Below are 141,794 nucleotides of genomic sequence, written 5' to 3' on the forward strand. Positions count from 1 at the left end.
TGTCAAGAGGATATACAAATACACCCCAGAGGGGCTGAACTTTCCCCCACCTATCTGATCCGTCTCTAATTGTTACCAATTGGTATTCCCTTACCCCGATGCTTTCTTTGTAATGGAGACGCTCTCTCGTTTCCCATTTAGAGTGACCCTTCATGCCAGCCGCCCATCCGTAGGCGGCCCTGATTTCTGGGATGGAATTTTTTTGTTCTTTAGGTGTTTAAAACATCCTCTCCTTTCTTCCCTAAGACAGCAGTGTTTGTTTTAAATCGTGCAGGCCCACCAGAACTGTGGAAAGCGACTCTCCCAGCGAGTGAGGTCACGGGGACCGGACAGAGGCGCACGGCACGCGTTTTCTTTTATTTACTTACGTGTGGCTAAGGAACGGCGCGTCAGCGGAGGGAAGGCTCGCTGGGCTGGGTTCTGACCTCGCTGCCTCCTGACTCACCGTGGGGTTGCGGGCTGGCGACAGGCTTAAATCGCGCGCCGCCCCCTGACCTCCGACATGGTGAGCGGGTCACGGGCGAGAGCGTGTCCCCTCCCCCAGGGACGGGGCTGAGTTCTGAGCTTAATTAGGCGCCTGGAGCATGACTTCTTCCAGAAGATGTGGCAGAAGGTCCCAGGCAGGAGCTGCTTGGCCGGGGGCACGTGGGCCTCCCCGCGGCTTGCCCTGCCTCACCTGCTCAGGTGAGGCATCCACTGGTCACTTCGAAAAGGGCAATGGCGGAAAACGTCGTAAGGAGACGCATCGACCTTCCTGCCTGGGTTTGGCTCCCCTTGGGCAGGACGCCGTGCCTCCCAAATCCCGTGCATCTGCAGCTTGGCGCAGCCCACGCCACGGTGTGGGTTCTCCAAGGGGTGAAAGCAGGGGCACGAGCGAGAAAAAGAGAAAAACGGGAAGTTCCGGGGCACACGAGCGAGGCGCGCTGGGCGACGCTTCTCTCCACCCCGGCCTCTGCTGAGCGCCCCTCTGCGGGGGCGGGGGGCGCGCGGGCACCCGAGGTGGAATTGGCGGTTGTCCTCGGCGCACTCGAGCTCTCTCTCGGCCTTGGGTCTGGGGGGAGGGGGCGCCGAGGGGCAGCAGGGGGTCGGCGTCGCCGGCATGGAGGGCTCATGCTGGGGGCGCAGGAGTGTCCCCCTCCTGAAGCACCCCTAAAATGGCTCAGCGCCGGCAGCCCAGCCGTGAAACGAAGCGGAGACCCCCACCGGGAAGTTCGGAGCTGCGGGCCCTGGACGCCTGGCCCCCGACCAGGCCGGCCCTGGAACAGGGTCCTTCTCTGGCCGCGGGAGAAGGACAGAAACCCCCGGGTGTGTGTGAGTCCCCGAAGACGCGGGGACGCAGCCCCGGGGGGCTCGGGAGGGCAGTGAATTGGGGTGCCCGAGGAGGCCGGCACGGGAGGCGAAAGCAGGTGCACAGGGCCGAGAGAGGGAGAGTGGGAACAGGGGGCTGCTGGGCGTGGTGTTCTCTTCGGGGTCTTGAGAAAGTTCTGGAACTCGAGAGATAGTGAACATGATGAAAGCGTCAACCCAGGCCCGGCGGGCCAGTAGAGGCCCTTGGCTCTACGCAGTCATGTCGGCGGCCGGCACCGCTCCCCAAAGCGCTTTTGGCTCAAGCCCCAGGACCGCCCAGAGCCCCGAGAGGCCTTCCTTTAATTGATTACGTGGGCTCGTTCATCTCCCCTCGAAGGCCAGGGTCACAGCTCGGGGCGGGGGGTCTGCGACGCCAGCTGCAGGGCTCATCCAAGCACGCAGAGCCTTTGATGTTTGGTGTGCACCCAGGAGGCCGGGGGACGCAGAGCGCGCCTGCGCATCGAGCGGCTCGGCACAGCCAGGCCCCCGGGGCCCCCAGCCCGACCCGGACTCCCCCCACCCCGGCACCTCCGTGAATTTCTCGGTTCCCCCCTGCGAGCGGGCAGGACTGCTCGGGGCAGGCAGGGCCCTCGTCCCGGCCCGGTGACGCCACAGCGGCCTCTGCAAAGCCCTGGCCGCCACGGTTTAAAGGCCGCTAACGCAGCAGCCATGGTTTCAATTAAAGGTCGCTGGGCCATGTCATGACATCATCAATAAAACGAGCATAATAAAAAGAAATAACTTAATATGAGGCACGGGAGGGCAATCCGGGATGGGTCATGAAATTGCATTATGTCGGCAATAAAATGGTGTTTGATGCAAACCCTGGTCTGGCGCAGCCCCAGGACTCCGGCTGTCACGGGCCGACCGCGAGCTCGGGCTCGAGCTTACCCCCCTCGGTGGCACGTTCAGCTCCGGATGCTGCTGGCGAACGTGGAGCTTGATTCATGCCCTCGCTGGCTGAACAGAGCAGGGCGAGGCCAAGCCACGGGGCGAGGCAGGCGTGCGCTGGAGCGACGGGCTCTTCTCAGAGGGTTTGGGGTGTCAACGTCTCCTCCGTGTCCCGCTCACCAGCTTTGGACAGGGGGGCAGAGGCGGGACAGAAGAATGAAGGGGTGTCCCAGGGCTTGGACTTTGCGTGACGGCCCTGGGGACCTGCTTGGCTGGACGCAGTGGGGGCAATTATCTCCTTGAGGTTCCTTTGAAGTGAGCAGACGTCGACGTGGTTTGTCAGCTCCACATCTCTGTGCACATGGTTTAGAAACCTGCTTTCTGAATTAGAAAGATTTGGGCAAGGTGGTACAGTCTGGGCACCGCCGTTTCAGAAGAACCCCAGTGTGGCCCTGTGGTCAGGGCATGGGGACAGCAGTCGAAGGTGGGCTGCTGCCAGGGTTGGACGACTTTCCGTGCTGTCCCCAGGGGCCACCGGGGGCTGGGATCCAGCTGGGACCCCCCTTCAGGCCACCAGAGCTGCTCCCACCCAGAAGGGAGGTCTGGACGCAAGGGCACGAAGATGCCCATGAGGTGAGCACAGCTCAAGAGAACAAGCCCATCCGAGACCGCGGGAGGCGAGCCCACGGCTCTCACGCGTGGCTCATCCACTAGTTCCATCTGCGGGCCTTTTAGCGGGGGCACTGGGCACCTTGCTGAGGGTGGGAGGGGGCTCAGAAGTGGCTGGATCTTCTGGGGTCTGAGGACACATGCTGGGAGCCAGCAGGCCTCCCGGTGAACTACCTAGGCGAGCTAAAGTTCTGCAGAGGTACCTCCCCTGCTCTAGAAATCCCCTTCCCAGGGGTTTGTCCCGGATACGCCTGTGCCCAGGTGCGCAGGGACGCCGCTGTGAGACCACTCAGGGCAGCTTGGCTTTTACCGCCCTCCGCAAGGCTGAATCGGAAGTTAGCATGTAGTCTAACCTGTCGTTGTAAGGCTGACGTGCCCCTCACCCTGGGGGCGGCCGGCCCAGCCCTTGCCTGGGCCAGCTCCTGGCCGAGGTGGCCTCGTGGAGATGAACATGGGGAGGGGGCAGGAGCAAGTGTGGGGATCAGGCCTGACGGCTTTTCGTGTGTCCCCTTGGGTGGGCTAACCTACACGCCCCAGAGCCCCCTTTCTAGCATGTCCACGCAGGAGACACCCCCTGGGAGCTGGAGGAGAGGAGGGGGCAGCAGCCAGGCCCGGCACACACCCTCCCCATGCCGTCGGCTGCACTAACGCAGGTGCTGCTGCGAGGGGATTTGGCAGGTGCAAGCCCCTAATCAGGTGACTGATGAGGAAGCTTATCCTGGGTGGACCAGGCTTAAGGAGCTGGAAGTCCTTCAAAAGAGGGCTCAGAGAAAGAGAGAGAGAGAGAGAGGCAGGGAGTGACGGGGAGAGAGAGAGAGAGAAAAAGAGAGAGAGGCTCCCAGCTTAGGGGAACTGCCTTGGACCAGGAGAGTCCTCCCAACGTGAAAGCAAATTCCCAATTCCTTGCTTTTATAAATCTTTGATTTACCTATCTGCTTATTTACCCATCTTTATATATATCTCATGTTAGGGCCAATGCAGATTTTTCTGTGGAGATGGTTTTAAACATTAGTTCTACTACTTGTAATTAGATCATCTTGGGCCTCTCTAAATGGAAGTGATCATAGTTTTGGGGACAACTGAATGAGATGAAGAATATAAAGCACATAACGTTCTAAACAGTTGGCCCTTTCCGTGAAAAGCTCTCAGTAATGTTCCGCATTATCATCAGTATCATTTTTAAACACAATCATTTTAGGGGAGCCTATTACTGGATGGGGCCCCAAATGGAGGAGCTGTCCTGAAAATAAACATGCCCTCATCCCCTCGCTCCCCAACCCAAAAGGCATGACAGCATTGTTGGGAAACCATGGGGAAAAGCAGGGAACAATTTGTGCTATTTCATCGGAGTATTTTTATTGTTTTACTTTAGGAGAGGTTATTTTTTTAACCTTGCAATGAGAGATCTGGCTTAAAACACGAAGGCCCCTGAGAAGGGGAACCCCTAACACTGTCACTCTGGTACAGGTTTTATTTTCCAGAGGTAGCCCCAAATATCTCCCATCCCACCCACTCCCCTTCCCATGTGACGTGCCTCTTCCCCATCAAGAACTGAGGTCCAAGCACCTCCTCTGGAGGGTCAGCCAGCCTCGGTGACTTGCTTGGCCAAAGTGACGTCCTGGGACTCACAGGAAGGGGTCACAAGAGGACTCGCAGCTCCATCTGGCCTGCTGGGAGCTTCTCTGCTGACCCGCTGGCTCCTGTGCAAAGCTCCGGGCACAGGGAGGCGCCGCGACGAGCCCACGCCCGCAGCCTCGCCCTTGGCCAGCACGCGCGCGCCATCATGTTGCGCAGTGGACGCTAATGGCAACCAGATGCCATCCCCTCCAGAGCCCTTCCTGAATTCCTGACCCAGGAAACCGTGTTGGCGTGGCGTGTCACATGGCTTGTTCTGTGTCCACAGATAGCCAGAACACATGCTCAAGTACAAGTGGCCGGCGACCCGAGACGCCGAGAGTAGATCTTAAAAAGGCGACGAAGTCGGGCGTGCGTTGGCTCCTCGAAGGTGAGCACAGGCCTGCAGGCGGAACGAGACGTACCGCTGAGGAGGGCAGCGCTGGAAGGGAAGGAGGAGGCGGCGGAAGTTGGGGGCTTCGGAGAACTTAGGGGATTTTCCTGCAGCCCGTGTGTGGTGCGTTGGGATTTTAATGCAGGCAGTTCTGAAGCCCACCACTCTCCCACCACACCCACTGCCCCGAGGAGCAGGATGGAAGCCGGCTGGCGGTCAGAGAGGGCGTTTGTGCAGGGTCGAAGGGCGCAGGCGCGGGGTTGGAATCCCGGCTCTCCCGCACCCTACTCAAGGACCCCAGGTAAGTTACCTCCTCCCTGGGCTCAGTTTCCTCCTCTGTAAAAAGGGGCCAAACTCCTGGGGGGTCATGAGGGACGAAGGAGCAACTGCAGGCAGAGCTCTCCCAAACTGGTGACTGTTGGTGAAATCGAAGGCTCCGGTCACCTGGGGACCAGTCCAGTCCCAGGGGGACGCGGCGGGAGGGTCTGGGGCTACCCCCTCAGCCTCTGGCCAGGCAGAGCGTGACCCAGCGCAGCCCGCAGCCTCCGGTTCTGCTAGCGAGGGAAAGCGGGAGGCCATTGTCTTCCTAGGGAACCCCCCGCTTCTGACCTGGGCCGTGTCCCTTCCCGTCCCCAGGGGAGAAGGGCAGGCGGCGCAGCAGAAGGCAGGGGGCGATGGGGTGAAGGCGGATGGAGAGGGCTAGAGCCGAGGCAGGAGGCCCCGCCCCTTGGCTGCGCGGGGTTGGCGAGGAAGGATGACCGACAGCAAAGCACGCCTCGCTGGGTCTGGAGGGCCGCTCGCCAGCTCCGGTCACCCAGTCCTTTCCTCCTCCGGAAACTCGCTTTCCTCGTTGGCGAATGGGGAGAATGGAGAAGCCCCGCCAGCTGCCCTCCTGGTCTTTAGAAGCTGCTATGGACTGAGTTATGCCCAAGCCCTGCGCCCTGGACCCCTGGAGGTCACTCTATTTAGAAGTAGAATCGCAGGAGATGTGACGAACAAGAGGAGGCCCCAGTGGATTAGGGTGGGCCTTGTCCAAGGCAGCAGGGGTCCATATAGGACTGGCGAAACTGGACAGGCAGGCAGGAAACGGCCGTGGGGTGGGCCCCGAGGTGGCACTAGGCCCTGACGGCCGGCGAGCCACGGCCGGCACCCTGCGGGCTCCAGGGGCCACAGCCCCGCCGGGCCTCCGCTTCGGACTTGCGGCCGGCAGACCGTGCCAGAGTGAGTTTCTGTTGTTTTAAGCCTTCTGTTTGTGGCCCCGTTTCGCTGGCTTTGGGAAACCAAGACACCAGCCCAGGAGATGGGACGAAACCAGACCCACAGCCCAAAGCCCGGCCCTCGTAGTAGCTTTCTAGCGTTGCCCTGAGTGAGAAAACGCCTGGAAGCGCACAGCACACAGCCAGTCACGGCCCTCGCTCGCAGCGCTCCACAGTGTCATTGCGGTTAAAAAGCTCCCGGAACCTTTTTTCTCCAACCCTTGGCATGCCAGAAATCCACCCTCGTTTTGGGCTTTGAGGCTGTGAAGAATTAATTAAAAAACAAAAAGCTTCAGATTTGCCACCATCTCTCCACCAGAATTCAGAATACTTGCTGGCATTCAGACGGTGCTCATGCTATGCGAGACACCCTCTTAGAGCCTTCTGTATGCCAGCTCATTTGGCCTTGAAAATCCCTCTCAGGGGCAGGGACTCTTATCTCACACACACATGTAACAGATGAGGAAACTGAGGTACAGAGCAGTCACGCAATCCTCTCACGGTCTGGCTCCAGAGCCGGGCCTGCGGCCATCGGCCACCCTGGTTTCGTCCAGCAGGTCACCGACACGGCAGCCCCGAGCTATGTGGAGCTACTCACATTTAAGTGAGTCAAATTCAGTCGAATCGAAACTCAGTTCCTGGCTGCACCAGCCACATTCAGGAGCACAGCAGCTCTTCCCTCCGTCCTGGGGGCGCAGACAGCGGGCATGCCACAGAACGGTCTATCGCTGCACACGCCGGATGGGCAGCCGAGAGCCGGCCCTCTGGGAGGGTGGGTGCAGGTGCCAAGGACACGTGGCTGGCCCCAAGGGCCGCGAGGCCAGCGGGCAGCCCTCCTGGGGGCGGGCACCCTGGCCAACCCTACGACCTCGCCCCTGCTTGGGATTTAAAGTAACGCTTCTCCTTGGAAGCATCAGCCGTCCTCAGTGCTCCCCTCTGCGTCTATTTCCAAGCAGTGACTCATACAAGGACGTGTGTCACCGTCAAGAAAGAGCTCTGCTCTCACACATTTTCAATACGTCTTTGGGAAAACAGGAAAACAGACACCTTGAAATTTTATCTTATGCATCAAACAATCTGGTAAACATGTACTGAGCACCTACTGTGTGCCTCTATGCACTGGGCATTCAGTGAGGAACAAACAAACAAAACCCTGACTTTCGTGGACCTGGCATTCCATTGCTGAGAGAAAGATAAAATATGAAAAATGCAATAAATGTGGTAGTTTCAGATTGTGTGAAACGCCGCGACAACCACGGAGCGAGGTGGTAGAGAATGGGCGGCGGCGGCTGGTGGAGGCGCGGGGGCCGTTGCAGCGGCGAATCGTCGATGAGGATGAGCCTGTGGCTCATCCCAGGTGGACTGACCCAGCCGGCAAATTCAGAAACTCCAGGAACAAAGCCCGTGAGGCCAGCGTGGGGGTGGCCTGGGGACAGGCTGGGGGGCTGGCCCGGGCGAGGAGCTTCAGCCTCGTGCCAAGAGCAGAGGCGCATTGTGTCGGGGTGCTGGCGGTGGGTGCGGGGGAGGCTCTGGGAGGTGGGCTCTTCCTGAGGAGACCACCGCTTCCGACCAACGCCTCACAAAGATGCTGCCGCAGCATCCTTCCTGCTCTTCTTTGACGGAGTCTCTCTTCATCGTTCAGGTATCCTGCATGGAAGAGGGCATACGTGCTCATTGTTCAGGTATCCTGCATGGAAGAGGACGTACCTGCTCATTGTTCAGGTATCCTGCACGGAAGAGGACATGCGTGCTCACTGCTCATGTATACCACACAGAAGAGGACACACCTGCTCATTGTTCAGGTTACCTGCACAGAAGAGGACGTACCTGCTCATCGTGCAGGTTTCCCGCATGGAAGAGGACATGTAGCCCTGTCACAAGCCTCTCTGAACTCCGTCCTCTTGCCCTGCTTCTTCTCCCCTGGGACACAGGGCGTCAACTGGGGTCTGAGTCCCGGAGAGGTGGCCGTCAGGCCTGCATGGCTCCCTGGGGCTGCCGGAACTGGGGGCCTAAAGCCACACAAGTGTTTTGTCCCCGTGCTGGAGGCCAGGGGCCCCTAATCGCGGGGTCGGCGGGGTCAGGCTCCCGCGGAAGTCTGGGGGTTCTGGCCGAGGCTTCCTGGCCACCCGTAGCTCCTGTGGCTCGAGTCCCGGCTCCACCTCTGCCCCCGTCACACGGCTCTTGCTCTCGTTCTCTCTCGCTCTCGGTCTACCCGAGAGACCGTGGCATCCTTTCTCCTTCTGACGAGGACACCAGTCGAGTGGGATTTATGGACAAAGGACCTCCCTGATCCGCTCAGCCCCCAGTTCACCAGGAACATTTTCAGAGATCCCTCTTCCAGCAGGCTCATGGCCAGGGGACAGCAAGGGAGCTGCTGCACATCTCTTTTTGAGGGACACGAGTCCACCCGTAAAGGTGCCAAGTCAAGGAGGATGAGAGGGCATCTGCTCCAGGAGAGCGCAGTTCAGAGCAGGAAGACGGACGCCCGGCCCGCTGCCGCCCCTCGCATCTGGCTTTACCTGAGTGGCCTTGGCCGGGGGGACAGCTAGCAGACTTGTGGCTGTGTTCAAACGGGGGGAGGCAGGGCAGGGGCTCCAGGGGTCTCAGTTGTCACTGCAGACCCAGGTGGGCCTTGTAGATTTTGTTCTGGGAGCGCGTGGTACCTGGTCAAACACGGAAGAACAGAGAACAAGCCCTGTAAGTGGAAGCCGGCCAGCCTGTCTCGTGAAGCCATTTCCTAAAGCGGCATCATTTCGTGGTGATGTCGTATAGCACCACAGCGTCTTGGAGGAAAAGAACAGAAAAGACCCGACCCCCTACCACGTTCCCAGCAACAAAATCGAGGTCCAGGGCAGTCAGGACAGGTGCCCTTGGTAGCTCCTGCTGTCGGCACGAAGGGGACCTAGAGCCACGGCTTGTGGCCACCAGCCTCCAGCTCCCAGGGGGCTCAGCTGGGAAGAGGCTGGACCTTCCCCACCCAAGTTTCTATAACCAGGGACAAAGAGGGAACACGAGCGGCTGGGGACGCCGTCCCCGTTTTCCGACAGCAAAGCGGGGACTTACGATCTGCCCCGGGGCCTGTGGGCGAGTGTGGGTGCAGGCGGCCCCTGGGCCTGTGCTTCCAGGGTGGGGTAGGAGCTTCGTGGAAAATCCCAAACATCATCAAACAGGGAGGATTTTATGCCGAGACAACTGACCAGGGTGTAAAGGGTAATTAATGGCATGGATACAAGGTCTTCCCATTCCCTCTTACTTAACCTCACTTACACTGCAGTTACCTTGCATCAGGGACTCTTCTAAGTATTTTACAGAAACTGATCCATTTTATCTGAGCCCAACATCCCAGTGATTTCAAATGCAAATTTTGGGGTCATATGGCTGTGCATTCCATCCTGTTTTTGCCAGTCTTACTGTGTGATCTAGGTCAAGTTAATTAACCCCTCTGAGCCTTGAGTCATTCATCTGTAAAATGGGGATGTTACTCCTACCTCAGAGAGTTGTTGTGAAAACTAAGTGTTCTAAAAGTTTTTAGATGATTAATGTACAACTTGGGGTTTTACTAAAAGTCATTGATTATACACTTTGGGTAGATAATATGGTATTTGACTATATCGCAATGAAACTTCTTAATAAACAAATAAATAACTGTGCAAGAACAGCCAGAAATGGCAGCTGTGTACAGCAAGGGGAGACAAGAGACTGAGAGGTAATGATTTTTCTTTGTTTTTTGTTTATTATTATTGAAATAATGAAAAGCTGTAATGATGGAGAAAGTGGCCATGGTGGCTGCTGGGGGTGGGGAGTGGGAGGAAGAGATGAGATGTGGGGGCGTTTTCGGACTTGGAGTTGTCCTGGGTGGTGCTGCAGGGACAGTTGCCGGACATTGTATGTCTTCCCATGGCCCACTGGGTGGACTGTGGGAGAGTGTGGGCTATGGTGTGGACCACTGACCATGAGGTGCAGCGGTGCTCAGAGATGTATTCACCAAGTGCAGTGAATGTCCCATGATGATGGAGGAGGTGGTTGTTATGGGAGGAGTGGGGTGAGGGGGTTGGGGGTATGTGGGGACCTCATATTTTTTTAATATAACATTTAAAGAAAAAGAAATTTTAAAAAAAAGGAAAGCTCTAATAATGATTGAAGTGATGAATGTACAACTCTGTGATTATACCAAACACCATTGATTGTGCACTTTGGATGAATTACATGCTTTATTAACATGTAGCAATAAAATTGATTTTTAAAAAAACTAAATGAGAAAATGCCTTGGCTGGCTCTCAACCTGGTTTTTAAATATATATGGTGCTTTTCTTAGAGAAGTTGTAGGTTTACATAACAATCGTGCAGAAAATACAGAGGGCCCCCACGCCCGCCTGCCGTGGGCAGCCTGCGTCAGTGGGGTACATTTGTTCAGTTGAGGGAGAAGATTTCTATAGCTGTACTATTAACCACAGCCCCTGGTGTACACAGTAGTGCTCACTGTTTGCACCGCGCAGTCCTCGGTTGTTTCGTAATGTTTATTCTAGTAACATTATACAACCTAAAATTTCCCCCTTTAACCACCTACCAATACGTGATTCAGAGGTATTTGCAGCGCTGCGCTCCCATCACCACTGCCCACCGCCAAGGCCTTTCCGTCGCCCCAAACGGGAACTCTGTACAGCTGAGGCATTAACTCCCCAGGCCGAGCCCCCCTGCGCCTGGGGGCCGGGAGCCCCTCTGGCTTCTGCCTGAGCATTTGCTTGTTCTAGTTATTTCGTCTCAGCAACCTATTTCGACTCATGAAACGGGCAGCTTCATCTGGCTGGAAGCACACCGGAGGCGCTAAGCCTCTGGAACTCGCTAAGTCAAGGCTTTTTCTCCCTAATTCGTCCGCCCGAGAGGAGCTAATAAGCACCAGACTTGCTCCTGCATTTCTCAGGCATTATCCCTAAGTCCTTTGACCCCTTTGCCCAAAGTTATTTTTCAATATGACTCCCCAAAATTACTGAAGCGTCGAAGTCGCATTCCAGCCCGGGAGCAGGAGGGTGATTTTGATGAGCGCTGCTCCGGCCCGCGCCAGCCCTGGCCTCCCGCGCGTCCGGCCGCGGTGGAAAGCTGCTCTCCGCAGGCCGGGCTAAGGGATGAGCCTGGGAACGGCGGCCAGGCCTCGGCTCCCTGGTGATGCGAATTCCTCGGCCATATGTTGCCTCCGCGAGGTGGGGGGTCCCCATTCCAGCCCTCTGACAAATGCACGGTTCATGAGCCGGCGACCCCCAGGAGGCGAGATTCACATGGGCTCATGACACCGAAGCCGCCCCCGCCGGGCCCCTCCCTGTCCCCTTCCTGCCGGCGCACCGCGGCCACCGGCATGGAAACGCCGCAGCGTCTTCGGGGTCCGCCTCTCCAGGAGGCAGAGCAGATGTGCGCGCATGTTGACAGGCCAGCTCCTGCCCGCGGCGCTTCGTGGAACAAATGTCAAAGGGCAAAGGCTTTAGGGGAGCCAAAAGGGGAGCCCCGGGACGCCGACACCACCGTCAGAAGCTCTCCGAGCCCGCGGGAGCCGGGCCTTAGATCCACAGCTCTGTACCGACCCCGAGAGAGTTCTGTGGGTGGGTTGAGAGCAACATCCCAGAGCCAGGCACATCCCTAAATTATCTAAGCGCCTGCTCTGTCAACCTGCTGAGACAGCGTGAAGAAAACAACTTGCAGAATTCCTCGGGCCTCGGCGGGAGCGGCAGGTCCCTAGGGATTCCGTTGCTCTCTGTTGTGGTAAGAGCAGCCTCTGGGGTAGCCTCCCAGCCGGCACAATCCATCATGCCGAAAGCCCAGCTAGCTCCGCCACTGCCCCCCACCCCATCTGCTGGTCCCATTATCGCGGTCCTTCCACAGCCCAATGGGCCCCGCCCCGGAGAATCACAGAGCGCTTCACAAATCATCATTATTACAGGGAAAGAAAGCTACCGAGAAAACAGACACTATTTACATTGCAGCGTTACAGCGCTTAACCTGGATCCAATAGGCGATGGGGCCAAACTTTTCAAGTTGACTCTTTGCGAATCGGGAGATCCTGCTCAGGGTTTCCCATTTAGGAATAACTGGCCTAACTTTTGAGAAGGTTTTAAAGGAGCCTGGTTCGAGGGCTTCTTGGAGAAGTGTCTGATTCTAGGACTGGGGCAGGGAAAACACGAGAGGACTCGGGAGTATTTTGCACTGCCAGTGGTTAAGGAAGTATTTTAGAAAAAGAGGAGTGAGGGCATGTCAGAAGCACACGGGAGTCAATCCAAAGAATTTCCCACTGGCCAAAACTGGAACCATTTGGGCAACAAAATAAATAATGAGAGTATTGGATTCTTATCCAGGAATAAAATAAATAACCCTGAGTCCATATGGATATAAATAAATGATTGAACAAACAAATCAATGGGGGGAGAAGGGGCAAATCTTCCTTCCAGAAGAATTTCATATAATAAATGTAGGAGGACCGCGGGACCGGGGCGCCCGGCCTGGGTCGTGCTGCCTCTGCAAGGCCGCTGGTGGGTGCTAGAATTAGCGGGTGAAACCCGAAGAGACAGCTGCAGAGCTGTGAAATGCTTATTAATTCCTGTTGTGGTCTGAGCTCTGTCCACTGATTCTCGGACACCCCACCCTCCACCACGTGGGTGGGACTCAGTGCTCCCATCTACCCCAGGAGAGGACGGAAGGAAAAGCAGGAGCCTCCGGGGGGGTGGGGGGTCCTGGCAGACCCCAGCCCACGCGGCGGTGGAGGTGGGGATCTCCTGTGGTAAGTCGGGGGAGGCCGTGTCCACCCGCCCTGAGGCCATGGGGAGGTCAGCGTGCTCTGGGGTCCTCTTTCCCTAGGCTCTAACACCAGTGCCACACCGAGAAGCAACGAGACCAGCCCGACGTGAGGGCGGGAAGGACGAGGGAGGTCCGAGCCCCCGGCCCAGGCTGGAGGGGCCGAGGAGCCGTGACGCCTGGACGCAGCGGGGGCAGGACGCTGGCGGGCAGGCGGCGGGCGCCGACTCGAGCCTGAGCTCAGGTCTAGGTTGTGGAAGGCCGGTTTCCTGTCCGGATAAACGTCCCCGGGGGCTGGGGGTAGGGAGGGCGGGAATTCAGAAGCTCTCCGGACTCCAGTGAGAATCCGAAGTTATTTCAAAATAAAAGATTTTTTTTTTAAATGTACCTGGTTCCTAAGTTTTCTTTTCCTTCCCCCACCCCCTCGATTATCACCATGCTAAAGTCAATTACTTTAATCGAAGATAAGGAAATATTTTAATTGAAGCTAAGGAAGATGATGTACGCACGAGCTCCTGTGCGCCGCGGCCGGGGGGGCATTGCTTGGACCGCGCGGTACACAAGACCGCATGGGAAGACTCCCGGAACCCCGAAACACAGCCACCCTGCGACCGTGAGCCCACCCCCAAAACACGGCCACACACCTGGGTCCCCAAAGACGTAATCAAGAGTGTTCAGAGCAAAGTCCCTCATCACAGCCCCGAATTGAGAACAATCCCAAGTCGGTCCACACGAGAGCGCAGAGGTGACGGGAGGCCCGTGCCTCCAGCGGAGCTCCAGCAGAGGTTCTCAAAGGGGGGCCAGGGACCCGGGGCGTCCCCAAGACGTTTTGGGGGATCCGAGAGGTCAAAATGATTTTCCTAATCACGCCGAGATACGCCTGTGTTGTTTTCTTCCACTCTCATCCCGTGAGTACAGGGCTGAGCTTTCCAGAGGCGCGATGAGACCTTAAGTCCCCAAAAGGTCAGACAAGGTCATTCTTCTCCTACAGCTTTTGAAAAGGTAGTTCTTTATGAAAAGCACATTATTTACACTACCATGGAATGAGCCGATTTTATAGTTGCTGCAAATGAACTGATAAATAAACCTTTAAAAAGTCTCGCTTTTTTAATAAGGTGGTAAATAACGACAGGCGTAGCAAAACAAAACAGGGCATAAGCAGAGGCGCTTTGGAGTTCCCAATAATACTGACGAAATTAGAGGCCTCGAGACCCAGGATTGGAGAAGGAGCGCGCCCAGCAGCGAGAGAGGGTGGGGGGCGGCGTGCCGGGGCTGGGGTCTCCTGGCCATCGTGCTGAGCAGAGGGCAGCGGGCTCGAGGCCTGGCTCCTGCAGGGGCTCTGAGGGCCCCCCCCACCTGGGCCTCCCCCCGCCGTCCCCTGTGATCCCTCGCCTGTGTCTTTCCTTCACCCACAGCCTCAGTTTCTTGGAGCTGCCGCTAAGAAAAAGCAAAAGGCCACCAGCCGGGGGCTTCCCACAGCAGAAATCTCCCACCTCCCAGCTCAGGAGGCCGCAGACCCCAGACCCAGGTGCGCGGCCGCCCCCAAGGCTCTGGCGGGACCCCCTCCCGGCCTCCTCCCCGCTTCGGGCAGGGCCTCCGGGCCTCCACGGCCCCTTCAGCCACCACGGTCACCTGGAGGCATTGCCCATGCCTGGCCCTGTGCCCAGTTCTCCCCTCTCACGGGGACACGGGCAGATGGGACAAAGCCACCCCCTGCTCCAGTTTGGCCTCATCCAAACAATCACACTTCAAAGACCCTCTTTCCAAATGAGGGGTGGTCAATTGCGTCTCTTGGGGACGCAGTTCAGCCCCTCACTGGCCACCACCGCCCCCGGTCACGCCAGCTGTTGGGGCGGACGTGCTGGCGTGGGGAGGCGGACACAGCTCCGGGACCTGCCTCTGAATTGCACGCGCCGGGCTCGCCCCGTCTCCGCGGCGGACTGCGCCCCTGGGGTCCAGGGAACCCGGGATGGAGCTTTCCTCACCCCCCAGGAAACGCCCGCCGGCCCTCGGTGGGCCTCCCGGCGCCCCCTCCCCTCGCCGGAGGCAGCTCCCAGGTGGGCAGCGGGAGGGCCGGGTCCGCGCGTCGGCCCTGGGCGCGCAGCCCCGCGCGGGGAGCCGGGCACCGGCGGGGGCTGCGACTCCGGCTGCAATTACTTGGCGGCGGGTGGGAACGAGCGGCGCGTCCCTCCTTCCGCGGCGCATAGTTCCATGCATGGGGCTGGGGGTGGCCCACGCTCTTGTTTTCTTTTAATCTGGTTTGAGAGCCGCGGGCTCTGCCAGCGACAGGGACCCGCCCGGGGAGCCCGTGCGGTCATCCGTGTGGCATGCACAGCCTCACCGGGCTCGAGGCACGCAACGCCGCCACCGCAGCCCCTTCGCCGCCTAATTAACCACGGTCCCAGCTTATAAAACATCGTAAATAATCTGCCAGGAGGCAGGCTGGGACACGGAGGAGGAGGATGGTGGCAGCGTCTCGCTGACCAGCGCGTGTGCGCGCGAGATTGTGAGGTTGACGCGGGTTTTCGGCAAGGATGATGGAGCAGGACAACCTGATGGACCGCAGGCGTGAGAGGTGGTCAGTGGCTGGAGAAGAGCCCAGTGCCTTGAGAAACAGGGGCAGACCTCTAGCACCCGGTGCTCCTGGGGCAGAGGGTCAAAAAAATAACTACCCCATAACCGTTCGCTCCTTCCAGTATTTTCTGGGTTCCTAATGGGCGTGCGACCCTGTGCTCAAGGCTGGGAATGAAGAGGAGGATCAAACGCAGCCCTTTCCATCCAGGCGTTTGCCGGCTTCTTGCAGAGCCCGGCGTGGAGACCGACGCTCACAGGGTAACAGCAGCTGGCTCGGGCGGGCCCGCGGGAGGCTGTCGAACCCTCGTGACGTCCCGCACGATGACGCGTGTGCCGAGGCCTTCGGCCCCATTCCGGCCCTGCCTCCCGTGGGAGCACGTCCTCACTGGGCAGTGCCCCCACCCAGGGCTGCCCGCGCTCGCCAGCGGAGTCTGAGCAGCAGCGATGCGTGTGGCCTCCCAGCCGGGGCTCATAAAACAGGAGGCACCGCCTCCACCCTCTCGTTCTCCTTGCAGCCGCTGGAGGTGCCGAGAAGGAAGCCCCAGGGGGGCTGGGGCCCTGGGCGTCGGGTGAAGCCTGCTGAGCATTATCAGAACAAGGCTTTTAAATCCAGAAAATAACCAGGAGGAGAAAGAAAGCCAAATATAAATAAAATACAAATAAGTGGTATGGAAATGGATAGAGTTGATGGTAACACATTACAGTGAGTAGAAGCTGGTTTATAAGGGGGGTTGTGGCTGAAAAGGGCAGCCTAGGGATGTAAATGTCAATTGAAAGAAAACTAAAGAAGAGTCTAGAGGCTGAATAACACAGTGGACCCAGAGGTGAATGAGAATTGTGGTTGATGGTACAGATGCAAGAGTGTCCTTCTGTGAGCTAGAGCAGATATACATCACTACTGCAGGGTGGTGGGAACGTGGAGAAGCACAGGAAAAGTACAATCGGTGTGACCTATAGACAGTGGTTAGCAGCAATACTATAATATTCTTGCATCAAGACCAAAGCTGTATTGTATTGATAATGGGGTATACAGAAAAAGTGTGCCACATGTACTCTATGGAGTGGTAATAGTCTGATGATATTATCTCATAATCTGTAACAAATGTTCCACCACGGCGTGGGGTGTTGGTGAAGGGGTGTTGTATAGGAATTCTACACATGTGCATGATTGTTTTGTAAGTTCACAACCTCTGTAATAAAAATAATAGCGTGGGTTGGGGGAAAATAAACCAAATGCAAAATAGGGACTACTATTAGTAATATTTTGATGATGCTCTTGCATAGTTTGTAACAAATGTTTCATAATAATGTGAGGTGTTGGTGGAGAGGTGATGTATGGCACCTCTGGATGATGTTACACATGTTCATTTTATAAGTTTACAATCTTTATTATACTCTTATTGCTTATGCATGTTCATGTATGAATGATATGCTTTAATTAAAAATATATTAAAATTAAAAAATACAAATAAAGGTAGCAACACAGAGACCCCCGTGGTCTGGTATTACAAGGGGTTTCATGGACTCCTTCAGTAGGAAGGTCTAATAGCTGCCGTAATTTCAAATAATGCTGGGGGCAGCCGGGGTTTCCTGAAAGCCACCCGCTGAAGTGGGCTCTGGAAATGCCCGTGGTTTCCGCGGGTGGCAAAGCTCACGGGTCCTGCTGACACGATCGCGCTCTGCTGCCTGTGTTTACAGCAGCAGGAAACTATTTCCGGTGGAGGTTCACGGGCCTCCTGAGCCCGTGTCCTTGGAGAGGAGGTCACAGACTCCTACCAGGGTGTCAGAGCCCCAAGCAGGGGAGCCTGTGCCCTAGTCACACCGTGGAGGCGAGACCTGCCCGCCAGCCCAAGGACGTGGCATTCCACCTGGCTCCCCGACAGGTGAGCCCCACGCAGCAAAGGGCACTGTGGGAAAGCAGTTATTAAATTTGGAGGCAGCACGACCGGTTGCCAACGTGGAACCCACCGCTGTGCTAGCACTAACAGTAGCGTCCAGGGGCCTCCTGCTTTCCAGATGGGTTCGTGGGTCACCTCTGTCTCAAGGGAGATGTGAGGTCTCTGGATCAATACTCCCCAAGGCACTCACCCCCGGACAAAGCCCCCAGATGCCCAGACTAACGAACGTACTTCTCCTTGAGCAGCCTGGAAATCTAAGATTTGAGGGTGTGGTGGAAGTTGCTCTGAATACAATGGGGAGGGAAGGAAGGGGCAAGCATTCGCCTTCCCGGCGTGCGCGCATGTGCCAGGGCTCGCCGGCCGCGGTTCATGCGGTGCCCGTTTAGCTAGAGGACCAGTGGTGCTGCTGTGTGGTGGGAAAACCAGGTCAGGGAGAGCAAGAGCTTGCATGCAAACTGGGACACCTCTGAGAGTAAGAGGGGGGCGAGCTGATGGCTGCACATGGGCGACCGGCCTAACCCAGGACTTTCCCAGGCAAGCCCGGCTCACGGTCCCCTCCTTCTCGAGGAGAAGGCTCTTCGTGACCGCGTCCAGGACTGCCGTTTTCTAAGTGAGGAAGGCAACAGTCCAAGCGTCTTCCCAACTCGCCTAAGCTATGGACTACATAAAATGTTACTGTCGCATTACCGTTATCAAGAGCCCTTAGGTGGCAAAACAGAAGGACACCATCATGTCAGATGGCTGCCCCCGGGGGTAAGGCCAGGGTGGGCCAGAGGCCCGGGAGATCAGGGCGAGCCACGCCTGGCTCCGAGTCTGGGAGTGGCTAATGACGTGCCCTGCCACACCCAGCCATCCGGAAATTGCTGCTACCCTGAAGGCTTCTTCATCGTCTGCCCTTCTGGAGCCAGGAGGGATGGCTCATAAGGCTGCACATTGTGACACACTCAACTTCCCGTGGTGACAGAGGGAGAGGACTGGCAGGGCATCTGGGGACTTGAGCTCTGGCCTGGTACCTGCTCTAACAGCGGCTTTCTCTGCATTTCAGTTTCTTTCCTTAAAAAGAAAAGTGCCATTCAGGTGATATGATTTTGTTTCACCCACATAATACTTTTCTACATTTTAGAAATGCACTTGGGCATCTGCTCAGTAATTTAAACTTTTCCCCACTCCCCACTACTCCTTATTGTCTTAGGGTCTGCTTTACTTATTTCAATGGCATGATTGGCACATTCCTAAAGCTGGGTTGCCAGATAATGCAAATTTAATATAACTATGTCCCATGTAAGACCTCGGACTTATTCTTTAAAAATTATTCTTCTACTAAAAAAAATTATCATTGTTAATCTGTAATTCACATGAAATTTTTATTTTATCTGGCATTTGAGCATGAGACCCTGGCCTAGACAAGTTCTAAGCTGTCTTTCAGCTTTAAAAGCTCATAATACTTATAGCCATGAATTCATTCAATAAATATGACAGGTTGCTGCCTGCACACACAATTTCACCCTCTGGAAAATACAATGAAACTCCTTATAAGCCCAGGATCTATGGGGTTCCACTGCAAAAACAAACAAACAAGACAAAACAAAGCCCATTGCAATCAAAGATACCACAGTTTAGCAATTGAAGGTAATTGCAGAATAGCTCACATTCTTTCTTTACAGTTCTCCGGAACCACGGAGGGTGCCATGCACACCGACCCAAAGGCCCTGCAAGAAGGCCCTTCCGTGCCATCCTTTTCCTTCACGCTCAGACGCCGCGTCCAGCTTTTCACCCTGTAATTCCTTCCAACACTCCCCTCTCAACCCTCTGCTCTCCCTCCAGCCTCTGCATTCCTTTATTCTGTTATGCATTCAGCTGTTGCGAGCTGGAAAGAGCTTCCTTGGGGAAGAGGCAGGAAAGGGAAACTGGGTTGGCAATTTCAGAAGATTCTGTGGTGGGCCCTGGGCAGGAGGGGAAACGCATCTACAGCCTCTGCTTATCAACTGCGTCCTGTTACCTGACCAGAGTGAAAAACATGTTCCTGCCTTCAAGAGAATTTAGTAGATAACGGGGCACAGGGGAGCCCGGGAAAAGAGGCAGCAGGGCCAAGTGCAGGCCAGCGGCTGCCGCTCCCACTGCCAGGAGGGCCAGCACCGAGGGGTCGCAACGCAGGGCCGTGGAGGACCGGACCTGCTTCCTGACAGAGCTGCAGCCGCTGCTGGGGCCCGGCTGCCCCTCATCCTCATCCCCCTCCCACCCGGCCCTGCACCCTCAGCTGGGGCACCCCGAGCCCCCGGGGTCCGTTTCACCCACACCCACTGCCGGTCTGAAGTGCCAGGGGACTAACGCCCCTGGGGCCGCGCTCAGGGCCTCCCCCCTCTTCGGGGGGCTCTACTCTGTTTCCCAGAGCTTCCCACACCACACCGTTGCGTTGCTAGGAGACGGCCCCCTTGGTGGGCCTCCCGCCTGCCCCCGGCCCTCCCCCCTCCCGCTCCTCTCTGGTCTTTCCACATAAACGGCCTGCGTGAGAGCCTTGGTCGTGGGTCAACACTGGCCCCGAAGTTCCACGAGATGCAAACCGCACCCGCCTCGGGGGAGGAGCGGGCCAGCACCCACGTCCCGAGGAGCCAGGAGCCGCCTGGGCACCGGGCGGCTGGACCCTCATGTCCGCCTTCCTCCAGGAGCCTGACCGCCCCGGGGTCTCCTCTCCACAGGCTGATGGGATCAGCCTCCAGCCAGTGGCCCGGAGAGGGGCCCCAAAGCCTCGGGCGCTTCCCAGCAAGGCGACCACCTGTCCTCCTCCTGGATTTGTGTCTCCCCCACCCCCACCCTGCGTTTCAGACTCCGGCTGCTCCACGAAGATGCCGGGGTCACCCCCACAGCCCCCTAACGCGGCTTATCGTCCCACAACAGTGATCACCTCCTTCGGCGGCGCATGCTCTGTGCCGGGCACTGTCCCGCCTCCCCGGTCACCCGAAGGCACAGAGCAGTGAAACGACTTCCCCAAGGACACACAGCAGGGAAACGAGGAGCCAGAACTCCAACCCATCATCTGGCCAGAGTCCATGCGCCAGCCCAAGGGGGACTGCAGCCAAATAGGAACGACCGGCCCGGGGGGAGACGGGATGACCGGCGGGGGGGGTGACACTGAGGACCCTGCCCGACTCCACTCGGACGCAGCTCGCCAGGGGCCAGGGCTGCCGGGCGAGCTGACCTCAGAGGTTACTCAGAGCTTCCAAGCGGGGAGGCAGCCTCCGGTTCAGACCTCTTTGGTCTGGAGACGCCTCCGAGGCGCTGTCTTGCTCATTTCCCACTATTTCCTAGTCTAGGCTGGATGGAAAACCTGTGACTGAGGACGGGTGGGCTCGGGCCCCCGGTGCCCGCTAACGGGACAGACACGGAGGCGAGAATTCGCCATCACCGTCCCCTGCTGAACGGCAGAGATGCCTGGTCCAATTTTAGCTTTTTGACTTCTGGGAAGGAGTCAAGCTGTTACTCATTTTACCCCAAATCGTCCACCCACAGCCGGCGGCGAAGAAGACGTGTTGCATTTTTAAACGCTTCAACCCTGTCATCTCCTGAGGGCGTGTGAGCACGCACCCGCCGGGCTGCCCGGCCTTTGCTCACTGCTCACGGTCGCCGACTGCACCCCCAGCCGCTTCTCCCCCTCCGAGGGCTTCTGGGGAATCTCGAGGTGAGCTGAGAATCCCGGAGCCTCGAGCGCCTTCGGCTCGCCCGCGCGGCCTTCCTACGGCTGACCCCGAGAGCGGCCGGGCCGCCGCGGGCCCCGGGGCGAGCCGCGCTGAGCTCGGGCTTTGAGCTGGGAAGCCCAGGCTCCTGGGTGGGCCGCTGAGACGAGCGGCGGGGAGCCCCGAGCGCTGCCAGCACCCCGGTGCCCCGGCTCCCGCGTCCGGCTGCCGGGGTCCCTGGGAAGAGGCGCGACGGCTGTCCTCACTTCGTCTTCACTGAGGAAACCGCGGCGAGGCCGTCCTGCGGGACCTTCCGACGGGAGCCGGTCCGCACTGGACCCCGGGGGAGCCCCAGTCTTGAAACGCTGAAATGTTCTTTTCTTGGGGGGGTGGGGCAGAGGAAATGTCTTCTGACAAAGGGTGTGGTGGGAAAGAGGGGTGCTGGGGAGGGACCCCGGGACGGCCTGGAGCTGTTCTGTTCCGGCAGGTGCCCTCGTGAGGGAGGACAAGGGCACGGGGAGCCAGGGTGGGCCCTGAGGGGGTCACAGCAGGGGGACCCCGGGCCGCCGGCTTTCTCCATGTGGTTCGGGGTTATCTGCAGTTATCATTATCACTGCTGGATGTAAGTGGGGAACACTGGTACGAGGTGCACCCTATTTAACCACCCCAGGATGGGGCCCATGAAGCAGACAGTATAGTCATCTGCTTTTACAGATGGGGAAACTGAGGCACGGGAAGTAATTTGAAGTAAATTGCCCAATTGAGTTCCAAAGCCAGGGCCAGGCCAGCTCACTGGAATGCGGAGCCTTGGCCCGTGCACGCCTCCCCCGTGAAGCACCAGCCCGTGCACGCCTCCCTGTGAAGCACCAGCCCGTGCACGCCTCCCCGTGAAGCACCAGCCCGTGCACCCCCTGTGAAGCACCAGCCCGTGCACGCCTCCCCCGTGAAGCACCAGCCCGTGCACGCCTCCCCCGTGAGACACCAGCCCGTGCACGCCTCCCCGTGAAGCACCAGCCCGTGCACCCCCTGTGAAGCACCAGCCCGTGCACGCCTCCCCCGTGAAGCACCAGCCCGTGCACGCCTCCCCCGTGAGACACCAGCCCGTGCACGCCTCCCCGTGAAGCACCAGCCCGTGCACGCCTCCCCCGTGAAGCACCAGCCCGTGCACGCCTCCCTGTGAAGCACCAGCCCGTGCACGCCTCCCCGTGAAGCACCAGCCCGTGCACCCCCTGTGAAGCACCAGCCCGTGCACCCCCTGTGAAGCACCAGCCCGTGCACGCCTCCCCGTGAAGCACCAGCCCGTGCACGCCTCCCCCGTGAGACACCAGCCCGTGCACGCCTCCCTGTGAAGCACCAGCCCGTGCACGCCTCCCCGTGAAGCACCAGCCCGTGCACGCCTCCCCCGTGAGACACCAGCCCGTGCACGCCTCCCTGTGAAGCACCAGCCCGTGCACGCCTCCCCCGTGAGACACCAGCCCGTGCACGCCTCCCTGTGAAGCACCAGCCCGTGCACGCCTCCCCGTGAAGCACCAGCCCGTGCACCCCCTGTGAAGCACCAGCCCGTGCACGCCTCCCCGTGAAGCACCAGCCCGTGCACGCCTCCCCGTGAAGCACCAGCCCGTGCACCCCCTGTGAAGCACCAGCCCGCATCCGCCTCCCCAAGGAAACGGGCCCTTGAGCTGGAGCCGCGTCCTGAGCCCAGAGGGTCCTGGCGACTCCCTGGCGCCGCCTGAGGCGTCGCATCCACGGGCTTCTGTCCGGGTTTGTCGACTGCCCTGGACCCCGGAGGGCACCTAAGCCTCCAAGTAAGAGCACAGACCAGGAGCCGCGGGGCCGACCCGCGGGAGAGACCGCAGCTCCACACGGCCAAGCAACGTCCGCTGTCCCCGAGCAGGGACCCCAGAGCTTGACGCCGCGGGAGCTGAAGACATGCAGGGTCCCTGTCCTTTCCACCTTCAGAGGCGCCGCTGAACCAGAGGCCACGCGTCGGCGGCGCACACCAGCCCTGACGGGGTCCGGACCCTTGGGGTGGCAGTCGGCCCACCTGCCCACCCGCCCGTGACCTCCCCAGGCTCCGGCTGAGACAGCGTGGGCGCCATGTGCTCAGCCTGCCCCGTGCTGGGGATGCTGGGTAAATGTTATTACAAGATAACGACGGCCCTGCCTCTGATAACGACGATGAAAACCTGCATTAAATGATTTAACTGCTGATGCCTTCCCCTGTCCCCACTTAGCGAGAAGAAAGGGATGCGGCGTTGTCACTTGAACCGGCAGCTGGGATTCATCTGGACTCCGTCGTTGCCCCTGTCGTCTTTATTAGCAGCATCTTTTTTATTTAAGGAGTGAGTTTTGAACTACCAGGTGTTTTGAATTTTTATCTTGTTCACTTGCTTACTTGAGGAAATTCAAATAGCGACGGCTGCATTGATAAAACTAGGTGGGAGGAGCCGCTGGCCTCCCCCCCCCCCCCCCCGGAGGCGGCCCCTCGCTCCCCCCGACGACCCCTGCCCCGCCCCCAGGAGCTGGCCTTGGGGATGTCATCCTCTGGCACAGGAGGGAGGTGGCAGGAGCCCACGTGAGGGTCAGAGTGGCCCTGTTCCCTGGGTGGCATTGCCCCCCGCCCAGGGCTGGGGGGGCATCTCTCTGTAGTGGGAAAGAAAAAAAGTGGGGAAATAGGGCTTTCCTGGGGCGAGAGCGCTGCCACCGTCTCCGGGTCTCCAACCGTACAGGGGGCCGTTCCCTAGCCCCTCGGTCTCTGCAAAAATCAGCAAGGTCGGGGAAGGACGTGAAGGCCAGCGTGTTTAGTCTTTTAGAGAGATCTTCGGGGGGGAAGGTTTGGTGGAGGAGGCTGAAATCTCTAAAACGAGGCCGGGCTCGTGGCGGGATGCCATTGACACAGACCGTCCCGAGAAACGGGGCAACCTCAGCGCGCGGGCACGTGCCGGCTGGGGCCTCCTCTCGGGCAGAATTAGTCTCAAGACTAATAAGGGTTAATCCGAGGCTAAACGGGACGGTACCCGAAGTAATTAACATTCCCGGACTCGGTTTCCCTTTGGCCGCACAGCCAACATCCCCATTTGCTGTCACGAGCACAACAGCCCAAATCCCTGGACTCGCCGTCCTCCCACAGCGAGCTTGGCCCGCTCTCTGCGTGGGCGCTAAGCTTCTGCGCCAGCCTGGCGCGTGGAGGGCCAGGAGGCAGCCCCAGCCCCCATCTTCTTGCTCTAAAATGATGAATCCTGAGCCACACACACACAAACACACACAAACACTGCAAATCGGCACAATGCACGACTAAAGGATTTTCTAGGATGGTCTCCAAAACAAGATTGGAGTAAGGAAACGATTTGTGTGGATTAACATCCCCTGGATGCTAAAAGGAAGACGGTTTTTTATTTTTGGTTTGGTTTGGGGTTTTAAATCTTAGTCACCCCGCAACTGTCCCCCAAACAAACCCCAAACTTCTTATCTTGTTGGGGAAATGCTAAAATGGAAAGGCAAGAGGAAAGTCTAGAATGTGGAAACCTCCAGAACATGCCAAAATAATGATTACCGAAAAATAAAACCCAAGAAGGAAGCTTGTCCACGTGCAGCACCTAAGCTGCCGTGTGATTTTAACACTCCTGGCCGCCGCGTATTTACGAGGCGTTTGTTTCACGTGGGAACAGAGGGCTGGGGTGGGGGGGGGTGATGCCGAGAAACGAAATCTCGGCTGATATGAAAGCCAGGAAGCCCGTGTGCCCTTCGCATTATTTTTCAGCCCTTTCTTTCAAACGACTGAATTCTTTTACAGGGTCTGATTCCAGATTATCTTCCGTAATTGCATTATTCTGAGATTTGGCAGGATAAAATGACCCAGCTTAGCTGCAATAATCAGCAGCAGTTGTAGCAACAGCCACATGTGCAGACCCTCTTCCATCGGGGCCCTTTCCTTCTCCAGGCGCCGCGTCCCCCTGGCTCCTGCGGCCCAGCTCTCCGCCTGTGAAATGACAAATGGCCAGTGTTTTCCCAGCCTGGTTTCATCTGACTCACCCGTGGCCCCGTTACCATTTCCTCTAAGAGCCGTTGCCAGCCCAGTTTCTCGATACCCAGCTTGACTTTTCCCTTGGCGCGGGCATTCCCCTGCTCCCGAGGAGCCTGCCTGGTTCTGCAGAATAATTTCCCACTCTCCTTGGAAGGAAAATGTTCCTCTCTGTTCCCCTGCACAGGGCACTTGTTACATCTTAATTCCAGTGGAGAAACATCAATAAACACAGGGCATTGCAATTTTCCAGTGGCCACCGCGAGTCCGATTTACGGAGAGAAATGGAGGAGAGGGGAGGCTGTTAAAACAGACAGGTGACCTTCCAGGAACGCGAGCGACGTGCCAGCAAGGGGCACAAGAGCAGCTGTGTGTCATCTTCCGGGACCCCCCGGTGTCCTTGGGAGCGCCGGATCATTATTATTCAGATGCGGAAACCGAGGTCCCGAGGGGTGAAGTACCTTGCTCGGGATCCCACAGCTTGAAAGGGGAGTGGCTGGTTCCCAGCCACGGCCGCTCCCTCTTGGAGGAGACGGGGCCTGTGGGCTGTGCTCCTGGGCCCATACAGAGCGAAGGTCACTTGGCCTGCAAGGAAGCAGGCCTGGCACCACCTGGGTAAGGAAACGGCCCGTCCAAGCCCGCCTCCAAGGACATCAGGCTCCTTCCAGGCCCCGCGCGGAATCTTGTGATCCTGCTTCAAAGCCGCAGCCCAGCGCCTGCCCTGGCCTCGCCGTCGAGTTTCCTTTGAAACCTGGAGCCTCCTGAACAAAGCCAAGCCTGTTTCCTCCCCGCTCTCGGTTTTCTTCCACACTCATCGCACAAAAGCGCCTTTCAGAAAACACCACCAGGCCCAGCGCACCTGACATCCCGCCGGAGCCGAGACGAGGAAGGCAAGGGCCTCCTGCCGTCCTCCACGCGCTGGCCGGGCTCAGGAGCCCTGGTCCTTGGTCGAGCGGGGTGCCTCGTGCTGGCGGGTGGGGCCGGCCCACGGTAAGAGAGGGAGAAGGGGGTGGAGAGCTACGGGCACCTCAGCAGGGAGGAAGGGAGAAAAAGAGCATGGGTTCTTAAAACAGGGGTTCAAGCTGGCTCATGTTCCTTAGGGGCTTACCAGGGGCCAGACCCTGTACTAAGTGCTTTACAAACATTTTCTCCACTCTAGCAGGCAACGTTCCAGTCAGTTAGCGCTGTGATGCTGCTGCGTAACAAACAACCCCCAACCTCAGTGGCTTCCAATAATAAATAGGCACTTCTTTCTCTCACAGGCCTATGGGTCAAGGTGGCTCTGCTGCAGCTGGGTCTCCATCTGCTGCGTGTGGTTCCCATTCTGATCCGAGCAGCCCTCCGGGCTCGCTTTCCTCACAGCAGACGGCAGAAGCCCAAGGCCCAGGAGGATGGGAGCCGTGTATTAGAGCACACGTTCAGCCCTTCTGTCCACGTTCCATTGGCCAAAGCAAGACCCACCCATGGCCAAGCCCGCCAACACGGGTGGGGCGTGTTCTCCACCCTCACGCATCTCGGCAAAGCGTGGAGGAGGGGGGGAGGGTGAGCAAGAACGGGGTCAGCTCCAGGCAGGCACAGGGGTCATCCGCGCTCATGGGGAGGAGCCAGAGGCTGGAGAGGCGCAGCAAGGCAGGGCCAGCGTGGGGCCACAGGGCGCTCGGAAGGAGGGGCATGGGTCCCGGCCAGGCCCTTGGCCACCTCGACCAGAACAAGATTCCTTGTCTCCTGGGAGGTGCAGCCTGGACATAAAGCTGGAGCCTGCCTGCCAGGGTCTGCTGCCTGACCTTACCACAGCCTGGGGGACCTCTCGGAGCCTCAGTTTCCTCCTCTGAAAATAAGAGGGGTGTCTGCTGAGAGGTTCTTACAAGGATGAAGGGTAAATACATGGAAAACACTTTGCACATGGCAGGCACACAGCTGGCACTAAATAAATGTGGCCACTGTTTTCATTTGACCCCCAGACAGGCAGCAGCAGGGCAGAGGCTACAGCTTGGCTGACGCGGCAGCCGAGGATGTGGGCAGGTGGCAGGCTGAGCCTCTGGGAGTGGTGAGCTGAGGTTTAAAAGGCAGCGTCCTGCCAGCCCGGCCCTGACCGGCAGCCAGTGGGGAAGCTGGCAAGGACCATGGGGGCGGTGGTGGCCAGAGCATGGGTCACTGCATGGGTGCCTGCCCCCAGCACCACCCACCTGCCCCAGCACCACCCACATGCCAGCACCACCCACCTGCCCCAGCACCACCCACATGCCAGCACCACCCACCTGCCCCAGCACCACCCACATGCCAGCACCACCCACCTGCCCCAGCACCACCCGCCTAACCCAGCACCACCTGCCCCAGTACCACCCACCTGCCCCCAGTACCACCCACCTGCCCCAGCACCACCCACCTGCCCCCAGCACCACCTGCCCCAGCACCACTTGCCTAACCCAGCACCACCTGCTCCAGTACCACCCACCTGCCCCCAGTACCACCCACCTGCCCCAGCACCACCCACCTGCCAGCACCACCTGCCTGTCCCCAGCCCCACCCACCTACTGCCGCGCCACCTACCTCCAGCACCAGTCCCCTGCCTCCATCTCCATCCACCTGCCAGTACCACCCACTTGCCCCAGCACCACCCACATGGCCCTAGCATCACCTGCCTACCCCAGCACCACCCACCTACTGCCGCGCCACCTGCCCCAGCGCCACCTGCCCCAGCACCACCCACCTGCCAGCACCACCCGCCTGCCCCCAGCACCACCTGCGTGCCTCCCCCACACATGTCCGAGAGAGTCAGAGAGAACTGCAGTTTTCCCGGGGCCTGGTAGATCTGAACTGAGTGTACATGAGTCATTTGTTCTCAGTCATTTGTCCTCTTTCAATGAGAAGGACTCTCTATCCCTTAGCTCCTTAGGGAAAATGCTTTCCTTACACCGTGGTGAGTACCTTTGCTTAAAAACGTCAACCTAACAGTAAGATTTCTCCAAGTACTTTTCATCTGTCAAACGAAGCAACAGATGTGTCAACAAAAAGAGTCGTTCTGGGTGAAAAAATCCCGGGGTTCAGGTCCCGGCTTAGCCCCTCCCGGGCCCCGCGGCCCTGGACTTGTCCCAGAGCCTCTGGGTCTCGCTTCCTCAGCAATAAAGCAGCGTCAACCCCAGGCCCCTCGCGAGGATGCAGAGAAAGAAAATAAGTTCCTGGAACAGAGACAGAAAATGTGTTCTTTAAGCACAAAATATGGTTACAAAGGTAGTGCGTGTTCCATCTATGAAATCTGGAAAACAGCAGCGAAGTCTGCAGGAGGCCACCAAGATGGCAGGAATGCAATTCCCACGCCAGAGCTGCCTGCTGGAGCCCATCGATGGACAGAGACATGTCCACACACGCCACGTCACGTCACACGTCACGTCACGCTGCGCACATCACGCGGGCCTCCTCTGGGCTGCGCTGTGCCGTGTCCACCAGGCACGCCCCTGGGGGCTTATGCGCAAGATTCCACGCACCCTGGGGGCAGCTGGGCTTTCCCGGATGTCTGAATTATTTCATAACTACGAAAAATGTTGAAAAATTGATTTGACAGTATGTTTGCTCAGATAAAGATTTTGTGTGCGGGGGTATATGGGAATCACCCTATATTTCTGCTGTATTATTTATGTAATCTAAAGCGTCTTTTTTTTTTTTAAGATTTGTTTATTTATTTATTTCTCTCCCCTCCCCCCGCCCCAGTTGTCTGTTCTCTGTCTGTTTGCTGCGTGTTCTTTGTCCCCTTCTTTGTTGTCAGCGGCACAGGAATCTGTGTTTCTGTTTGTTGTGTCATCTTGCTGCGTCAGCTCTCCGTGTGTGCGGCGCCATTCCTGGGCAGGCTGCACTTTCTTTCGCGCTGGGCGGCTCTTCTTATGGAGCGCACTGCTTGCTTGTGGGACTCCCCTACGCGGGGGACACCCCTGCGTGGCAGGGCACTCCTTGCGCACATCAGCACTGCGCATGGGCCAGCTCCACACAGGTCAAGGAGGCCCGGGGTTTGAACGGTGGACCTCCCGTGTGGTAGGCGGGTGCCCTATCCACTGGGCCAAGTCCGCTTACCTAAAGCTTCTTTAAAAATAAAATTTAAAAAGACCAAAAACCACAAAATTTGTAAATGACAAACAAAAACGAGTAGGGCACCCAGGGTTCCCCCAGAGAAGCAGAACCAGCAGGATATCTGTGTGTGTGGGGGGGGCACACATCAGGAGGTTTATTAAGGGGAACTGGCTCCTGCCATTGGGGGGCTGGCAAGGTCGGACATTCAGGAAGATGAGATTGAATTTTTGAGTCCAAATTCCTCAGGCGGGCATCTCGGGAAGGAGCGGCGGGTGTCGTCTTGAGGCAGAATTCTGGGCCCTGGAACCCTCGGTTCTTTGCCCGGAAGGCCTCGGGTGGGTGGGAGGAGGCCACCCGCTCCGCAGGGCCCTCTCCTTCACGTAAAGTCAAGCCACGGCAGACGCTCATCCCACCCGCACAGCGCCTGCCCACAACGCCTTGGCCAGCGCTTGCCCACCCCCTGGCCTCGTCGACGCAAGGATTTCACCAGGCGGGCGGCCTCACTCTCATTCTCTTGGATTCAGAGCTCCGAGGGCAGTGAAGGGAAGTAGCCTGTCTTCCTGCGGTAAGTGTTTGGTGGGACTTTAAGCTTGAAAGACGGAGTCACGGCGCCTTCCAAGAACTGCCGGGTTCCCGAGAGCCTCTGCCCAGGCCCAGCGCGCTAGCAAAGAGCCTTTTGTGGCCTGGTGGCAGGGCTCCCATGTCTGGCGTGGCTGTCCTGCAGGAGCACCTGCAGGGGACGTGGGCACTCCAGCTGCGGTTTGGCATCCTCAGGCCTGCCGGGCACAGCTGGCATGCCGGGCAGGCGGGGTTTTGTCGGTTGGTGGCACAACTCCCGTCCTACGGAGGAGGTCGCCCCTGGTGGAGTCCGCTCGAGCTCAGCTGGGAGAGTGGCAGAGCTGGGACGAGAAGGCAGGTCTGGGAGAGCCCAGGGGCTGCGCCGGCATGTGACCTGGGTTCCCCGTAAGCGCGCCAGCTTCCTGACCCCCGCCCGGGGCCACGGCGCCCGCCCTGAGGCCCGTGCAGCGGCTCCCCGCGTCAGCTGCCTTCTCTCCCTCCCCAGTCAAGAGGTCTCGGGGAGAAGACCCAGCTCCCTCGGTGGTCCCGCACGGGCCGCAGCGGTTCTGATGCCCCTGGGGAGGAGACCTGCCTCTCTGCCGGGTGGCGAAGGCGCCACGGCCTTGACGCCACAACAAGCTCCGCGGGCCCAGCTGGCGGGGTTCAGGGATAAAACAAGAGCCTTGGGCAGTCCTGGGGCCACCCGTGCTAGAATCGTGCAGGGAAAATGGCCTGAGGAATTAATTCTAAACTGGAGAGAGAGGTGACTGCAGAAGTGCTGTTTGCTGCTCTTGGAATGCTTTATTCTGACGACATCCCGGCACTGGAAAGTGAGGTGTCGGGGCTTGGAGCATGGGTTCTGGTGCTAAAGGATGCATAATCAGATCTGAGGGCCCACCCCACCATGAGACTCTGGTCAATGAACCTCTTGGTTGGGTGTCAGTGTGATAGATGCCAGGGCACAGCTCTGGACCAGGCAGGAGGGGTCAGAGAGGATGTATCCGTCAGGAAAGGGCAAGGCATGCTGACATAACAAACAGCCCAGAAGGAAAAATGGCTTATGCAGAGACAAAGCTTACTAGTGGTAGAGTGAGACAAGAAACGGGGTCCCTACCCCCCAGCCTGGTCTCCCTTACGTCACGCTGCTACTTGTAGGGCTCAGCTAAAACGTCCGACAACCTAGAGTTCAAACTTGCCCTTCCTTGTTACATAGCAAGGCACATGTCCCCTTGAACTAGTAGAAAAGGGGCGCCCATTTGAGAGCCCCCTTCCTTGACTCTGGAACCCCTGGCTCGCGTGGGCCGCACAGATCGCTTGGTGTAGAGCGATCGACCAAAACAGACACGGGGTGGCTCGGGTGTTTACTGACTCAAGGCTGAAGCGCTCTGCTGTTTTCCAGGGCAGGGTCATGTGGGCACTTGGGTTTGCAATTCCCACCCAGTGAGTCAGCGCAGACGAACACGGAATTTTTTTCTGCAGACATCTCTGAGCTGGTGCCCACTCTCATTAAAAACAAGAAAGCGCGACTCTTGTTCCCGGCATGACCGTGTCATAAACGCGGAGCCCTGGATGTGGGCTCAGCCCGGGGTCCCTGGAGTGGCCCATTCCTTTGTCGTCACGGGTGGAAATCGCAGGTGTGAGCCAGCAGTGCGCTGGCGCCCGCTGCCTTCCTCCAGGGCTCTGGGCACCACCCCCAGTGCTGGAATACCCACAGAGACATCTGGAAAATGTGACCTCACGCAGTCCGCCCTCGAGGCCGGGGTGGGGCGTGCACGTACCCTCAGTGAGTGCGTTACTAGAAAGACGCTTGCGGGAGCCCCTCCAGGGCAGATAGGGCGGTGGCGGCCCCCTGGCTGCCCAAAGGATGGCTCACGTTCAAGCGTGGAGACCGAGCTCATCTCGAGCCTGTTCACACCCCCGTGTAAATAAATGACCTTTAAACAGGTCTCGGTAGAGCAAATCAGCAGTGCACAGAAGAGCTCCAAGGGCAGATCAGGGGAGGGCAGAGGCCGGCGGGGGGAGGCATGTGCATTAAAATTAGGGGGGGTGTCCCGGAGACTGTTACTGAAGACAGACTTTCCTCCCACCAGACATGCCAGGATCTGACTTCAGCCTCATCCTGACCGTGGCCTGAGGTCAGACCCATTAAAGGTGGTGGACTTGTTCCCCCAAATCCATGAACAATTGGCCACCTGCGCATGTGGCCTTACTGGGCGGGGCGCGTCGTAGCGCTAATCCAGGAGAGGCGAGGCCGCGCTCCCGGTTTCCTCCTGCTCTAAGGGGGCCGGCAGCCTCCTAAGAGAGAGGAATCTGGACACAGAGACCCACGGTGGAGGAGGCCACGTGGAGACGGAGCGGCCGTGATGCTGCCATGGGCCAAGGAGCCCCCGAGGCGCCAGGAAGGCGTGACCCCTAGGGCCCCAGGGGGGCGCGGCCCCGCCCACACCCAGCTTTCAGCTCTGTTGTTTCAAGCCGCCCGGTTTGTCGCAACTGGTGGCAGCAGCCCCGGGAACGCCGCGCGGCCCTCGGCTGACTTTCCGCCTGGCTGCGCCTCTCTGGCTGGGACGCTCCCGGCTTGGGGTGCACTGATCCCACGCCCCTTCTATATGCCCCTTGACTTCAAATTCCCCCAGAAACCCCCTGCCCCCAAAGCACATGATCTCTGGTAATCTACTTGAACACCCCTTTGGGATAGACAAGCCTGTGCCACTACAACGAAGCACGGCTCTTTGCTGTGTTGTGTTTAAATGAAAAGCAACTTGCAGAGGGACGTTGGGGAAATCCATGGGTGGAATGAGCTATATTCCAGGGCGGGAAAGGCTGGAGTCTGCTTTCCTCCTGTTCTCGGAGACCCAATGGGGGGAAGCCATGGGGAGGAGGGGCTCGGCCAAAACCGTGTTCGGGGTGACTTAAATCTCGGGGCCTTTTTCCCGAAGCACAGCATCTCACAAGACCAAAGCTGCATTATTATTTTCAGGCACGGAAAAATAAATTGGGGGCTGGCGTTGGCTAATGGAACCCGCATGTGATTCCGGGGCTCGCCCTGGGGGGGCACTGGGCCCACGTCTGTATCTGATCTGGAAGGAAATCTCCACCGCAGCAGCGCTGATAGGCATCTCCGTTCACACACGTGCACGTGAGCACGCAGGGCCTCGAGCCCGTGCCAAGTTTGAGCTTGCAAGGGAGGCTGGCAAAACGGGGGTGCTGCCCCGGGAGGGGAGAGACGAGCCGATGGACGAGGCCACGCTCACGACCTTCTCCTGGCCACCAATGGTGTGCCGGAGCCTGGCTCCTGTCCCTCCCCGCGGAACGAGCCCTCTGCGGACTCCGTCCACCCAAGCGATGAAGTCCAGGCCGCTTTTCACCTCGGCTCTGGGAGCCCCGGTGCTGAGCCTCTCCCGGGGGCCAGGGCGGCCTGCCACCCCTCAGCAGCTGACCGCCTCCCCAGTCCTTCCCCAGCCACTTCCCCACACTCGGGTCTCCATCCTTTGACAGTCCATGTGTGCCACGTTGTGCCTCAGTTTCCCCATCTGCAGCTCCTTGGTGGCTGGGGGAAGTCTTAGAGGATGCAGGTGGGTAGGAAAAGGCCCGGTTCCTGGCCGCTGTTCTGAGCTCTCGGCCTGGTTTGCAGGACCCCTGCCCAGATTCCCAACCCAACTCCCGATGCCCGGCCAAGCCCGGGAGCCGTGCTCCCCCTTTGTCCCCGGCCCCGCCCCGGCCTCCCCAGGCCCTGCGAGACCCCACCGTGTGAGCCTCAGGGCTGCTCAGGGCCAGGAGAAGCCACTCCACGCTGAAGGGGCAGGTGCGCGTTAGCCCTGGGCGGGTCAGCGCGCCAGCAGCGAGCAGGTAAGCCACGTTCACAGCTGATTTCCAACACTGACGCTGGTGCTTACGCCACCTGCTCCAGGCTGCGTCAAGCCCCCACGGGAAGGGTCCAGGGGAGCAATGCGGCCCCCAAGGGTCCCTCCTGTCCCTCCGGGAGCAGAAGAGCTGGCCCACCCCTCCTTGTCGAAAGCGAGCTGACCTGGGGGAGGAGCCTGCCCTGTGACCTGACCTGGGGGCAGGGGGCAGGGGGCAGGGAAGTTTGTCCATGAATGGTGGCTCCTCGCTCCCCAGCGTGACCGGGGCAGGGAGAACGTCCACCCGGTGAGCCCCACGACCTGCAGCGCGCTCCCCAGCTTTCCCTCCATTCCTCGTGGGGAGGACGTGAGCCCCACCCTGCACTGAAAGCTCTTGGAAATGCCGCGTCTGGCTGTGCGAAGTTGGGAGCAGTGAGGGAAAACCAAAGCACAGTGTGGGTCCTCAGTAAATACCCCAGGAGCACCACGGCCACTGCCAGGTCTCACACCAGTGTGCTCTGCCACGTACTCTACTCACAGGAAAACTCCTATCCATCCTTCAAAACCCAGCATAGTTTTCTCTTCTTAGTGAGTTCTTTTCTGCCACCTCCATCAAGAAGTCGTTCCCTATCTCGTTTTCTGCTGACACACTCTGCTGCCAGCATGTTTGCACCATGTCTCAGAGGTGTTTGTTTTCTGGCCTGCAGTGCCTGCGTGCAAATGTGAGTTTCCTTCACACTTTAAAATTTCTTTTCCAGGCTCTGGGCAGCAGGGCAGACATGCTGGCCTCCGGCAGCCTGGGAGCCTGGCCTCTCACTCTGTCACCAGCCGGCCCTGCGTGAGCGAGTTCCTCGGAGATTCTGAGGTTCCATTTCCTCCTCAGTAACCTGGAGCTGGGACTGAGACACGAGCAGGTGGACCAGGGGCTCGGCCTGCCCAGGGCAAGGCAGGTGGTCAAGGGCTGGTGGGAGAGACGCCATCATGGAAACGAGGTCACTTTCCCTCTCCCCCTTAGGGCGAATCAAAAATAGCAAAAGATGGTAGTAAGAGCCGAGCCTTCTGGAGCCCCGCTCACGTGCTGGGCTCTGCTCTAAGCATTCTCGCACATTCTCCCTCATTTAATGCTTACGACAGCCTCAGGAGGCAGATGCTGCTGCAACTGGCATTTGACACCTGAGGAGGCAGTGGCTCAGAGAGGTGTCATTCCTAACCGGAGGTCACACAGCATTGCTAGGCAGGTGGGGTGGGAGCCCAGAGCGCACACTTGGAACCTCCGAGCTGTGCTTCTTTAGAAAGGGGTCAGTAAACGGGAAGTCAGAATTTTAAAGTAAGGTATGAAAGAAGAGCACAAAATGCTAGAAGAGGGTGAGGAAATAAACCCGTACGAAGGTAAGGGCTGACGCAGGACGGGGCACAGTAAGAAATAAAGTGGAAAAGGCAAGCGCCTGCCGAGCGCTACCCTCGGTCAGAGCCTCACCGTGTGCCAGGCCATCTGCTGAGCGCCGGCGCGTCCTCCTGAAGCCCCTCCCAGTGACCCTGGGAAGCCAGCACCTCACCGATGAGGTCACATGGCTGGGAGAGTTGAAGTCGCTTGTACAGGATCGCGCGGTTAGCAGGTGGTAGACCCAAGAACGCAAGGACTTCTAAATAACAGCCGATGGGGAATTTTGGGGGGCCGGGAAGTACTTTAAAATGGCAGAATATTTAAATTAAGTATGGTTTGCATGCAATAAAATTTGCCAATTGTAAGTGTAGAGCTCGGTGACTTGCTAAGTGTACGTGGGTGCAGCCAACCTCTTAGACAAGGTAGAGAGCGGTTCCTTCATGCTGCCAGCTTCCCCAGCCCCAGGAAACCCACTTTCCATCGCAATCGTTTTGACTTTTCCGGATTTGCATTGGTAGTGATTTGGGTTTTACTCCTTTTGCTCAACGGAATTCTTGAAAATCCATCCATGTGCTGTGTGTGTTAATGTCTTGTTCCTTTTTATGGCTGAGTGCTATTCCGTAGTATGGGCATGCCACAGTGTGTTTCTAGGTCCACTGTGTGATGGGCTTTGGGGCTGCTTCCAGTTTGGGGCTATTCTGAATGATGTTACTTAGAACATTCACACACATGCGTTTGTGAGCGCATGTGTTTTCCTTTCTCTTAGGTAAATACCCAGGAGTGGGAATTACGGTCCTATGGTAAGTTTATATTTAACTTTATAAGACACACTGGGCTATTTCCCTGCAGCAATGTGTGCCCCACAGCCTTGGGGCAACTTGGTGCTGTCAATCTTTTTAACTTTAACCTTCCCAGTGGCTGTGGAGTGATATATCCTTGTGCCTTTTATTTGCATAATGTGAGTGCTTTAGAGTCAATAAAGCAAGATGCAAAGTCTAAATTTTAAATAGCGGGTAAACTGAGCATCAAGCTTCAAGGCAAAAAGAAGCGCAATGCCAGTCCTGAGTTACGTGTGCACACTGGCAGGCCCAGCCTGCGATGAGACGAGGCAATGGGAAGTAACAGTTGAGAGCATCTCCGTCCCAAAGTCTCAGAGGCTTACCTGTCACTCAAGTCGCATCCTGGTCAGAAGAGTCTGCACCCTGGGAGAGTCTAAGGTACGAATCTGTTGGCCTCAAAGCCTGCGCTCAGGTATCTTCAGCTTATTATGGCCACTGCCCTCTCAGTGACCAGACTGTATCTTCCGTGTGAGCCAGGACTGTTGCAATCCCATTGTGGGCCCCTGGCCCTGTTCAGGACAGAGCAGAGTAACCGCTGTGCACACACCAGGATTCCTGGATATTAGAGCCAATCTACGGGCTGGCAGCACGAAAGCCTGAATCAGGATACTCATCTCTGGCTCCCCTCCCAGACCTTGCCCTACAGGCAGGAGCTGCTTGCAGGTGGCGAAAGCAGTGTAGGAAACAGTTAAGTCAAGCAGCCGGGGACAAGGGGCTGCCTGCGCTAAGTCCTACGGTAGAGCACCTCCGAGGGGGAGAAGGTCTGTTTCATATGGAGTACAGCGGTCATCCAAATTCCTGTAAATGGAGGAATTCATAAGGCCATGGGCGACCACAAGCCCAGAACAAGACACAGGCTCAGAGAAGGCCAAGAGGGCCCTACAATTCACATTTGTTTCAGTCCGATCTTCCTGATAGCAGGGGTCTCTGAAGGAGCACACCAGCCAATGCAGAGCCAGTTTACAAAGACAGTCAAAAGCAGTTTTGTTTTGGGTGTTTTGCTGTGGTATGTTGTTTTTTGTTAGCTTTTGGCACTTAAGGGAACCTCTGTCATACCACTAGCAGGAAACAAACTTACCAGACAGCTGAGGGACTAAATCCCAGGTTTAATGCTATAAAGTATTAAAATATACAGTGTGCAACAAAAGAATATAAGACAAAGAAACAGGAAGTGATGGCCCATCCAAAGGAACAAGATAACAATTCAGAAGCCATCAATAAAGAAGACTAGACTTTGGACATATTGGACAAAGATTTCTTTTAAAGTTCCTCAATATTCACAGAAAATCAAGGAAAACACAGAGACATAAAAAAGATATTAGGAAAACAATGAATGAACAATGTGAGAATCTCCGTAAGGAGAAAAAAAAATTTTTTTAGGAATCATACAAACAGTAAAAACTAGAAATTTTTTAAAAAAAGGAACCAAATAGACTACTGGTCTAATTACTACAGTTAAAGACCACAATAACTCAAATGAAAAATTCCCTAGAAGGTTTCAAAAGTAGATTGGAGGGCGGCAGACTTGGCCCAGTGGATAGGGCATCCGTCTACCACACGGGAGGTCCGCAGTTCAAACCCCAGGCCTCCTTGACCTGTGTGGAGCTGGCCCATGTGCAGTGCTGATGCGCGCAGGGAGTGCCGTGCCACACAGGGGTGTCCCCGCATAGGGGAGCCCCACGTGCAAGGAGTGCACCCTGTAAGGAGAGCCGCCCAGCATGAAAGAAAGTGCAGCCTGCCCAGGAATGGCACCGCACACACAGAGAGCTGACACAACAAGATGATGCAACAAAAGGAAACACAGATACCTGTGCCGCTGACAACAACAGAAGCAGACAAAGAAGAAGATGCAGCAAATAGACACAGAGAACAGACAACTGGGGGGGGGGGGGGAGAGAAATAAATAAATAATTCTTTTTTTTAAAAAAAGTAGATTGGAGCTGGCAGAAGAAAGAATCAGTGAATTAAAAGACAAGACAATCAAAATTATTCAGGTTGAGGAGCAGGAGGAATAAAGAATGAAAAAATTGAACAGAGACTAAGAGATCTGTGGGAAACCACCAAGCTTATCACTCTACACATCATGGGAGCCCCAGAAGGAGAAAAAAGAGAAAGAAAGGGGAAGAATGAATTAAAACAAATTATGTCAGAAAACATCCCAAACTTAACAAAAGACATGAATATGCCCACTGAAGAAACACAAGGAACCCCAAACAAGATAAACTCAAAGACAACCATGCCCAGACACACAGTAGTCAAATAGGTGACTGTAAGGACAAGGAGAGAGTTCTGAGACTTGCAAAAGAAAAGCGATGTGGTATGCACAAGGAAGTGCCAGTAAGATTAAGTATCAGGGAGCAGATTGCTCAAGTGGTTGAGCACCTGCTTCCAGTATGAAGTCCTGAGTTTGTTCCATGGTACCTCCTAAAAACAAACAAATGAGAAAACCATCTCTCGGTGGGGAACAGATGTAGCTCAGTGGTTGAGTACCTACTTCCCATGTATGTGGTCCTGGGTTCAATCTCTGGTGCCTACTAAAAAAAAGAAAAAAAAAGATTTAGTGTCTGTTTCTCATTGGAAATGATGGAAGCATGAAGGAAGTGAGAAAAAATATTTTAAGTGCTGAAATAAAATAATTGCCAACCAAGAAATTTTCACCTGCCAAGAATCTCTTTTAAAAAATGAGGGAGAAATTAAGAAATTCCCAGATGAACAAAAGCCGAGGAAGGGTGTCACCACTAGACCTGCCTCGCAAGCAATGCCAAAGGGAATTCTTCAGAATGAAAGGAAAGGACACTAAACAGCAGAGCAAAGCAGCATAAAGAATTGAAGACACGTTGTAAAGGTGGTGACTATATGGGTAATTTTAAATGCCAATACTATTATAATGTATTTTTTGGTATGTATCTCCACTTTTTACTTCCTTTGGGTTCTAACATGAAAATGCATAAAAAGTGTTGGTATAGCTATGGTTTGGGGCATACAACGTATGAAGATATATATTTTTAACAAGTACAACAAAAGGTAGAGGGATGGAGGAGGATAGGAACAATGTAGGTGTATGCAATTGAAGTTAAGGTGGTATCAAATAAAATGTGATTGTCATCCATTTAAGATGTTAAATTGATAAGCCCATGGTTACCACAAAGAAAATATATGAAAAATACATACAGAAAGAAATGAGAAGGGACATACAAAATTTCAGATCAATATCAAAGTAGGTATTAGTGGAAGAATAGAGGAACAAAAACGTGTATGGTGTACAAAGATCAAGAGTAAAATGTCAGAGGGAAGTCCTGCCATATCATTACTTACTTTAAATGTAAATGGGTTAAACTCTCCAGTCAAATGGCAGAGATTAGAAGAATGGATGACAAAACATGACCTTGAACTAACTATATGCTGTTTAAAAGAAACTCACCTTAAATTCAAAGACACAAGTAGGTTGGAAGTGAAAGAATGGAAATATATACACCATGGAAATAATAAACAAGAGAACTAGGGTAGTTAGACAAACATCAGATAAAAGACTTTAAGTCTAAAACTGTTATGAGAGGCAAAGAAGATTCTTATATACTGATAAAGGGGTCAATTCAACAAGAAGACATACCAACTATAATATAACAATTATAAATATATATGCACCTAATGGTAGAGCCCCAAAATATTTGAAGAAAATATTGACAGATTTGAAGGGAGAAACAGATAGTTCTACATTAGTAGTATGATACATCAGTAGACCACTTTCAATAATGAATAGAATATCTAGAAAGAAGATCAATAGGGAAAAAGAAGAGTTGAATGACACTATAGGAAAACTAGACCTAATAGACTTATATAAAACTTCACCCAACAGCTCTGAATACATACTTTTCTCTAGTACATATGGCTCTTTCTCCAGGATAGACCACATGTTAGATCACAAACAAGACTCAATAAATTTAAAAAATACTTTGAAATCATGAAATGTATCTTTTCTGATCACAGTGGAATGGAGCTAGAAATCAATAACAAAGAGAGAAATGGAAAATTCACAACCATGTAGAAATTTTAAAAGGTTCTCAAATGGCCCATTGAGTGAAAGAATAAATCACAAGAAAAATTAGGAAATATCTTGAGGCAAATGAAAATGAAAACACCACATGCCGAAGTATATGGGATGCAGCAATGCAGTGTTAAGAGGCAATTTACAACTAAATGTTTATGTTAAAAAAGAAGAGGTCAAATGAAAGACCTAGCCTTAGAATTGGAAGACCTAGGAAAGTAAGAGCACACTTAACCCAAAGCAAATAGAAGGAAGGAAATAAAGGTTAGAGCAGCGATAAATGAAATAAGAATTTTAAAACAATAGAGAGAATCAACAAAATCAAATGTTTTCTTTGAAAAGATCAATAAAACCAACAAACCTTTAGCTATACTGACAAAAAAAAAAAGAGAGAGAGAGAGAGAGAAGACACAGATAACTAAAATCAGAAATGAAAGGGGGGACAATACTACTGAATCAGCAGAAATAAAATGTATTAGAAGAGGTTGCTATGAACAACTTTATGACAACAAATTAGATAACCTAGATGAAATGGACAGTTTCTAGAAACACATAAACTGCTTACACTGAATCAAGGGGAAATAGAAGACCTTAACTGACCAATAACAAGTATAGAGAGCAAATCAGTCGTCAAAACCCTCCCAACAAAGAAAAGCCCAGGGAAAGAGAGGGGTTTCTCAGGTGAATTTTGCCAAACATTTCAAGAAGAATTGATACCAATCCTGCTCAAACTCTTGAATTGAACAGGAGGAAACATTCCATAACTCATTCTGTAAGGCCAATATCATCCTAATAACTAGGCCAGATAAATATACCACAAGAAAAGAAACTTACAGACCATTATCCCTTAAGAATATAGATGCAAAAATCCTCAGCAAAATTCCAGCAAACTGAATCCAGGACATGGTAAAATGGGATTTATCCCAGGTATGCCAGGGTTGTTCAACATAAGAAAATCAATTGATGTAATACACTACATTGATAGAATGTATCTATCTCAATTGACACAGAAAAGGCATTCGACAAATCCAGCACCCTTTTGTGATAAAAACATAGAAATCTAGGTATAGAAGGACACTTCCTCAGCATGATAAAGGACATATATAAAAAACCCAAAGCAAACATCATACTCAATGGTGAAAGACTGAAAGTTTTCCCTTTACGATCAGGAACAAGACAAGGATGCCCACTGTCACCACTGTTATTCCACATTGCACTGGTGGTTCTAGCCAGAACAGTCAGGCAAGAGAAAGAAACAAAAAGCATCCAAACTGGAAAGGAAGAAGAAAACTTTCCCTATGTGCAGATGGCATGATCCTAAATACAGAAAATACTGAAAACCCACAACAAAGCTACTAGAACTGTTTGTATTTTGCTTGCCACATACCTGCCTTGCTGTTGCGCACCCTGTCTCAGTGAGTTTGTCTAGGGCAGCGCCTCTCTTCACACCTCTCCTAGCTGTCCTAGGCATAACCACTGCTGTGGGAACTGGGGTTAGCTGGTCTACCACAGTCTCTTCCCTAGTTAACCAACAGCATAAAAGAACTCAAGAATGCTGTTTCCCATCACCCTTGGGAGGGTGCAGCCTCTGAAGGCACCTGGTCTTTCTCATTCTCATGGTCCAGTATGTCATGGCCAGCCCTCCTTTCTGGGGTCTGCTTACCACCACCTTCTTTATCCTTTTAGTAGGACCATGTATCTTAAATTCTAACTAAGTTTATTTCTTCCAGAGTCAACACCTTCCAGAACAAGATAGCAATCATGTGGGGACCCGTCTTCCCTCAACCGCAATGGACTAGCCAGAGGGTTCCACACCTGTCAGGCAGGACCTGATCCCCCTACCAGCAGGAAGCAGTGACAGGAGAATGGCCATCACCCTTCAGCTCCCCTGAAGAATAAGGGTGTAAACTCTCTGTTGAGGCAGGCCAGTCCTGGGAAAGGGGGAAGGCGCCGGGACCCGGCAGAGAACATGGCCGTGCAACCCCACCTGGAAACCTCCTGCGGGGAAGGCTGCTCCTAGACAAAAAAGCCAGAAGACCTGCAAGACCCTGGCCACGAGGTCCCGTTTGGGAATCTTTGCAATACCGAAGGGAAGCCCAATAATTCCCAACAGGCCTCCCACTGGTCCCCTGAGAGCTAACAGGTGGGGATTTTAAGACAACCAATCAGAACAGCAAACAGCGGGGGCCCCTCCCCAACATTAGGAAAGGGGATAAGCTCTTAAAAGGCCCGACCCGGGCCCCGTATGCGTGACTCATCCTGTACCACGCCTGCAATCCATGTCGCAGATTGGGTACTGTTTCATCTTTTCTTGTTTCTTAATAAACTCTACTCCCTCTCCACCCCCACCCCCACCCCTGCAAAAGCTACTAGAGCTAATTCACAAATTAGCAAAGTGATGGGGTACAAGATCGACAAAGAAAAATCAGTAGTGTGTCTGTGCACTAGTAATGAATACCCCAATGAGGAAATCAAGGAAAAAAAATTCCTTAGCAACAAGTCGAATATGTAGGAAAAATTTATCCAAGGATGTAAAGGACTTATACATAGAGCGTTGCTAAAAGAAGTCAAAGAAGACCCAAATAAACAGAAGGACATCCCATATTCATGGATTGGAAAACTAAAGATTGCTAAAGATGTCAATTCTACCTGAAGCTATTTACTGATATACCATAACCCCAATCAAAATTCCAACATCCTTCTTTGCTGCAATGGAAAAGTCTGTCATCAAATTTACAGAGAAAGGTAAGGGGTCCTAATGAGTCAAAACCATCCTGAAAAATAACGAAGTTTGGGACTCACACTTCCCAATTTTAAAAGCTTATTGCAAAGCCACAATAATCAAAACAACATGGTACTGGCACAAGGAGAGACACAGACCAATGGAATTGGATGGAGAGCTGAGAAATCAATCCTCACATGGATGACCAATTGATTTTTGACAAGGGTCCTAAATCCACTCAATGGGGAAAGAATAGTCTCTTCAACAAATGGTGCTGGGATAACTGGATTGCCCTATGCTAAAGAATTTACACCACCTATAAGAATTAACTCAAAATAGATCCAAGACCTAAAAATAAGAATCAAGTCTACAATACTCCTAGAATAAAACACAGTGAAGCATCTTCAGGACCTTGTGTTAGGCAATGGTTCCTTAGACTTTACACCAAAAGCATAAGCAACAAATGAAAAAAAAAACAGATTAATGGGACTTCATCAAAATTTAAAACTCTTGTGTATCACAGGACTTTATCATGAAAGTAAAAAGGTAGCTTACATAAAAGGAGGAACAGCTGGAAAACACATATAAAGGGTTTAATTTCCAGAAAATATAAAGAAATCCTACAACTCATTAATGAAAAGACAGCTCAGTTAAAAATTGGCAACAGACTTGAATAGACGTTTCTCCAAAGCAGATACATAAATGGCCAAAAAGTACATGAAAAGACGCTCTACATCATTAGCTCTCAGGGAAATGCACATCAAAACCACAATGAGATGCCATTTCACACCCGCTAGAATGGCTACTATTTTTTGAAAATGGAAAATAAGTGTTGGAGAGGCTGTGGAGAAATGGGAACACCTGTTCGTTGTCGTGGGACTGTAAAATGGGGCAGCTGCTGGGAAAGACTTTGGCCGTTCCTCAAAAAGTTGAGTATGGAATTACCACACAACCCCGCAGTCCATCCCACTTGTAGGTATATTCCCTCAAGAATTGAAAGCAGGCGCTGGAGCTAATATTTTCACACTGAGGTTCACAGCGGCATTATTCACAATGGCGAAAGACGGAAGCGGCACAAGTGGCCCTCAGTAGACGACACACACACACAATGGAACGTTATTCAGCCACACAAAGAGTGAAGGTCTGCTACCTGCGATGACAGGGACGGACCTTGCAGACATCAGGGGGAGTGAAATAAGCCAGACACAAAAGGACAAACAGCGTCAGAGCTCACTGGTCTGAAATAAGTAAAATAGGCAAATTCGTAGAGTCGGAAATGAGAATCCAGCCTGCTGGGGGCGGGACACGGATGGGGAGGGAGAATTAGGGCTCAAGTGGTCCCGCGTTTCTGTTTTGGGCGATGGAAACGTTTTGGGGACAGATGGACCGATGGCAGCACAACTTGGAGAATGTCATTAAACACTGAATTACATGCTAAATGTGGTTAAAAGGGGAAATGGTAGGTTGCATATATGTTCCCAGAAGAAATGTTTCTTAAAAATACTGGAGGATCGTGCAATACAGTGAACCCTAATGTAAACCTTGGGCTATAGTTACTAATATATAATCACAGTAATGTTTGTCACCAGCTGTACCAAAGGAACCCCACCACTGCAAAGCATTAAGCATAGGGACATCTCTGCGTGGGGGCGGGTGAGGCCCTCGGAAACTCTACTTTCTGCATGATTTTTCTGTAAACCTACAGCTTCTCTAATTCATTTTTTAAATCTTACTGGAATGGAAAGCCCTCCTGCCTGCACCGGGGGCCCGCAAGTCCCTGCACCGCGTCTTCAGGCCAATGGAGTGCTGTGGCAGTGACCGGACTTAAAATTAGCCCAGCTTTCCACAGGATTGGGGACACCACAGGAAGCAGTTCCAAACCACTTCCCGTGGCCGTTCCCTCTCCCCCCGCCGGCTGGGAATAGAAGCGGAGCCGCCGCTGGATTCATCGGCTGCCGCAGCCGTAAATCAAAACCCAAGGGCCCTGCTCCGGGTGGGTTCCGGACCCGGCACCAGCGCCCTCCTGGGCAGGGGCCTGTGGCGGGGGGGGGGGGCTCCCAGGGACCCCCCTCCAGAGCTCCAGGTGGCCACAGTGCCACCCTGAGAGCTGCTTTCCGCGCCAGCAGCGACTCCCGTTTGGCAGGGTCGCCAAGCCTCAGAACAAAAGTCAGCAGAGCCCATAAATCACAGGAAATGAACTTGTGCCTCCCAAGATTCCCGTCCCAGCGAATGTTCCACAGGGCAGCCCGCGCCGGCCCCGCCAACTGCAAACAGATCCTTCCACTAGTGGCTTCCACCAAGTCCTCCCGCGCCGGCACCCTCGGTCATTTAGGCCAACTCAGAGGCCGGGAGCCTCGGCACTGGCCCCGCCCGGGGGCTTTCTTCTCGTTGCATGTGTTTTTGTTTTGCTGCAGCACTGGAGTCTTGTGGTTTGCCCCACACTTTGCAAAGTTCATGGGAGCCCTAGAAGAGAACGCTGAACTTGTCAGCTAACCACGCGCCTGATCCCAGTGACCGCCCACAGGACAGCCCGCTGGGGTTTGATCCCCCGGCCGGCTCAGCCGCCGCGGCGAGGTGGCTTCTGCGGACCCCAGGCCTGAGCTGCACCCCGGCACTGGAGCCCAGGTTTCTGTGGGTGACCCCGGAGCAAAGATTTCACAAGCTGCTGCTCCTCTCCTCGGGGCTCAGGGCTGACGGGGGAACTTTCAACTGCACAAGGCAGCAGTCACAAGAGCCAGCCCCGTCCTCTGGCCTCCTCTCACCCGGGGGGTGCAAACCAGCCCATCGCCGCGCCCCGCGCTTCCCCTCCACGCACCCGTCTCCATCTAACAGACAAGGCTTGATTTACTTGTCCGGTTCCCGTCTCCTCCCCCGTTAGGACAGGCTGCACCGAGGCAGGGGTCTCGTCTGCTTGTGCACAAGCAGGAAGCTGGCGCGGCGTCCAGAGTTGATAAGTACGTGCCGATCGACTGAACGAGTGAACGATGGCCCTGGCCACGGCGCAAGGGCTCAGTCCTGGCTAAACGCTTTCGCATCAGGGGTGTCAATATTGAGGGTGACGCTCCCAAACTGAATGTATTCCTCTCTTTACCTTGCTCACGTTCCTTCGCCCTTCTACCCATGTTGCGGCGGTGGGGGTGGCAAATGGTCCTGAGACGAAGCCCCCGGCCCCAGCAGGCTTCCTGAGCACCTGCTCTGCGCTGGGGCAGCTGTGCGCCACGCACCGCGTGTTCTTATCCGTCTCGGCCCGGTGGGTAGCTGCAGCCTCCTCAAGATAAAAGCTGACGCGAAACGATCCCATGCGGCTCCGTTTTCATCTGTCCTTTCTCACCTGCTGGACCAGGAGCCTCTCACAGGCTCTCGCGGCTCCGTTCCTCTCTGTGATCCGTTACCTTAGGATTGTAGGTCATTAAATAATTCTGGCAGCGGTCACCAGCTGCTTGTTCTGTTCTAGGCGTGGAGATTCCTCAGTGGAAATGAACTCCGGTTCTGGAGTGGGGTGGGGCTGCGCGACCGACAGGAACGGTCAAGCCGCGACTCTCAAGAGGCGTGAAAAGTAGCAACCCCGACAAATGGGCCAAAGTGCGTGGAACCAAGAGAGGCTCTCGGGGCCTTCCCCGGCCTGGGCCCTGATAGTTTGTGGAGACAGAGGCTGGGGTCGCCTGTCCTGGGGTCTGGGGACGCTTCAGCCCAGGCACAGGGACGGGAAATAAAGGGGGAGACCACCAGCTGGCGGCTCGTGCCCCTCCACCCACCGCGGGAGCTGCTCGTGGGTGCAGCCCACCCCCCGGCAGGGTGGGGGCACAGTGGCCTCCCCAGCTGTCGACTGAGCAGCCCGCCTTTGGAGAGGACCCTCCTCTTTCATGCACAGAGACCCTGATTTAGAGAAATCAGAAGCAAACCTTTGAGGGGGGTGCACAGGAGTTTTGCCGTTGAGCGTTAAATCGCAGAGCCCAGGGAGGTGGAGAACAAACACACAGCTGACTTTTAGGGAACTCTGGCCCCAAAGCAGTCCCCGAAACAGCCTGGACTCCCCTTCTATGGCCCCTTCCCACTGCACACACTTCAGCAGACACAGGCTAGTGTCTGTCCGTGTGTCCACTCCTTCAGGATTTGCGGCGTGACCTTCCCCTGGCCCGGTTGTCAGAACGGTGACCCCTGCCTCCCCTCGCCATGGTGACGGTCTCGGGCACTGCCACGGTCCTGACGTGGAGACAGAGGGACCCCCTGAGGGCCCCAGCGGCTGCGTGGGTCAGGAGTTCTTGCGCTGAGTTCACCCAGCAGCTGAACGGAGGCGCCCGACAATGAGGAAGGTGCTGGCCCTGCCCGTTGCCTCACGAGGAGACCACCCACCGCCCTCAACTGCCCGCCGCTGGTCAAGCCCCGGCCCGAGGGTCACCATCATGGCTTCAGGGCTCAAAAGGAGGAAGGTGTTCGCTTGGGATTGAATTCCTGGGTCCCTAATCTATCCCAGATGTCCCCCGGGACCCAGGCAGTCTGCGCCATCCTCCCCCCGCTCAACCCCTGGACACACTGGTCAAAACGGACGAGAGACCTACTGCCACGCCTCGGAGTAATGAGTGCCTGTGCCCCATCGCAGACCTCGTACTCATCTTCCCCACGGAAGAATAAGCGCCCGTGCCCAGAAGTAGAGGGTTCACGGCAGCATTGCTGTGACAGCCCCGAACTGGGAGAAGCCCAGGTGTTCATCAGCCGGAAGAGGTTCAACAATTGTCGGACGTGCAGACCACGGAACCCTCTGCGGTGACAAGGGAAAGGGAGCTTTCTGAGCGCATAAGGAAGGGGGGTGGAGACGCTGCTTAAACCAAGCAGCCGGTTGCTATGTTCTATGTCACATTTTTACAAACAACAAAAGCAGAACCCTGAGTGTGTTTAGCACACATGCGCACACGTGCGCACATGCTCCCGCTCAGGTACGCACACACGCACGTGCATACACCTTGACGTAATGCGGAGGTTAGAAACGCCGGCTGTGCCGCCTGGCCGTCGGGTTTGATACCCATCTCCATATCTGTCCATTGATTGGCTTTAAACAAAAATCATTCTGCACGTGTGTCACTCTAATGGGGCTCGCGATAGCACCTGCCCTAAAGGCTGGCTGTGAGCGAGAGGCTGCAGGCACGATGCTGAGCGCCAAGCCTGGCCCCACGAGCAGGCAGGGGTGTGCTAGCGTCGGCAACGAGGCAGACCAGCCGCCAGCAGCGTTCACCTCCGGGGGCCGAGGAGGAGATGTGCCCTTTGTGCTTGAACCTTCTAGGTGGTTTGAAATGGATTGCCAGGTGGAGGTCTCCTTCCATTCCTCCGAAATCCTCCTGCTCTCGGTCAGCACCTGATTGCCTGGCTCACTGAGTGACAAACATCCCCACAATTCCTCTTTTTCAGTCAACAGCCATCAGTTTTGAATCAGCTGTCCAGAAGTCCTCAGAGACCGGCCACCGCGTTCCACCTTGCTCGAGGGGTGGGAGACGGAGGCGTTGCCCGCATTCCTCGTCCTTCCGGCATCCACAAGGAAGGGGCTCCCACGGGCAGTCCCCAGGCATCACCCCCACATTGCTGATGAAGCCGGATGCGGCATGGAAGTGAGGCAGCTTCTGTTAGGCCTGAGGCCGCAGGTGCTGAGCGCAGGGCTGGACTCTCATTCAGCGTCAGCCCCTTGAAGGAGGTCAGACTCGGGGACCTCAGCAGCTCCCAGGACTGAATCCCTGCTGAGGCCACGTGTCCCAGGACCAGTCCTGAGGCCAGGGGCTCCCACGTGTCCCAGGACCAGTCCTGAGGCCAGGGGCTCCCGCACTCCCTGCTCCACAGGCGGGCATCCTGGGCCAGAGCAGGACAGAGCGAGGTGGTCATCATGTCCCTCGGAACACGAGAACGAGTTACCGCATGACCCCGTGAGCCCACCCCCGAGGGCAGGCCACAGGAACCGAGGGCAGAGCCGTTCGTAAGAGCCACAAGGCGGAGGCGGCCGGCGGCCCGTCAGCTGAGGAAGGATAAAGCAAGCACGGCATGGCCACGCACCGGAACAGCGTTCAGCCGTCAGCAGGAGTGACGGCCTGACACAGGGCCCCCGCGCACGTGCCTTGACGAGGGCATGTTGCGTGAAAAAGCCAGACGCACCAGGCCAAATATAGCACGATTCTGTCCTATGAAACATCTCAAAGAAGCAAATCCAGAGAGACAAAGGCGATTCCAGCCTCCAGGGGCTGGGGAGGAGGGCGATTGGGAGGGTGTGCCTTGAGCGGATCGCATTTCTGCTGCAAACGATGAAGAAGTTTCTGTCCCAGCTGGTGGTGACGGCAGCACAGCGTTGGGGATGCGGTTAATGGCACTGGTTAAAGAGCACCTTTCATGGAATAGACATGCTGCCACAAGAAAACAAACAGGAGTGAGAATCAGGGGTGCTGGAGCCCCACCCCAGCCTGCCTGGCTGCCACGACCCATCTGAAATTCTTATCACCTCTGAGCAGGTCGCACGTTGGAGTGTGCAGGTAAGACATTCACAAAGGTGAACAGAGTCCAGGCTGCAGTGTGTGCACGTCACCCCACTGCCAGAGGGTGCCAGGGCTGGGGCTGAGCCCAGACCCCAGACCCTCACTCGCTTCCTCCTCTGAAACAGTCAATCGTCTGAGAAGGCCTGGGTGGGAGCAGCCCTTCCCCCGCGGCTGGGGTCGTGCTGGGAAGCCAAACGCTGCTGCAGGCAAGCCCTGACCCTGAGTCTGTATCTCCACTGGACACATTTGGGAAGCCTTTAAGAACAATTCGCCCCCCTCCCTTGCTGCCCGAACCTCAGGGTGAACTGGAAAGGCCTTTGCAAAGGCAGCTCGGTTTTGTTTGCGCCGTCCACATAACAGCTCCGTGTCCGCCCGGTGCTTCCATTTTCCAGCCTCCAGCCACGGCCAGTGCCATTTTAAAGAACTTTCAAAACGAGCCTTCCCTAAATTGCTCTCCTTTCCTGTATTAAAAAGGGGGAAAGTCTGCAGGAAATAAAAGGCCGCTTGGAAGTAGTAATCTTGGAAGAAGAAAAGCCATTTTGTGCTGGCTCAGCAGCCCCTGGGCGGTGTTTCCTTAAAGGCGCGCTGCCTTTTCCGTATTTAAAGCTGTCAAAACGCTTCACCCTTTCTCTTTGACGTAACCCAGGCTTCGAGGCACCCAGAGCCAGCGGGCTGGAGCGGGAGGCTGCCTTCGATTCGTTACAAGACAGACAGGACCCATCCCTGAGATGCCCGTGGATGCTGCAGACATTTTTTTTTGTCCTTTAATCATCTATCAAGGCCACTCGACTGGATTTTTTCAACTTGCACAAGCAGCCCCTTTTTGCCTGAGCCCAGCAGGTGCCTCCGGCTCCCAGGTCGGCCGCCCGCCCGGGTCCATGGCACCATCCTGGCCCCGTGCTGTGCCCCGTGGCCTGGGTGGCTGCTTTATTTTTCACCAGAGCAGGAGGCCTGCAGGAGGCTTGCAGAAGGGTGGTGCCTGGGAAAACGAGAAGCCTTTGAACATAAGATGCAAGAGCCTGAAGGCAGTTTACGTTCTTTACCTTCATTTTAACAAGTATTTCAATCCCCTTGAAAACTGCTTCTCTGCAATAATGAACAGTCCACACTGACCCATGCGCAGGCCTGCCACGCCGGGCAGGGGTGGGGGACAGCCAGCTGAGTGTCAGAGGACCTAACTGTATCGGCAGGTGCACGCCCATTTCAGCCCCCTCGGCCCTCGCTGGGGCAGCGTGGCAGGGTCTGCGTGGCCACGTGAGGTTTGGGGTTGTCATCAGCAAGTCAAATGGTGCACACATCCCTGAGGGAGAGCGTTACGGAGGAAGCGCAGCCGGGCCTGCCTCCCGCCCGCCGCCTGGTCTGTTACCCGTCACGCCAGCGTCGGCGCTTTCAGGTCATAGCCGCTGCCCGGTGTCCTCGAGTTAGCAGGGGGACCCGTCGGGCAGAGCTGGAGAAAGAGGCCACGGCCTGTCCGGAGAAAAGGCAGCGAGCGAGAAGCACCGTGTTCGCACGTCAGGTGATTCCTGAGCACCTGCTTATCCCAGGCTGCGCCCCAGGCACGGGGGCGGCCACGGGCCCAATCTCCTGGGATGGCACCCGCTAGCGTCTCGCCACCAAGGGTGTCGGCCCGTCCCCGGGGAGTGTGCTGGAGTGCTGTCACAGGCCCCACCCCAGACCTGCTGGGTGAGGATGCAGGGGTGCCCGGTTCCCGTGAGAGCGCAATCAAGGTTGAGAAACGGAAGGAAGGCCCGAGAAGAACCCGAGCGGCCGGGCGGGTGGGCAGTTCAGCTACAGCTACTTTGTGGGCAGCTGGCAGGAGCCCAGTGGGGCCAAGGACAGCACACGCCGTGGCCGGCAGCGCTGGCGGCAGAGCTCAACATGGGGCGCCTAGAGACGCATTCCTTCCACTCTAGGAAGGAGGCAAAACAGTGGTCCCCGAAAGACACCCCCCCCAAGGACCTGGGAAGTGGCAAAGGGGGCTTGGCAGGTGGGGCTCAGCTAAGGTGCCGTAAGGGGCAGATGACCCTCTGCTATCCCCGGCGTCGTGGCCTTCAAGGGGGACCCAGAAGGCCAGGCAGGCAAGAAGGCACCTCCCGACGACAGCAGGCGCCCGGGGCTGCGGCGGGGGGCCCAGGCACGCTGGCAGTGCCCATGAGCTGGAAGGGGCGAGGCAAGCGAACAGAAGGCGCCGGCCGCTGGCACCTTGACCTTCGCCCTGCAGGCCCCAGCTTTTCCTCTGGCTCCAGGATGTCAGAGAATGAACCTGCACAGCTTGCGCTCACTCTCGGCCCGATGCTCCCGAAGGCACGCTCGGCCGCAGGGGAGGCCCCGATGTCCACGCAGCCACCTCTTTCCATGTCTTCATCTGGCTCCCAGGGCAGCTGGACCAGCCCGCACACCCCCATTCTCCAGTGGCCTGGAAGGTCCCGGAGGCTCAGGCACGCAAGGGAAGCTGTAACACATCAAAAGTAAATTCCCGGTGTCTTTGCCTCCTGACGCCCCATTTCCCTGCCCTGGGTTTTGCACACGCAGGCATCTAAGGAGCACTGGGTGACGGGGGTCCCACGAGCATCCCCGGGGGCTTCCGTCCCAGGAAAGCCCTGGGCTGGCTCCCCTCCCCTCCCTCACCGCCTTGACCGTGGGGTCCCCTCGTCATTGCCTTCCCCCGGGGCCCCCCACCTCCATGGTCATCGCTGCCTCTCACCAGCACCCCCAACGTGCTCCCCCAGGCCAGTTTCCCCCCAGGGCCAGGGCCCACTGGATCCCACGGGTGCTGCAGACCCCGCACTCGCCCCCCCTTCGACCCCAGTGGCTCCTCCCCCAGGTCCCTGGTCTCTATAAATGGCCCCCCTTTCACCCAGTTCCTCCAGACACCGTCCCGCTCTCCCACACCCCCCCCCCAACGACTCCACCCCGCGACTGTCGCCCGTGTGGCCCCTTGCAGCTGCGCAGCCACTGTCGGCCCCACTCTGCTGGCCTCCCTGTGGGTGTGATGTCCTGAGACCCTCATGCACCCAGCTGCCCCTCCTCTGCACGGTCCCCGGTGCCCTTCCCCTGCTCCTGCTGCCCCCACCCCCTTCTCCTGCCCCGAGCCCCGATGCACCCCCACCCCGCAGCCCTGCCGGGTCCTTCTCTCCTGCCTTCTCCTCTGTGGCAGCTGCTGCCTCCCGAGGGTCTTGAGTCAGTTCCTCTGCCCCGGGGGCGGCGAGGGGCCTGCATTCTCCCTGCGGGGCCCGCGCCTGGCCACCCAGGCGCCCCTCTGCTGGAGGAGCACACGGCCTTTTGCCCTCGGGCTTCGGACGTCCACACCCCTCCCCAGGAGGAGAGCAGGGTGAGAAACGGCACTTCTGGCCCCTTTCTCCGCTCTTCATTCTCAACCTCCTCTTCCCAGGGAGAAGGGCACGCTCGGAAGGTGACAGCCTGGCAGCGAGGCCACGGAACCCAGGACTCGCTCTGCTGGGTGCCTCCCTCCTGGGGCCCCTCCCTCCAGCTGCCCCGCCCACACCTGTGCACAGGTGAGGTCCCTCCCTCCAGCTGCTCCGCCCACACCCGTGCACAGGTGAGGCTGCCCCAGACCACATGGTCTTCTCCAGAAGACTTCCAGAGTCATCAGTAACTGCAGCCATCAGTAAAGGTTTGACAATTTTATAAAGGATGAAACTTTATATCTACACGTAAGCATATATATGCATATACTTACACATCAATATGTTTACCATTAATTCCTTTCTGGACTGTGGGAAATGGGCACACTGTGCTAAAGCTTAAGGAATCTTCCCCTCTCTGCCAGAACAGCCTTCCGTGACGGCGGGTGCTCTAGCAGCCTTGCTGACACTGTCGGCCACCCTCGGCAGCGTCCAGGTAAGCTGGCCGGCTGAGGGCAACTGTGCAGGTCCCAAACCAAAACGGACACGTAGCTTCAAAGCGGCAGAGCCCCAGAAGCCTCCGGCAACCAGGCCAGAGCTGAACCCGTGACCTACCGGAAGATTCCACCACCCGTCCGCCCATCTCCCCTGGCAGTAAGAGCCAACTTGTAAACTTGCCCAACAGCCCGGCAGACAAGCCGGCGGATTGTTCGGCAGGCTCCGGCGCGCAGGCACAGCGTGAAATTCCCGTCACTCAGGGAGGGCAGGCCCCGCACTGGGGCTGCCACTTCCTTCTCCCCATGGAGGTTTCAAAACAGGCACCGGCCCAGGGCGGGGCGAAGGACAGGCGCCACTTCCCAGATGCCCCCGGCCTCTGCGCGCCAGTCTCCCTGCCCCCCAAGGGGTCTGTCTTTGGAGGGGACCTTGGAATGGTGGTGGCGCAGCAACGGAAACGTGCGAAGAGGCTGGGGTGGGGGTCTTCGCGTCGGGCAGGAGTGGAGCATTTTGCACGTGTCGCCTCCGTCCCCCTCCCAGGTGATCTGGCTCCCTCGGGGTGAGTGGGAGCAGGAGGAGACCTTGGACAGGACCTGTTTAGCTCGGCGCCCAGCGCAGGCTCACGTCTGTCAGACGCTCACGCTCCTCACCTCCACCACTGCTTAGTGGCACAAGGACACACCTGTCGGGGTCCCCGTGCCTCCGGGGCTCAGAGAAGCAAGTGAGCTTGTCCAGCGCTGCCTTTGAACCAACGGGACCGAGACTGGGCCCCTGACGGCACGTGGCCAGGCCCTCCCTGTCCCCTGCCCTGCCGCTGGTACACGAGCGTGGACAGGTGGGTAGGTAGCAGTGCAACAGGCTTTGGGAGGTGCAAGGAATGGGCGGCGTGGCGCCTCGCCTGCACTCAGCCTTCAGCAGATGCTGGCACTGATGGCGTCACTCAGCAGCACCGAGGCTGGGCGCACAGCAGCTGGAGCACTTCACCCTCTGAAACGAGCACTTGCTCGTGTGCTTACGTCTATCAATAATTATAAACTTTGAAATTAAAATTGATAACATTGGCGGCGGACTTGGCCCAGTGGTTAGGGCGTCCACCTACCACATGGGAGGTCTGCGGTTCAAACCCCGGGCCTCCTTGACCCGTGTGGAGCTGGCCCATGCGCAGTGCTGATGCACGCAAGGAGTCCCCCGCGTAGGGGAGTCCCACGCGCAAGGAGTGCGCCCCATAAGGAGAGCTGCCCAGCGCGAAAAAAGTGCAGACTGCCCAGGAGTGGCGCCGCACACACGGAGAGCTGACACAACAAGATGACGCAACAAAAAGAAAACACAGATTCCCATGCCGCTGACAACAACAGAAGCAGGCAAAGAAGACACAGCAAATAGACACAGAGAACAGACAGCCGGGGTGGGGGGAGAAGGGGAGAGAAATAAATAAATAAATCTTTTTTAAAAAATTGATAACATTAAATGTTGTTTATCTGTTAATTCATACATGCCCATTACATGTTTACATAAATAGCATATATGTTTAAAACCATTTTCAGAAAATAAAAATGGCATGGAGAATGGCATTGTTTTACATTTTTGCACATCTTAATGTCCGGCTCACCAGGAGACCATCGGTCGTCTTCTTGGCGCCTGCGTCAGGCTGTCGGGATGTGTCAAGTTGTTGGAACTTGTGGATGGAAAAATCTGGCCTCTGCAGAAACATTGTTGGAAATGAAGGGGTATGGCACTAGTCCTTGGGATAGCTGGATGTTTTCCTCTAATACTACACCAAAGCACAGCAGAAGGAAGCTCCTTAAAGACGTACAGCAATGGAGAATCTGAAACCAAATCGGTGAACTTGTGTTCCCTCGCTCGGAGTCACGTTAAAACCCGTCGGTCCGTCACGTTGAGTGGATCTTTCACAGGTGCGATTTTGAAACGTCGCGTGTCGGTCATTTGGAAACTCTCGGCTCACTGGGTTGTGCAGCTCTTCCCGGGGTTGACACGGTCCATGACGTGTCTGAAGGATCTCTTTGTTCACCTGCCCACCACGGTCGCTCCGTCCTGGCGCTCGCCCTCTGCTGTCAGGCATCCTTGAGGAAGTGGCTGGAGCTGGCCGCGGTGCTCTGAGCTGCCGGGTATTTGCCACTTGGCCACACGGACTCAGGGTCAAGATTCAATAAAGCAACAACGCACTGCTCCACTGCGGGCCCCTTAAACGGAGATCCTTGTTCAGCCACTGGTATCTGGCAGTGACCATCTCCCAACCCCGTGTATGGCCTCGAGCCGGCCTTGACCCCACAGCCTCACTACTATGCAAATGTCACCTTCGTGCAAATGTCACCTCCGTGCAAAAGTCAACACGGTGCAGATGCAGCCATCTTAGGATTAGAAACCTTTCCGACCTCGTGGACCCTCAAGGGGCTCTGTTCAGCCCTGGGCTACAGGGCCCACAGTTCAGAGTTGGTGCTCTGGGTCATAAACTCGAGGGGAGTACGTGGGATTTCGTTAGTTCTGCGCTTAATATTAAGAGTGGAAGCAAGAGAGGGGGAGGGCAGGAGGGAGGGGAGAAAGAGGGAGGGAGGAAGGGGGGAAGGAAGTGGGGCGAGGGGCACAGGCGCTGCCGGGTTCTAGCACAATAGAGACCAGACCTAAGACTGAGCAGCCCTTGTGTGGGGCCTGCAGCGTGGGGGGACGTCACCCATGGGCCCCAATAAGCTCTGGTCTCTGAAGACGCTCAGGGCCACTTCTCCCTAAAATTTCCATTCCTTTCATGTGGCCTCTCAAGGGGCTTCAGGCTCCACAGAAGCCGCACCATGCTGACCTCCAGCTTTCGGGGTGCTGCCTCCAAGGTCCTTGAGTCTGGACCTCAGCATTGCTGTGGTTTTCCTTGGTCAGGGTCCCACCAGGACAGGGGCACCGCACAGGGGGTGGCCGCCGAGCCGCGCATCCAGGGGACCCTCGCGGAGTGAGGGCAGTTTCAGGGGACGACGACGGGTGGGGACGCCTCGGGGGCTAACAGGAGCGGGAGGTCTTTCCCACCCTGGATGGGCAGACACGGGGCGGGGGCTGCCCAGCATGCAGGGAGGGGCTGAGAGGAAACGAGCTGCCCCTTCTCCTGCCCTCCGCTGTGCACCTGCCGTTGGAAGCAGGCAGCACAGGTGCCCCGAGATGCAGCTCGAGGCCCAGGTGGCGTCAGGGAGGGACCTGGAGGGGCCAGCAGAGGATGCATGGCTTTCAGGTCACACCGTCAAACGTGTCACCAGGGCCGTCCCCAAAAGCATTCATGGCACCAAGGCCCCTGCCCAGCCTGGAGCTGGCAGCGGCATCTGCAGCCCCCGCCGCTCCAGCCTCCCTCCTGGCCCATGGGGCTACCCGGTGACCTCTCCTCCTTCCACCACAGTCACAGCCCCCAGGCCGCAGATGAGCCACCACTGCACCCCTATTTTATGGACAAGGAAATCAGGAGGTGTAGAGCCACCGAACTTTGTCACACAGCCGGCAAACGGCAGAACCCAGATCCCCGGCCCTGGCCGTGCAGCCACTGGAGCTAACGGCCATCCGGTGTGCGGGACCCAAGGGCAGGGAGCCGTGTCACAGAGCCCGAGGTGCACCCAGCCTCGGGCAGCTGCACCCCATGACCCGCCCAGCAGCCTGAGGCCCTCCTGGTTGACTCTAAGGCTACTTCTAGCTCAGGATGTCCAGGGGGGAGGGAGGCTGTCACCACGGCGGCCGGGCTTTTGGAATTGGGCGTGTCCCCAGACTGCAACCGGCCACCTGCCCTTGTCGGAGGCAGCAGATGCGGGATTCTGACGAGGTACTTCGGCAGCCCTCCTCCATCTGGATTTCCGCAGCCCCCAGCAACCCCTTGCCACATGAGTGTTTTACAACGCACGGGCCCAGGGGCCGGGACTTGTGGAGCTGGAAAAGCCCACCTTCCTACTGAGCGCCCGACACCTGTCCAGGTGTGCTCTCCGCAAGGCCACGATCGGCCGAGGAAGGCTGCTGGCCTCCGTGCACCACGTGGGCTGTGCCGGTGGGGGTGGCAGGGAATAGGCAAGGCCACGCTTTACTGAAAATGCAGTGTAACATATGGTGTTAATAGAACACACACCAGGGGTCAGTGGGATAATGGAAAATAACTCACTTCTAACATCAGCCCGGATCCTGCTGTCAGAAGGAACGCTTGGAAGCGTGTTCGCTCCACCCTCCTCTCTTCTCCGGATGCTTTTCATGAGGATAAGGCACAGCTGACACCGGTATGGCTAATGAATTTAGGAAGGCTTCGGAGAATCCAGCATAATTGCAAATAGCTGCAAACCTCTAGATGCCTACTTTCTCGGAAATAAACCTTTTTATTAAAATCAGTATTCCTAGCCTGGTCAAGCAATTGGCAGTCTTGTAATTGCTTGGCACAGCTGCCCTCTGTCTAGAGGGAGGGAAAAGGTACAAGAGAAAACCAGAGCACATCTGGTTCCAGAGTCTTCCACAGGCCCGCTGTGCTGCTGGGCAGGCGCAATCTTCCCGAGCCTCACTTGGTTCATCTGCAAAATGGGCATCGCGTTGGCACCCCTAGTTGCCATCCCACAGCCGGCTTCCTCTTTTCTGATTTTTTCCGAGAGTCCATCCCTCCCCTGTGACGGAGGGGGAGTCTTCGTCTCTGGCTATGGGCCAGCCAACCCCCTCCTCACAGCGCCCTGGCAACGGGGGCCGGTTTCAGGCTCTTGACCTCAGTCAAAGTATGAGGAAGAGCTTCCCTCCCGGGGGCGGAGAAGCGGGGCCCTCCCTGCACCTAGAATGGGATCAACTCCCGGCTGCTCCGTCCACTGCAGCAGCATCCAGCCACCAAGGGCCACCCGCCTGAGAACAAAACCACGGCCCCGAGGACGAGGGCAAAGTTGGAAGAATCAGAACTGGTGTCTGGGTGACATCCCCTCCCCAACACACACACATGCAAACACAGCTTCAGAAGTTAAAGGTCAGAAGAGCTGTGGACCTCAGCTGGAGTTCCGTGAAAGCTTGGGGTGAAAGAATTATGGACCTCAGTTGGAGTTCTGTGAAACCGTGGGGCCCACAGGGTACAGCTTGGAGCAGGGCTTTGTTGGGAGGTACAGGGCCCTGCAGAAGAGCTTCTGGTGTCAGTGTCCCCACTGCCTCTGTGATAAGCCTCTTCAGCAGAGGACCGAGCGGGAGAGGAACGCGGGGCTGCCGGGCCAAGCGCTGAGAGTGGAAGCCCGCTGGAGAAGGCACATCTCGGCCCGCAGCGTCTGCCCCTTTGGGCCCAGCGGGGCTCTCTTAGGGCGGCAGGGAGGGCCCGGGGCTCTCCATCCCATCCTGAGCACGGAGACTGCGGCCCGGCAACGACTTCCTGGGGCCCAGGGAGGCTCCGCCAGGTGCCAGGGGCCGTTCAGGACTCAACACGGCTTAACCGGGCAGAGCGACGGGCAGTGGGAGGGCCGGGAAGCCACTGAGGTAACCGGACCAGCGGTGCGTTACTCTCTCGGGGCTCGTGTCAAGGAGCCTCGCTTCCACGGGGGGGACAGCCTGTGTCCACTGGTAGCAGAGCTGATGACACCGCGAGCAATGGGAAGGCCTGCATTTCCTCTGAGAGACACCCCAGGGTCCCCTCCGGCTCCTTACGGCTTCGGTTTTAAAGTTCGAGTACGAGACGCAGAGGCGGCCACCTCGCGTTATTCTGGTCAAAGCTGCTCTTGGCTGCCGATCTCAAAGCCGCAGCTCGCTGGCCCTCCCTGAGAGAGCCGGGCCGGGATAACGGGCACAGCGTGGCATTTACCCAGCGCCGGCCTCAGCCTCAGGGACCCGGAAGGCGAGCCGGAGCCGCGGCGCTGCTCTGGTGAAGGCGTGCGTGCGAAGGCACAGGGCTGTAGACGACACTCCAGGCGATTCATACCTGACGAAGGAAGGTAGGGCAAGCAAGAAAAGGCGCACTTTGCTGGAACTGAGCCATCAGAATGCAGAGCCCCACGGCTGCCCCCCGTGACGGCGGCCCCCAAATGCCCACTAGCCCCCGGAACCTGGGCACACGCTATCTACGTGGCAAAGGGACTTTGCGGAAGTGGTTGAGGCTCTTGAGCTGGGCGACCATTCCCGGCGGCCCCGGAGGATGCAATGTCATCACGGGGTGGGGGGGATGGAGGCCAGCGTGAGGCGGCCGCTGGCTTACGAGACAGAGGAAGGGGCCACAGCCCGAGGTGTGCGGGCGCCTCTAGAGCTGGAGAGGCAAGAAGTGCTCTCCTTGCAGCCTCCGGGAGCTGCCCTGCGACGCCTGCTTCAGCCCCTCCAGGCCCGGGCTGGACATCGCCCGAGGGGCCCTCAGGCAGAGCATTGGAGCGCTCGAGGCCACCGGCTCTGTGGCCCCGTGACAGCAGCCACAATGCCACTCAGGGACCCCTGCCCCTTCCTTTCTGCAGAAAGAGACTTTCCTTTTTGGGCGGCGCCCCCATGGCGTGTCTGTCGAGTTTAGTGTTTGCAGGAGTCCGTTTTTTCTGGGAATGGGGGAGAAAATGAAGCGCTCATTGTAATTTAAAACCTGAGTCACTTTTATCAGCTCCTGTACAGGAAATTAGTAGAGTCAGAATGCTTCTGGTTTATTTTGATAATTTTCAAGCCTAGTCACGAAACAAACAAAACTTTTAAAAATGCGTTATATTTTCTTTAAAAACAATTGATTCAGTCTTTTATTCATTTGCTTTTAAGATGTTTCTGATTTTTTGTAAACAGCTTGCTTTTTAAAATATCTGTGAAAGAGAAACTTGACAAATTCATTTTTTTTTTTTTTTGCTTTTCAATTTCCCCTGGCGTTTTATTTCAAAGGTATTCTAGTCATCAAAAATTATAGTTCTTTTTCTACTCAGTAGCAGGAAAAAAATAACTGTGATATTTAACTGTCACAACGATTCTGCAGTGCTGATATTTAGTGAAAGCTCCAGCTCCGTGAGCTCGCCGTTTGCCATACTTGCCTCACGTTCCTGATTATCTCATGCTATGTGCCATGCCAGCCAGAGGCCCTTTCAGAATCTTCCTAATTATCCTGTCCACGTCAGTTCTCCTCTGACCGCGACAAGTGCCGAGGTATCCTGAGGACAGGGCGTGGGACCAGGTCGTGCTGTGGCCTCTTTAGGAAAGGTGACGTCGTGGAGATTGACATCTGCCCCAACCCGCAGCACCAGTGTGTGTTTGAAGGGCTCTTTGTTAAAGACTCTGTAATGTATAAATCACATTCTCAGGTTATTTCAAAAAGAATATGAAGGCTTGAAAGTATTCATTGGGTGAGGTTGAAAAGTACACTGAAAGGTCTAATGGTTTTATTTTTTAGAGCAAAGGCATTTAATCGACTGCTAAATGCTAGCATTAGAAATTCTATTTTTGAATAGAAAGTGATTTTTAGGATTCTTTTTTGCTCCTTGATATTTCTCTATTTGTCTAGGATTCAGGCTTTTTGTTTTTTGAATGTGGCTTTATTCTATCTTAAGGAGTTGTTTTAAAATTCATGATCAACTGGCTGCTGCAGGATTAGCTTGTAGAGCCTTGCTTTTAGGTTAAATACAAACAAAAGAAATCATAGCTGTTATAAATACAGCAGAAAAAACAAACAAAACAGAGCTGGCTTTAGAACAGAGAGTGCTACCACTCAACTGCAAAGGCTATACAAAATGAAAACTTTGGAATTAACATTTCATTTGTAAATCTAAGCAGATAGGCAGACTTGGTCGATATGTATGTAAATATGTTGCATGTTTTAAAGTTTTAAGATTAATGTTTCCTTTTTAGGTGCTGATCTTTGTGTTCTGTTCTCTGCGTCCAATAGTGCACTAATAAACAGGTTTACAGATCCCTCAAAAAAAGGGAGTCATGGCATGGGGGGCAGCACATGACCTCAGGTTTGCTTCTCTCCTAAGGACGCTCTTAGGACAATTGGAGAAATCTAAGCCAGGCCTGTAGCTTAGACACCAGCCCTGTGCCAGCACATCTTTCTCATTTTGATAACTGCTCTGTGGCTTGGTAAAAGAATCCCAAGATTTTAGGAAATCGACACAGGGGCTTTAGTGGTAGAGATCTACAATGTTTATAGTGCCTACAGCTTAGGCTCTGAAAAAATATACAGAACAGAAATATTTTCTAGAAATGTGTGTATGTAGAGAGAGGAGAGAGACAGAGAAGGATAAAGCAATATGGTAAATTGGGGGATTTTATTTTGGGGATATGGGTGAAGGACTCCTTGGGAATTCTTCAGACCCTTCTTACCGCAGAAAGTCTGAAATGTGAAGAAAGGGCTGGATGGCCTTCCAGAGCCGGCGGTGCAGAAGCCAGCACGCAGGCTGCTGGTGGAAGGGCGTGCAGGAGGAGGGCGCGGTGGCGGGCACGGAGCGGCAGGTAGCCCCCCTCTGCGCTCCCGGCCGAGCACAGGTGTCGAGAGAGGTTGCACATGCACCCCCCACTCGTGCGGGGCCTCTGTGGCAAGTTCTCCCAGGCCCAACTTCCCCACCGTGGCTTAAACCGTCGCCACCCCTCCCGCCATGCTGACCTTGAACTGCGCCTGATAGACCCAGCCCGAGAAGAGAGCCTGGAGACCTAGAGGCGCGGACCATGCTTCACACCAACGGCGCCAGTGCAGAGGCGTCCACCCCCTCAGCAGCCTGTGGGGTCCCACAGCTTTAAATCGGCATTTCACACATTGAGGGTGAAAGTTTTCAGGTGTGCCTGCTCCCTTTCTGTAATGCAATTTTAATAAATTTCCTGCAAGGTACACTAGCACGATCTTGAAGATAATAAGGGGTACCAGGTGCAGAAGCCTCAGCCGGCCCTGTAATGAGCATCTCCTCAACCCAGGTGCTGCCCCAAAGAGGACCACCGGCCCCCAGCCACGCAGCTCACCCACGGTCATGCTCCGGCGTGGGCTTTGGCTCACACTCCTTTGGTCCAGTCCCCAGGTCCACCCGCAGGTGCCACTAGGGGCCTGGACTTGCCAGTTCCCCCACCTGCGGGGACGTCTTAATCATATCAAGCCACCGTGGCTCGGAACAACCACCTCTTTCAATCAGGTCCAATTTGCCCAAAGCCACGGAAGCCTCCAGACCGCGTCTCAGCATTTCTCAGTGCATTTGCTCAGAAGCAGCGCTTGCTGAGGCGTCAGCCCCAAGCAAGGCACTTCGTGTTAAGGGGTGCACCTCAAACTCAGCTGGCTGAATTCCAAAACGATTGTCAAGTTAACGTGGGATATCGGCACTGTCACTGCCATGTTTAACTTAGCTGGAGGTTTGAAAAATAATAATAGCATTGCAGGTATGCTTGGGAAGCAAAGAAAGAATCCATCCACTGTTTTTCCACACTGTCAAGCTCAAACAAACACCCTTTGACCGATGAGCACGGGCCACCGAGCGCAGAGTTCAGCCTTCTGCTCCGGAGCTCGAGGGCTCCCGCTCTGCCCAGAATGGCTTCGTGTCTCTCCGTCTGTCCTCGCTCCCCGGCCACCCGGGCGCGCTGCCCGTCTTCGCCTGGCGCGCTGGACCGCGCTGTCCACAGTGACCCAGGCTGCGCAAGAGGCTTCACGGGTGTGTCAACGTCAAGCCTCGTATTTGTGGATTCCATGTCTGACAATTCACTCGCTTGCCAGAATTTATTGTGGCCCGGAGGTCAATGCCCACAGCTCTTCCGTGGTCATCTGTCCCGTGTGCACTCCCACCGAGGCTGACCACGGCGTCGCTACCTTCTTCCTTTCGCTCTTGTCCTGTGAACAATTGCGCTTTCCCGGGTGAGGCAGCACCGCGTTCCTCGCGTTGGGGGCTTTGGGTGGTGATCTCACTGTTGGACGTGGCTCGAGCACGGCGCCACCCCACGTTCCTACGCGCGGGAAGGCTGCACGGGCCTCACGGGGCACACGGTGTGTGATGAGCTTCTTCAGGCGAGTTAGAGTCAACGGACCCACGACCTGAAATCGGGGGTCTTCTCACGAAGCACACGTACGAGGAGGTTATGCAGGGAGCAGTCGGCGAGATCCTGTGACCGGGGGGCTTGTGGGACCCTCGCCCTGGCCCTCCCCAGGGGAGGCGGCCACAGTTGTGTGTTGGCTCATTCCGTGTCCGGCAAAGGGGGGCACGGTAGGCAGTAAGCGTCGGCCCCCCCACCCCGCCCGACGCCACGAGCTCGCAGGCATGCTGCGGGTCAAGACGCCCCCGTGCTCACATTCTGGGGATGACGAGGTTTTCAGAACGCCTGTGTCAGAGCGGGGAGTCCGCGTCGACACCCCAGAGCGACTCACTGCCAGTCGCCTCCCACCCCCACTCTCCAGATTCCAGGGGTGACGCAGAGCCCTGTCTCCCACTGCACCCCCCAGTGGAGTCACCCCGAGGTTCGTGAGATGCAGATTCTGACTCAGCGGGTCTGGTCGGGGCTGCGGGGCTGCGGTTCTGCACGTCCAGCTGGTTCCCGAGGACCGTGCTTGGAGCAGCAAGGATGTAGAGCAGGGTTCTTTTTCCTTTTTAAGATTTATTTTTTATTTATTTCTCTCCCCTTTCACACCTCCCCACCCCGTTGTCTGCTCTCTGTGTCCATTCGCTGTGCGTTCTTCTGTGTCCGCCTGTATTCTTGTCAGCTCCACCTGGAATCTTTGTCTCTCTTTGTTATGTCATCTTGCTGTGTCAGCTCTCCGTGTGTGTGGTGCCATTCCTGGGCAGGCTGCACTTTTTTCACACAGGGTGGCTCTCCTTACGGGGCGCACTCCTTGCGCGTGGGGCTCCCCTACGCGGGGGACACCCCTGCATGGCAGGGCACTCCTTGTGCGCATCAGCACTGCACGTGGGCCGGCTCATCACATGGGTCGGGAGGCCCTGGGTTTGAACCGTGGACCTCCCATGTGGTAGGCGGACGCTCTATCCTTTGGGCCCAGTCCGCTTCCTGTAGAGCAGGGGTTCTTAATCAGGGGTCTGTGGAAAGGTTTCAGGGGGCTCGTGAGCTCGAATTGGAGATTCAAGAAAACATCCTTGTGGGGACGTGTTGGTGCCGGTGTGATGCATTTATTAAATAATACACAGTACAGTGCAGACTCAGTAAAGGGTCTGTGGTCACCTGACTGGCAGGGGGTCCGTGGAACAAAAGAGGTTAAGACCCCCCGCTCTAGAGGAAATGAGGGCAGAGCACTTAAACAAGAGTGCTGCAGAGTCCAACGAGGGAAGAAATCCTCGCCCGCCCCCTGTACTGTGGAAAGGCTTGGAGCGGCTAAGGGACCCCACCCTGCCCTCCGTCAACCCCATCCCACGAACCCCCACCAGCCTACAAAACACCCTTTCTGGCCGTGGCTTTGCTCATTTTATTCTCTAGGCCCTGAAGCCCTCTTGGCTGCCTTTGGCTCAGCCGACTTGCCTCTGTCACCTTCCTCCGTGCCCCCCGAGCTGATGGTGTTCTCTACCAGGGGCCCCTGCTCGCCGCCTTCTGGCTTCAACCAAGGCGGACAGGCACGGGCAGGAGGGCACAGAGAGCGAGGCGAGGGGCCGGGGCAGGTCTCCCCGGCACCTCCCTGCAGGCTGGGCTGGAGCTACACCGCCACCGCCCAGAGCCCCGTCCGTCCAGGGCTCACTCGCTCAGATCTGGCCAGGGGACACCTCTGTCGGGAGCCCCCAGTGGGCTCCTGGCACCTCGTCTTTGCAAACAGCTCCCTCATGACATTCTTCTGGAATTACCCAATTTGAGCGCGGCAAGTGCCTCCTGCCAGTGTCCCGCATGCTGCACCGCCTTCTCTAGACCTCCTGGGTGCTGCAGGAAGCAGAGCGCCCCGTGAGGGTGCCAGCCACGATGAGAACATTTACTATTTTCAGTAAACCTGGAGGCCCTGGCTCTCGTCTGCCTTTCAGGTCGTCTCGGATTATTTCACCTGCGATAGCGTCCTCCTCCTTTGAACCCGTCCAGCAGGTAACTTCTCCATTAACTTGGAGCTGCCTTCTCTTTATTCCAGTTGCTTCCAAGGATTGGTCTTGTCTCCTCAACGTGACGAGAGGCTCTCACAGCACCCTCGTGGCTTTGAACTCTCTCGTCCACCACGGCCCCTCGCCAAGGGCCGGGAGTCTCCTGTTGACCAGAGCACACTGCTCTGCCCAGGAAAACTACAAAATGCCTCTGAAATCCAGCAATCCAGGTCAACCACTGGAGGACAAGCTAGTACTTTATGTGTCCTCCATTTAGGTGGGTACTTGGAAAAATGTATAAAAGCAGTACAGCACGTTTGTAAATCAGCTTTTAGAATACAGTTGAATGATTTTGAAACCCTGTTAGAGTTCAACCAGAAAGCGTCGCCAAGCACTGTAATGTGTAGCGCCGAGCCCAGCATGCACCTGCTTACAGAGCCAACTTCAGCAGAGGCAGGGCAGGGCTCTCACGCAGGCCTGGGGATTCCGTGTCCTGTGAGGGATCATCTAGCTATGAAATTTACTGAGCACGGTTTCCATTTATTACTGCTGGCCTTCCCAATAAATCTGAACAAGTAGCGTTTTGCAGGGCATCTGTCTTCTGAAAGCGACTCCTGCCCTGTCCCAGACAGAGCCCAGAGGCTGGACCGAGGCAGTAGAAGGGCTTGGTTTTTTCTTTTTGATGCTTATAAATAGGAGAGTAATTGAAAACTCAGTTCTCAGCTACCTGGAAGCAAGTTTTGTTTTGACGGAGTGGGTTTGTTTGCTTGCCCGCCTCTTTGGAAGCGTTTTCCTTCTCTAAATTGCCACGCTATCCCCACTTCCCAAGTTGAACTGGCAGGGGTGACGTTGGCAGGGCTTTCACAGGCGATGCACTTTGGACTCGGCGGCTCCAGTGGACGGTAAGGGGCCAGCCTCAACGTCTCGGGGTGGACCCACGAGCGGCCGATGGAGGGGAGTGGGCGACCTGAGGCCTGAGCTGCTCACTGCCCACTCAGCTGCCCACCCTCACCCACCCCACGCCAGCAAAACCAGGTCTTGTGCCTGTCCCTGAGGCTCACCTAAGCCCCAGCCCAGGGTCCATCAAGGGTAAGCGCAGGCTGGAACAGCCTCCTGGCGCTTTCCCTTTGAACCAAGGGTCTTCACCTCCAAAACTGAAATGTGGAAAGAAAAGAAATGTGAAATGTGAGCCTTTACTCCTAAACAGAACCATGTCTGGGCACTCCCCCCAGGAGCAACATTTCAGGGGTGCTAAAAAAACTCAGCAGGCCAGATAAACAAGCTTTTCATGTAGCATTCTAAGGAATCAAGAGTAAGGCGAGAATATTCATGTTGAAGGAAGTAAAAATTTTTAATGCAGTTGGGGTCCTATTCCACACTGGCTCATAGGCCTAAAGCAAGCCAGGTTCAAATACAGGAGGCCATCCTGCAGGCCACTGGCCATCACTTGAGGATTTGCTCTTTCAAATACTGCATTAAAGTGACGTTTGTCTTGACTACTGACCTTTCTGGCATCCCCTTAAATTTCCCCTCCCGTGCCCTGGCCAAGTTGTCTTGACTGCACCTGACTTTTGTGCACGTGGAGACATGCGATAGCTGAAGGGTGGAGCGGGTGGCCTTTCCCTGGGTGACAAGGCAACCTGGAGACGGTGTTCAGTGGAAGAAGGCAGAAGGTGGCAGCTGGACGTGGCGTCATCTCTGCCCGCTGCCCAGGCCTGGCCACACTTCTTTAGTGTACGTGAAAGAAAACTTTCAGGATGGATGAAGCCTCCCAAGGCTGGAGCTCGGGCTAGGATGGGGCCCCCAGGCCGCCAAGTCCACAGAGGCCGTTCATGGCAGCCGCAAGGCCAAAACCCCCCACCTGCCCATCAGCCACTCAGTGGATGAACCACCGTGGTCCATCCCAACCCTGGACCATTGCTCAGCACAGAAAGGACCGAAGTTCTGAGATGCCCGGCAATACGGAGGAACCTCGAAAGCATCCTGCTCAGGGCAAGAAGCCGGAACGGAAGAGCTGCCCCTTGTAAGACTCCACTTGCACGAGGGGTGTCCACGGAAACAGGGGGAGGAGCTGCACTGTGGGGCTGGGGCGGGAGGGAACGGGAGCGGCTGCTGTGGGCACACGGGTTCCTTCCGGATGATGGAAAGGCTGTGACATTAGGTCATGGCGACGGCCACACACCCTGTAAGTGAGCTAAGCACCTCTGACACGGTCGCCAGGAAATGGCTTGTCCGAGGCAGTGTCGTCCTCCGCGCTGACCCCACGTGAGCACAGCCCTCGGCTTGCACCCCGCACACCTCTCCCCTGCCTCGTAGTCCTGGCCCCGCTTGTAGCTCTCATACAGACGGGCTCCCTGGTCCCTCTGTTTGGTTTGGGGGACATATTTTTAAAGTAGGCAGGATAAAGGACATTCCAAACGTTAAGTCACACAGAACACGAGTTCTGTTTGCCATGCCGGTGACTCTGGTTACTTCTACAGGGGAGAATTGAAATCAGAGGGTGTGGAAATGGCCCGCGTTTGCCGAAAGCAGTCATCCACCTGCTTCCTTGGCACACCTGAGCTCAAGAGCCTCTTTCCTCCACAAGAGGGCGTGGCACGGCAGGTGCTGCTTCGGTACCTGGCCGCCCCGCCCTCGGCCCTCAGCAGGCAGGTGCTCCCTGCCCTGTAGGAGCTGCTGAGCTCCGCCTCCCGGGGTGTAACTGAGCTGCAGGGAGAAGGTTTCCTTTGTGAGTCAGCCGCAGGCTTGATCTGATTCAAGGGGTGAGGTGTGGAGACAAAGAAAACGCTGTTCTTGGAGAAGGCCGCTGCCTGCTGCCATTCACGGGGTGTTTACGGGGTGTCTGGCACAGTCCAATGAACTTCACCCCGTCTTATTTAACCTTCCCACAACTCTGGATGGTCCCATTGTTTTGCCCGATTTGCCAGATAAGGAAGCACAGAGAAAGAGCTTTAGTAACTTGCCCAAAGGCTTTTTCCTGGTCTTAAGATCAGAATAATTATCCGGATAATTAGCTAAAGGCTGGGCCTGAGCAGGACAACCTCCTGCAGCCTTCATGGCACAAGGATTTGAGAATCTGAGGCTTCTAGAAAAGTCTAAGTCAAGGTGTCCCTCGGTGAAAATGTTGGCTCCTTCTGATCTGAAAACACAGGGGGCATGCGCACGTGGAGGGCGCAGGGGGCGGGGGGGGGGGGGGGGGGGGGGGGCCTGGCTTCCAGGGTGAGTTACCAGGGGTGAGTCCACCTCCACGTGGCCTCAATGAAAGCCAGGTCTAGCAGTGGACTCGGCCCAGTGGTTAGGGCGTCCGTCTACCACATGGGAGGTCCGCGGTTCAAGTCCCGGGTCTCCTTGACCCGTGTGGAGCTGGCCCATGCGCAGTGCTGATGCTCGCAAGGAGTGCCGTGCCACGCAGGGGTGTCCCCACGTAGGGGAGCCCCATGCACAAGGAGTGCGCCCCGTAAGGAGAGCCGCCCAGCGCGAAAGAAGGTTCAGCCTGCCCAGGAATGGCGCCGCCCACACAGAGAGCTGACACAGCAAGATGACGCAACAAAAAGAGACACAGATTCCCGTGCTGCTGACAACAACAGAAGCGGACAAAGAAGAAGCGGCAAATAGAAACAGAGAACAGATAACCAGGGTGGGGGGAAGGGGAGAGAAATAAATAAATAAATCTTAAAAAAAAAAAAAAAGGCCAGGTCTCGGCCACAGGGCCCTACATCTGCCTCGGAGTCTGACCCCATGTTGTATCAGGCTCTCCCTGCTCCTCCACCCTCAGTGTAACCCTCTGACCTTTCTGCAGGTAGCACTCACCTGGGGCACGCACCTGTCCCCACAAGACGGGGCCGGAAGCAGCGTCTGCCCGCCTCTGGCCCAGGCCCCTTCGCTATGGACGTCGGCTATGGACATGGGTGCGATTACCGGCGGGGCCTGTGGGAGCCAGCGTGCCCGACGGCTGCAGGTGTGGAGATGGACAGGCTCTTCCTTCGCTGAGCTCCGTGACGTGATCCCAGCAGAGCCGGGAGGGATGTCCCCAGAACTGGGGGTTTGGGGTCCTGTGCCCAGCAAGCTGGCCAGTGCCCTGTGCACCCTCACCCCGAGTGTGCGTTCTGCCCCCCAAACTGCCCGTCTCTCAAAAGCCCCCTGCCTTCGAGGTGTTCCCAACTGTCCCAGCGTGTGCAGCCACTGCTGGGGCCCCAGGGCCCCCCAGGACAGCCCATTTCCTGTGCCATCCCGCAGTGTAGACACCATCAGCTTCAGGAAAATAAACCCGCTAAGTAGTGGATAAACACTGTCGGAATTTTAGAAGATACTAAGCAGCTGAAGAGTTAAAACCATCATCGATGATGACCAGGTGAGACTGTCAGCTGTGCAGCCCCCTTAGAGAACAGCCCGGCAGCTCCTCAAAAAGGTAGACAGAGTTACCCCATGATCCAGCAAGTCACTCCCAAGGGTCCGCCCCAGGGAACGAAGGAGATACCCACCCAGACGTGTGTTCTTAGCAGCATTATCCATAAGAGCGTCAGAGTGGAAACAACACAAACGCCCAGACACGGATCAGCAGCGCGGGGGCCTCATCCCCCAGCGGAGCGGCTCAGCCCTGTCGAGGGGGGCCTTCTCCCCACGCAGCCAAGGGGCTGAGCCTGGGAAACACCAGCGAAGAGGAGGAGGACGTGCCCCCAAGCCACGCATCGTACGACTACGTCGCGCGAGGTGCCCAGAAGAGGCAAATCCAGAAACAGAAAGGACGGAGGGGCTGGGGGCGGGGAAGGGGCCGTGCCGGCTCGTGGGTGATTAAAAGGGTCCGAGCTTCAACTGTGGTGACGGTGGCACTCTGTGCACGTGCCGAGACCCACTGAACGGTGAATTTAAAATGAGCGAATTGTACGGTATGTGAATTACACGTCAATACAAATTTTTTTTAAAAAATGGTATTCACCTTAAAATCATGGTTTTCCATTCTACATATATATACACATATGCACACATCTATGTACATATATGTGTGTATAGTCATATATGGCATAGGTCTATGTAGTCCAGGCACTGTTGGAGAGTGTGCAAGTAGATGCATAAAGGCCGTATTTCCTGTATAAAACACCTGTGTGTGTAACTACAGAGAGGGAGGGTCACCATCTGCAGTGCCTGAATTCCATTACACTCGTTCACTAAGACGTTTGCCAATGTCCTCTTTTCGTGGAGGTTGTTTCCAGTTTTTCCTATTATAAGCGCTTTGGTGAGCACTTAGAAGACTTCGCGCCATTGTTTCCTTGGGATAAATTCCTGGAGGAACTGCTGACATATTTGCTTTTTAGAGCTTTTGGCGTGTCAAGCAGAGTTGTCCTCAGGAAGACGCGCCACCAGCTGTGCACGGGGCGATGGCCGGCTGGCAGTCCCCAGGCCTGCGCCCCCCACCACCTAGCCTGCCCGCTTTGCTCTCCTGGCCACCTATAGCCCAGACAATAATCACGCCCAAGTATAGAGCACCCAAGTATGGGCCAAGACGTATAGTTTCCTGCGGGGAAGCAAACCTCCGAGGCAGGAAGCATCACCATTTGATGCACAGAAGTTAGTAGTTTTCCAACACCCAGGAAAAGTGCTCTTTCACCACAGGGGCTGGACTCCTTTTGTCCCCACCTCTCCATGAGAAGCGCCTGCTAAGTGTTGAATTCTCCATTATGTCTGCAAGGGATGTGAACATGAGGTATTCATTGGAGCCCTACTCTTTGCCCCAACCTGGCCCGCCAGCCCGTTCCCAGCTCCGGCACGGCCCCACTTCGTAGAATCGACGAGCATCCAGGCTGGACCTTCACCTCCAGGGAGGTTCCGCTGCCTATGGAAGGTCAGGGCCCTGGGCTTGCTCCCTTCCCTCCTTGACTGGCTGCTTCACGGTGCAGGAGACTCCCAGCATCTCCCTCGGTGAGCCAGCCCTCTCGGAGGGGACGCGGGGAGGACGCGGCCACCTGGAGGCCTGGCTGATGGCGTGCTGCTGCCGGCCTGACAAGCCCGGAGTCTCAGTGCAAGCGGGCCCTGAATTCACGGTCTGAGAATGCACGTCCACAGCAGCCGGGTTTATGAGGCGAGCTCAGCAACGAGGCAAGATCCTTCTGCCGTGGTCTTGATTCCCCAGTGGGCCCTCTCGGGCACCCTGATTTGGAGACCGGGGATTAAAAAAGGCAAAAGGCAGCCCTGCCTCTTTCAATCCTCTCTGGAAGGCACGCTCCCGGGAAGGGGCGCTCGCTCCTGCTTGGGCTGGCAAAGCGCGTGGGCCGGCCCCCCGAGCCATGGGCTTAGCCTCCGCTCGCCCTCTAAACACTCACCCAGGCTGGGCCCTGAGCGAGCCATCGGGGAGCAGAGCCGAGGGGGGCCCAAGCCCACAGGCCCACCGTGCCCCTCTGCCACGGCCCAGCCCCTTCTGCAGAGCACACACCCTCCACCCGCCCGGGAGGCTCCGGGGAGGCCGGCTACCCGCCGCTAAACTAGCTTGACCATCAGCGCCTCTCGGCAGGCCCGGCCCCCTTGTCCACCCGGAGCCCGGCCCTCCACCAAGCCCTCCCGCCACGACGCTCATGGCCTGGCCCGCCCTCAACTGTGTTGGCTCGGCGGCCCGGACGCTCGGGCATTGGCCTCTCCATCCCTGCTCCAGCGGTCCTCGATTGCCAGCCCCGGATTGTCCCACCGGGACCCGTGACGTGACTTGGCGAGGCTGAGCTTCCCAGCCGCTTGTGCAGAGCCGGCCTGCCTGCGACTGGGGGCTCTGGTAGACGGAGCCACGTCGACAGTCAGTTGGCTGTAAATAAAGGGGTCACCTCGAAATGGGGGCGGGCCTCGCCCTGTCGGCAGAAGGCCCGAGAGCAAAGAGCTGAGGCTTCCCTGCGGGAGAGGGAATCCCTCCTGAGGCTGCATGTCCACACCCACTGGGCCTCCAGCCACCCGCCCGGCCTGCGGATTTCTGACCCGCCGGTTCCCACAATCACGGGAGCAAATTCCTTAAAATCACCTCGCAATCTCATCTACACGTGCGTGCACATCGCTAGCCAGGGCGGGGTCTCACCGTCCCCCGTTTCAGGACCTGTCACTGTCCACTGGACATTCATTCATTCACAAAACCTGGAAAGAGGGACTCATTTGTGCCACCCAAGGCTGGGCAGGGGGGAGGCAGGCAGGGCCCCCTGCACAGACCCGCAGCCCGGGGGGTGACGGCCCTGAGCGGACGGCCAAGCATCTCGGGGGACCAGCGGGGCTGCTGGGCCAGCGTGGCATCGCCAATGGCAACTCAGCAGGGAGGGCTCGTCTACTCAAACATTGATCAGGAAAGACAGTGTAATCCTAATGCCGATTCTCTAAACCTGAGGGAACAAAGGTATCTTTTTTTGTTTTGGGGGGGTTTTTTTTTGCTCTTTTTTAAAATTATTATCCCCCCTCCCCCGCAGCTTTTTGCATGCTGTTGGCTCTCTGTGTCCATTTGCTGTGCATTCTTCTGTGTCTGTATTTATTTTTATTTCCCCTCCCCCCTTGCAGCTTGCTTGCTGTCTGCTCTCTGGGGGACGCTGGGCGCATCCTCTCTCGGCACCCCAAATGCCAAGCAGGGCTCCCCTTCCCCTCCCTGTGAGCTTTGAGAACAGCTCAAGTCGCCCAGGGGTCCTGCAGCTCGGGGGAGACAAGCCCAGGCCCGGGAGCCCATCAGCGGTTTGCACCGGAAGAAGACAGCAAGGGCGGCCGCGCCAAGTGGGCGCTCGCCATGGCCCCTCCACACCTTCTCAGCTACCTGCCCAGCACCCCTGTGGGGGGCCCTGCTCAGATGCCCTGCGAGTGAAGAAGCCGCCACGCCAACTGCGGACCACCCTCCCCGTTTCCCGCACCTGCACAGGGGGGCACAGCATGAGCCCCGCACACCTGCGGGAATGGAGGCCGCCTTCTCGAAAACAAGGGCGGGCCTGCGTCCACGCTGGCAGGATCGCCCCCTGCTCAGAAGCTGCTTCAACAGAGAGCAGAGCAGGTCCCAGCGAGCAGCCGCCTCTGCTCGGGCCCTGGGGTGCCAGGGTGCTGCAGTGCACAGGTTTCCTTGTCCCCGCCTTCTTTCCTTCAGGTCAGCGACTCCCGTCCATCCTCCAGCACTGAGAGCTAATGACCGCCGGGCACAGCAGATGCCCCGCCCAAGGCACAGGCGCCAGTCCTTTAAGTCCTACTGCTCACTAGCGGGTGGCTGGGCAGCTCACGTCACCGTGCATGGCACGCCACGCGTGCATGGGCTTGCTAGGTGTGCAGGAATGTGCAGGTGTGCAGATGTGTGCAGGTGTGTGCAGGTGTGCCTGTGTGTGCAGGTGTGCAGGTATGTGGAGGTGTGCAGGTGTGCAGGTGTGTGCCTGTGTGTGCATATGTGAGCTCATGCATATGCAGTTCACATGTGCATGTGTGATGTACATATGTGCATGTGCATTGTGTATGTGAAAGTGTGTGCGGACATGCACGTGTGTGCGTGTGCCCATGGGCTGTGAGTTTATGTGCATATGTGTGTGGGTGTGTGCAAGCATGAGGAAAATGGGCTAAATGGGTTGTCTAGAAAACTTTGACATAATGCACGTCAAGTGCCTGTCACACAGTAGGTCTACTCAAGTGTTTTCTTTGCTGCTGAAAATCCAGGACAACATACCCTGATGGGCTCAAGGCAGGTGCTCGGCAAATGGAAGAAGGACAAATCGTTATCACAGCAATAAGCCCGCTGCCCCCCGGCCAGGGACGAGCCCCTCTCTGAGGACAGAGGCCTGGGTCCACGGGGCGCCGCACACCTGGAGGGCCCCCTGGAAGCCCCAGGCCCAGCCAATCCTGGGGGCAGCTGGAGCCAAGCCTCCCAGGGCCCAGGGAGATTGCAGGTCCAGGAGGAAGAGGGGGTGCTGGGGTCTGGGAGGCTCGGGCCTCAAGCCCCGCCCCTAGTGTGTGACACTGAAGGAGCCACGTGCCCTCTCTGGGCCCCATTTTCTCATCTGTGAAAGGGGGTTCATGATGCCTCCTTCGGGGGGCTGGTTGGGGTAAAATGAGCAAATGCGTGTGTGTGTGTGTGTGCGTGTGTCAATACTAATCCCAATCCCATGTGGTAGATGCGTAGGCTAACACAGCCTGGCCTGTGACATGCTGAGGCGCATCGTGACTGTTGATTCATTTATCGAATCACTGGAGGTTTATTAGGTGCCCACTATTCTCTTGGCAGCATTCTGGATATCAGGGATCTGGAAGTAAATAAAAAGAAATCCCTAGCCTCCTGGAAAGGAAAGTCTAATGCAGGTGACAGAAAACAAACAAATACAACATAAACAAATAGTGGCCTCTCAGTAGTGATAAATGCCGTGGAGAAAAATAAGTAGGAGATGGAGGGCTGCCCCGCGGGGAGGGCTCTGCTCACAGACTGCGCAGTCAGGAACGGCCTCGGGAAGGAGGTGCCGTTGGAGCCCAGGCCAGAATGACAGGAAGACGGGAGCCACGCGGAGTTCCGGTGGGAGAGCATTCCAGCCACTGGACCGGCCGTCACAAAGGCCCTCGGGGGACGCGTCACTCCTCTGCTTTCCAGGGTGGGCCAGAATGGCAAGCCCTTGCCCCCCGGCTCTGGGGACACTGGGTGCTGGGGCTTCTGATCGCCTGGCAGGCTCCCGGCCTCTGGAGCCACGTCTGGAGCCTTTCATTGCTTTAGGGACCAATAGTGTCCTCGCTGGCAGTGGCCCGCGTTAGGCTGCACCGGATGTCCTTCCTCCCTGGTGTTAACTGGCGGGGGGTGGAGGTGGGGAGGGAAAACTAAACAGAGCCTCAAAGGCCCGGGGGTTTTCGCGCTCACGCCCTCTCCAAGCGCCTGGCCGAGGCTGAGCCGCTGAGATCGGACGCCCAGGTTGGCCTCGTGAAATCAAATTAACGGGCGCAGCGGGAGCGCCGGGCACCCCGAGGTGCGAGCCTCCCTGCCACGGTGAAGGGCCCGTCTTGTTTCCCTCACAGATAAGTGTTTAGTGTCCTGACCAAACACCCCCTCCTCTGGGGCTTCTGAAGTTAGCAGAAGTTGAGCTCCAAGCGGCCACGAGCCGAGCCGGTCTGTGGTTTGCATTTCCCGTTCCCTTCGCTGCATTGTGTGGCTCTGCTGGGGGCAAGGGGAAGCAGCTGAGGTCATGGGGGGGGGGTGTCCCAGGACCCCGCTTTCCCCTCGGCCTTCATCTCTGCACCTGCTCCGAGGGCTTCTCTCCCTCTCTGCCCCCTTAGCCCAGGAAGGCGTGGGGCCCCGCGCTCTGCTGCTTTCTCTCTTTTGTCCGCTTGTGGACAGTGCACTGGGGAGATTTCCTCCTGTAAGCCGTGCTGCCAGCGGCTCGGGGAGAGCAGGGCGCCGGGAGGTGCCAGCCGGGCGGGCCGAATCAGCAGCCGCTCCCCTCGATGAGTCTGGCAGCTGGGGCGAGGGGGCGGCAAGCTCTGGCCCTTTCCCCCAACAGCTCTGAGGCCGGGCCTTATCCAGAGAATGGCACGGGGGGGCAGGGGGTCCGAGGCACTGGTCCCGCGGGCCGTGGAGAGCAGGACACGGGAGCTGGAGGCAGCTACGGAGGCCGGTTCTCAGCACCACTGAGGACAAGCGAGGCCTGAGCCTGCCACGAGTGAGCCTGGAGGACACGGCCTCCAGCCTGACCGCGGGCCTGCTGGGGACAGCCACGCCTGCCGTCCAGCCTGCGCGAGACAGAAAACGCACCACGTGGGGCCCCGGTGGATGTCCAGAAGAAAACGCTCCGTGTGGGGCCCCGGCCGATGTCCAGCAGAAAACGTGCCATGCGGAACCCTGGCTGACATCCGGAAGAAAACGTGCCATGTGGGGCCACAGCCGACGTCCAGGAGAAAACGCACCACACGGGATTCCAGTGGACATTGGCGGAAGGCGTGCCCAAGCCCATGGAGAGGCGGCTGGGAGCACCGGCCCCTCCGAGGACCCCACGCCAGGCCCGTGGACGTGTTTGCATGAAGCCTTTTGGGGGTTTCCAAATAAGATGTTTTTTGGTTGGACCCTTAACTTGGCAATTTTCAGAAAGAGCAATCGAGGGAAAAGAGAATTTAAAAGTCAGCCAAACATATTTGAGCATAAGGACTGGGACCAAACCTCACGTGTGCAGCTAGCAGGGGGATAAGAGAGCGCGGGGGCTGGTTCCAAAGGACTGAGGGGAAACCCCCGTCCTCCTCCTGGACCCTGCTCTCCTCCTGGACCCTGCTCTCCTCCAGCCTCAGCTCCCAGCACTTCTGCCCCACGTGACGTCCTTGCCACAACCCCGCGTGAGGCTGGACCTGTTCAGCCTGTGTCCCTGCCCGAACACTCTTCTCCAGCTCCCTGCTGCTTCTCCGTGAGCTTTGGCTTAGACAGCCCCTCCCCAAAACTCTGTCCCCGATTCACCCCCCCTGCCCTTCCCCGGCCATAGGGCACACGGCCTGTAATTGCCTGCCCACCCCTCTGTCTCCTGCAGCCACCCAGGAGACCCCGGGACTAGGAACTGGGCCTTTCCCATCACAGACCCCAGTACAAGGTCTTGGGCCATTTCATCCTCGTGCATCTTGCCTGATTGATACAAGATGGTTGCTGCAGCTCTGAGCATCACATCCTCACCTGACAGTGTCCGAAGTAGAAAGGAAGGAAAGAGACCTCTCTTTGAATGTCTCTCCCTTATGTAAGGAAGGAAAATGACTCCAGAAATTGACTTCTGGTGTACCATTGGCTAGAAGTGGGTTGGTAGCTACCTTACATGTTAAAGAGACGGCAGAGGGAGGGAGGGATGGATGGAGGGAAGGTGGGAGGGGAGAGGAAGAAGAGATGGAAGGATGGAAGGATGGAAGGATGGAAGGATGGAAGGATGGATGGATGGAAGGATGGAAGAATGGATGGATGGAAGGATGGATGGATGGATGGATGGATGGATGGATGGATGGATGGATGGATGGATGGAAGGGTGGATGGATGGAAGGATGGATGGATGGAAGAATGGATGGATGGAAGGATGGAAGGATGGATGGATGGATGGATGGAAGGGTGGATGGATGGATGGAAGGATGGATGGATGGATGGATGGAAGAATGGATGGATGGAAGGATGGATGGATGGATGGATGGATGGAAGGATGGATGGATGGATGGATGGGTGATAGAAGAAGGAAGGTAGGAAAAATGGGAGGGTGGGTGGATTTTTTTCCTTAATTGCTTCCCATGTGCTTCGTTATAAAGTGTGTTTTGGGGGCACTGTGACCAAGAAGGTGGCCACGGGAGATTGATGAGGTTCTGGCCCTGACTTGACAAAACGCCTTCAGGAGCACGAAGAGGCCGTCACAGGCCAGCTCTGCGCTCCACGTCCTTGCGTGGGCTGGCGTCGGCCGTAGCCTCTCGCCCCCAGACCCCAAGCAGAAGCTTCCCAGGGCAGGTGGTGCCAGTTGTCCAGCCACGGTCAGTCCTGCTTGCACACTGGCCAAGCCACCTCCCACGATAGAGGGTAAATTCCAGGGGCTCCCGTTCCCGGGCTCCCTGCCCTCAGCGGGGACTGACGTCTCAGGAGAGGAGCCAGCGAGGCCGAGACTACGTGAGGGAGCTTAGAGGTGGAGCCTCGGCCAAACGACCAGAGAGGACATCAGCCGAACCATCATGACCACAACGCCCTGAGAGGCCCGAGCCGGAGGCGCCCCACCAGCACGTGCCCAGAGGCCCAAGCCGGAGGTTTCCCACTAGCTCATGCCCAGCCACCCAGCCCATAGAAACTCTGAGAAAATAATGCTTATTGTTCCAGCCACTAGTTCGAGGCTCATTTGTTATGCAGCAACTGGTAACTAATACACCCTCCTAGTCTGCCCATGCCAGCCTCTAAATATGTATCTCACTTCATAAGCCTGGGAATTAGCATTTTGCCCATCCTCAAGGTGGATGGCTTAGCCTGATCCTAAGCACTGCGGGTGTCTGAAAAGGCCCCTGAGGAAACCTCAGGAGGAGGGACAGCATGTCCTTCTCACATCAAACTCCACACACCCCAATCTGGTCAGAATTTTTTCATTGCTTTAATTTATTTGTATTTTTACCGGTTTTTTAAAAGTACCACCTGGAACTCTTTAATTCTTGGTTTAAATTCCACGTTAAATCTGTTTCATTTTCCATCTGAACTCACTTTCCTGGGGAGTTTCCATTCCTGTCAGAACCTCTTCTGTCTCGTCGACCTCCCCAGAATTGAAAAGGTTTGTTCTTTAAACAAAATATGCCAATCCCCAAATCTGCAGGCTGTGAAGAAACCGTGGTGCTCAGATCCAAGAGTGTGGGTAATGCAGCCGCTGCCGTGCGGGCTTCCGCGGGAGCAGAGATGAGCAGACGCGACTGCGCCCAAACCCCGGGCCTGAGGCGCGCACCTCGCGGGGCGGCGTGGGCGGCAGGGGGCCCCAGCCGAGGCGGAGGGCAGCGAGCCCCCGAGCGCTGCAGCGCAGCAGGGACAGGGAGTGAGGAGCCGCGAGGGCTGGACAGTGAGAGGGGCGTGAGCTGGGGCCCCCGAGGGGTACGGGCAGACGGCGGGAATGAGGGACACTCACAGCCCCTCTTTTTTCTTTTTTTTTTAAAGACTTAAATATTTATTTTTATTTCTCTCCCCTTCCCCCTCCCCCCTCCCCCCAGTTGTCTGCTCTCTGTGGCCACTCGCTGTGTGTTCTTCTGTGTCCACTTGCATTCATGTCAAAGGCACGGGAATCTGCGTCTCTTTTTGTTGCATCATCTTGCTGTGTCAGCTCTCTGTGTGTGCAGCACCACTCCTGAGCAGGCTGCATTTTTTTTGCATGGGGCAGCTCTCCTTACGGGGCACTCCTTGTGCGTGGGGCTCCCCTATGTGGGGGACACCCCTGCGTGGCCCGGCACTCCTTGCGCGCATCAGCACTGGACGTGGGTCAGCTCCACACGGGTCAAGGAGGCCCTGAGTTTGAATCCTGAACCTCCCATGTGGTAGGCGGACACTCTGTTCATTGAGCCAAATCCGCTTCCCCGCAGCCCCTCTTTCAACAGCTGCTGCCGGTAACGCCTCCGAGGGGATAAAGAACTAAAGGGGTGCCCCTCCCTGGTCTTCCAGCACCCCCCTCAGCAGGGAGGCCTGGAGCCAGCCCCACAGAGGAGCTGGGCTTGCCCAAAGGAGGGTCACCCCTGCACCCGTGCCCTCACTCCTTTGATTTGACTGTGGGGTGCACATGCTGGACGAGGGGCGCTGGCGTGCGGGCTGGGGGCACAGGTACTCGGCCGATGGCCACTCTGGGGGCAGCCGCAGAGGAGGCCCCACCTCCCGGGCTCCGTCCAGCTTCCAGAGGCTTCAGATCCGACAGGAACCGGCCGTGAGCCATGAGGAAGCGTCTTGAACGCCACCCCTCCCTCTGTGCTTTGGGGGCCCCCGAGGGGAAGGGGAAAAGAGAGGTGTCAGCAAGGCCTGTCCCCTGCCCATCATTTACACTGACCCGCCATGGAGATCCTCGAGCCACGCAAACCAACTCAGGGTGTCGCCGAGGACGGCCTGCTGCTGGCCCCCAAAGTGCTGGCCACTGGTCATTCCTACACAGCAACACCATCCGGGAATGGCAGCAGAGCGCTGGCAAGATGACTCTGTGGCCCAGAGACCATTAGCGGAGCTCATCACCGCAGCTTAACAGCGGGCGGTTCTGAGAAAAGAACCATTCCCAGGGGTAATTTAGGAACACTTTCCTCCAGGTCACCTTCATTCATTCAGCTATTAATTGAGCACCAACGTCCACTCACCTCCACTCACCTTCATTCACTGAGCACCAGGCGATGTTCTCTGCACCAGGGATATAGCACTGTATCAGTCAGTTAATGCTGTGTAACACTCCCAAAACATAGTGGTTTTAAACAACCATCCATCAGCTCACGATCCTGGGAGGCAGTAGGGGGAGTCTTCTGGCCTGGGATGGGCAGGCCATCTTCTGCTGGACGTGCTCGCACGCCTGTGGCCAGCTGGGAACGCAACCAGAGCCAGATGATGCAGGCTGGCCTCACGCGCACGTCAGTCGGGGGCAGGCTGCTGGCCGGGGGGCTCAGTTCTCCACGGGGCCTCTCACCCTCTAGGGGGCTAGCCCCGGCTCACTCACGTGGAGGTCTGGGGGTCCCGACACAGCAAGGGGTCAAGTCCCAGGGCCTAGCGCATGGGTCGTGTCTGCCAGTGCCCCTCTGGCCACGCGCCGGCTGCGGAGTGGAGAAATAGACTCCACCTTCATTTGTGAGAGAAACGGGGGGGACTTTGTGACCTTCTCTCATTGTGTCTCCATGGGGAGAACAGACAAAATGCACTGGGAGGGGGATGAGGTGGGGAGCCGCAACCCCACTGGAGGGACTGTTGCCCCTGAGAGGCCGGGGTGCAGCCCAGCCCTGCAAGATGAAGGCAAGTTCATCTGGGAAGGTCCGTATGTGCTTACCGGGCAACGAGCTCTTGGGAGAAACAGAGGCCAGAGCAAGTTTGCCTGTGCATGGATAATCAGATGGCAGGGGTGAGGGGGGAAGGAGGGGCTAAGGAGGACGGGGATGTAGGGGGAATATGGAAATCAAGCACCGGTGACAACGCACAGTGGGCAGTAAGAGCACGGAGCGCCCGCCTGAGCTCTGCTCCGGCACTGTCTACCTGGGTGGCCTTGGGGCATTCCTCACCCTTTCGGTGCTGCAGGTGCCTCGTCTGTGAAGTGGGGACGATGAGAACCAGCTCACAGGGAGAGAGGCTCTTGACACACGACAGGCTCCGAGAGCCACCCCGGCCTGCGGCGAATGTCCGGGGTGCTGTGCAGCTGTCATTGGCCAGGTATCATCTTCCGTGCTCGGCCTCTCGATGGCACTAACCTAGGAGACAGGTGTTTTCACCTCGTGTTGGGGACAAGAAAATGAGGACTTGCGCAACGAAGGACATGTCAAGGTCAAGGGCTGGGAATGGGACCAGAGTCACGTCATGCCAACAGCCTGGGCTTTGAAGATTAGGGGTGCATCAAGTGTTCCATGTCGGGGAAATGGACGTGGCTCAGTGGTTAGGGCGTCCGTCTACCACATGGGAGGTTCACGGTTCAAACCCTGGGCCTCCTGACCCGTGTGGAGCTGGCCCACGCATAGTGCTGATGCACGCAAGGAGTGCCCTGGCACGCAGGGGTGTCCCCAGCATAGGGGAGCCCCACACGCCCCGTAAGGAGAGCCATCCAGCGCGAAAGAAAGTGCAGCCTGCCCAGGAGTGGAGCCGCACACACAGAGAGCCGATGCAGCAAGATGACGCAACAAAAAGAGATGCCGTTTCTCGGTGCTGTCGAGGGGGCAAGCGGACACAGCGAGTGGACAGAGAGAGCAGACACCAGGGAGTGAGGGGTGGAATAGGGTGAAGGGGAGAGAAATAAAATAAAATAAATCTTAAAAATAAAAAATGTTCCATGTGGAAGAGCAGCAGCCTCTGAGCCCCGCTCCCCCCCCCCAAAATTACACTCTTTCGGATCCACTGGTGGAAACGGGGTACTCTCCATGCACATAGCTCCCCTGCCACCTCGCCGGTGCACAGATGCCGGAGGGACCTGGCCCCGTGCGGAGCTCTTGAAAGCTTCTTTTGGGGTTCTCCTGTAAAACCGCTGTTTTCCTTGAAATGGGGAGAGTACTCTGACCTAACTCTCTTTGGCAGAAGGTAGAAAATCCCCAGTTAACGAGTGACCGGGAGGCAACGTCTCCACAGGCCAGGGCTGAGCACGGCCTCGTCCAGGCTCAAGGTGGAACTGCAGTCGGCAGCGCACCGGCGAGAGAGGGGCTGGGCAGGGGAGCATGGCCTCGGGAGCCCGGCGACACCGTGGGGGGTTTGAGGTTCCAGTCCCTGCTGGACCGGCCTGCAGGAGCTCCACGCGGCCGAATAAGGACAATTTATTTGAAGGACCCAAAAGGCGAGACCCCTCGGGGCTTTGCAGAGGCAGCTCAGGGGCGTTTGCAAGCAGCGTGTTCATCTCCGACTGGCCACGCCTGATCTATAGTTTATCCTAAAGTCTGTCGGCATCTCTCGATTCCAGAACATACGGCCCATCGCGTAGAGGAAAACTGCACAAGTAACGGCCTCTGCGCTGCACGTTTCCCGCATGTAGCTCATTGTCCCTTCTGCTATTGTCCCTCTATGACAGATGGGGAAACTGAGGCACGGGGGAGGGAGCTGAAATCACTTGCCGGAGGTCTCACAGCCGGTGAGGGGCAGAGCTGGGGCTTGGAGCCAGGCTGCCCGAGCGCAGGCCCCGAGCCCCCTTTCTCTTCCACCTCTGAGTCGCCAGCCGCCGCCCGCCGGGTCTGAAGCTGAGCCTCGAGCGCCCGCCTCACTCCTGGCCTGGCTCTGCTGTCTCCAGCAGCCTCCGGGCTCCATCCAGGCCCTGGGTCCCCTCAGGGCTAACGTCTCCGCAGGGCAGGCCCAGGAGGGCGCGCCCACCCCCCCCCCGACCCCGCACACTTCGCCCCTGCAGAGAGGCCAGAGGCCAGAGCTCCGGCTGCCGGGCCCGGCTCTCTGCACCCCCTGCTGTACCCCCAAAGTGCCCCCGGGAGCCCGGCACAGGCAGGGGTGTGCAGGCCCCACCCGCTCCTTTCCCACGGGGAGGAAGGGCCCCTGAGGACGCCTATCTCTTCCTGGCCTTGATCCTCGATGGGACGCCCACCTGCCCCCAGGAGCAAGCAGGCAGGGAGTCCTGTGGCCAGTGCGCCCCCCTCCCACTCGCTGGCTCTGCGCTCAGGAAAGGAGGGGTGGCTTTGCGCATTGGCCAGCCTGGCGGGCACCGGCCCCACTGACCGAGGGCCAGAGACGGGCACTAAAGTGCAAGCGACAGGATGACCAGACGTGGCAGGTGCGATGATGTCACACCTGCAGCTGGCCAGGGCTGGGCCTGGCGGCCGTGGTCCGAACTCACCGGCAGCAGAGGGCAGTCCATTGCTTGCTGGGAGGGTGCACGCCCAGGGTGGGCTGGTGGGATGAGATAACCCCTGAGCCTTCAGAGGACCCAGGCCCCTGCTCACGCGGCCCCTCCGCCCACCACTCACGCCTCCCCATCCAAACGACGCCACCCGCGTCCTGAGGCAGAGCAGAGGCTGGCAAAGCCGCAGCCAGAACAAGGATTCTGACGAAGCGCTGGGGGGGAGCGCGTTAGGAAAGGCAGCCCTGCCTCTCCCCGTTCTGCCCGCCCCATCGTCGCGGCCCTGTCCTGCCGCAATGACAGCCCCTCACCCTGGACCACCCAACGACGGGGACCACCTCCCGCCCCCCTGGCCGGCCCAGTCCACCGCCCACAGCTCAGCCGGGGCCGTGGCTCGGCTCTGAGTGTTCCAGGCTCCTCGTCTCCAGGCTTTCCAAGGTCCTCGAGATCGGACCCCAGTGACGCCTTCATGGTCCTCCCTGAAGGCCGGTCCACCCTCCTCCACCCCAGGCTCCCTCTCCCCCCACCCCTGCCAGGCCCCCTTCTTGCTCGAGCCTCTGGAAACCAACAGAGAGGACGACGCGTGTTCAGTGTTCCTTCGACCACCTCTTTCTCGTCCCTCTGGTTTGCCGTAGGGCTGCTGAGGCAAAATACCAGAACTGGGCTGGCTTTTGTTAAGGGTATTTATTTGGGGTAAAAGCTTGTAGTTCCAAGGCCGTGGAGAGTCCAAAAGAGGCACTGTCAGTGGTGCTTTCCCACCATGGTCAGCTGCCACCTGGTACACAAGACGGCAGCGAGCGCAGCCGAGGGCACCCAGGTGCGGGCTTGTCTCCTTCTGGGCCTCCTACAGCAGTCTGGGCGGCTCTGCTTTCTTTCCGAGTTCAGCTATGAGCGCTCAGCCGTGCAGCAGGGCCCTCCCCTGAGCTGCTCTGTGGCTCAGCCTCTTGGCTTCATGCTCAAGTCCTCTCTCAGGACCAAGCACGGTGGCTTCCTTCTCCTGGGCCCATCTCCAGTTACGTCGGACCAAACAAGGGGAAGGAGAGTCAACCTGAGTCCCACCTCAGTGACATCCAATCAAAGGCCCTAACACGAGCTTATCAAGTAATCCAAGGAAATTGGATGGAATGGAAAGCAATCAAAGGGCATCGCACACAGAGGAAGAGGTTCGTTTAAAAGCCTCATCTCTTTTGGGGATTTTATAACGTAATGCAAAGGGCTGCCCTCAGCCTCAGCTTCGGCGGCGGCTCCTTTAGGACCCTCCCCTGACCCCGCCCGAGTCCCCGCTATTGCGTGGCCTCTGGATAATGGCTGTGGGCAGAGGTCATAGCTCAGCCTTTCCCCTGGACCCAGCACCTGGGTCACCCACGCTGTACGCCCCAGATGTGCCCGCGGGCTCTGGGGGCCCAGGGGCGAGCGGAGGGCAGGCTTCTGCCGCAGGGGCTGGCCGCGGAGTCTCAGGAGGGAGGGAGCTCTCTGCGGACACCTGCTGTTAAGGTTTGGACTCCAAAGTCGTATGTTTTTAAAACAAAGATGTGGCTAGATGGCAGGAATCTTACTTCCTTTGCCGTTTTGAGGAATGTTGCTGAGAAGTCACCAGGGTTGGCCGGACAGGGCCCTTTCAGGGTCTTATGCTTTTTTTTTTTAAGGATTGATTGATTGACTCCCCCCTCGTGGTTTGTTCCTTTCTTGCTGTCTCTTCTCTGTGTCCATTCACCATGAGTTTTTCTGTATCTGCTTGTCTCTCTTTGTTGTGTCGTCTTGCTATGCCAGCTCCCCACAGCGCTCGTGGGCCGGCGGCTCTCAGCAGCGTGCGGGCCAGCCCGCCTTCACAAGGAGCCCCCGGGACGCGAAGCCTCCCCTGTGGTAGGCGGGAGCCCAGCTGATTGAGCCACAGCCGCTTCCCTCTTACGCTTTTTGTTTTAGTTCGTGCTGTTGCTTTTCTCGTTTTGGAGCTCAAGTAACCAAGGTGGGGGAGATTTTGATTCTGCCGCTCTTGTTTTCCGGAAGGCAAGGTCAATTCCCCGGGCGCCCGCTGCAGGCTTTTTCTACCTGCGGTGGCCTGAGACCCGTCTCCTTGCCTCGCCCGCCCCTCCCCCACCCCCCCCCACTCTCGCTGCATTTCGTCCCTGGGCTCGGAGCTTTACAAGGCTGCTGGGAGTGTGTCCCCACTGTGGCCTCCAGAGGGGGCTTGGAGCTCCCTCAGCACTCCTGGGGGTCAAATGGGGGCCCCGTCCCCCTCTCCGGGAAGCCTGACCCCGCCTCCTTGAATTACTGCCCACAGCCCACTGCGAGGGCCGCCTGACCCTTCACTGGCAGTGGAATCCGATAAGCCGTCGTCACGCTCCCCAGCCGGGCGGTTGTGCCCTCCTGCCTCCCGGGCCTCTTCCCTGTGCCCTGCCTTTGAAGAGGATCTGACCGTCTAGAACCTTCCGAGGACGCGCACCATACTGCCTGCGTGCTGGGCTCAGGGCAGCAGGGCGCTGGCAGCTGGCGGCCTTCCTGCTCGCAGCATGTCCCCTGGGGGACCTCCTGGGTTTTCCAGGGTGACACCTGTGACTGCAGATGGACGGTGCGGGGGTGGGGCCTCCCCATCTCCCTGGCTGCCAGGTGGGCTCTTTCACCGGTGCCTTCCGGGCTCCGGGAACCCCCGAAACCTCCTCTCTCGACCTCATTCTGAGGGGCCAGGGGCCAGCCCACGCAGGCCACTGCCAGGTGGTCTTTTAAACCCTGCCACGGCTAGGCCGGGGAAGGAGGGCAGGTGGGCTGGTCCAGCCGTGGAGGGTTGCAGAGGCGAACAGAAGCCGCTGGGACCCTCTGCTGAGGGCGACGGACAGCCAGCGCCCTGGCTGTCCCGGGTGGCAGGGGTACAGCGGGAGGGCGGCCGGCCTGGTTGTCTTAGGAGGAGAACGTGCCCTGGTCTGGGGGTGGGAGCAGGGAGGGCACTTGGTGGTGCCGGGAGGGATGGTGCCGTGACACTTATGGATAGGCCGGATGTGGGGGCATGGGCAGAGTCCACAGGCGATTCCAGGACGGGGCTCAGGGCACGAGGAGTGCCATCTGCAGAGCCTGGAGCCCGGGACATGCGCAGGCTTGGGGCAGAGAGGAGCACAGTGGACTCGGAGGGTCCGTTCTGACGGTGACCTCGGGGGGCCTCTCGGACACATGAGTGACCCCAAATGCTCATCCCACGTGTGGCTTTGGGGTCCTTGAGTGCCGCGCTGAGCACTCTCCATGCAGCCCATTTTCACCCTCCCGGCAGGAGTCCTCCCGCTCCTCCCCTCCTACAGCTGGAAATGGAAGCCAGAGAGGTGACGTGGTGGCCCAAGGCCACACAGCGGGTAAGTGGCAAGAGAGGCTTTGGATCCAGAGCACCTGGTGTCAGAACCCCGGTTCTTGGCCAGGACCACACTGGGAAGACTGGAACACTGCACAGGTGGAAAGAAACAGAAGGGAAAGCAGTGGAGCAGGGCGTCTCGTCAGAACCTTCCCCACCACTTTTTACCAAAAAGGCCATCTCTTTGACATTCCGCTGGAGTCCAGCCAAGCAGAACGGCTCTTGGATCTCTCTCTGCATTATTTATTTATATTAAAAATAAGAAGAAAAACATGTAGCCCCTCTCCACCCTGTTCAGGTTTCAACAGCTCAATTCTTCAAGAAACTTGGGGAGATATTTTTTCCTCTCCTTTTGCTGTTTTTAAGAGCATGGCATTTTGTTTTATTTGGCTGTGTCAAGCCAAGCCTTTTTAAAATGATTTTACTCCATCAGAGTTCAGTTTATTTTGTTCCATAAAAATCCCCGAAGCCTGACCTTGTGAAAACATGACGTTGTGCCCAGGGTTCGGAGAGGCGAGTGGGCGCCCAGAGCTTGTGCACAAAGCGGGGTGTGTGTCCTGGGCTGGCCGCAGGGGAGGGCGTGTGTGACCGGGTGCACGTGCAAGGTCCAGAGAAGCGTGGCCACGAGCGGCGGACACCAGCGGAGAGCAGCACAGCCTCCGTGAGGGCGGCCAGAAACCTGACCCCGGCAGCAGTTTGATGTTATTCATGAATTCCAAGAAAAGATACTCGACCACACTTGTAAACTGGTCTGTTCCTCTGGGCGTGATCCCCTTGGATTGCCTTAGATTCAGCTGAGATGTCTTTGATTAAATCATGTTACATTAGGGCTCTGATTCGACTGCGTCATCAGGGCGGCTCTGTTCGAGTCCCCGCCCCCTCCGTGGGCTGTATGTTGGACTCACAGAAGTAGACACAAGAGAAAAGAGAGAGCTCCCTAGACACGACAAGGACGCGGCTCCTGCAGCCCCCGGGAGCGACAAGCCATCCGCCTGCTAGTTTGCAGTTGAAGAGACCAGGGCAGCTGAGCCCTACGCCAGCCGACAGCTGAGATCGGGAGAAGCCGGGGCCACAGAGCCGTAAGAGGGAAGAGGAAGGCTGAGCCCCCCAGACGTCGCCGCCATCTTGCTTCCATGTGGCAACAGACTTTGGGAGGAAGTAACTTTGAGCTGGACTCCTTACGGCCTTGTGACTGTCAGCTTCTACCCCAAATAAATACCCTTTATAAAAGCCACCCGATTTCTGGTCCTTTGCTTCAGCACCCCTTTGGCCCTCTTCTTCTTTTCAGAGGCCTGGCATGGATCCAAAGCACAAAGGCCAATGGTGAGTTGACACGATGTGAGCTGAGCCCACATAGAGTGATTTCTCTACACGCTGAGACTGCAAGCCAGCTGAGGATTGATTTGTCAGTCCTAAGCACTGGGAAGAGAACATCGACTATGACGAGGACATCGAGGGGGTTGTGATCACAGTGGGGTGATAAGGGAGTGACAGAGGCAGGTGGAGAGTACTGAGGGGACACGGGACAGGACATTGAAGCAAGACTCAAGCAATCAGGGAGAACTTCCTGGAGGAAGGGACAGCAAAGCTAAGATCTAAAGCAAGTTTCCAAATTTGGATGATCATGCTTCCCATCAGTTAAAAACTGTTGACCCCACACAATAAGTTCATTTATTATAAATCATATACAAGCACTCTAGGTGTATTATGTATTTTATAAAACAAAAAAATAGAAGGATGGGCTCCATGTGAAAAAGCAGCACTAGATATAGTTTTAGTTTAAGTGTTAATTGTAAAAAAAAAAATGGGGCTCTGTTTTTTTCAGGAGCCACGTGATTGACAAGGCTTCACGAGTTGGGGCTCTCTTCGGAACGTTGTTTCGTTGTTTCGGTGGGCTGAGGCTCTGCCCTGCTGCTGGCCTCGGGGCTCGGGCCTCAGGGCCTGGGCTAATCCCAGCCCCCCCCTTTACTGCCCGCCTGGCCTGGGGCGAGATCCAGAAGGGCTCCTCGGAAACGGGGCTGCAGGGGCCACCTCCGGGGACGCTGGGGACGCAACGGGGCCGTGAGCATGTCCCTTCCCGCTGTCCTTCTGGAGCAGGCTAGTGAGATAGGGAATCAGTAGATGGATCTGGAACCTGACAGAGTCCACGAGGACGTCAGTAACCCCCACGATGGCTGCTGGAGGACCCCCGCCCCAAGGTTCTGCCATCCAGAACAAAGACGTCCTCCGAAGCCAGGAGAAGCCTGGACATCCCCCAAGGCCTTTACCACTGGGCCCTCCTGGGGGATTGATGGGAGGGGCCATCGATCAAAACAGCAAACAGCTGGGAGTCCTCCCCTGCCACTAGCAAAGGAGAGGAATAATTAACAGCTCAAAAGGGGTGCCAGGCCTGAGCTCTCGCGCTCCGCTCTCTCGCCTCTGGGCCCGTTCCCGCCCTCTGCGCCCCGCTCTCGCCGTTTTTCCTCTGCCACGTGGCCATGCAAGTCAACCTGAGCATTTATAACCTGTAATGGGGAATTGCAGCTTGTAAATCAGCCCTCTTTTCACCCCCTTCCTCTCTACCTGGGGCCCATGACCTGTTACTTTCTCCCAGGTCTCGCCCCTCCCCACCTGAATGAATTCCTGGCCTCTCTCACCCAGTGTGCTCTTGAAATTCACTTCGGCCGCAGAGCCAAGCACCTGGGTAAAACCCAGTAGCACTTCCACAGGCGTTCTTGGAGCGCCTGCGCAGGCAGCTGCGCCCACAGCTGCGCCCACGGTCTCCACGAGCTCGCCGACCAGCGACTGAGATCGGGGCGGGAGAGAAAGTCGCAGAGGTGACAGGGGCTGGGGACAGAGCGAGCAAGCTGCTGCAAGAGGCCGCCATGAACCGCTCTGCCCAGAGGTGGCTGCGAGGGAGGCCCCGGGGGACGGGAAGTCCTGCTGCGCCCGGCGTGGGACCACACCTCCTCCGTTCCCACCCCTGCCAGAGCTCCCAGCTCACTCCACGCACACGTGGAAGCGACAGGGGCCCCCAGCCTGGCAGGGCCCGCACCTCCTTTCCTCTCCGATCTCCTTTCCTGTGCGCGTCTGCTCACTTGCTTCGCTCGTGCCTCGCTGTCCCCCAACGAGCTGGAGGCCCCACCCCTGGGCCCCGCTTCCCGGACCACGTGTCCAGCCGTGGAGCCTCCTTCTGGTCGTTCCTCGAATGTCACTTCCTCGCCGCTGTCTTCCTCCTGGGCTCCTCCCAGCAGCCCCGTACCCCATCCCTTTCCTCTGGGGCTCACAGAACCTTCTGGCAAGCTTGGGCTGCTCACCTGCCTGGTGTGCTGTCTCCCTTCACTCCGGCGTGTAAGCCCCACATGGGCAGCGCTCCTGCGTGCACCTTGTCCTGTGATGCGTGGATGACTGGACGTGTGAATCCTAGGCAGAAGGGACAGTGCCAAAGGCACCGGAAATGTGACACCGGTCGATGTGCTCAGGGACCCCTGGGAGTGCCTTGGATGGAGGTGAGCATCCAGGGATGCTCTGTGCAGTTGTCCAGGCTGTGTGCTGCACAAGCGTGCCAAGGTCAACAGGCTGGTGGGGTCTGGCCTCCAGCTGCCCACGCTTATCGGGTGCACCTGCAAGGCTGCCTCAAGGGGTGACTTTTTCCACTGTGCACAGAGGCATCTGTGGGCTACCGGTGGCTTTGAGAATATGGTGTGGATATTGGGGGCGGAAGCCAAACAAGAGAGAGAAATCATAACAAGCTCTAGCCTGGCCACGCCTGCAGCCCCCCCCGGCTCCCCAGCTCCAGCAACGTCATGGGGGCAGTTCCTGGCAAATGCCAACATCCCCTATCTCTCTGCTTTGCTTTCTCTGGCAGCCCAGAGGTTCAGGGGAGTAGCACCCCACGGGCAGCCCTCAGCCAATGGGGCCAGGAGGGAGCAGACAAACGCCGGGACACCCAGACAATTTGGGGCTCCCCGCCCATGGCAGCAAAGTCTCCTTTGGGTGCTCTTTCTGATTGTTCTCCTCCCTTGTCTGGGTCCCTCACTTCCTGCTTCCAGACATATATCACCCCCCAAATAAAGCACCTGCAGCGACCCCGGCCGCGGGCTCGGCTCTGGAGGGAACCACCCGAGGCAGGGCCGTGAAAGAGTCCTGAAGAGATGCGGCCACCTCGGTGTGCACTAGGAAGACCATGTGGACGCCGGGCAGCAGGGGCACAGCGGGCCGGGCAGCAGGGGCGCGGCGGGCCGGGCAGCAGGGGCATAGCAGGAGCAAAGTAGGGGCGCGACGGGCCAGGCAGCAGGGGCGTGGCAGGCCGGGCAGCAGGGGTGCAGCAGGGGCGTGGCAGGCCGGGCAGCAGAGTGGAGGCTCCTGTGACGTCGAAGGCCTGAGCGTGGACCCGGTGGCAGGGGAGTGGAGAGAGACTGGACGGCAGACTCAGTGGCCGATGATTTGGGGTGATGGCGGAGGGAAAAGGAGGCGCCAAACACGGCCCGATTTGAGGCCAGGGAGTGAAGCGGTGGTGGAGTTCTGCTGGGGAGCGGCAGCACTCACCCTTCCCTCTTGTCTGGTTGTAACTGCTGCGTCTAAGCCACACGTACTCAGTGCGTAGCTGACCTCGGGCCACGGGAGAACAGCTCCATGGGCGTCGGGGTTGCCAGTAGAAACAGGCGATACCCTCAAAAGGGGTCACCGTGGAGGGTGTGGCAGAGACCCTCTGACGATGTGCCAGGACTAAGGGAGCCAACCAGCCCGGGGGGGCACCCGGACAACAAGAGGGGCGTTGTCACCGGACAAGGGTGGGGCGTGGCGGCTGCAGGACGGGGCTGGCCAGCCTGAGCCTCGTGCCAGAGGGCACAGCCAGCCCGAGGTGGCATCGCAAAGGGGCTGCGGGGCAGTGGGAGCGCCGCCCACCCCCCAGGCCCCTGCCAATCCGCTGGCCGGTTGGTTGGACCCAACTTGAAGGCAGAAGCATCCCGGGCTGTACCCCAAAAATCAGCCTCTGGGGCACAGAGCCGGGGAGACGGCAGGCAGAGAAGCAGCACCTCCTTGGGGAGGGTCCGTGGGCACTCGAAGGGGACAAGACGATCTCAGAGACCGCACCCCAGATCTCCCGCTTCAACCCCTCGGCCCTGCGCTCGGGTCCACCAGGCCCCCGTGCGGTCTGCTCCTGCCCAGCCCTGCTCTCCGTGCTTGTCCCTCGGGGTCTCCACGGGCCCCTCCCCAGGGGAACGGCCCCACCTCAGCCCGCAGGTCTCACACCAAGTGGCACTGCCCAGGAGGATGTTTCCTTTTTTTTCACCAAAGACTTGCTTGACGTGACACCACACGGGGCAGGTGACAGCAGGACACGGGCACAGGTCGTGGACTCTAAAGTGCCCACTCTCTTAGGAGCAGTTTGGCAATTCACACCATGGTCTAAAATGACCCTTCATTGGACGACACTGGTAGGAATATGTCCCAAGGAAATGCTCAGACTAGATGACAAGGGGTATGTGCTAGGAAGTCCATTGAATGCCATCAATAGCAGCAAATTAGATCAAAACGACAACCTCCGTGTCCATCCAGGACACTTGTTCTTGCTGTGGACGCTCTGCCCGTGTGCGGAAAGAGCATGCGGTTAGGTCTGGATGACCGACAAGGCAAAACGAGCCCAGCCCCACGGATTGTCACAAACGCACGCCACAAAACAGTGTGTTCTGTGTTGCATACACGTGTGTGGAGATGTGCCCCATGTGTGTCTCTTTCTGCCCACACACGCGTGTAAAACACGCGCATCTTTAGTCTTCCAGCTACACCCGCTGCCGGAGCTGGTGTACCTCCTTCCAGCCCCTTCCATCCAGGCCTGGCCTCGCCTGGAAAGCTCGTGCCCACAGGACCGAGAGGAATCCTTCTCTCGTGAGTGGTCGGCGTGGTTTTCAGTAACACATTCATTCCGCGCCCTCGACTTCAGCCAGGAAAGGGAGTGGGGGAGAAAAGAAAACGCCGGGTGTTTGTGTAAGCGTGTGAGGCTCCGCTCAGCCAGGCAGGTGTGTGGTGTGGGCCGCCTCGAGCCTGCGGGGGCCACAGCGGCTGCGGGAGCACACATGAAAATGTGCCAGAGAGTTGCAGCGCCGTGAGGTCCAGCTGCAGAAACCAGAGGTCAAAGTGATTAAGGATGCATAAAATGCGGATTTTTCCGTAATTATTTAAATATGTGTTAATGAGGGCTAGGCACAGGCAGAGCACGTCCATTAAAGGTTTAAAATGAAAGGGAAATGGAGAAAGAGTTGCTCGAATAGTTGGGAAAACACCCATCTGGGGGTCAAAATTCTCCCACTCTTTTGGCTGCAGTCCTCCCGCTCAGAGTCACGGAAACTCGTTTTCTCCAATGGGAAGGAGAGAGGGGTGGGAGGGACGGATGGATCACCGCGGCTCTAAAACGCTCTTGTCCACCCAAAGCCGCCAATCTCCTGCGTTGAATGAAATTAGAAAATAAGGAAGCGAGGCTGCAAAAGGACTCTGGAATTTTCTGAGCCTGCTTAGACCCAAAAGCGGGGGAAAGGAGCTGGGTCTCAATCAAAGGAATGAAGAGACAGGTGGGCCGCTCGGAGGGCTCAGCGGAAGCCCGGGCCCCCCGTCGCCCCGGCACATCCTCCCGGAAACCCATCCCAGTGTCCGCGTGGTCCCAAGGCCCCGGGTGGGGGGGCGCCGACATCCTTTGCTGGGAGAGGAGGAAATGTAGGAACGACATTTCCATCATTTTTCTTCCCAAGCAGGGAAAGAAAAAAAAACATAGAAATAAACCCAGTCCCAGTCCCAGACTTCGCTCTGTGCCATGCCCTTTATTGAAATTGTGACTTCCAAAATAAAGAGAGCAGTGATTGCCTGCGTTTTTGAGGATGTTTCGGGCCTTTCGTCTCCTTTGAAGGCGTGTCACCTAATTACGGCCCTTTCATCCTTGTGTCCCCCGGAGCGCGCCAGGCTTCTCCGCGGCAATTGGTCGGGATGGCGGCGCTTCCACTTTCTGGCCGGTGCAGACAGCCTGAGCATTTGTGAATACCTGAATAAACTCCTTTAATCCAAAAACAAACTCCTCCTGAAAGAACCGGCCTGAAAAGGCCTTTCATAGCCTGTTTTCAAACTCACCGGCTCAAGGTTTCCTTGGATCTCACCCCGTTTCCTGTACTAATGGCCCCTGAATGCGTTCCCAATTGTGGCTTACTGGTCTACCGAGGTTCCCAGCATGAAAGGGGAAGAAGGAAAAAAGTAACACAGCGATGCTTACAGGCGCTGCCAAGACTGGACGGGTTGAACTGGAAAGGAAATACGGGTGGCTGTGAGTGCTATGTGCTTTCTACAACTTTTTTAAAGGCCTGATTCTCTTGGTAATGTTTGAAAAATAAAGTTCCAGCCCCACGTAGCACACGCGTGGCGTGTGCTCCATGCCTAAAAGCAGATGGCCTGAGTTAGTGCGGAAAGCTCACGCAGGCCGGTCCTCAGGACACTCTTCTGGAGAAGCAGGTTTGCTTTTAGGCACGTGACGGCTCGCATGGAGAAAAGTTGCTCTCTGTTTTTGAGACTACAGTGGGCCCCGTGGACTGAGCTCCCCGGTCAGGTCTGGACGCTGCGCTCGCAGAAGCAGAGCTTTCTCTTCGTGGGAGCCCCGTAGCATCGCTTCCACCAACACTCCATGGGTCCCAGCTGCCACCAGGCCCCCAGATTCCAGGGGAGGGGCCGGAGACCCCACCTCTCGGGGGAGGAAGGGGAAAAGCTCACGGGCGGCAGGTGTGCTTGCAGCCGTCTTTGCAGACCATAATCCCCCGCAGGGGACCAACAACCCTCAGGGTTCCACAAATACAGTTTGAAAATAATTAGATTAGAAAATCTCTAGTATCGCTTCCTGTTGAAAAAAAAAGTGAGGGGGGGGACTAAAAAGGCAATATTTATTCATTCAGTCTTGTCTTTTCTTAAAAGCTTTCTGGAGGTCCAATTGGCAGGAAGTGAACGGCAGCTCTTTGAAGCTCACGGTTTGAGAAGCTCTGACGAAGCTCCCTGCCACGGAAACCTCTCCACGAGTGGGAGGGTGAACGCACCCGCCACGCCATAAAGCGCCCTCGCACCCTGCCGGGCCCCTCCCTCCGGCTCCTGCTCGCCCCTCCCCATCTGGGTGGCTGCCGGCGGGTTTGGAGCACTTGTGAATAAAGCTGCGGTAAACATTCGCGCGTGGGGGTTTGTTGGCGGCTGCTGTTGTTCTGGTTTGTTGTTTTTCTGTGCGTGAACCTAAGTTTTCCCTTCTCTGGGGCGAGCGCCCTGGAGTTCAGTTGCTGGGCGTAGGGTGCAGCACGTCTGGGCCATTTTACATCCCCGCTGCCAGGGAGGAGCCGCCCAGGTGCTCTGCAGCCTCGGCAGCACTTGGTATTATCACGTTTTTATTTTAGCCTCTCCGAGAGCTGCGTCGCGCTGTCTCCTCGTGATCTTAATCGGCATAACGAGGTTGAAGGTCCCCGCATGCGCTCATTTTCTGTCAGTATATCCTCTTTGGTGGCAGGTTTCTTCATGTCTTCTGCCTGTCTCATAGGTGGATTGTTTTTTACCGTGGCGCTGTGAGCACTTTTTATATATTCCGGATACTAGTCCTTTCTCAGATATGTGGTGTGCAAATATTTTCTTCCTTTTCTTAAAAGGGTATTTCAAGAGCAAAATGTTTTAATTTTGACACAGTTCAATTTACCAACTTTTCCTTTTATTGGTTGGGCATTGGTGTCATGTCTAGGAGCTCTTGGCCAAGCCCTGGACCCTGAAATTTTTCTCCTGTGTTTTTTCCTAAACTTTAAAATTTTACATTTAAGTCTGTGACCCATTTTCATTTAAGTTTTGTATAAATGAAGTGTGACACTTAGGTTAAGTTTCATTTTTTTAACTTATGATGTCCAGTGGCTCCAGTACCACTTGCTGAAAAGCTACCTTCCCTCCACGGAAGGGCTTTTGCATCTTCTGGAAAACCTGGGGGGCGTGCCTGTGTGGCTGCTTCCTGAGTTCTCCCTTCTGGTCTGCTGATGGCAGGTCTGCCCATGTGCCTTGACTGCTGGCCTCTGTAGTGATTCTTGGTATTGGCTAGACCGTCTTCCTTTGCTAAGTTGAATAGCTGTGCTACTTCCCTTCCCTTGTCACATAGATTTTATAATAACCTTGCCCCTATCAACAAAATAAAGTCTTACTGTGCTTTTGATGGGAATGTGTTTTACCCCTGTGTCAATGTGAGGAGACCTGATATCTTTACTAAGTCAAATCTTCCAATCCATGAATGCAGTATATCTCTCCACTTGGTAAGCTCTCCTTTGATTAAGTTCATCAGTGGTATAATGTTCCGCAGCCGAGTTCTGTACACATGTTGTTAAATTTACACCTAAGTATTTAATTTAATAATAAAATAATGTCAGTGTTTCTGAAACATTTTAAATGATATTGTATTTTTTTATTTTTATGAAGTCTACATATCTTTAAACTAATCCATTTTATTGATACATGTTAATAAAGCATACAATGCATCCAAAGTATCCAATCAGTGGTATTTGATATAATCACATAATTGTACACTCATCACTTTAGTCATTATTAAAACATTTTCATTATTTCAATAATAATAATAATTTTAAAACAGACAAATAAGAAAATTCTTCATCTCTCAATCCCTCTGTGCTTTCCCTGCAGTACATAGCTTCTACTTCTGGCTATTCTTGCACGATTATTAATTTATTTATTTATTTAACAGTTTTATTGAGATATAGTCACCTACCATACGAGCTATCCAAGATTTGTATTTTTAATTTCAGTGTCTACATGTTCATTGCTAGCAAATTGAAGCACAACTTATTTTTGTATATCTATCCTGTATCCTGTGGGCTTGATAAAATCACTTATTAGCTCTAGAAAGCTTTTTTTGTAGATTCCTTTGATTTGCTTCATAGACAATGTCATTTGCAAATAGGGACAGTTTTTTTTTTTTTCTTCCACTCTGGTCTTTAGGTCTTTTATTTCCTTTTCTTGCTTCTTACACTGGCTAGAACTGGTAATTTGTTGAATAAGAGCTGTGAGAGTAGATATTCTTGCCTTATTTCCTATCTTATGGGGAAAACATTCGGTCCTCGCCTGTTAAGTATGTTAGCTCTAGGCTTTTTATAGGTGCATTTTATCAAGTTGAGGAAGTTCTCTTTCTATTCCTATTGTTCTGAGAGTTTTATCTTTTTTTATCATGAATGAAGTTTGAATTTTGTCAAATGTGTTTTCTGTATCAATTGTTATAATCGTGTGATAGTTCTTCTTTAGTCTGTTAATAGAATGGATTGCATTGATTGATTTTCTAATAGTGAACCACACTTGCATTCCTGGAATTAACCTGTTGTAGTTAGACTTTTTGCATCTAATGTAACTCCTCAAGCCTGCCATTGTAGAGAAAAAGCAACTTTAGACAAAGTGTAAATGTATGAGTATGGCTGTATTCTAACAAAATTTATTTAATAAAAAAACATGTAGCAGATCAGATTTGGCTTGCCAGCTGTAATTTGTCAACCCTTGCTTTATTGCACTGCCTAGAGCCTCCAGAACAGTGCTGAATAGGCGAAGTGAGAGTAGACATTTTTTCCTCGTACCTGATCTTTAGACAGAAAACATTCTGTCTTTTGCCATTTAGTCTGATACTAGACATTGGTTTTCACAGATGCCCTTTATCTGTTTAAGGGGGTTTCTTTCTATTCCTAGTTTTCTGAGAGTTTTGTTTTCAATCAGAAATAGGTGTTATATTTTGTCAAATGCCTTTTTCTGTTCCTATTGAGATGATCAAATGATTTTCTTTTATAGTTTTTTAATATAATGAATTACATTGATTGGTTTTCAAGTATTAAACCAACCTTGCTTTCTTGGTCATGATACATTATTCTTTTTACATATTGTTGGATTTGATTTACAAAAATTTTGTTTGGAATTTTTACTTCTGTCTTCATGAGAAATATTGGACTGAAATTCTCTTGTCATTTCCTTGTCTGACTTTTGATTCAGGGTAATTCTGTTCTCACTGAATGAACTGGGAACTGCTCCCTCCTTTTCAATTTTCTGGGAAAGTTTGTGTAGAATGAATAATTATTCCCCTTAAATGTTTGCTAGACTCTGCTTGCAGTTTTCTCTATGAAGATGCTTTTAACTATAAATACCATTTCCTTAATAGATAGGACTATTCAGGTTATCTATTTCTTCTTGACTTAGCTTGGATAGTTTGTGTCTTTCAAGCAATTTGTCCATTTTTTCTGTTATCTGTAGGACATGTAGTGATGTCAACATTCTCATTTCTGGTATTAGTAATTTGTGTCTTTTATCCTTTTTCCTGTTCAATCGGCTAGAGGTTTTCAACTTGTGTTGATTTTCTCGAAGAACTAGGTCTAGGATTCGTTGAGGGTCCCTATTGTTTTCCTGTGTAGACTTCCCCTCTAAATAAAGAGCTCTACCTCTTTCTGCTTTCCCAGTGCCGAAGAAACTCCCTAAGCAAAATGTGCCCCCTTGCCCTTAGTCTCTGGCTGAGCTGCAGGACAAATTCACTTATCAACTTTCAATTTTATCAGCTCCTCAGTCCAGTACCATCATTTTCCATCTCACAAATAATTTTTCAAAGGTGCAGCATCCCAATCAGATACTGCAGTGAAAGCTGGCGTGTAGATATTGAAATTATTCCCTTCCCCCCACCCCCACCCCCCCCAAAAAAAAACTTTAGTGCAGGAATATACATAAACAGGCTCTGATTTTTGCTAACATGTGACCTTGGGCAAATGACTATCTCTAAACCTCAGGACCCTTGTTTGAGGGTCCCATGATGTGATGCCTGCAACAGGCTGGGCAAGGAGTCTGGCTCATGGTAAGCTTTTCACTGGCAGTTGCTATTAAAATGTGACAGCAAGGGTTATGGCCATTCCCTTTACTACTGGAAAGGGTGGATTTATGATCTTCCTTTTCTTATGTTGATTTTGGAGTCAACGTTTATTGCTTATAAATGTTAAAAATATAAACCTGTGGTAGAAATTCACAGACTGTGCATTTCACCCCATTACAGTCAAGCCCACAGTCACACCTGGCCAAGCACTCAAGTTTATATTTCCAACAACCAAAATACACTTCGGTTACAGCCAGCATTGCCTCGGGAAGTTTGGCAGCTCTGCGGCTGCGTCTCAGGAAGAACGTGGGTCCTGGGTGTTTGTCCAGACCCCCTTTTCCCAGGTAGGCGGCCACGTCCATGTGGCCAGAGAGGGCAGGAGGGAGAGCCAGGGGCCCCCAAGTCCAAACGAGCTGTCCCCAGGCCCTGCGGGAGAGGGTCCTCGCCACCAGCCTTCCCTGCGAGGCCCTGCCGGGAGACTTGGGGAGCGGGAAAGAGAAACAGGAGGAAGAAGGCGGCGAAGCGGGCAGCAGCGGAGGGTCTGGGTAGAGTGGGGGGAGCGGGGGGGACAGTTGAGTGGACTTTACCCCTGGCCGCCTGAGAGGATTTAGACACTGTGGCACATTCTTCCACATCAGAGGTGAAGCCTGATCCCCGTCCTGCTGGGGCTGCACCCCAGGTAGAACGAGGCAGACTCCGGAGCTGGGGCAGGAAGGGCAAGCAGCTTCTGTCGGTCTCTCTGGAGACACTTGCTCTGGGAGCCTCCCGTCCCCATGCAAGATGTCCAGCACCGTATGGACACATGTGGACATGTTGCAGAGAGAGAGAGAGAGCTGTCCGAGTAGCCGTTTGAGTCCCCAGCCCAGGGTCCAGACACGGCAGCTGGCACGGCCCCCACCTGGCTGCAGCCGCGCAAGAGCCTCTGAGCAGGAACCGCCAGCTGAGCCCAATTGATCCCAGACTTGTGAGCAAAACAAACGATGCTTGTTAGGCTCTCTCACTATTTGGGGCACATTTGTTACACAGCAAGAGATAACTGTAACAAAGCCCCTGGCCTTCAATGAGTGGCTTCAACTGCCGGCACTCCCTGGTGTGCCTTGACCTGCAGCCACGGCGACGCCCCACCGTTCCCAACCGTTCACCGCCCTCTGCACAATCTAACTTTTGCTCGGCTAATTTATTTGTCTTCCTATTGTTTATCACTACCTGGGATGGCTTTCCTTCCCTCCTTTCTCCTTCTCTTCTTCTTTCTTCCCCTCCTTACTTCTCCCTTCTCCCCCTCCTCCTTCCTCCTCCTTCCCTCCCTCCCTTGCTTTCCTCTCCCTCTGTTTTCTTCATCCCCTGCTTGCCCACCGCCTCTCTCCTCCTCACTCTAGAATAGAACCTCCTCGAGGGCAGGCGCCCCCGCTGTGTCCTCGGCGTGCGGGGAGGCCTGGCGTTCGGCAGCGCTTGGTGAACGTGGGACGGATGAGTGCCGTCTTTCCCACTGGGCCGAGCCCACGGCTCTTGGGACATGCATGGGCAGAAGGGATGCCAGGCGCTTGCCAAGGAGGGCACCTCCCCGAGGGGAGCCCGAGTGTCGGGAAGCAGCTCACCTGGCTCTCCCCACCGCCAAGAGCTCACCTGGTGCCAGAGGTGTGAGCGGTAGGCCGCCATCAGCCCTCAGGGCAGCCTTTGTCCAGGGGCATTTGCAGCCAGTGGCGGACTCGAACCCCAGCTCCCCACTGCCCCGGCCCCCCCGAACCTCGCCTTCCTCATCTGTACAATGGGCCTCCCCACGGCACTGGCACGTCCATTAACTTCACTCTCACCCAAAACGCGGGTCACACGGGCCCCCGTCCCCGGGAATCAGCATTTCCCTTCCCTGGGTGATCCGTGGTCCACCGTCCCCACGCACGGGGGACCTGGAGGGCAGCAGAGGTGCGCTAGAAGCGGCCGACAGGGTCCTCTCTGACCCGCAGGCCCGCGCCGGCTGAGAAGGGGCCTCTCGCTGGCCCTTCCCTCCCGCCGGCCTCGAGGAGGGGGCTGGCTTCCTCCCTGCCACTTCCCACCCTCGGGGTCTGGGGCTGGGAGCGCCGACCCGGAGACATCATCCACTCCGTCCCCAGCGTGTCAGCCACAGCCGAGCCGCCCCCACGCACTGGGAAGGGGGCTCTGGAAGACACATGCGTGGCATTCCTGGAGCAGTGTGAGGGCTGCCTGCGTGACCAACGCCCTTTGCAGGGGTCCTGTGCCTCCCCGCACCCAGCCCTGGGCCCTCGAAGGAGCGGGTGGGGGTCCCGTGGGAGCAGCTGGTGGCGGCTGTGACCCGGGGACCTCCTCACGGGCGGCGCCATACGCCAGCGCCACAGCCGGGGAAGGGGCCGCCAAGGGAGCCCAGATTCGAGGTTTTGGGTTTGGAACATCTGACTTCGGGTACATCAGAATGAGAAAAAAGAAAAGACAATTTCAGAGGCCCAGTCTGGAAAACAAAGTAGCCCTCGAGCTCTTCCGGTGACGGGACATCAGGGCCCCCGCAAAACCGCCGCTCCTGGGCCCCGAGGATGTGTCACTTCCCTTCCCAAGCAGGGGCGCCTGGTCCCTAATCCCGGCCGACCCGGAGCCGGCGTGCGTGCGTGGTGGGACACGGCCACGGCTTCCCGCCCCGGGCCGAGGGGTGTCGTTGCAAAAGCGGGAGCTGGACGTGCACTGGGAGCAGGGCCAGGGAACGGGCCTGCCGGCCGGGGGCTTGTCCCCACTTTACGCGCCATTTCCAGAGCAATGGCCGTGTGGCCACGCGAGCCCGAGTGCGGGCGCCTGCCCAGTGCCCGCCAGTCCCCCGGCCTCTCCCTGGCGGGTGGCTGTGCCGCTCCCACCCCAGACCGAGCTCCACCCTGTCTCCTCTCCCTCCAGCCCCACCCCCAGCCTGGCGGGTCTGGAGTTTTAAATAGCGTGAAAACTGGAAAATTCTTTGGATACGGGTTCTTGTTTAATCCAAGAGGCAACCAAATCACTTCTAAATCTGTTTACATCCCACAAAAGACGGATACGTAAAAAGACCAGAAAGAAATGGGATAGCGTATCAACGGCCCAGTTGTCTTCGGGTGCTGGATTATTTTCTTTCTTGATACCTCCCCTGCTGTACATGGCCTAAATTTTCTTGTGTAATACAAAAAAAATTATTTATTAAAAAACTACCAAGTGAATGTTGTCTCAAGGCCAAAACGAGTTACTTAAGAGAGTGGAAAGTGAGCCCGTAGCAAGAGCCACGGCCTCTAGGGACTTAGGGCTTTGAAGAGTCACTTTTCAAAAACTCAGAAATAATACGCATGGTTGAAACTGCAGTTCCTCTGGGATTGCTATTCCTTCATTGGTTCGAGTGATTTACTGAGTCACAGGAAATTTCGTCGCTGGGCCCACCAGCAGTGCTGATTCCCAAGCCGTCCCCGGGCACATCCCTGGCCCGGCCCTGCCCAACGAAGCCCCTGGGCCTGTGCCGGGTGGGGTGGGTGCGCCCGGCCCAGCCAGTCATCCACTCATGCACAGACATCTACTGAGGACCTACTACGCGCGGGGCACAGTGTTGCGGTGCTGGGGACATGGCAGTGAACGGAAGAGACGAGCCGTCCTGGCTGCAGGATGCTGACATGCCGGGCAAGCCAGGGACGGAGCCGGCCGGGCCCTTAAGGGAGGGCTCCAGGGAGAGGCCACGCTGGAGCCTCGGGGAGAAGTAGGGGCTCCCCTGGCCGTGGGGAGGGGGCCAGGGCCCTGGGCGCCAGGGCTGGTGGCCGTCAGCGGCAGGCCCAGCCGCGGCTCGGAGCGGGCGAGCCTTTCCTCCAGGGAGACGGGTGAGCTCGGGGCGCCGCTGCAGGGTGCCGTGGCCAGGGGCCCTTGCTCCTGCTAGGCAGGTGAAAACAGCGGAGCCTTCCTAAGGCCACGCCAGCCTGTGCGTTACTTAATAAGCACATCCCCCCGCACCAAACGGACCCCAGGAACAAGCGTTCTTTTCTTACTTTTCAATTCAAGCGCGCAGACCCCCGGTGAAGTACCCCTGCCAAGGCGGCCAGCCGGCGCGGGCACAGCCGAACTACCCGCGGCCTCCCGCGCAGGCCATGTGCGCGCTGGACGCGGAGGGCGCCCTGGGCCACTGCCCGCCCTCCCCGCCGGCCCTGTGCCCAACGCACATGCCCCGAGGCGCCTGCCGCGCACCTGCTAGCTCTTCTCTCCCAGAGCGTCAGCTGCACTCGTCCCACCGCCACAAGGGGCGCGGGGACACGGACCCCTGGCCCTGTCGGCACCTGTCGTGAGCGGCCGCCACGACTCCGGCCAGGTTTCCTCGGGCGGGTGCGGCCGTGCCCGCAGCTGGCCCCTGGCACTCGTCCTTCTGCCTGTGGACACCCATGTAAACGTTTGGACGCACGGTCTCTGCACTCGTTGCCCGCTGTAGCCGTCAGGAATGGGCACTCACCCAGCCGCGTCCGGCAGCACGGGAGGTCGGACGCCCGACCCGGGGGCAGCCCGCGTCCCTGCCGGAGGCCCTGAGGAGGCGCTCCTCGCCGTCCCCGGACACTACAGGCCGCCCGCTGCCCTGGGCTCATGGGTCCCTCCCCACGCCCTTCCCCCACCTCGGCTGTGTCGTCCCACCTGCCTCCCTCGAGGAAGGACCCAGCGGGATATTCCAGGCTGACCCCACCCCAAATCCCTCCACTTAGATCTGCAAAGCCTCTTTGCCACCTAACACGACAGTCTCAAGTTTCAGGTGTGGACGCCCTTGGAAGCCCCTGTTCTGCCTCCCACACGGGCTGACGGAAAAGGCACATTTTCCTTCCTCCCTTCCTACCACACGTGGCCATACCACCACGTGCTGGCCAATGGATGGGAAACATCCCACGGAGGTGGGGGCCAATGGATGGGAAACATCCCACGGAGGTGGGGGTGCCTGCCGCTTCCCTTCCTCTCCTTATTACTGTCTGGAAGGCAGGTGTGAGAGCAGGAGCTGGAGCAGCCATCTTAGGCTAAGAGTTGGAACTCAGTTGTTGAGGAAGCAGAGCAATGAGAAACCGGGGGCCTGAGCACCCCCAGAGCCAGGCTTCATCGTCCTACTGTTAGAGGAGAGAGAAATAGGTTTCTATCTTACTTAAGCCGCTGTTAATTTAGTCTTTGTAACAGCAGCCAAAAATACATTCTCCCTAAGAAGAGGATTTCTCAGGCACAGGTAGGGATTCAACACTGAACGGCAGCACACTGTCAAACGCGCGGTGCGTTAGGTGGGAGAGCGCTGGACGGCCGAGCCGAGGCTGGCGGGCAGCGGGGAGGCTCGTCGAGCCCGGGCAGGCAGCGGCCATTTTGATGGCCGGGGCTTCTGGGTCCAGAGCACGTGGAGGCAAAGGAGCAAGGGGTGGCCGAGGGGGCGATTCCAGAAGAGGCTGCCTGGGCTTGTGCCCCAGCTCTGCTTGGACCAGGGGCTAAGCTCCGTGTGCCTCGGTTTCCTCTTAGGTACACATAAAGTAGCCACGGCATTTGGGCGCACTTACACTAAGAAAGACTTACCCATCGTTGATCTGAAACTCAAACGTGCCTGGCGCCCCGGGGCTGGGCTATTGCTGGCCTGGTATGGCGTGACCAGCAGCCACGGGGGCTCAGGAGCCTGCAGGGAAGCGGGCCCCGGCCTCTTCCCGGCGTGGCCGAAGGTCACTGTTGTTGGGATAGTAACAACTGCAAGGGACACTCCGTGCTTTCCTGTTGCTGCTGTAACAAATTACCACAACTCAGGGGCTTTTGACAGCAGGAATGTGTTTTCCTGCCGTCCCCCAGGCCAGGAGACTGAAATGGGTGCCCCCGGGCTCAAGGCAGGGGGTCGGCAGGGCGGGGGTCCCTCTGGGGCCCCAGGGACAGGCCGGTCCTTGCCTTTTCTGGCTTGCAGCGGCCGCCCACGTTCCTTGGCCAGCGGCAGCCTCGCTCCCACCTGGGCCTCATTGTCACACATGCTCCTCTGGCTCTGACCTCCTGCCTCTCTCTGTCCCTTTCAAGGACCAGACTGGAGCCCCCCCCCCATCTCAAGTTCCTTCACTGCATCTGCAGAGTCCCCTTCAGCATGTCCACAGATCCTGGGGTTAGGGCAAGGGCATTTCTGGGGCCAGTATCCCGCCCACCGCAGCATCCACGGCCAGGCCTGGGCCGAGCTGTGTACCAGCCACACGCTCAGCGCGTCCGGTGGGGCAGTGGGCAGGGTCTGCTAGCACCTCCCTTTCCCGGATGGTAAAACCAGGAATCAGAGAGGGAATGCCGCTCTCTGGGGTCACACAGCTGGGGCTGGGGGAAGTGGGGTTGCAAGCTGAGGAGCGTCCGCCCCGAGCCGGTGCCTGCGCCCCTCACCCGCCCACCTCCGCCCCTCTTGGAAACCTCACGCCCGTGCGAGAAGGAGGCGCCTGGCGACCTTGAGGCCACCCTCTGGCGAGAGCAGCCGCCCTCTGAGCCCGCGGGCATGTTCCGAGCTGGGGAGGAGGATTTCTCCAGCCTCGTGCTGGACGGCGGCTGAGTCGTGGGGTGACCACTCTGTCCCGTGGAACGGAGCGCAGGGCACCCCTTCCGGGGTCACACGCAGGGGACGGCGGCTGCCGGACATGGAGGACAGCTCAGCCTCGTTTATTTTCATTTTCGTGATGGAAACTGCTCCTCGGCCCCGCAGCGTGGGATTGCCGCTCCTTTAAAAAGCAAAAGGAAGTGTGGTCCTGGCAAAGGGAACTGGAGCAATAAAAAATAAATCTTCCTAATTGTTGTGGAGACAGAAAGCAAAACAAATGGGACCTCAGCCCATTGTAAGAACTCGTCAGCCGAGGGGCCGGCGTGGGCTTCCCGATCCTCACTGTCCCCCGACCAGCACATTCGATTTTCTGCGCTCTGCCTTCTGGGATTTCTTGGGATGTCAGCCTATGGCTCTTTTTTCCTTTTCTTGAAAAGGACAGATGGCTGCAAAGACGGTGGCAGGGAAACCCGTAAGGGCCTCTTGACAGAGCACCACCGTCAGCCGACAGCGGGTCCCGGGCATCTCTCAGCCCCTCGGAGGGCACACGGGCTCCCCAGGTAGCAGGGGGAGGGCGTGTGCAAGCGCGAGTGCCTGCACGTGTGCGTGAGTGTGCATGTGTGAGTGTGTGCTGCGAGTGTGCAAATGAGACCTGGACAACTGAAATCCCTCTGAAACCACCCAGAGAGCATGCCCGGCATCATGTCCATAACACGGAAACAACGAAACAGGCGTCTTGCTGTATTCCAAGGTCACGGTGAACGTCTTCCAGGAAACATAAAAACATCCTCCTTCTTAGTGCCACTCGCGACAGAAAAACCTTTACGGTTTGAGTCGGGGCCACAAACAACAAGAAAACAGGGTGAAAGGAGCGCGGACGCGGGGTCCACCGCCGTGGCGCACACAGCCGGTGTCGCGGAGAAGAGAGGCCACTCTCACTTCTGAAAGGTCTGGGGTATGGGGGTGACCTGGCCCCTGCGATGGTCCATTTCCCCTACAAGGACACCGAGGCCAGTGGGGGCCAAGCTGGGCTGGAGACCCCAGCCGGAATGAGTGGACGCTATCGCGTTAGTCACCGCTGCCTCCCAGTACAGGAGCGGGGGGCGGGCCAAGAGCCCCCACAGACCCAGGCCTTGGGGTTCGGCCGCGCCCCTGCTAAGGCGGCCTCCCGCTTGGGGCTGCCCGGGTCTCCTGATTTCCATCCTGAAGGCTCGGCAGGAATTCAGGGCGCAGTCCAAAGATAAGCCCTTTGCTTAGCTTTAAAAGGCACAAGCTGTTTTCCCGTCGGCCCCTTCTGCCTGGCAGGTGGCTGCCTCCCGGGTTCAGAATTCCGCGTTTATCCAGCGCGGCCTCCCAGGTGCTCAGCAAGCAGCAGGGATCTCTCCCCAGAGGCCTCCCTGGAGAAGGTGGGAAGGAGATTTGGGCTGTCCCTTCTGCTGGAAAATGCATCCCAAGGCCTGTTTCCCACCGGCGTCTCCTCCGGTGCCTGTCCAGGCCGGGAAGTGGGGCGCCGGGCTTCTCCCCGGGAATCAGAGCGCCCGCTGCGTGCTCGGAGGGAGAGCAGGCCTCTTAGCCGGACCCCGAGCGCGGCCCATTAGCCTGCGCGGGACGACGCAGGGTCGGGGCTTAGCGGGGTTTACAGACTCCAAACAACCCTGAGGGCCGGGCGGGAGGGGCCTCGGGGCCCGTGGGCGGAGGGAGGCCGCAGGGGTCGAGAGCGCGCCTTCGGGAGCTCCAGAAGGCTCCTCCGCGCTAGCCGCGCCGCTGCGGCAAGAGGCCGGCCCTCCCGCCGCCCCTCGGTACAGGGGGCTTGGAGCGCGATCCGTCAGCCAAGCGTGCGCCGCGCACCTCCTGCCCGCGGGAGTGATTCTAGACACCCGGGCCGAAGCCGGGAGTGAAGCAGACGCACCCCCCCTGCGCTCGCCCCGCTGACGTTCTCCTTGTGGAGAAACACAATCAACAAACAGCGCATGGGACAGTGAGCCGGCTGAGGGAAAGCAAAGTCTGGGACAAGCGGCTGGGCCTGCGAGATGGGAGGGTTTAGGGTGACATTTGAGCACAGACCGGCAGGAAGGGAGGATGCAAACGCGGCAATATCTGGGGCACAGGGAGCACTGAACGTGCAAAGGCCCTGTGGTTGGGGGTGGAGGGTGCTGGGGTTTGGCAAGAATGGGGCAGAAGATCTGGTGGTGGGAAGAGCTGGTCTGGGGTGGGGCCCAGGGCTGGGGCTGTGCCCTAGTGGTGGGGTGGGTAAACGAGGCAAACGCTCAGGACCACGGCTGGCTGCGGGACCACCAGGAAAGGGGCAGCTGCGGGCCAGCACGGCCGTTACCCTTAAAGGCAGAGGCCGCCAGCCCAGACGGCGGCAGCCGGAGAACTGCCTTAGAGGCCCTGAGGGAGAAGCTCTCCAAGACTCTTCATCAGCTCATTCACGTCCCCAGCGGCCCCGCTGGGAAAGGCTCGTTCCTCCTTGAAGACCGAGGGGTGAAGCTGGAAGCTCAGGGCAGCAAGCAGCTTGTGCCAGCGCGCGCGGTCAGTCGTGGAGACGCTCGGCCTTCGCCTCTGCGGCCAGCCATCCTCCACAGACAGGCTGCGCTCCAGGCGCGGGCACGCGGCGTGGGCGGAGGCGCGCGGGCCAGCCTGCGGGTCTCAGGAAGCGTGAGCCGGGTGCACGCCTCCTTCGGACGGGCGTGGCTCCGTGCGCGCGCATGCTGCCTCCTGGGCAAGGTGACGCGCCAACTGACGCCCCAAGCCCTGGCGGTGCTTCCTCTGCGTCACCCTCATCCTCTGGCCCAGGCCAGAGCTGGCCGTGAATGAATGATTTTTTTTTATTACGATTTATTTTTATTTATTTCTCTCCACTCCCCCCCCAGGTGTCCACTCTCTGTGTGTTCTTCTGAGTCTGCTTGTGTTTTTATCAGCGGCACAGGAATCTGTGTCTCTTTTTATTGGGTCATCTTGCTGTGTCAGCTCTCCGTGTGTGCTGCGCCATTCCTGGGCAGGCTGCACTTTCTTTTGCACTGGGCAGCTCTCCTTACGGGGCGCACTCCTTGCGCGTGGGGCTCCCCTACGCGGGGGACACCCCTGCGTGGCAGGGCACTCCTCGCGCACATCAGCACTGCGCATGGGCCAGCTCCACACGGGTCAGGAGGCCCGGGGTTTGAACCGCGGACCTCCCATGTGGTAGGCGGACGCTCTGTCCATTGAGCCACATCCAATTCCCTGTGAATGAATGACTGAATGCCCCGACACGACTGCCAACCCCCCTGATTTTTCAGAAAGGGTTGGAGAAGTCCCCCGTGACCACGCCTCTGGTGAGGAGCCAGCCTCGAACCTGGAGCTGAGAGGCTCCGAACCGCAGCGCCTCTTCAGGGGCCAAGGAGGCCCCGGGGCATTGACTGCTCCCTAACACCCACTCTTTCCCTGCCCCGGGAAGTCAGGAGCAGGACCCGCCTCCGGGCTGGCTCTTTCTTGGAATAAAAGGTCCCCTCCTCTTTGGGCAGGCTTCCGAGGGAGGGGACTGCTTGTGAATCACAAAAGGGGAGCAAGGGTCGCCCCAGTCACCACAGTGATCTGCTCTCCCGTGACCAATCTTCACGTACTGTGAAAAAACAGCTCATCCCGCACGGGCCCTCGCACCCCACGCGCAGTCGCAAGGGGAGGCAAAGAGCTTCCTCGCCTGCGTCAGCCGCCTGCCCCCCGTCAGCACCGCCGGCCCGAGGAGGGGGAGGGAGGTGCTCGATTGGCGATGTCTGCCGTGGACCCCGGCGGTGGCGGCGGTGCCGTGGGAGCCACGAGTTTACTCTTCTGGACCCCGACCTTGGGTTCCTCAGAGAGGGAGCCGACGTGTGTGCGCATGACCAGGAAGCTTCTAGAAGCCTCATGACTGTAACAGCTGACATTCATCGCACTGTCCCAGGAGTTCAACCCAGTTAGTCCTCGTCGTTCCCCGAGGTAGATCTATTATTAGTCGTTGTTACAGATAAGAGCGAGGGATGCAGAGAGAGTCACACGGTCAAGGCCACTGAGCCGGGGGAGGGCGGGAGAACAGCGGAGTCTGCAGCCTTAACCCTTTTTGCCTCCTAGACTGCGGGGGACGGGAGGAGAGGACGACACAGGCTCCATCCCTTCCCCGCTGTTTATCAGAGATACGTGGGGACAGGCTCTGAAAAGGCAGCCTGGGCGCGCCCCGGGCGCAGGTAGATTTTAGGATTTCCACTTCCGCCCTGGAGCCTCAGAGAAGGAACGTGGTCAGGCCGAGGCCACACAGCTGGGGAGGAGCAGAGCGCGCGCCGAGAGGCGGGGCTTCCACCGCGCTGACCCACGCCCTGTCCTTCCCAGCAGAGGAGGGCGGGGACTGGGCCGCGGTTCCCAGGTCCTCGGGTCAGCGCGAGCAGCAGGAGTGAGCTGGACACGAGCGATCCCCCTTTCTCCTTCAACAGAGCTCCGGCTGCACGTGGCTGCCGCAGGGTCCCCCGAGCGTCCCTCCCTGTGTCCGAGGACGCCCGTGCTTTCCGGTCGCTGTCAGGGTGGACACGTGCAGCCTGGCCCTGGCCCGCAGCAGCTGTTGGGTGGTATTCCCAGCCCGCTGGGAAAAGGGATTCGCACGAACCTCGAGAGAGCGCCTGTTCTCACGAAACCCCAGCCGGGGCGGGCTGCGTGGAGTGGGGACGGGAGCGGCGCCTCGTTGCAAATCCTCTCGCCTCTCACAGGGCTTCTGCCTCCGGTAGTCCTTCCGCCCCGCGACAGCAGCTCTGGCACCTGCGGGGCGCCCTGGGATAAAGGAGCGGACGCGAGCCGGATTCCGCGGCCTTTACCCACATCCTGGAGAGGGCCCTGCCGCGCCGAGGCTTCGCCGAGGCCGCTGGGCTCTCCGCGAGCCTGGACGGAAGCACCGCCCGGCCCTGGCGGTTCCTGGGCGGTTTCCTGCCCTCCCCAAGCACCCGGAGTCTCAGCGCGGGGACTTCTCCCACAGACGGTGCCCCTGCTGACAGCCCACCACGCCGACGTGCCCAGGACCTCTCGACGAAGCAGCACGTGCCGCTGTAAACGCTCCAAACCAAGGACAGGCGCGGCAGTGAACCGCAAACGTCCCCAGGCCACATACGTCAGCACAGACATTTCCTGAAAATTCTGGAATGGGTGAAACATGATAATTACTGTTACATAGCTCCAGAAATCAAAACTATAAAAACGCTCTCTCCAGAAGGCTCAGCCCTCGCCATCCTTTCTATCCAGTTCCTCTCGCTGGAGGTGCCAGCCTCCTTCCTGCCTGCCTTATCCTTCCACTATTCCTTTCCTGGGAAAACATTGTACATACGTGTGTGTGTATGCCCACACCATGCATGCTTGTCTGTGTACGTGTGCACGTATGTGCATATCTATACACGCGTGCATACAGGGCTACGTATGTGTGTATGTTTATATATATCTACACACATGCGCACACATGGCTGTGTATGTTTGCATATCTACACATGTGTGCGTATAAGGCTGTGTTTGTGTGTATCTGCACATATGTGCATGCATGTCTATGTATGTGTGTGTGCTTATGCATATCTACACGTGCACACATGGCTATGCGTGTGTACATCTACATATGTGCACGCATGGCTGTGTGTACATCTACACATATGTGCATATAAGGCTGTGTATGTGCTCATATCTACGCACATGTGCACACATGGCTATGCATATGTATATCTGCACACATGGCTGCATGTGCTTGCATATCCACACATACGTGCATATGCGGCTATGCATATATCTGCGTATGTCTGCGCACATGTGCGTATGTGTCTATGTATGTGTGTATGTTTGTGTATGTCTACGCACATGTGCACACATGACTGTGTATGTGTACATCTACGCATGTGCACGCATGGCTGTGTGTGTATATCTACCCATATGTGCATATAAGGCTATGTTTGTGTATTTCTGCACACATGTGCATGCATGACTATGTATGTGTGTATGTTTGTATATATCTACACATATGTGCATACATACCTATGTATGTGTGTATCTGTACCCATGTACATACATGGCTATGTTTGTGTATAGCTACATGCATGTGTATGGCTATGCATGTGCATGCCTGCACAAAAGTAATACATGACTGTGCATGTCTGTGTACATCTGCACACATGCATGCATGGCTATGTATGTGTATCTCTATGCACATGTGCATACATGGCTGTGTGTATGTGTATATCTACACACATGTGCATGCATGGCTATGTGTGTGTGTGTGTTTGTGTATACACACACACACTTCTTAAGCAAAACAAGGCATACTACAGCTGCATTTCGCCCATTTACTCACCTTAGCAGTGTGCTCTGGACGTCACCCCTATCGGGTCCCATCAAGCATCCTCGTCCTTTGCCCGCTGCATGACTCTCCGTTGTGGGATGGAGCGTCATGCGTTGAGCCAGACCTCCTGGGTACAGGGATTTCGACCATTTCCAATACTCAGGTGTTACAAATCAGCTGCGGTGACTAACCTGCCCGCGCGTTGTCTGATACGTGAAGAAGGCGGCTTTCTACCTACCACCAGCCCGTGCGGCTCGCACAGCTGTCCCTCGTGCCTGGAAGAGCAGAGGCGTGGGGTCAGCCTGCGCGGCCCCTTCCCAGCCCGCGCTCGGGAGCCTCTGTGCCGCGGCCTCCTCGCTTGTAAAAGGGGAGATGGAAGAGGACTCTGCTCAGGGCCAGCGCGAGGATACAGGAGCGAACGCGTGGGAGACGCCCAGCGCCGTGGCGCAGCGCCGCCGGCCAGCGGGCCCCCCCACGGTGGAGTCCCAACCAGGCTGGCAGGCTGGCGAACGCTCACCCACCAGCCCTCAGAACGGGCCGGGGGCCGAGGCGCGGCTTTTGCTGGTCTCTGCGGTGGAAATGCTCCCACCGCCGCCCGTTCCAGCTCCCAGCCCCACGCCTGTGCCCGGGGGCCACGTTGGAGATGCACGTCCGACTCCCGGGGTCGGGTGTGAGCGGGCCCAGCCGGCTCCAGCCCCCCCGCCCCCCAGGCGTGCCCGGTCTCCTTCCCAGCTGGGCGCCCACCAGCCCGGAGCTGCCCTCGGTCTGCTGGGGCCCACTGGCCCGTGAGGATGGAGACCCGGAAGCCCCTGGGGGGTCCCAGACCCCCCGGCTCTTGCCCCCGGGCAGGATGGCTGTGTGCGCGGCTCTGGGGCCCGAGGCCGCGTCGGGCACCTCGTGGCTGCTGGCGCCCTCCTTTGCCATCCTCCTCCCTCGCTCTTGCACCTGTCCGACCCGAGAACCCCCTGGCAGGATCTACGTTAGGGACCCCCCACTCGAGGCTGCACCTCAAGATATGTTCTTCCCTGAAATGCCCAGGGCTCTGGGACAGCTTCCTGCCCGGCGATCGTCCCCAAGCTCCCAAGCCCTCCTTGCCGGCAGCCCCCCGCGACCTCTTCTAGGGTCTCATCCACATCTGTGCCCCCAGGTGGGACTGCCACGGGCCGTGACTCACGAGGCGAGGGCCCCGGCGTTGACTCAGCAGCGCCACTTCCTGCCCACAGCCTTCTGGAACTCGTGGACGTCGACACAACGGGGACCTGCCCGCCCCCTGATTCACCAGCCCGGCTCGCTGTCACATCCTGTACTTTCCCCGAGGATTTTTCTGTTCTCCTTCTGACCGAGATCAACGCCAGCCAGCCCACAGCGCCAGAGAACAGAAACGAGGCCAGGCAGGCTCCAGTGTGGTCCCAAGAAGGCTGAGGCCGGAGGGTCCTCGGCCCTGCTCTTGTGGGGACCCAGGTCAGTGAGAGAAACGCACGTGGCCTCTGAGTCCCCTTCCTGGTTTCCCCCAAACCCGCAGTGGGGGGCGGGGGCAGATGGCTTCCCATGTGGTAGAAACGGGGAGGGCTCGCTCGCCAGCGAGCCTGATGGTGCTGGAAGCACTTCAGAGGGCATGTGTGCTGAGCTTTCTCCCCAAGTCAATAAGGTAGAAAAGCATCGGAAAAGAGTCACAGGTTTCTGTGGGAGTCCAGGCCACGGGGAGCCCTGGGGTATCGTCAGGGCTCACTTTCAGGAACAGTTTCTCCACAAACTGAGCACGGACATCTGCTCAGGAGAAGACACCATAGGACCTGGAACAGGCTTCCAGAAGGGCTGAAACGTGAGGGACTGCCAAAAACAATGACCACTTTCAGCGCCCAGGGAGAAGAAAACTAAGCCAACAGAGGGATAACAAGATCCCAGGTTGCAAAACAAAGCAAGCTGGCAAAACTTTTCCGAGAGCTGAACGGGACTGTTCCATGGCCCCCGGCTTATGCAAATCCTTCTCCTCATTCTGGAAGTGTTCAGCTCAGGACTGCTTCTTGACTTCCACATGGCTGACGTGTAGGTGTGGAGACATGCTGTAGGGTGGACTGGGGTTGTTTTCCTTGCTTTTACAGAGCTCACAACAGCTTATTTTAAATGCCTAAGACTAGAGGACATGGCCATGGCAGTCGTGAAATCACTGCACTGCTCTCTACCAGTACCAGATGAGCATTTTTGTAATGATAAAGTAATTGTGGTTTTCCTTCTTGCAGAACTGCATTGACAATCCAAACTATGTTGACCAGAATATTCTGAGACAGACTTAGGATAATTTTTAAACAGGACAAAACAAATAACAAGAAGACAAGGAACAAAAACTGAAATGGAGGATTATCGACTTTTTGGTGAATAGGGACATTGCCAACATCTAATCTAGAAGACACGTGTACAAAACGACTCTTCCATGACCTGATGTTTTTATATTAAAATTCACAGAAAATGGGGCATTCTCAGTTTCATTTCCTTTCAAAGAATCTTCCACAGTCACAAATAAAGCACAACGTCAAGAGCACACACTGGACTTGCACGCCTGAGTTGAAGTCCTGAGTTGAAGTGGCTCGAAGCCACTTGCAAACGTCTTCACCTCCCTAAACCTTCATTGGGGTTTTTTGTAGGGTTGCTGGGAAAGTTCTAAGGCGCAAGGCATAGAAAAGTGCTGGCTAGCTTTTTATCAGCCCTTACAACAAGATTGGTATGTGACATCTGTGATTATTTCTATTTTCTTACTTTGTCCCTATTGGAAACAGATTAGTGACCTCAAACATAAGTTTGTGCTTCTGTAACTTCATAATAATGCAAAGTAATTCTATGTGATACACACACATGTGCATGCACATGTTTAAATGGTTCGTTTTCTCCAAACCACGTTTTAAGGAGCCGTGCGATTTGGGCAGGGATACACACTGCTGCTTTCCCAGGAAATGAAGTTGCCCGAATCTGTTTACTCTCAAATTCCTATAAAAAGCTTCATTAGCAACAGCCATGGATTAAATGGCTGACACGTGGCACCCAGAGTGACAGTCTAAGGAAGCTGGTTTGCCCAATTTTGCAGAGTGATTCGTTTTTAATGAATTAGGCACACTGATCAGAGCCTCTGCTCAAAGCCTCATTTACTCTGGAAATTCCTGGAACTGCTGTTTATTTGGTGGAGTTCTTTTTTCTCCCGGAAAGTTCATGAAAACCCTCTGAAGGAAAAGTATAGGCATGCATATTTTTGTAGATTAAGAAACACAGATGATTTGATAGAAAGCAGGTTCAGGGCGAAATAGTCATGATAATGAATCAGCTCCCTGACTTTTTTTCTTTTTAGCTACTCAATCCCTGACGGCAAAGAGACTTTGATGAAATAAATTCACCTTGGAGCGGCGCGTGCGTGCGGATCGGGGTCTACAACGTCTCTGGAAGAGCTCACGGTTCCAGCCCCCGGTGGAGCCTCAATAGCTATGTGCAGACAAACTGATAAAAGCACATTCTCAACCAAGCTCCTCGGAAAGTCAGCTAAGGAGATGGCCTTTTTCAAGGGGTAGCATCTGTGGAGCCGCCCATCTCAAGGATTCGGGTCCACCCCTGGCCCTCTGCAGGCGAAAAGCGTCTCCCTTTCTCGTGGCGCAGACAGCTGCAGGATTTCTGGATTAGGTCTTCTGCACAGGTTGCGGCAAGGAGACAGCACTAAGTGTGTAGACGGGGCGGGTTTAACGCCCCGCAGCATCCACGAGAGAGGGGAGAAACGGCCGACAGGCAGGCTGCTTCGAAGACCGTCGGCACAGGCAGCCAGAAAGCCAGTGGGTGAGCACTTGGCTGGAAAATAATGACAATGTAGTGTTCTCTATGAAAGAACACTGTCTACAGGCACGCTTGCACCATGGATAACACACGACTAGGCACTGAGCAGAAACCAACGGACTGAGAAGCCCTCCTTGCCCTCAGGAGGCTTAGAGTCTAGCTGGGGAGATTCGATGAGGAGGCTGGAAATTAAATGCAAATAAGAACACAAGGTGAGTAAACAGGCAAAGACAAAAGCAGGCAGCCCTGCACGTCAGGTGATGTGATGTAGAGGAAGACTGCCCCCGAGGCTATCAGCTCTGCCATGAACCCGTGCACCGGATCATTAAGTTTCTTAACCTCTCTAAACTTCAGTTTCCTCACCTATTAAACTGTCCTGAATTGATACTTCATTAGATGGCTGAAAGAATTAAATGGGTAACCCTGGGTGAGACTGCCAGAGAAGGTATCATGGTCCTCAGTTTCCACGGCAGGTGAGAACTTGTCCAAGATCATCCGGGGATTAGGGAGAAGTTCACCAGAGCCAAGTCTTCTGATAACCTGGACTGGTTTGTAAGTTTACTCAAGAGGCCAAGAGGTATTTCATGGAAGAAGAGGTTTGTGGACCTCCTGGGTTGGAGGTTTCCCCTTGCAAATTCATGTCCACCCCCAAAAACTCATGTCTACTCTAAATCCCACAAGGTGACCTTATCGGAAAGAGGGTTTCTGCAGATGGAATTAGTTAGGTCCTGATGAACTCAGACTCTACCTGGTGAGCCCTAATCCAATGACTGGTCTCTTTACAAGAAGAGAGAGACACACAGGGAAAGAGAGCTCGATGTGACCACAGAGGCAGAGATTGGAGTGAGGCATCTACAAGTCAATGCCAAGGATGCCTACAGCCACCAGACGCCAGGAGAGAGGCAGGAAACAGGCTCTTCCAGAACCTTTGGAGGGAGCGCAGCCCCACTGATGCTTTGATTTTGGGCTTCAGAACTCAGAGAGAATGCATTGCAATTGTTCTAGACAGCCCCGTTTGTGGTCACTTTTTATAGCAGCCACGGAAAATAATGCAGCAGTCAACAGCTTTAGAAGATGCTAGGTTAAACCAATTTATTTCATTGAAAGGATTTAAAGAGTTGCTAAACTGCAATTATGTAATCTAAGTCTTCAAGGAATGGGGAGGTGCTTCACAAACTTATTTCAACGCCGAATCGTTTTGTTTCCCAAGAGGCGTTTTAAAGATCTAGTTTATCCATCCACAGTCAGTGAAAGTCTGAGCTGGATTTAAACCAAGAGCGTCTACCTCCAACTGTAGACCTTTCCATAGTGTACTTCCCCCTTGGAGGTAGGAACAGGTCTCAGTCTACTTTATTTAGTATTTGGTTATTGTAAGTGCTCAGTTCATAAATGAATGGCCAATGAAGAAAAAGAATTAAGTAGTATCTTCAAAGAACTGGCGCTCAGCGGGTGCTTGGTAAACGCTATCCCTTCCTTCCTGGGGCCAGATCCCTAGGCTGAGGGTTCAGGGGGAAAAAAGACTTTGCTCCCTCAGCCAGCTGGGTTCAGAGCTGGAGATACCTAGGAGAGCCGGGTTCAGAGCTGGAGCTATGGCTGACAACGCAAGAGAAGCCTCGGGCTTTGGCTGAGTTACAGTGAGCTCAGTGACCAGATCCTGTGCAGGTCAGGGTTTGACAGGAGAATCAGAACCAAGCAGAGTGGGGCAGAACCCGTGCTTTACCAGCCCATCGACTCTGACACCCCCGTGGGGCCTGGCTAAGCCCCCTGGGGAGGGATTTGGAGCTGTCCTGCCATCCCCCGGCAAGCAGCCAGGATGGGAAGATGGACACAGAGTGGGGGGAGGGAGACACACTGGAGCCTGCAAGGAGGAGCCAGAGAAGCAGGTGACCCTCACGAGGCATGCACCTAAGCACACACCGGGCCCAGGAGGCGGAGACGCTGGAGGAGGAGCTGGGGGTCTGGAGGAGCTCCGGGCAGCTTCTCCACGCCAGGCAGGTGCGCAGCAGTGTGCCAGGGCCCTGCGCTGGCCTCCCAGGCAAACAGGAACGGGGCTGCCTCCCTTCTGCCTCCTAAAATTGCCCACAACGTGCCTTGTGGCCCCTCCTGACCTGGAAGCTTGCAGGGGAGGGGACCCCAGGACACGGGTCCCTCCTGATCCGTTCCAAAACTCCTGCTCGGCCATGTGGCCAGTCCACCAGCACCCTCCCCGAGCTGTGGACCTTCCTGTGGATCAGCAGATAGTGACCCCGGCTGGGAGGGGTGGAAACCCCACGGAGGGAGCTCAGCAAACGCCGGCACCATAGTGCCCCAGCTCTCTTCTCCGTTCTCTAGTCGTTGAGCGGGAGAACTCGAACGCGAACCCACCTCTTGAATCTCAGATCACCCATTTTGTCTCCCAGTCTCCTGGAACAGTGACTGGCATGTTATAGGTGCTCAGACACGTCACCCACCCTAACTTCTGGAACACCTCCTGTGTGTCCACAAACTGGAAATGAGACCCATCCAGAGAGAACGTCCAAGGAGCCTGACCCTGGGCAGTGTTTCTAAAAGGAAGGGCCGCAGACGCCCGGGGCTGCTGAGAGCTTTCCCCAGGGTCTGAGAGGTCAACATCGTTTTCACGGGGAAACCGAGGCATCATTTGCCTTTCTTTCGGCCTCTCCGCGACAGCACGAAAGAAACGGAGAGTAAAACTGCTGGTGCCGACGCAGGGACAAGGGCGGTGCCCCAGACGGTACGCGCATCGGCGCCACCTTCCCTGCCACGCGCTCACGTAAACGTATCAACAGCCAGCTCCACTGGAGAACGTCTTTGATGCACAGTAAAAACTACGAGTTCTATTAAATCTCAACCCTTCAAACGTGTCTTTTTAATACTCTGCGTGACAGAATGGAAAAGTATCGGGCGGCACGTCTGCCGTGTGGAGGACGACGGTGTCTCGAGGAAAAGCACGTGCGCAGCTGTCCCCGTTGTGAACTGAACCAGTCTGGGCTGCTGTTGGGTCGTTTTTGTTGTTTTTCACAGAATACTGCTTTCCCTTGAAAAAGCAAGTGCAAAATACTCTGGTGATCAGCCTCAGGTATGTGGCAGACACTTTGGGTCACTCTGAAGGGGAAAATGGACGGTTGGTTGCCAATGACAGAATTTGAACTTGCAAATAAAGCATCAAGTTTTGGAAAATTTGTCCTCTCTACTGCGCGCTTGATGGCTTCCCAATTCTCAAAGGCTTTCCCGACGTGACTGGTGGGGTTACTAATGGATGCGGTTCTTTAAGAGCTTGTGTAACCAAATGTGTCAACATTTGGAAGAAGTGAAGAAGTCAGTGAGCCAGCACAGGTCAAATGCCCGGCGTGTGACGTTACAAAATCACCACCAGGTAAGAGGTCCGCTAGGAGAGACCAGGGTTGTTGTTTTTTTTAAGATTTGTTTTATTTTATTTTATTTATTCTCTCTGCCACCCCCGCCGCCTGCACTCTCTGTCTGCTCTCTGTATCCATTCACTGTGCATTTTTCTGGGTCTACTTCTCAGCTTCTCTTCAGGAGGCACTGGGAACCAATCCCAGGACCTTATGATGTGGGAGAGAGGCACTCTGCCACGTGAGCCACCTCATCTCCCTGGTTTGTTGTGTCTCTCATTGTCTTTCTTTTGCGTCTCTTTTTCGTTACATCTTCTTGTTGCATCAGCTTGCAGCGCAGGCCAGCTCTCCACAGCAGGGGGGCCAGTTTGCCTTCAGGAGGAGGCCCCAGGAACCGAGCCCAGGACCCCCTATATGGTAGACAGGAGCCCAATCGTTTGAGCCACATCTGCTTCCCACAAGTGAGTTTTAATGTGAAAGGGCAGGACAAGTCCCCTGGTAGAGTTTCCAGCTCCACGTTGCAGCCGATCCTTAAACTCGCTCGGTGAGTTTTGCTGCAGCATCAACGGCACACGATGATATGAAAGGGGTATTAAAACACCTCCTTACCCCAGCTGTATCGCGTGTGAGGCTGATTTTCTTCCTACACATCAATGAAAACATACTGCAACAGACAAGTCAGAAGCAGATAGGACAAACTGAGCTGTTACAACAAACATTAACGAGACATACAAAAATGGAAAGCAATGCCCCACTCTTCTCGCCTTTTTTTTTTTGCTTTGAAACATATTGTATTTTTCTTTAAAATGTCTCATTTTGGTTGTGAGTGCTTGTTGTTTTTAAACTAATTAATAAATATTCTAAAAGTTTCTCAGTTTGAACCTCTAGTAAGTGATTATCAATAGAGAGAAAACCCACACAGCTCTTTGGGATTCTCAACAATTTTTAAGAGTGCAAATGGGACCTGAAAAAAATCTTTGAGAATTGCTGCTCCAAGCACTTCCTGAAATTTCCCCCCAAATGAAAGTCCATCTCGGAATGACCATGGAGAGCGCGCAAGGCTTTGGAGGCACAGCATGGTGACTTCTGCGCCCCTGGTGGGCCTGTTCTCGCTCTGAGGATCTCCATTTCCTCCGTTGTCGCAGCCAGGTTGAAATGATTTGCAGAGGATTCTAGAGCTACAAGAAGAGACAAGGCGGAACGGGCCGGTTATTCGGACAGCAGAGACAGATGTTAAGAAGCCGAGAGCTGGCCCAAAAGCAGATCCTTTTCCACCCTGGGACGGGACAGGAAAGCACCAGAGCGCCCCAACTTCCCGGGGGCCCCAGGAGCCAGGGGCGATGGTGCAAGGCCTGGCCGCCTCATGACACATCCACGGCTTGGCCCGCGGCCTCGACGAGGACCAGCCTGGGAACAGCTTGGCGTGCTCTGGCCCCTCTCGTTTCCATCACCGCTGAAACCAGGAATTATCCCAGTGGGTGGAAAAAGAAAATGAGAGCCATTTAAGAAATGTGAAATTAGAGCTCAACAATAGCCTGGCCACCCTCCTGTTTGCTTCTCTCCAAGTTTGCTGCCAGCTTGGGGTTGCTCATCAGGGAAGTGGCTGCAGCCCGGTCTGGAAACGCTGGGATGATTTCAACGCAACGCCGGGGGCCCCTTAGCTGCAGCCCATGAGCCTCCAGCCTCCCTGGGCCCACCCGGCCACAGGCTGTGCTCCGTTTCCCACACGCTGCCCTGAAAAATGATTCCGAGCCCTCGACCACAAGGGGCTTTTTATCTGAGCTGTCAGCCTGAAATACATGCAGGACTCAGAGCAATTATGGAAACATTTGGATCTCCTGAACTTTTCTCTGCTGGGTTTCTCTCCCAAATAAAATGAAATGAAGCTTAGTTCTTTGGGGATTAATATAAACAAAGATCATAAAGGCCTCTAGTGGGTGGGGGGCGGGGGGCGGCGACCACAGGGTCACTGGCCCACAGCCTCTCCCGCGCTGCTCGCAGGAGCGTCGGGCAGTTTGGGGGAGCAGGGCCTTTCGAGGAGGCGCTCCATGAATAAGGTGAATTCTTTTTAATTAGAGCCTGAGAAAATGTTGTTTCAGCACCGCCCCCCATACCCCCTCCCTGTCAATCCACATCTCTAAGTCCTCAACAGTATCAAATGCAAATATCTTTTTTTTTTTAAATAAGGCGGTCAGAGGGTGCAGAGGGAAGGAGGGATTTTTGAAGTATGCACTAAGTCAACAGACCCATGAGCAGTGGGACAGTAAAATTTCACAGCCGGGCTTTGATCTGGATTTCAGAAAAATGAAGCCATAAATGTAGAATGTTTTATGAACCCCAAAATAAGAAACTCTTTGTCTTTTATCTAAAATGTCTACAGAGAAAAATCAGAGGAGTACATAATGTCGAGCTCATTATGTTTTATTTGTGGCAGAGTAAAAAGGGAGCACGAAAATATTTACTGAGGTTTAACTCTAAATAAACGAAAAGTCGTTTTTAAATATATATTTTTCCAGTGGATTTCAATGGCTACATCCATCAGGCCACATACATAGAAATGAACGCCTGTTCTTGCTGAAATTGAAATGTTCCCCCAGAGGCGGCCACGACCTGGGAGAAAGTCTCCTTCTGTGATCAGCTCTGCAGGTGAAAATCCTTTCCTTCGCCCACGGCCACCTAGCAGCCACCCTCCTTGGACAAATCCTTGGGCTGCCCCTGCCGGGGGCTTGTTCGGATGAACTCAAGGCTCCCTTCTGCCCGGAGCCTCTCTGCTCTCAAACGTTGTTATTTTGTTTTATTTTTTTGCTTGTTTTTCACGAGGAGGAGGAGAGAGAAGACATTTAAATTCAGCAGGCGGTGACGGCAGGTCACCTTGAGGAAGGGACTCCCTCTCCCCTGGGGGGGGGCAGGGGCTTGCAGGACAGCGGGAAGAGAGCGTGGCCGTGGGCAGACCCTGCTGTGGCCCACGGAGGGGAGGCCACTTTGGGGAGGCAGTTTTATCTCTCTGAGCCTTCACCAATGCATAAGAAAAATAGAGGGTGCCACGCAGCCAAAGAAGACGAGGGAAGGGAATAAGTGCTGGTGGGAGAGGGGGTCAAAAGGCTGGGGGGGCGGTCGCCATCAAGATGACACTTGAGGAAGCGGATTTGGCTCAACTGATAGAGCGTCCGCCTACCACATGGGAGGTCCAGGGTTCAAACCCAGGAGCCCCTGACCCGTGTGGTGAGCTGGCCCATGCGCAGTGCTGATGCGCTCAAGGAGTGCTGTGCCACGCAGGTGTGTCCCCCGCGTAGGGGAGCCCCACGCGCAAGGAGTGCGCCCCGTAAGGAGAGCCGCCCCATACAAATAAAGTGCAGCCCGTCCAGGAGTGGCACCGCACACATGAAGAGCTGACTCAGCAAGATGACAACAAAACGAGACACACATTCCCAGTGCCACCGAGAATGCCAGCGGACATAGAAGAACACACAGTGAATGGACACAAAGAGCAGAAAATGGGGGCGGGGGGGCGCGGGGTGAAGGGGAGAGAAATAGGTAAAATAAATATTTAGGAAAAAAAAAAAGAGGAAACTTGAAGGAGGGGAGGGGTGGGCCTGCTGCCTCTGGGGGCCGAGTCCCGGGCAGCAGAGGGGACAGCAAGCCCCAAGGCCTGAGGCGGGAGCACGCCTGGCCACTGGACGGCTGCCAGGGGCCAGGAGGGCCGCGCACTCAGGGGCCCAGAGCCACGGAGACCACGCAAGGCGCTGGCCGTTTGCCCCGGGGGGGACGGGAGTCACTGGGGGCCGGGCAGGCCTCTTCGGAGCGGGCCCTGGGGGACAGCTGTCGTTGCCCTTGTCCTCTCTGCTCCCCTCGGTCCCCTCCGAGTCCCTGCCCACCAGCAGCACGCTCCCCCAGCCACGAGGATCACCAGGTGGCCGTGGTCAGCTCAGGGCCTAGCCACTGCCTCGACGAAGACAGAGCAGGCCAGGCACATCCGGGTCGGAAGCACCTAAGCTCAGCCACAAGCCTGCACCGTTCGCTCCCCGTGGCACGACGGGAGGGGCTGTGGAGAGAGTGGGTGGAGCCAAGGGCTGCAGGGGGAGCCAGGGGCCTCGGTGACAGTCACCAGAGCCCCTGAGTGTGATGCCCTCCACCGAAAGGCAGCAGCTGGGGGCCAACTTCCCCGCCGAGGGCCCCTGGAGCCCGCCTGGCTGGGACATCCAGCAGCGCCTGGCACGGCTCACGGGGCAGCTCTGCCACTGTCTCGTGGCACGTGGGTGTGTCTCAACGTGGTCCCAGCTGCCCCTGGAGCTGCTTTCTTCCCCTTTTCCTCAAAGCGCTTCGTCCACGGGCCATTCGGCAGAGGCTTGTGGACTGTTTCCTGTGCCACCGCCCATCAGTAGGCCACGGAGTCAGCACGTGGGTGAAAGAGTTGATGAAATAGAATAGACTGAAAAGAACAGAAGGTGAAGGGAGGGGAGGGGAGGGGGGCACTTACAAGAGCCCGTGTCATGCAAGAACAGGCTTGCTTTTGAAACATTTGTCCATTGCACGTGTGAGAGCCAGTGTATGTGTGAGTGTGCAAGTCAGCCAGGGCATGTGTTCTGCTGCTGTAATAAAGACCCAAAATATCGTGGCTCAGCAGGATGGACTTTCGCCCACCCCCCCGCCAGGTCAGCCGGGGTGGGTGGGGCTCTGCTCTGGGGGATGTCGGGCTGTGGGCTCCTCCTGCCCTGTCCCCGTGTCACCTCAGCCAGCTCATGTCCTCAGGCTCGAGCTGCCCAGGAAGGGGAAGGCGAGCACTCTCCTTCCTACAGGGTGGGAAGAGGGCACCGTGGCAGCCACAGTCCTCTCCACCTGACTGGCACAAGCTTCGCCTCGGGGCCATACCTGCTTGCCGGGGATGCTGCCAGGTCCCCGCAGAAACTGGGGAGGTGCTACCCGTAAAGGCAAAGCAGCGGGAACAGAGGCGGGTCCGCGAGCTCCGGCCCCTCGACCATCTGGCAAGGAGACGACGGCTCCCTGGAAGCCACGCTCCCACCTGCCCTCTCCCCTCCCACCTGCCCCGCCTGCCCTCTCTGATCTAGGGGAGAGAGCACGGTCTGCACACCGCACTCAGCCCTGACCGCTGCCGGGCGCCCCTGCAAGGCGCGTGGCCTCCGGGACGTGGCACCCAGCTTCGCCCATCCTGGCCTCCCCAGGTGGAAATCGAGGTCCTGGGCGGCAACGCCTCGCGGAAAAGTGAAAGACTCTGGCCCTGCTGCTAACTGGTCCCTGCCCTTGGGTGAGCTCCTGCCCCTCTGGATCTCAGCATTCACTCTTTTTTTTTTTTTTTTTTTTACAATTTTTGTCTTGTATTTTAATATTTCTCAAATATTATAGAGTTTCTCTTGGTTTTTCTAAAATAACAAATGCACAGTTTATGGTCTTTAGGAAGGATTATTTAGTTTTTATCCTAAAGTATTTAATCGTTTCTTTTTTATATATATATATATTTTAAATGTTACATTCAAAAAATATGAGGTCCCCATTCACCCCCACTGCCCCCACCCCACCACTCCCCCCACAGTAACACGCTCCCCCATCATCATGACACATCCATTGCATCTGGTGAGTACATCTCTGGGCATCGCTGCACCCCATGGCCTGTGGTCCACACCATAGCCTACACTCTCCCACATTCCATCCAGTGGGCCATGGGAGGACATACAATGTCTGGCAGTTGTCCCTGCAGCATCACTCAGGACAGCTCCAAGTCCCGGAAATGCCTCCACATCTCATCTCTTCCTCCCATTCCCCGCACCCAGCATCCACCATGGCCACTTTTCCCACACCAATGCCACGTTTTCTCTATTATTAACCACAATAGTTCATGAATAGAATATCAGTAAGTCCGCTCTAATCCTTACTGTATTCCTTCTTCCTGTGGACCTTGGCTTGGTTGTGTCCATTCCACATCTATGTCAAGAGGGGGCTTAGATTCCACATGGATGCTGGATGCAATCCTCCTGCTTTCTGTTGTAGGCACTCTTGGCTCCCTGGTATGGTGGTTGACATTCTTCAACTCCATGTTAGCTGAGTGGGGTAAGTCCAATAAATCAGAGTGTAGGAGCTGAAGTCTGTTGAGGCTTAGGGCCTGGCTATCATATTGTCAGTCCGGAGATTCAAATCCCCTAGATATATCTTAAGCCCCAGCACCAACTACAATTCCGGTAAAGTAGTGTGAAAGGCTTGTGAAAAGAGATCACATCTGAGTCCAGCTCCATCACGCAGAAACACCAGCTCCAAAGAAGGGCCAACTGACATGGCAGTGAACTCCATCTGCCATGACCATAGAACCAGTGGGTCTCTTTATCCCTCAAAAGAACCAATACCTGGGGTTGTATCTACTTTATCTGTCTCTTAGACTCTGCTCAGGTGTGCATAAGGGCAATCCTTCTGACAACCTCCAGACCCTTTTTTAGAGGATGCCCACTCTCTCCCCTTCTATTTAGCATTCACTCTTTATATCCCAGCGTTAGAGGGGGTGACTTCAAAAGAAGGTCTGGCATCTTAGCATCTCCTTTTCCTGCCCCTGCCCTGAGGCTTCTCCATCTAGACCAAGCTGCTTAGCAGTAGGTTTAAACAGAAGAGCTGGAATATCGCCGGAAGGCTGGTGTCATGGCCATAAGCAAGGTAAGCATAAAGCATCTATTGAGCCGCATGTCGGCGTTCCAAAGGGACCGAGGAAAGGGCTTGCTCACAGCTGAGTCTGCAGGTGTGGCATCACCAAAGGATAAACACTGGATCGTTTAAAGATCAGTGTGCCCCTCAATGAAGAGCTCATTTCTAGCATCCAGAATGCAGAGGTTGTTTTAAAAGAGAGAGATTGGAGTGGGATGGCTTTTAAAACAGAATAGCCCCTTGCTGACACTGCTTCCTGGGCAACGCCTTGCTACCCATCTCCAGGGTCACTGATCCAGCCCAAGGTCAGTGAAGCAAAGTGCCATTGGAACCAACATTTTAGACAAAAGGGAATGGCTTTGGTTTCCATGCCATATCATTATACCTTGAAACGGAGCTCTTGACATGCAGTGCTTGAAATGTACAACATTTAGCTAATTAGAACGTTTAAAAAAATGCAACTTAATGAATTCAAGACTTGTTTATGCTAACCTGCCAAGGCGTTTGGCAAAGAAGAAGTGTGATTTGGTCACCATCTGATTGCAGGCCGGGTGGAATTCCATATGCGGGGAGGCTGGGTTGGATCGGAGTTTTATTGAACTATTGTCTAGAATGTGAACTAATTTCCGACTACCTCATGAGGACTTCTAAGCAGGGTTGACAAAGGATTTATCATAATCATGGCTCTGGCCAGGACCGTGATTATAAGTGATACATGTGTAAATTGTGTTTATAAAGTTTCCGAGTCACAATTAAAACATGCTGTAGCTTTTTTCCCTTTTCCCTTCTTACCTCCCAGTGATGACTTGCCTTAAAACTAACCTTTTTTCTCCCTCAATTTAATACCTGCCAGAGACTTCCTCTGGACAGAACAGATTCCCGACACATACACACGCAAATTTTCAAGAAGCTTTTGATCTGCCCTTTTTTCAAACCTGCCCCCTGAGAAAGTAGTTTAGCTATCAATACTTTACATAACCCTTCTTTTCAAAGGCACAAACTGAAAGTAATTTGGAAATGTCATTCAATGCTCCATTTTTTTCTTATTTAGTGCCAAAAAAATTTTTTTAATCACAGAGTACATTGAGGACATATCTAAAAAAGGAACAAAATGGCTTTGAGTTGCTGAGCAGAAGGAAGATGGAAAGGAAAAAAAAGGGAGAATTTAAAATCTGGGCTAGAGAACACAAAAAAGTCAGTCCCTGTTTTTTGGGCCTATACAGTTTTTTGGGTTCTATACAGTTGTGTGTGTGAGTGCTGGAGCAAACAGTCACTGCCTTAGTCCAAATTTCATGTATTTGCTATATTTGCGTTTGAGCTATGGGCGTCTGAAAGGGTATAGTAAAATCTCCAATTACTGGAGAGTTGATTTACCTATTTTGCCCCATAATACTGCCTGTTGTGGGTTTACTGGTAGAACATTTATAGAACTAAAGGCTCTTCAGGAAGCAAGTATCTAAGAAGAAATTTAAATAACTATGGAAAACAAGACCCAGAAGGAGGCGAAAGTGACTTCCTGAGGGTCACACGGCAAGTCGGTGACAGGGACAGGTGTGGCAGGCGGTACTCCGCACACCTGAGCCCTTCTAAGCTTCGCTTCGGGCACCACCTGCTGTTCCAGCTCCTCCCTGGCCACATCTGATTGGTCCTCAGCTGGCCCTCCACTCAGGAGCAGCCGCTCCATTGGCCCTCCAGTAGCCAATGACGTGCCTCGGCACAGGGGGTGTGCTGGGCCAATCAGAAGCCGTCCCTGGGGAGCTGGGAGCAGGAAGCCCCGAGGGAGGTGTGGGCAGGGGGCGCCGCCACGGGGGGCAGCTCGCTGCAGGTGCGCAGGACGGCTCGTCGATTTCGCAGGTTGCGTCAGGCCGCAGAGGGTGTGGGAACACCAAAGCCACCAGGACGCAGGAGCCGCGCTGCAGTGCAGAGGCCTTGGGCTCCCAGCCCCATGCCCACTGGGGACCCCCCGTGCCCTCCCTGGCCCAGGGACCCCGTCCCTGAAGGGCGCCCTCCACCAGGGAGGCCGAAGGCGGGGCCCCAGGTGTCCCCACCACTGCTCCCCCAAACCCCAGGGAGGTGGAGATGCGGGCGTCCTAAGGGACATTTTCACCCAGACGCAGCCGGTGGGCCTGACGGCCCCTTCCCCGGGTTCAGCCCGCCCCTCCCCTCCCGCGCTGGCGGCAGGTCAGATGTCGGTCCTCACCGGGCAGAGCCTTCCCTGTCTGACCTGGACCTGAGGCTGCCTGCTCGCCCCGGCTCTGGCTGGAGGGAAGGCGTGTCCAACACCAGCGCCATTTCCTCCCGTGGAAAATGGGACCCTCGGTGGCCCCTCCTGCACGGGGCCACATCGGGCAGGCCAGCCTTCAACAATCAGCTGCTGCTTGGAAGGTCGTCAGCTACTCATGAGCGGGTCCAGTGATTCCTCACATGAAAATCTGTCCTCACCCCTCCCTGCAAGCTCCACGCGGGCAGCGAGCACCCTCTCATTCAGCCTCAGAGCGCGGGCCTGGCAGAGCCCCGAAGCCTGTTAAAAGCTTGGTAAGTGTGTAAGGAATGAAAGGATGAGTGAGAAGTGGAACGAGCCAGCATTTTGGAAGGTGCAACGTGCCAGCTCCCAGTTCCGACAGATGGAATTAGGTGTCCACAGAGGAAAGGGGGATTCTGTAGTCAAAACTGTTTGGGGGGAAACGGACTTTGGCCCAGTGGTTAGGGCGTCCGTCTACCATATGGGAGGTCCGCGGTTCAAACCCCGGGCCTCCTTGACCCGTGTGGAGCTGGCCCATGTGCAGTGCTGATGCGCGCAAGGAGTGCCGTGCCACGCAAGTGTGTCCCCCGCGTGGGGGAGCCCCACGCACAAGGAGTGCGCCTGTGAGGAGAGCCACCCAGCGTGAAAAGAAAGTGCAGCCTGCCCAGGAATGGCGCCGCCCACACTTCCCGTGCAGCTGACGACAACAGAAGCGGACAAAGAAACAAGACGCAGCAAATAGACACAAAGAACAGACAACCAGGGGAGGGGGGAAATTAAATAAATAAATAAATCTTAAAAAAAAAACTGTTTGGGAAGTGCCTTCTTGAACCTCGGAACCCTGCTTTTCTGGAGATGATTCCATGGGACACGCTTTGGGGAATGAACTAACCCCAGGGCTTCTTGTGAAATGCTCCTACGGAAGGCTGGTGTGTCCAGAGAGACTGGTCACATCTGTCCTTGCGAACCCCATGCAGCGATGATCAAATGCACACTCTGTTCCCTCGCAGACAAACAAGCTCTGAGACATTAAAATTTAAACGAAGGGGTGGGGAGGGGGCCCTTGGAGAGCATGCAGCTTGCCCCTCTCACTCTACATTAGAAAACGCTGCACCAGCCAGCACTGCCCGGAGAGGGTGAGCTCATAACCCCTCGGCCTGGGCTCACGTCCTGGCTCCACTTTTTTCTAGCCAAATGACCTTGAGCCAGTCATTTAACTTCTCTGAGCTTCATGCGCCTTCTCTGTACAATGGAGCAGCCAGTGATGAAGGCCAGGTCCATGGGCTCAGGGGACTGACCCACAGAAAGCACGCAACACAGCAGCACCTGGCAATTAATAAACACTCAGTGGATGTAACTGTTATAGTTGTTTTTTTCTTTATTTCATTTTGCTGAGAATAAAAATAAAGCTGTGGTTGAATGGCCTATTGGTTTTGCATATGGATTTCTGAGTCAAACTACCTGGGTTTAAATTTCTGCTCTGCAACTTATTAAATGCATAACCTTCAGCAAGTTGTCTGGCTCCATGTGCCTCCATTTCTTCATGCACTAAATGGGGGACAGTAGTGATACTTAGCTGATGGGTCGTTGTTAAAAGGAAACACATTAATGTTTGCAAAGCAATGCTGGGTGCAGTTCATGCTCAGTAAAGATGGTTATGACTGTGTCCTCATCTCCTCAGAACATCCCAGAAGCCTGAGGCAGGATCTCCCTGAATGCTTTGTTCTTCCAAAAAAAACACTGTCACGGGGATGCTTCTGGAGGACGGGAGCCACTCCTTCCCCCTTCCTCCCCCCAGCCCCAGGCCCACAGCCCCCACCCTTAACCTCCCACCCCTGGCCCCCCAGCCTCTACCCCCCAGCTCCTAGCGCCCAGCCTGAGTCCCAAGACAGGCCCTCAGCAAAGATTTGCTGACCGATGGCCACGCATCTTCCCTGAGCTCCCCTGGGCCCTCGGCCGTGCCAGCTGCCCACTCACACGGCACCTGTCATCGGGGTCGAGGCCTGGAAGAGCGGGTGCTCGGCTGGCCGCGGGGGTGCAGGACGGCTGTGCTGAGGCCGGGGTGCTCCGGGCCTCCGGGGACCTCGGGCAGGGAGGTCAGCCTGGCCTTCACCCGACATCCTGCCGCCGGGGTTGAGTCTGAGAAGCAAGAGGAGGGGGGGCCCGCAGGGGCCTCAGCTGGGAATGTCCACTCCCACCTGTGGGTGCCGGCCCGTGGGGAAGACAGGGAAGTGGACGCCAGGAGGTGCCAGGGCCTAAGTGGTGGCGTGTGCCCCCTCGGAAGTCAGCCGCCCGCGGGACGGGTCCCCTGTAAGCTGCGTCCCTTCTGAGGGACTTGGGGGAAACGCGGAAAACCACAACAGTTACACTCGGAGTTTAAAGGGCTGGAAGGTAGGCCACGGAGCCCCACCAGGGCCCATTTCTGGGGTGTGCTGTGCAGCCCCCGCCTCCCACAGCACCCCCAGGGGGCCGGGCCTGGCGGGGCACGCCGGCATTAGCAGACCTTCCTGCATCCCTGCCGCGCCTCCCACCGCTCACGCCCAAGCCGCCTGCACCAAGGCCTCAGCCCGGGCCTGCCCCTGGGAAGCCCCCCAGCAGGTGGCCGAGCTCACCCTCGGGCGCCTGCGGTCACGTCCCCTCCTGGGCACTCAGCAGGCCCTGGCCGTGGGCCCGGCCTCGGGGGTCCTCGGGCCACAGCTTCTCCGACCCCGAAGCGACTGCTGCGGTGGCCACTGCCCCACCGTGCCGCTGTCCGCGCGGCTGAGACAGAGAGAGGACGGGCCTCCGAGCCGCAGCCATGGGCGGCAGCAGGGCGAGGCTGCTGTTCTGACTGCGTGGACCAGTTTCTTGGGAAGCCTCCGTTTTCCCAGCTGAAAAATAGGAGAATAATCACAGCCTCGTCCTGAGGGCCTGTGTGTCGACCAGAACGCAACGGTGCCGTGTGGTTGTCAGAAAGCTCGCGGCAGGGACGGGCACCTCTGCGCCCGCGCGGGGCTCCGTCAGGGTCCCGGAGCAGGGCATGAGTAAGGTAAGGAAAGCCGACCGCGTCGGGATCGGGAGGAGCGGCTGGTCAGTGGTGGGGACAGCCACGGGGGCTGTTTAATGGGCCCAGACACCAAGCCACGTAATTTGCAAACATGCCTCGTTGAATCCCATCAGCATGGGAGGTGGGTGCTTTCCGGTGCATTTTACAGATGTGGAAACCGAGGCAGGCTGAGAAGATGAATTCACTTGCCCAAGCCATACAGCCAATGAGGAAGCTGAGCTGGGCCAGGATTCAGCCTGACTCACCATGACCCTACACCTGCTGCATCATCTGTACCTTTTTTCTAAGTTAACCTCACAGGACCTCCCAAGTTCAGCCTGAGAGTCTGTTCTCAGGGATGCAAGGAGGTGTGTCCCTGACTCCTGTGACAGCCAGGTGAGAAGAAGTACTCCACTCTTACCTCTTCAGCTCCTGGATTTTGAAGAGAACTCTTAGTCATCCTTCAAAACCAAACTTAAATAGCCCTTCTTCAGGGCAGCCTTCCATAATTGTTCATGTATTCTCTGGTTCCCATAACTCATGGCACTTCCTTCAACTATAGCACCTGCCTGTCCTGTAAGATTTGAGTCTGCGACAACATTTCCTCCATCGGTGCATCAGTAACCCTGTATTCTACCCAGGTACACGCAGGAAATAAAGATGACCTCGGCAGGCCCTGCCCTCGGGCGCTCATCCACCTGCGGAAGGAGCTGAGACACTGTCACAGGGCAGAGAGACGGCCAGCGCATCTGCTCCATCCTTCTCACCTGACCTGACTCAGAAATCGCCCTCTCTGAGCAGCCTCGCTCCACCAGCCTCCGCCGCCGCTCAGCTCCGCGCCATGATGATCTGGCCCCCTGCCGCCCTCTCCCTCCTCGACCTCCCTCCCAGCAGGGGCTGGGAAACTCGAGACTCCTTGGGAGGCAAGCTGGAGGGCCCGATGGAGCTGACTTCAGTGGAAAGCAGAGAAGTTACCAGAAAGGCATGGGGGAGGCTCCCGGGCCCGCGGGCAGGAAGGCGGCAGGCTGCGGGGGAACTGGCGTCAGGAGCCGAGGGCTGCGCAGACACAGGGGCGCGCCCTGGCTGCGTGGCATGGCCTCGTCCGTGCTTCCACCTCCTCCTTCTCGCTCTGCAGACCTCCTGGCCACGGGGCAGGAAACATGGTTTTTCTGCAGCCCCAAACGCTTTTTGCAGGCCCAGCAAAACAGAAGCGCGCTCTCTTTCTACCCAATTCCCAGGGAATGGGTGCTGCTAACCGGCTTGGACCCTGTGTTGAGCCCTCGTCCAGGGAGCCACAGGCACAGAGCGGAAGCTGCACAAATGTCCCATCTTCTCTACTCCACACGGCTGCAAAGCCAGTCTTCGGAGTGGGCGGTCCCCTGGTGAACGTGCCCAGCAGTGGAGGGCTGCGGCCAGATGCTCGGAGCACTTTGAACTGAAGTTCTTTGAATTGCACATTGACTTGGCAAACTGGGGGGCAGTGGGAGACCCGTGCCCCTGATCACTGCTGCCTCTTGCTGTGCTCGAGACAGCCCAGGATGCTGAGTGGACGGGACCCAGCAGAGGTCACACCGCCAGGGGATGACCGCAGGGTCTCTCCTCCCGGAGACGCAGGCTGTGGGAAAGAGGGGTGCGTTTCACGGTGGCAAAGCCGCCCCTGCAGGAGACATGTCGAAGTCAGGGCGCACACGCCAGATCCGATGGCATCAGCTCTGCAGGAAGACCCACCCCTCTCCTGGTCAGCGGCCCGGGAGCCTGGGGTCATCTGCCACGTCGCCGACCTTCGTCCCCGCCCCTTTCCAGCCATCAGGAAAATAAACGCACTTTGTGTCAGACAGAAAGAATTGAAGAGAGGGGTCGGTTACCCAGGAGGCGGATGGCTACGAAGCCACAGAGCGCAAAGAGGCAGCCAGTCATCAGCAAGAGCAGGAAGCTGCTGCCGCCGGCCAGGCAGTGGGGTCCCTCTGGCCCAGAAGCCGGGGCCATCAGCAGGAGCTGGACCAGGGAGGAAGGGCTACCCCAGAGGGAGCTGGCGGCAGGGAGGAGGCGCAGCACCATCGGAGGCTTGCCGAAGCAGGGGAGACGGGGAGAGCTGTCCCTCCACTGCCCCCTCCCCTCCACTGCCCCGTCTCAGCCAGGTGGCCCCTGGCTCAGCCCACCCAGCAGCTGGTGGCAGGGGAGCTTGGCAAGCACTTTCCAAGAGGAGCAGGGATGGGTCTGAGGAAAAGCCAGCAAAGGCTCCCCTCCCTGGTGTGCCCACCCCCACCCCTGTGCCAGACAGAAAGAGGAGGCATTCCTTTCTCCCAGGGCAGCCAGCGGTCACCCAGCCACACCTTCCTTCCAAATCCAGCTGCCTCCTTTGGTCTCCCTGTTTGGGGCAGGCTGTTCATTCTCGGTGACTCCAAAATCGCATCTCCATCCCTGACTACTCGGTGGCAAAGCTGGAAACTCTCCTCTCTCAAAAAAAGAAGAGAAGATGTGTGAATACATTTCATCTCTCCCCCTGATAAAATACGATTATTTTCTTTCCATTCGACAAGTCCCATTACTTCCCACAAAGTCTCTCCGTTCTCCCATAAAACTCAACCACCTCCCAGAAAGATGAATAAGTAGACGTTAGGCTATACGAAAATCTGTACCGTGATCCCACGACCCCAAGACCATGCTGCAATAGTCAAGTAGGTGCCAAAAAAGGACCACCCGGCTATCAGGACGCTGGAGTGGGCAGCCGGGCACAGGCCAAGCCGCTGCGCCACGCGGCTCTGCGGCTAACTCGGCTGCGCCATCTAACCCCATTCAGCCATTGCCCCCGTTTTCCCACAGCTTGGAAGTCGACTTCTCTGGATGGGGTTCAAACATCTATACATTTTCATCAGTTTTTAAAAAATGGATGTTAAAAGTCTAGTGGGATTGCAAAGTAGAGATTGAACAGGTCCAGGGGAGGAAGTAACACAGGATAAAAAGGAGTGTTCAGTTTCAAAGGCTTCTGGTAGAAAGTTGAATAGAAAGCACTTGTCCTCGGACCGCCGGTTCTTATTACGGATAACTGGTCAGAAGAAGAAGTGAAAATGTCAAGTAGAACAAGAAATTGGATGACCGCGGACTTTCTTCGAGGAAGGGAATTTTTAGCTGAGTTCATTAGTCATTTCTCGCAGGCTTGTGAGCAGTGGGCATCTAGATCACGGTGCAGGGCTGGCTGTCGTGCACAGACTCAGCTGAGCTCTGCGGCCCAATTTTTATTTTTATTTTTTTTTGGTAATCTTGGTCGAAGACTTCTGGTCCTTTGTGGGTTTTTGGCTGAAAGCAAATATTCCGTCTCCTCTGGGGAACCCCTGCCTTGGCTTGACAGGAAAATGGAGGTGGTAACCTAATAGAACTCGTGCATCTCTGCTTACCAGGTCGCGCTGCGCCTTTAATCTCCACTGAATGACTCAGGCTCCAAGGATCGGGTGGGAGGTCTTCGGAGAAAGGCTCACGGCGGTTTTGACGTGCGCCTGCTATTTCTTGCATGCCCATCAGGGACCCTGAGAGTGGGCCATTCCTGAAATCAGACCTAAATGGCTTACTTTTTCTTTCTGACAGTGACATACAACAGTGATTTCTCCTTCTTATTTGATGTGTTTCAAGATGTAGTAGTTACTGCAAACTATTTCCCTAATTGATCTGGAATGCAGACTCATTCCTGAGCTCTGAATGGGTTCATGTGTCCCATATTTGGAAATTGCTTCCTACATTCAAGACCAGCTTTGCTAGGACTGCAATTTAGGGTTTTGCTTGAAAATCAAAGGGAAAGACGCAGAAGGCTCTGCACTCTGACCTGATTACAAATGCTTTTCAAAAGTCCTGCAAACGTGATAGCAATCACGATAACGATAACAAAAACAGACAAAAGCGAGGATGGGGCCTCTACTCGCCAGGCAACGTGCTGCGTCGCCTGCACAGAAGGCATCGGCTTTCCCCCAAATCTTGGTAGGCTGGGCATGGGCACATACGGAGAAGGTGGCGGGGGCCGTGCAGAAGTGAGGTTTACACGGACAGCGGGAGGTGGGCCTAGGCCAAGCACATCCCTGCCCTTGGTTCACTCTACTCAGGGCTGTCCATGGGTGTAAACTCTATGGATAGTGGATGGGCTGTGAGAAGAGACACTTCCAGGTAATGCTGACCCCACAGCTTTGACCAGGGGACCACCACAACAAAAGTTTCTCGCGAGTTAAAGGTAGGAATCAGCTCCCCATTTCTTCTTCCCCCTTGTCCATCCCAGAGACAAACTTGACCTTGGCAGAGGCTCAAGGCGGATGCCAGCGCCGATAAGTCACATTGAGAGGACGTACTCTCCCTGGGATGAGTCAGGAGGACACTTTCCCTCTGGGGTCTTCCTCCCAAAACCCACCAGCCCAGTCTGCCCGTGAGAAAAACACCAGCTGAACCCATGCTGAGGGGCGTGTCACAAACCACCTGGTCGGGCCTCCACACTGCCAAGGTCGTGGGGGACGTGGGAGCCTGAGGCACTCTCCCAGACAGGAGGAGGCCAGGGAGGCACGGCGACAGAACGCGAGGAGGGGTCCTGGAGCAGAAAAAGGCCGTTAGGAGAAAAGTGGGTGGAATTCCACAAAGAGTCTGTAGCTGCGTTACCCATGGCACGCCAACGTTGGTTTCTTGCTTTTGAGAGCTGTGCCACTGCCCTGTCAGATTAGGGGGAGCCGGGGAGCTCTGTACCGTCTTTGCAACTTTTCTGTAAATCTACAATTATTCCAAAGAGAAACGGTCATTAAAATGCAACGTAAGTACCCCGCCTTGCTTGCAGCTAAGGATGGCCAAGGACCCCGTTCTGGCCGGCGAGATGGCGAGAGCTGTCTGTTCCCAGGTGGCACAACGCGGGCCCTGCCCCTTGCCACCTTCTCCCCGGCTGTAGTGTAGAAAGTGCGTGTGCTCAAGTCGGCCGGGCACGGCCCGGAAGGCTGCCGGGTCCCGGGTCCCGGACGAGTCCCTCCAAACACCGCGCCAGCCTGGACGGCCCATCCTTGTTGGAATTCTGATCCCATGAGAAAATCAAACCTGCTTTAGCTAAGCCGCTGGGTCAAGTTTCTATGAGAGCGCCAAGGCCAACCCTAAGTTTATTAGGTTGATCTAGAGGAAGTTCCTGATATTCGACTGGTTTTTACTTTTAATTTTTATTCTAGTAACATATCTACAACCTAAAATCTCCCCTTTTCGCCATAGTCACATATATAATTCAGTGCTGTTAATACACCCATCACCACTATCCATTACTAAAACTTTACAATCAACCCAAACAGGAACTTTTTACATTGACCTACAGAAATGGCAGTTTCATGAGGCTCAGCCTACCATGGGCAATTTATTTTTCTAAATGTCTCTGAACCATATTGATCAATCTTAAGGCTAAATAATAAGGAATAGCAAATTGTCTCCCTCCAGCTACCTTTTGCCTTGGTATCTGAATTTGTCCTCTGAAGAACCGTAACAATCGTTTTTAAAATATGTGTCTTACCAAGTGTTCTCTTCTTTTTGAGTCACATTCAGGAAAAGAGCTTCACAGCCTCCCACTACTGCATGCATTAGATGCCATTGAAAAGCCAGTTCTTACTGGTGTTTTGAAAAAAGTATGCTCATTCCCAGCAATTCCACTCCCAGGTATATCCCCAAAGAACAGAAACAGGGCATCAAATATACTGGTGCGTAAATGTCCACGGCAGCTACTCACAAAAGCCAGAACGTGGAAATGACCAAACGTCCTTCAGCGGCTGAACAGACAAATGGAACGTGGTCTGTCCACACAAGGGGACACATTCAGCCGTGAGAAGGGATGGGCAGCTGCGTGCCACCACGCGGATGAGTCTCAAGACCATCGTGGTGAGGGAAGCCAGACACAATGGCCACGTGTGGCACAAAGCTGTTTATATGAAGTGTCCAGAATAGGCAAATCCATAGAGAACAGAAATAGATGGGTGCTGGCTGAGGCTGGAGGGAGGGGCATGCCGACGGGAGCGGGGCTTTCCTTTGGGGTGGTGAAGGGCGTGGGCCCTAGAAAGAGGTGGCAGATGCACACCATAGCTGCCTGAAAGCTGCAGCACTGCACACGTTAAAATGGTAAATTTTATGAGATGTGCATTTCACCTTCAATTTAAAAAATGTTTTCCTTCAGTGCCTTAAATACAGCATAAACCAAAATAATAATCCTACAAAATGACTTAGAATTGAGATGAAACAAAACAAGACCAAGCAGGCCGAGGAGAGAAAGTTCTTAACACACAGATTTTTACATCACCAGATTTGTTGCATTTATCTCAAATGCTGCAAAATAAACCCCGAACTTTAGTGTCGTAAACCTGTGAGAACACTTTTGAGCGCAGATATGGAATTTGTGCTCAACTTGGCAAGGACAGTCTGTCTCTGCTTCTGCTCCACTTGGCGCCGCCCCGGGTTTCTTGCAGCTGGAGGCTGGACTCCCCGGAAAGTGCTCTTATGCACCTGCCGGGCGTTTGCTGCTGGCCGCGACCGCAGGCGGGACGGGGTCAGAACACCTGCCCGTGGCCTACATGTGTCCCTGTCGTAGGATGGCGGCTGGGTTCCGAAGGGGGTACCCCCAGGTCCGTGCGGAAGCTGAGCCACGTTTCATGCCCTCGCCCCAGCTGTCACAAAGCGTCACGTCCACCGTGGCCACGGGCCTTCCCAGGCGCAGCAGGAGGCGGAGGCCAGCGGCTGGCTGAGAGGGCGCGTGTGGGCTGCCGGACGCCAGCACCCCCAGCCCGTGGTAGAGGCTCACGGTCTTGCAGCTAAAGGGCAGAAAGGAGCAGTGCTGGGAGGAAGTCCCGTTCCTGGAGGATAAGCGGGAATCGGGCGGTGGCTGGGGTTGACGGTGGAGACACTGTCTGGGATTTCACCTCAGAGCCCAGGAGTCCAGGCTCCGTTGAATGATCACGTCCCTCTCCACTCAGCGTCATTGTTCAGGTGTGTAAGCCCCTCTCATCAGCCCCTCCCGCTTTCCGCTGTAACGAACAACTTCTGGCCCGATTGGTGCCCAGAGGTGTGTTTCGTTGACTCCACACACGCTGTGAACTGGTTTGCAGCATTAAACACATCTGTGTTTACCCAATCAATAATTTTTCCCTTCAAAACAAAGAGAGGGCGAGAGAGAGAAAGGAAAAAAAAAGTGTCTTTCTGGTTGTTCGGGTTGCACGCCTGCCCTTCAGTCTCAGAGTGGAAAGCTTCTGCCCAGGGCCACGCAGCCACGTGCCTTCCGCACAGACGCACGGACTCCTCCCGTGATTCCTCGCCCCGGAAGCCTGGCTCCTCCTCGTGACCCGGCGATCGGGGTGTGGCGTGGAGGCGCGCGGTCCGGCCCTAGGACGCAGCGTCCTTACAAGGCTCCCCACGCGGGGGGGCGGGCTCTTCCTCGCAATCCCACCAGGTTTCTGCCCCCGGGTGGGCAGGTACCTCTCCCGGCGCCTGCGTGAGCTGGAAGCGGGGACGGCGGCATTGTCATGAGCGCGGTGGGCTGCAGCACGGAAGGCGTGGAACTGCCCCACCCTTGGAGCCCAGTCCGGGGTCCCTCCCCACCCCCTCCCACTTTTCTATTCACTTTCATTCTCAGCATAGACATGGTGGGGGGTGAACTGTGTCCCCACCCCTCCCCAAAATGTGTTCATGCTCCGCTCACCGCTGGTGTCTTACGTGGAACTAAGGCCCCTGCAGGGGCAATTAGTTAAGATGAGGTCAAAGGTCAAGGGAGGGCATGCACACACCCTGACCCAGTGCTGGTGGCCTTTTAAGAGAAAACAGAGACACAGGGAAGGGGCCACGTGAAGACGGCGGAGAGCTTGGGGGAACGCGGCCGCCCCCGGAGCTGGTCGGGGCCGGAGGAGGCTGCCCGGAGCCCCCCACATGGCCAGTTCTGCTCTGGCCCCAGCACTGGCGAGACTCGGGCCCTGTCGTCCTAAGCTGTTGCATCTTGTTTTAGGGAAACAAGTAAATTCATCACGTGAAACTCAAGGTGAAAGCCAATGTATGTTTAAAAAAGAAAATTAAAATTAGAGAAAAATTAAAAACAAGAGAGGAAGCGAAAAGCCCGCTGTTTTTCGGACCCCTGAGGAAAACGGGGCCCATTCGTGCTCATCGGGGGGCGGGTCAGAGGTCACCTGGGCCCACACGCCCTGCCAGCCCTGAGGTGCCCCTCACGGGGGCAGGCGCCTCGCGGGCATGAGGACACAGCCGTCGCGTGCCGGACGCCGGGAGGGCCAGCCGGAACCCCGTCCCCCGGCGAGTCGGCCCCTCGCGTTCGCTCCAGCCCTCACGGGAGGCGCTTTCGGATACGTGAGACCAGAGCTCACGGCAAGTTCTGGAAGATCGAAGCGGTGCCGGGCCCCGCCCGCCAGGCCGAGCTGCTCGAGGGCAGAGCCGCGCCACCCCCGCCCTGGCGCCACCGCCTCCCGCAGGGGGCGTCTGGCCTCAGCCTGCTGAGAGGACGCCGCTTCCTGCGGCAGAAACGACGCCGAGCTTGTGCCCTGCCTTCGGGGCTCGGCCCGCTCTCCAGAAGGGAGAACAGCGGGGCCTGTGGGCGGCCCCCGTGGCTGCTGCCCCCGCCGTGCCTCTCGGCAGGGGCGTGCCATGTCGTGGGGCGCTCCGCTGGGTCAACTTGCTGCTCTCACTCCCTGCCCCTGTGCGTTCAGCTTGGGGGTCGGGCCAGGCTCTCCAGGCAGGCCCCCCCTCCCCCCCCCTCCGCTCCGTCGCCCTGGGCCCTGCCGACGCCGGGCCGTGGAGGGTCCCATCTAGGGAGTTACCTTCACGGCGTCAGACACAAACAGCCCAGGGCCGTGATTGCGGGCCGTGCGGTGAGGAGAGCGTGGGGCGGGGGCACCCATTCACAGAACTGCAGGAGAAGCCCTCCCTACGGGGGGGCGGGGGTTTAAGCAAGAGAAGGGGGCGCAGCGGGGTGCTGCAGGCAGAGGAGGGAGCCCTGGAAAGGTCCGTTTCTTTCCGCCCCTGCTGCACCCCCTGAACCGGTGTCCGCGCCTGTGAAATGGAGAAAGCAATTAGCTGGGCTCCCCACTCCCACCTGAGCCCTCACGGGCTCGTCCCCACGCAAGAGCAGAGGGACCCTTTTAAATCCTGAGTCTGGCACTGCCCCTCTGCTCGATCCCCCCACGGCTCCCACTTCACTTGGAATTAACAGCTGAAGCCTCGGCCAGCTCCGGCGGGCTCGCCCTCCCCCTGCCCCCTGGCCGCCTCTCCTTCCGCCTTCACGGCCCCCCACCCAGCCCCTGCTGTAGCCATGCTGCCCACCTCCCTCCTCGCACGGAGACTTGCCACCCCAGGACCTTTGCACGGGCCTTCCCCTCCGCCTGGGAAGTTTCTCCCCAGGCACCCTGAGGCCCCTCCTGTGCGTGCCTCCAACCTTGCTCCAGTGCCACCTCCCGAGAGGCCGTGCCCAGCGACCCCGGCCCCACCTGCCCTGCCCTCTCCCCACCTGGGGCTCTCGCCTTGCCGGCTCTAGGTGCCTTCCCCACACTTCTCGCCACTCAAAACAGTGTCTCTCTCGATTGTCCTGCTCTGTTGTGTGCCCAGCTGTGACCCCGCCCCTAGCACAGGGCCGGCACGCTGAAGGTGCTCAAAAAACATTCGTGAGATACTCGTGGGTTGAATCGGACCCACACTCCCCCAGGAAGCCTCCGAAGGCAGCACTGTGGAGCCAGCACGTTGGAAAGGGCTATTTCTCTGACTGCACGTGCCCAAGGATTTCCTGCCGGGAGAGCCCCTCGCCTGCCGTGCTTAACATCGTGGGAATTCTGTTCCATCTCCAGGGAGAGCTGTTTGGAAACATCTCACACGACCTCATGGGCCCTGCCCCGTGGGCTCCCTCAAGCTACCCACTCCCAGGAGCAAACCAGCCCCGAGGCCCGCGCCACTCCCGTTCCCCCACCGTCCGTCCCCCTGCGAGGCCACGTGAGCCACGGCCGGGGAGGACTTGGCTGAGCGGAAGTTTCCGAGGAATAAACATCCATGGAATTAGCAGGTGCCCACCAGCTGTGCCCTGAGCAAGGGCGCCCTGCTAATTGAAAATGCCTTTAGGGCTCCTGTCCCTGCTGCTGCTCCAGGGACTAAGGGAGCGCGTGTGGCTGCACGAGGGCACAGAGCAGCTTGACCGTCCCTTCTCCAACCGGAACGTTTTGGAGATCCCTGCAGCGGCCCACACCATGCGTCTCAGCTCTTCTAAACCCCAGCAGAGCCCCAACCTGGGTTCCCATGGAGGGGTGGGGGGTGCCGTGAGAGCCCCCAAGGGCTTGCCTTGACCGTAGGGCAGCTCTGAGAGCGGAGATTCAATTCCACCCGGAACCACACATGTCCCTTGGGATTGAGAAACAATGTGTGGGGAAAAATCCTAAAAGCCCTGGGCACCGAGGGCCCCCCACTAGAGGATGCTACAGGCCAGGGGTCAGCAAACCAGCACCCAAGGCCAAATCTAGCCCACCGCCTGTTCTAAATAGTGTTACATGGTACAAAGCCACGCCTGCTTGTTTACACACCGTCTACAACCGCTGTCACACTGTAACAGCAGAAAGTTGTGGCATGCACCGTTTTCCCGCAGAGCCGAAGATATTTACTCTTTCACCTTTATATTCACCAACCCTTGCTACAGGGTGAGATGGAAAAAATCTTCAGGCATTGCTGGGTGGAGGAAAATGTAGGGCGGGCGTGATTATCACCACCGCGCTTACCACTTAAAAGAACAGACCTGTATGCCTACCATGGGGGGCTTTCCCTGGGCGGAATAATTTAAAACGATTTTGGGAGAGCTCTTCTTTATTTCCGGCCTTTTCTGCAAGGAACCGGTAGCACTTGCTTAATAATAAAGAGCAACAGGTGGTGTGGTGGAAGCAGGCCCCAGGTCCAGGTTGGGAGACCTGGATTCCGATCATGCCCCGAGCTAGCTGAGTCCATGGCCTTGACCGTGAGCCTTCTGAGCCATGCTAACTCCTCCTTAAGGCCTGGCGAGCAGGTGGGCTGCCGGGGGGCCCCGTGAAAAGCGAAGCCCCCTTCCCGGCTCTAGGGTTGCACTGCCCAACAGGCAGTCACCGGGCATGGGGGCCTGCTTAAATGTGAATTAATCAAAGTTAATGACATCTACAGGGCTGTGCCATGTGGCCTCCAGGCCCTGTCCAGGGGCGCCAGAGCCGGTTCATTCCAGCTTGGAAGCCTGGGGGGCACATCTCTTCACAGCTGCGTGCTTGGGGAGTCACCCTGCAGCTCGGAGTCGGCCGTGGGGCTGCACTTACACCCCAGCAATCAGCAAGCGCCGCTAACCAGAGCTTTGTACTTCCAGAGAGCCGCGTTAACTCCCTGCCCCCCGCCGCCCCCACGGGCCGTGTCTCTTTTGTGTTTCTTTGGTTCTACATCCTTCAACGTCCCTCCAGTTTCCTCCCACGGGTAGCACTTGGAGGCGCCGGCTGTGCTCCCGCAGGCTCATCTCAGACGGGCACCTAGCCCATGAAAAGCAATTTCTAGAAAGAGGGTTTCAGGGCGAGGGCCCTGCTCAGCAAAGAAGGCTCACGAGGGGCAGGGTTTGAGGCCGCAGCCCTGGGAAGGCTGATTTGGCCAGTCTCGCCCGGGCCCTCAACCACGGCAAGCAGCCGCACACACGGCACCCGAGCTGGGGGGCAAGGGAAGAGGGAGGGGCCTCGCGGTTGCCCGCCGCCCGCGCAAGGTGGAAGGCGAGACGCCCTTCCTGCCAGCTTAAACCAGCCGGTCCACGGAGGCGGTGAGCCGTGCCAGTCGGGGCCCCAGGCCTGGAGCGGGGGGAGGGGGCATATCCCGACACTCCTGGGTGGGCTTTGGGCGGGGCTCTTGCTAAAACGGGAGCCTCGGTGATTCCCGCAGCCGCCGCGGGAACATGAACGCCTTGGGCACCGGTCGAGGTTCTCACGGGCTT

The sequence above is a fragment of the Dasypus novemcinctus genome, chromosome 18, assembly GCF_030445035.2.
Source record: "Dasypus novemcinctus isolate mDasNov1 chromosome 18, mDasNov1.1.hap2, whole genome shotgun sequence".
Classification (NCBI taxonomy): Eukaryota; Metazoa; Chordata; class Mammalia; order Cingulata; family Dasypodidae; genus Dasypus; species Dasypus novemcinctus.